Raw genomic sequence first — 114185 nt, 5'->3', positions numbered from 1 at the left:
TTGTCTGTTTGATGGTTGTTACTGATAATAGAGTCGGCCAACTTTTCCACGGCGGGCCGGCTATTATACTAGGGAGCTTTCAACAGCAGAATTATTACATAGAATATGATTTGGCAAATGAGAGGTTTGGATTTGCTAAACAAAGCTGTGTATGAGCTGCATTTAGTGTTTTTTTTTTTTTCGGCTATGAAGGTGAAGATGGTCATTTCATTTTTCTTATTGTAATGGAATGGTAACAAAAGAGTTAAACGCTTTTTTGCTGTCATTATTTAATGAAAAAGTTTGATAGATGTAATAAATTTGGCGATTTAAGAAAATGTTTATCATTTGATACTATCATTGATGATAGTTTTTCTATTTGAAAAGTGAAAAATGTGCCCCGGGGTGGGGAGGAATTGGATACTCTTTTTCTTTGGTAATTCATCGCTTTTTAGCTGTTGTATTGCTTTTGCAATTGCGTTAAAGTAAATGCGATTCCAGGGAGCTTCCTGGCTGGTAATTTTCTTCCCAAGTAAGTATTCCTTTCTTTTTTTTCCCCTTTTGCCTTTGTTCTCCTTTTTAAAACCAAATCATCTTCCTTTTAGGCATCCTTTTCTTTCTTTCTTTCTCTTTTTTTTTTTTTTTTTGCCCTTTTATGATGGATGTGAGGTGATTTCTTTTTTAAATGATTGAGTTGAGTACGTAACAACACACCTGATCTCTCTCTCGAAAAAAAGGTTGTATTTGGTTGTAAATGAAAAAAAAAAAAAAAAAGAAACTTGGACACAAAATCCTGAACTTGGATACATAATCGCCGGCTGATATAGTGTCATCCACTGAACCAATTCGGAGTTTTTATCCGATTAGTCTTTCTATCAATAATTAAAAGCAGAGTATTTTTGTCTGCTGCAACAGTAAATCCCAATGTTTTTCATTCTGACAAGTAACCTACCATTTACAAAACTTCTTTTCTTTTCTGTAGGACTGTTCAGCACCTTTATGGTGCAGTAGATAGATGAGAGCCGTGAAGCTTAGATTTGGAAGCAATTCAGTTAGAATCTTTATGGGAATCGTTGGAAGGCAATTTCAATTTCACATGAAGAATTTTCACAACACAAGTAGCTTGGCAAGAAGCATGGAACAAAAGCAAGTCAATTTGCTTAACACTTGAAAACTTACTTGCCCGGTGGACAAGAAAATCTTCTGAAATTCTTTTAAAAAGTTACCTACGACACTATTTTGCTTCCGTGTGAGGAATGGTGGATTGACTGTTCGCCTATTAATGCTAATGGCTTTTTTGCTCACCTATCTACAAAACAAGTTCAGTTGTGGGGTAGGCAGGCAGTTGGAATAGGTTGCCTATGAAAAGAAAATTATGAAAACCAGTACAAAACCAGCATCAAAACAGGGGTGTAGGACCAGTTCTTTGATAGTATTTCAAATAGGGTCACAGCCATCAAATTCTCATCTCATCAATTTATCCAGTTTTTCTTTAGCATAATCCAAATTCTACCCATTTCTGCAACTTTTTTTTTTCAAATACTATTAAATGCATACCCAAAATTTCACTTATAGTCCACATTTTCTTACTAAATTCTCAAACAAACATGCATCTACTAGTTTCCTCCAATGCATTGTAAATGAGCTTTCATCATGTCATCGACTGTCAATGGAAGAAATGTTGTGGAAAAGGGTAGCAGATGCACTAAAAAACAATGTTATAAATTCTTCAAATTAACATGGAGGAAGAGAAAAAAAAAATGAAGGGTAAAGTAATCATGAGGAGAAAAAGAAAAAGGGGTGAGATGATGATAGGAGTAGATCTACCACAACATAGAGAAAGACATGAAAAAGCATTTGTGAAGATTGGAAATGATGATTGAATGAGAAGAAAACAAATGACTTTTCTGCCTTTCACATGTCAGAAACTTTGAGCTGGTCGGCTTTTTTTTTTGGGTTCTTGTGCCGCCGAAATCTATACTCAAAAAGTATCATTATTGTAGAGCAAAAAATTCAGTGCCGGGCCTGTAGTGGTTCCTTTATTTTTCTACTACACTGTTCATCTCTCTTTTTCGGATAGCAATGCTAGCTGCCTGGGCCAATTGCTTAACCACAAACAAAAATGGATGATTGTATGTTGGAAATTTGTGAGCTTTCTCTTGATTGTAAGGCGTTCGTGTGAGGTGGTTGGTTCAATGGTTGAATGGTTTACCATTAAAACTTTGAATTGTTGGTTTAGGGTTAAATAAATCACTTTGAATTGTTTTTTTTTTTTTAATCATAAATGATATATCGTTTGAATTTTACTTACATTTAGTTTTGATAAGTAAGAGTTTGAATTTTGTTGTATTTTCAATGTGATATAATTGAACTTATTTTATTATCAATTAAATTCAAATACAAATTTTAAGTGAGTTTTATTTAATATAATTTTTTTTATTTTTTTAATTTTAATTATAATATTTTTTTAACAATTAAAATAACTTTTATTTTTTTTTTATTTTTATTAAAAGTAATTTTACCATCAATTCAAATAAAACTTAAGTATTGATATTTTCATTTAAGTCCATATTTATATGACTATTGCATTTTCTTCATCTACACGTAAAATAAAAATGCAATGGGAATTGAACCTACTAGAGCCGTTAAATTGATACATTGCACTAACAGCATGTTGCCTTTTAACTTTATTTTAGCACTAGTCTATAATTAAGATTATCTAACGGGGTTAAATGTCGGAGTGATGCTTTAGAATATGTCGACGCCGACAAAATTTGACTGCTATGGTCCAACTTTTAACTAAAAGTGTAATAATCAAGTTTGGTCCAACTAACAACTTAAAAAAAAAGTTAGAGATTCTAGAGTGATAAAATATAACTGGATAGCGTTAATTATGATTTTTACAATCTGTAGGAATATAATTTTAACAAATTCACTCTCCTTTTCTTTTTTTCCCTTTTCCTTCATCGCCGCCACCATCGTTGGTGATTTTACCACAAAAAAAAGACCTTGAAACCTGATAGCAACCTTCTATCATCCGATATTTGAGTAAAAAATTTAGATTTTTTTTTTCAGATGTAGGTTTTGGTAGGATTTTTTTTTTTTTTTTGTTAGTAGTGTCATATCGTTTGTCGAATGTGCTGGCTACGGCGAAAGCTGAATTTATTTTTTTTGGATTTTTTAGTAGTGTAGATCTGATTTATTTCTTTTTTTGGTTGTTTGCCAGACACGTTTTTTTTTAATTTTAAGATTTGATTTGTTTTTATAATTTGAAAAAAATTCCAAATCTGCTTTGAAATATTGTAAACCTGTAATACATTTTCCTAAATACATGATTTTTCGTGATAAAAATTTGGAATTAAAAAAATCGATTTGGACTTTTTAGAATTAAAAAAAAATCCAGGTCTGTTTTAGAAATAGAACACAGACGAAGGTTCTTGGTTTTTTCTGTTTTCGGCCAGATGAAGGCTTTTGGTTTATGCTTTGTGTTTTCAAACAAAATTTTGGTGTTGTTTGTTTAAGGGATTTTTCATTTTGATGGGAATTTTTGTAATTCTGAAGTTTTTGATTCCCTTATTTTGTTCTTTCGCGCCGCAGCTGGGGACGTGGCCGGCATTGGGTTCGTCGATGCCGGCGACAGCATTTTCGGCAGTCCAAAATTTCACAAAAAGCCAGTTAAATAGTTAAAAGCCCAAAAAGAATGCCCACCGACCACATCCATCAAGCACTAAAGGTCATCTCTTAAAAAATCCAATTCAGCCCACAACCCATTCAAAGCAGGACAGGTGTCATTCCTAGAGTCCTTTGTGTGTTAAAATCAATTTATATGCCTTGGATTATTACTTTAAGTCGGTTTTAAGTAAGGCGTAATTTCAAACTCGCAGCAAAAAAGAGGGAAGAAGCGTTGGTTGCCGCAACGGAGCATTAGCCGTATCCAAAACACCAAACCAAAGCCGTCTTCTACTCGAGTTCCCTTGCGCCGGCGACCCAACTCAACTGTAAAATCTCTATTTTCCCTCAAAAAAGTTTCGTTCTCTTCGTCTAGGGTTTCTTCTCCAAAAGCCAGATCTCCACATTCTTCAACTTGTGGCGCTCGCTTTGGCGATCCGTCGATCGCTTCTCTCTTCAACACTTCAATAATTTCGTTTTTTCTTCTTCTCTGTTCTTTTATATGAAAAACAAATATTTTAATTATAATTCGGTGCTTGTTTTTCTTCTATTGAGTTTTGTTATTGTTTTTCATTGTTTTGGTGATTTTAAATAGGGTCTATGTTCCTTACTTTTTGTGTTCGCCCATCCATTTTTCTTTGCCATGATTATTATTTTTACAATTTTTTTTAATCTTGTTCTGGTATAGAATCGTAATTACTGAATTGCAGCAGATCAAACTTGTCAATAAGCAGAACAAGGTAACTTAGTTGGCTTTTAAATAATTTTATTGTTATACTAATTAGGATTATTATTCTATACAATAAAGGTGAAGGTTGAAAACTCCATGACTAGGTTCATGTGCATGCCATGTATCTGTTTAACTATAAAATAAGGAAGTCAAAGTTCAATTAATTAACAGATATACAGTTAAATGGGTATGTCGCCATTAAACCCGCTTGTTGGAGTTTTGAACTCGTCTCTTCATCAGTTGGATAATAATCCTAATGGTTAATAGATGAACATTTTCTTTTCAAACTAACTGGGCGGTCAAAATACAGACTATCGTAGAGATAGCGGCATATGATGACAGACAAGATCCAGTGATATTTGAGTATGCATTTCTCATGAAAATCTTTGCATGTATGGTTATGTTTTTCAGTATCTTTGTGATGTAATCTGAATTTCGTCAATTTGGTGCAGATGTTTTATGTAATACCAAGTTTTAGCAGAGTTTGTACGGGTACTAAGGAGCAGTACAAGCTCAAGAATTGAGTCGCCATTACTTCAGTATCTAAGCATAATGATTCAAAACATGGATAGTGAACATTCAATGTGTAAGATGTTTAGTATCATAGATATGTATGTTAAAACTTCTTGCATGTTTAGGCTTTTTCTTTCTTCTTTTCTGTTGGCATGTCTCCATAAATGCCCTTGCTTCTTGGGCTTTGGAAACTGCAATCTCGAACATAAATGTTGACATGCCATGCGCAAATAATTGCATTTTAACTTTTTCTGACTATTTCTTTTGTCTCTCAAATTCTTTTTTCTGTTAACTCTTGACTATTGTTCTTGCAATTTTGGTGATATATGCAATTGTATGATGCAGATTATTGTTTAAGCAATGACTATATCGACAACATAATAACACATCAATATGACTCTGACACAGGAGATTTTGCTCTTTATTACATGTCTTTCATAAGATTGTGTTATTATTCTTTCTCCTTAAAATTTCTAAAGCATAGCAATGTACCTTTCATAAATAGATTACCAGTTTCCACTGATTTTTTTCTTGCAGAAACTATTGTTTGACTCGACTATTAAAGATGGGAAACACATTTGACTATATTCATGATCCTGTTTTTCTGTTAAATCAGAGCAGGGAGCAGCAAAATAGATAGAGACATGCTTTGCCTTCTTAAGGTTCATTGGGTAAGTTAAAGCTCAATAGCTTTTTTTTTTTTGAGCCAGAGCTCAATAGCTCATTTATATAAGACATAATTCTAAGTTGTAATATATTTCTGTTCTGTTGTTGATGTAGTTTGGAGCATTGTTGTAAAATCATCATGCATCTATTTTGTCTTTAGTGCCAACTTGTAGTTAAATTCTCAAACATTTGAATTATTTTGCTTAAGCAAGCACTTGATGAAATCAATATTACATAAGTGCTTTCTTTAAATGATGCCTTTAATAAACCTTCATTCCTTTCTTTACCATATATGTGTCTGCCACCTTTGATTCCTTATTCTGCTGGTCAGCAGCCACCGAATGCAGGCCATCTTGTCGGTTTTTGACAGCTTCCTTGACCCGACCAATCACTTTCTCCGTTGTCTCCTCTTCCTTCCTATACAATCTGCAATTCCTTTCTTTCCATATCTGATATATGCAGGCACTCCATGCAATACGCAAGATGATCAAGATCAATGCTTTCCCTCTCATTCTACTGACTGCCCACAGTAAGTCAGCAGCCCAGTCCCCCACTCTTCTTCTAATCCATCATTTCTCTGATATTCCTCGCCAGACAATTTTTGTAAACCCACATTCAAAAAACAAGTGATCCCTGGATTCTCTTCCTTACTGGTAAAAGCAGCACTGTTCATCCACCTCCATTCCCCATGCTCTCAATCTGTCCCTTGTTGGCAGCAGATTTAGAATAGTCATCCATGCAGTCAGGGATAGTTTTGATACATGGTACTGGAACCAAATAATCTTATGCCACTTAAACTTCCCCTAACTTGGCCTCAAGCCATTCCACACTATTGCTACTGAGTAATAATTCCTAGGAAACAGCCATATCTCAATACCATTATCCTGTTTTATGAACTGTTAAGCAACGTGCCTTAGCTGAAGAAACTCCTCCAGCTGCTGCTTTGTTGTGGCGAGACCTGCCATATGCTCCTCCCTTTCAACACATATGCTTCAATCCATGCTATCCATAGTGATCCAGCTCTGGATAGTATAGACCATATATTCCTCAATAAGCAAGCTTTATACCACACCAAAGAGTTCTATAGCCCCAAACCTCTTTCTGACTTCGGGCAGCGGATGGCCTCCTAGCTAACCCTTGCTCCCTTAGCTGATCCTTCCTTTCCTTTTCATTAGAAGCTTGAGCATTGCTGATCAATCTTCTTGATCACATGCTTTGGTAACAAAAGTGTCTACACCAGTAGTTTTGGAAGCTAAATATACTAACTTAATTAGTTGTAGCCTTCCTGCAAAGGATAAATGCTTAACAGCACATCCTTTAATTTTTTGCTGTAATCTTTTCCGGCAGTGGAGCACAATCTTTCTCTACAAGTCTTCTTGTTACCAGAGGCACTTCCAATTACCTTGTTGGCAATGGTTGGTAGCTAAGCACCATGCAGATGATGTTCAACTCTGGAGTCACCTAAGTGATACGTTTATCGTTCTGGGACGATCTTCTTTTTTTTGGCTGTGCACGTTTGTCTTCACTTCAATATCATCTTATTGCTTATTTAATGCATAAATTTTTTCGAGAATGGTAAAAATTTCAATATATGGAAAAGGGTTATCTAGTTTCCATTAGCATCTCAAAATATGATGTCACTTGAAAGTTTATCTTGGCCAATGATATTTCACAGTTCTTTAACTGTTATCTAACACCATCAGTTTTCTTTCTCCCAGAACAACTGTGTTTTGGCTTTTCCAACAGTGGATGGAAGTATTCTTGTTAGAATTATGCCTCAGGTAGCGGGTTAACTGGGCACTGTTACTTTTTTCCCCTCGCCGCTCTACATTCATTTTTTATGGTCTTGATCATTTAATTGTTGTTGCTAGAATATGCTTGCTGGACAGCCTGGAATTTTGATGCTCTCTTTCATGGTTTTGTCAATTTTTCAGTTTTTTATGATTTCTCTCTCTATTCTTTTCCTTCTTTTTAAATAGATTTTCAGGGCATTATTGAAGGTTTTAGCAAACTAACCACCTGTTTCCCCACCAATATAGTGGCACACAGGGTGGTTTTTGCAAAAGCTGCTGCAAGGAAATATGCTCACCGATCACAATATCCACCTATGCAACGTAAGCGTCCTACTGATTGGTTGTGCTTTCTTTAAATTAATTATGCCAATGGGCAGTATTACTGCTTCTGACAATGTCATCTTAGAACAATGATATTTCCTGTTCATGCATGGTGGGTAAGCTGAAACCGCTTGCCTCCTTTACTTAGGTTTAGATGGTTTTTCCCTCAAAAGCAGGAAGTGGGTGTTCCTTTCAAAGCAAAAGCTCCTCTTTTTCTTTTATTTTTTATTTTTTATTTTTTATTTTTTATTTTCACCCACTCCTTCCTATTGGTATATATTTAAAACTTCCTTGCAGGGTCTAGCTTTGATCTCTATATTCATCTTTTTGTACTTTCACCGTTATTTTTTCTTTTTTCCTTATTACATTAAATGGGAAAAAGGTGAGTCCATCATGCGTAGCTCAGTGAACAACGTGTTTGGGGTGGAAAAAAAAGTGACAGGGAATTGACAAATTTAATTGTCTAATCTCTCGTTGAAATAGAATCCATAGGCTTTTTCCCCCTATGTATAGTCTCAAAAGGAAGGGATAAGTACATATAAAATATATTGTGATAGTGGAAGTCTAAAACTTCAGACATAAGCCTACTCATCTTCTTTGCTTTTTTGGAAGCCAATTAAATCTTTACCCTTCTTTTATCTCTTTAATTTTCCTTTTTTTTTTTTTTTTTCATGTGCCATTGGTTTTTCTCTCTTTCCTTTTATTTGGAAACCTTTTCTAACCACCATAAAAATAAATAATATCCAATTAACTTTTTGGAGACTCTAATTCTGTATCTTTCTTCAGATATGGGTTTTTTCTGCTTTAATTTTCTTCAAATAACGCTGCTCCTTTATCAGGTCTCTTACCCTTTTCTAATTTTATCATAAAGTTTTGATTTATATTCTTACAAGACCCTTGAGGCATATATTATGCTTTTACAACTAGCATAAAGGAACTTTTATTTATTTATTATTGTGAAATAATAATAATAATAATTGCTATAGTTGCTGGTCTTGTCACCGATAGTGAAGATTTTATAACTTTAATTATTTCATCTTGATCATTAATTTTAACCTGGATACCTGAATTTCACAAATATATATTCTAACAGAATTATATATATATATATATATATATACATATTTATATTCTAACAACAATATTATATATTCTTTTGGCACCCCTAAACAAACTTTAATGAACCTTTTTAATTTCTTAACCTTAGATGTTAATTATGAAACAAATCATATATATATATATATAAATATAATATTATAACATACATAGTTATCAAATAGTAATTGTTGACTTAAACATTTATGTGGATAGCTTTTTTTTTTGACAAGTAAGATAATTTTTAAAACTTCTCATTATGATAATATATAAAATATTTATTAATTTTAAATTATTTATAAAATATATTTTAAAAATTATTAAATTAGTTAAAATTCTAAAATTTAATCAAATACCAATTTAAATTTTAATAAAATTTCTTTCTTTTATATATCATCTTATCTCAATTTAAAATTAATTTTAAAATAATTTTTTTTTAATTTATCTACAGTTAATATGAGTATATTTATCATACTTTTTAAAAATATTATTTAATATCTTTAATATTTTTTATAAATAATCCTTATATTATTTTTAGTTTTTAAATATATTTCACAAAAGAAATGCGAAAAAAAATATAAATATCTTAACAATTTCATGAAAGTTTCTCTTATATATCACTTTATCTCAATTTTAAAATAATTTATCTTTTTTAATTTATTTGTTCTTAACATGAGTATCTAAATTTATCACAACTTTTAAAAATATTATTTAATATCTTTAATATCTTTTATAAATAATCTTTATATTGTCTTTAGTTTTTAAATATATTTCACAAAAGAAATGTGAAAAAAATTATAAATAGCAAAACAACTTCAGAAAATATTTTCTTATACATTAAGTTTTCCCTATACATCACTTCATCTCAATTTAAAATTAATTTTAAAGTAATTTATTTTTTTTCAATTTATCTTTAGTCAACATAAGTATTTAAATTTATCACAACTTTTAAAAATATTATTTAATATTTTTTTATAAATAATATTTCATTATCTTCAGTTTTTAAATATATTTCATAAATGAAATGTGAAAATATATATATATATATATATATATATATAAATACTAAAACAATTTTAGGAAAGCTCTCATTATTGGTAGTTTTTAGTTATATAGTTTTCTCAATGTCCCACTATAAATGTATTTTTTCCTACTATTAATTTAGTCTATTTTTTTATTAGTCTATTCTTATTATAAGAACTAACATGCTTTTTCTGATTATAAATACTATTTCACTAAACATACTATTCATTCTATTAGGTAAGATTTTTCTTTTTCAAATCAGTTGTAATATTTTTTTAGCTGTAATAATTTTTTTAAAACTACAAAACTACAAAAACACATATTTTTATATTTTTATCGTTGTGGTTTGCAAACTTTTTATTTTTTCACAGATTTTTTACTCAATTAGATAATATATTTTGCTTTTTAACTAATTATTTATTAAATATTTTCCATTTGTATAAAATAAAAATGATACTTTGATTAATTGATATAATAGAATTATGTGCTTTAAACAAAAGCTTATTTGCCTATTGTATATTTAAATAGTGAATAATTTCTTAACTCATATCCCCATTGTGAAACATGTAACATAATTTCAAATCAAGAGATTATTTTTCATAAAAAAAATTAAAAAGAAATAATTTAGAGATAGTTTTATCGGTAATATTAATTTTAAGTTCATTTATATCTTGACTTAAAAAAACTTAAGAATTATAAAAGATTTCACCAAGATTTTTGAAAAAAAAGATATAAGTCATATGATAACTTTGTAATTATGATACGGAGAATTCTTTATAATTTTCAGTATAATCTAAAAATAAAATTTTATTTTTATTATGATTTGATATTAAAATAATATTATTTATATGTTACATATATTTTGAATATATAAATAATTCAATAATATTAATTTTTATTTTTATTTAAATTTAAATAAAATAAAAATAATTTGTGCCTGGTACAGGTAGTAAGCTAGTAAATGGAATAGAAAGAGTCCACGATTAAAGCCTAATCACAAATATACATAGCTTGGGAATAGAAACCAACTTTTAATTCAAAAACAAAGTAAATGGAAAGAAATGTTTTTGGTTCTTTCTTTTGGAATTTGATTGCCTCAAACGAATGTGAGAAAATTAAAACTTTTTTTCATTTTTTGTTTCAGATCCCTTTTTAATGAATTTTTCAGTACTTTGAAAAGCATTTTCCAGCAGACAAGATTGAAACAATGGGGATTGCAGTAATTTGCACTGAATTCCAGGTTTTTTGAACAAACTAGACAACAGGAGATCTGAACCCTCCCAGTCTGAAGAACCCCCCACACCCCCCCCCCCCCCCCAAAAAAAAAAAAAAGACTGTTGATTGTTGGCATCTACAAAAGACAACATAAGCATCGAGACAAAGTTTCCACGCATCTTAACCCCCTTTTGCAGACTCTAAGAAAAGGGGAGCTAACAAATGGATCTTTCCATAAGGGTCACTGTCCCCATTTCCCTTCCCTCCCCATCTATAGATATGGTTCCTAAAGTAAGGGAAATCTAGATCCTAACCATCTCTCTCTCTCTCTCTCTCTCTCTCTCTCTATATATATATATATATATATATATGTATATTCCCTCTCCATGCCATCCCCATTCCCCGGTTATTTGTGTTCATTACTTTTTTCTCTCATTTTGGGGAGAGCTGTTACTTTTAGATGGTGTTTTTTTTTTTTTTTTTTATCATTTGAAAGTGATGAGAGTGAGGGATCTAAGGAGTACTTCATGTGGTGCTGTTTTCTGTTATGGTTTTGCTTTGTTTATAGTTCAGGGTGTAAGGTGTTCATCACCCGAATGTGTGTGATGATCAGATTTCACAGAATGGCAAAAAAAAAAAAAAAAATGGAGGATGCTGCTTTTGTTGGATTGTTTTCCTAAAGCATTTTTTAAAGTGTGAGAGAGAGGATCTTGAGCTGTACCACTTTCACTTTGTGTTTTATACTATACTTACTGAATGAACCATCCATGTAAAATTACAACAATAATTTTCAAGAACCGGTGCATGTTTCATGTAGCAATGTGGCATGAAAGTGTCAAGTGAAGGAATCTAATTACCAATTTTCATCTATATAATGGTTTCACCATTCACAGTCCATTTGCAGATTGCAGTCCAGCTGCCTAGCTCTAAAAATTAAAGCCCAATCCATGATAGGCAGCATCATTGGGCCTCAAAAGTTTACACATCAAATCTAATGATAAAAAATACCTTCCAATTCCAACCCAAATTCTTTCTTTTTCTTTCTTTTATATATATATATATATATATATATATATATATATATATATATATATATATATATATACACTCAATTGAATAAGACACTCGGAGCAGGAGAATATTAACCTCAAACAAGTTCAAAACTCAAACACAATATCTGTAATTTCTTTTTTTATTTTCAAGCTTTCGCTTTCTTTGCACTAAAAAAAGTATTGGATTAAATCTGAGTTGTTCTGAATATAAAAATTTATAGAAAGCTCAATTATAGAAGGAGAGAATTGATTTACATTAAAATTATTTTGTGGTTCATATGGCCTTAAAGGTTAGGACGATTGTTGTGTTTGACTGTAGAAAATATTTTTTGTTTTCATTTTTTATTTTTATTTTCTGAAAACAATTTTTATTTTGTAATTTTTTAATTTTAAAAAACATATTTGGTACAGGAAAATGAAAAATTATGAAAATATGCTTGGTATTTATATTTTTTAAAAAATAAAAATAATAACTAAATAATTAAAATAAGAAATTAAATAAAGCATAAAAAATTAAACCAATTAGCACCATGAAAAACATTCAAATTTTATCAGACATCTGATGTAGTGTTTCCTGCTGAAGGTGGTTCGCCTGGTTCACAAAGCTGACTGGAGCTTCTTACTTTTCCATTGCAGTAGCCACATGAGGAATGAAACTACCTTCGCCGAATTGACCTACTACTATAGTCGTAGACACAGTTTCCTGGAGTTTCTTCATACTTGCGAAAGCACATCTTCAGCTCGCTGACATGATTGCTTTTGTTTACAAACTTCTAGTAATTGAAGTTCTGTCAAGGAGTCAAAGCTGAGGCACGAGCACCTTAAGAAGTTCTATTGTGGCGAAACCCTCCAACAGAGAGTTCATGCTTCTTGAACTTTTGTTTAAAGGGATATTAGAAACTTAGAACAAGTTTCCCACTAAAATGTTTGTAGTGAATTTTTGCATCTATTATGATTCGATCTTGGGTGTTTAGTGAGTGTGCATTGAACACTTAAAAAATGTTTATAAAACCCGTGTTTTTCTCATTTCTCAATTGTTCTTCATGTTTTCCTTGAAATTGCTCAAAACATATATATTTTTTTTTGTTCTCTAATTTTGGCAAATTTTTGTTTTCATTTTTTAAAAATTATTTTTTATATTTTGAATCAAACATGTTTTCCAGTATATTTTCTATTTTCTATGAAAATAAAAATAAAGAACATCGATATTTTTTTGAACCAAACAGTACCACGAGAGTGAAAATAATCCAAACAGTACTAGGCACCATAAAAATACAAAGGCCCAGGTTGATGTTCATCCCAACCGCAAGCCCTTTTTGCAAAAGTATGCATACAAGAAAATTCACGGGAACGAGCCCGGTTCATGTGATCAGCTCACCTGCTTGACTCGGACCCTTTACTTTCTTTTTGGGTCAATCATTCCTCATCTCCCATTTAGCTTAATTGTTGATGAGTTTTTGGCTATTTTCATTTACAATGGTTGAATATATGAGTATTTTATATGATGAATCCTTGACTATTTTCATCAGATGCTTCATTGAATTAAACATTTGGTAAAAGTTTAGATTATGTTGGTTAATAAGTGCAATTATAAATAAGAATTTTAATTTTATTGAACGACTTAATTTCATTTAAGTTATTAAATTATTTGATAAATAAAAAATAGTTAAAGTTTACATTAAATTATTTTATCTTTAGAATTTTAATTTCAAATTAATGTTAAAAGTAATATGTTTCACGTTAATTTCGTATGCCTTGCAAATAGGATTAGCTTGACATGACACTGCAATTTTCAGATAATATTCACATTATTAGGTTTAGTCATTTGTATAATATGTAACTCTATATTCAATATAAAATTATTATTTTAAAATATTTACGTACAAAAATAACTAGGATATATATATTTCTAAATTGGCATTTTAAACTATTATTTAAAATAAAAAACATTTTAATTTATTATTGATTATGATTTTTAATTATCTATGTCTATTTGAAGAAATTTTTAAATGGAATAAAATAGTAATTATGGTTCACTATATTTCCAAATTACCATTGCAAATAGTTTTTATTTTTAATAAGATTTATTCAATTTATAAGTAAGAATTTTAATTTAAGTGAAAGGATTACGTTAAATGGATTTATTTGATAATACATAAAAATAAAATAAAATTTATACTAAATTATTTTATCTTCAAAGTTTTAATTTTTCACTAGCCTTAAAAAGTATTTGATAAATAAAAAAATTAAAGCTTACATTGATTTTTTTTATTAATTTTATTTAGACAAATAATAATAATAATAATAATAATAATAAGACTTATTTAAAGAATGAACAAAAATTATAATTTTATTAAATCATTTTCATAAAAAATGATTTACTTGTTTTCAGAATTTTTATTCATTATATTTTTAAATATTCAATAATATTAATTATCATAAAAATACAATCTAGTCCAACCTACATTATACAAATTCCATAAGAAACTATGGTACTTTTTTTTATATAATAAACAATGATAATTTAATAGACTATAGTTTTGCCTTTGGTAAACAAGAAAGTAAATTCTAATCCGCCCAATTAATTCAAAATCTTAAAATAATAATAATAATAAATTCCACGTCACTCCTTCCTCTACTTCCTCGTCCTCATCAACTCTTTAACACTTTTTTCCTCACTTCTCCCCATACATTTTCCGAGAAAAAGCTCCATCATTTTCCTCTCTAAGAAAAAACATCCTCTCCTTTTCTTTCTCTACAAATCCTCAGTTGACTCTTCATTTTTTTTAACATCAGATAAAACAGTGAATAATATCTAAGAAGAAAAACTCGCTATGAGTGCTCCTGCCAAGCTTGCCATATCCCTCATCGTTATCTTCGCAACATGCCTTTTAGCTCTTATTGTACAGATGGTTTATGTCCGTTGGAGAAAACGAAGGTTCTGTCAACGCAGAGTCGTCAGAGGAGGCACTTGCTCCGTTGATTCTGAGTTTTTGGATTCATCTTTTTTCGCTGCTCCCTCGAAGGAACTTCTCTATTTCTTCTGCTGGAAAAACCGACCTGCCCGTGTGGAACCCTCCTCTGGGGTCGTGTCTCCGATGCCAACGGAGGCTGCCACGGCAGCTGATTCGGAGGCAGCCGCGGTGGAGGATGATGACGAGTGGGCGAAGTGGCAGGCGTTGTACGGACAGTCTAGGATTTTGTATACGATAAAAGAAGAGGAAAGAGAAGGAGCTGACAGCGTCGAGAATCCTGCTGATCAGAGAAGGGTTTGTTTGAGGGACTGTTTCTCGGGTAGGGTGGTCAACATGGCTGATGACGTGGAGAAAGAGACGCCGTGTGCATCGCCTCCTTACTTTACTCCTTCGCCTTCTCCTGCTTATGATGTTGGGATTTTGATACAGTCACCGGAAAATGATGATGTGAGCTCGCCGGAGAGTGATGTATTGGCAGATAGGAAAGTGGGGTTTGTGAGTTTAAGAATTGAAGGGTAGTAAAAATACTGCTTAAAATTGTAAACATGAAATAGTAGTTTAATTATGTAATTAATTTATTTTAAATTACTCTTTGTCTACATTATTACAAATCGGCTACTAGTGAGTAGTGAGTAAGTATAATAATTATTTTATTTTGGTTAATGGTTTCTTTTTTTGGGGGGGGGGTGGGGGGGGGGGGGGTGGGGTGGGGGAAGCGGGAGTGGGGGTGGGGAAGAGGAAATGTAGGTGAAGGAAGTAAAGAAAGCCGAGCTGAACATTTTCAACCATGGTATATTAGTACGGGGCTGCAAAGGAAAAGGGAACGACAAATTGCAAAAGAAAGGGTTGCAATTGAGAACACAAATGATATATTAGTAATCGTAAATTATTTGAATTCAATTTGAAAAAATTTTGAATTTGATTCAATTATTATTGAATTGAGTTTGAATTTTAATAACTTGACTTAATGATCGAGTTAAGTTTAAATATTTTTATACATAATTTAAGTAATTCATAAATTTAATCAAATTTTTATATTTTAGTATTTTTTAATTATTTTAATTAATAAAATATTTTGAAATCAAATTCGATGTTAAATACAAATAATCGAATTTATTTTTATATGATAATTGAGCTTAATCGAGTGAACTTAAATTACTTGATTTTTATCTCTAATCAAGCTCAAACTAAAAAAAAAAATCAATCGAGTTTAAATTAAATTTCAAGTCTTGAATTTAATATTATATCGGTTTAAACTCAATTGATTATACATTTAGTTGTAACGATACTTCCATAGGGAGGAATAAGCTTAAAGATAAAGTTTTTTAGGGTAAAGGTTCTTAATATAAAGGATTTAATTAAAATTTTAATAAAAAAAATTTAAAATAGATGAATCAATAGAATTTAGTATAAAAATCAATAATATATAAAAAGTATTAAAAAATTAATTACAATTTAAATTTAATCAATTTATTTAATAGGAAATATTTTGTTAAAATTTTTTATTAAAATGATTATTTAAAAATTTATTAAAATTATTTAGATTTTATAAAATTGATTTATATAAATAAAATTTTTTAATTTATCAATTTTAATTTTTATTTAATAATTTTTAATCAAAACTTCTTGAATTTTATTTAAAAAATTTTATCTAAATCTTTCCCTCGTTATGATAGCCTTAGACTAAGATCATTAAGAAACAGGAAATGTAATTCTTAAAATTTTTCAAAAAATTTAAATTCAAGTAAAATTTAAAAATATTTTTAATTATTTTACAAAATATAATTTTTTGTAATCTTCATGGAAATTGGGTAATGACCCAAGGCGGGAAAAAGCTCATTTAGACTTAACCTTAGCACTAAAACCTCAAAGACATAATAAATGAGTAGTTTGTTTTTTATATACTAATAAAAAAAATTTTAATTTCATAAATAAAATTAAAATATTATCATATATTTTATTTTTTATTATTTTAAAAAAATTAATATATTTTAAGAAATACGTATCATTCTATAATTTTTGTGAATGAAATCTAAAAACTCTACTCCACTTACGGTGGGCGAATTTCTCATATATATATATATAAAATAAAAATCTTAAATATTCAAAAACTGTATTTGCCAAAAACATAAAAGAAAATGAAAACCCAATGGACCTAACTAAAAAGAACCAAGCATCTCACTAGAAGGGACGAAGATAAATTTCTCAAATTGGATGAGATAAGAGACAAGCTTATTTCCTTTAAAAATAAAATTACAAGAATCAAATATTTCGTTACTTGAATTCAAAATACTGCATATATATTAGGTGACAAATTGACAAGTTATTGATTTGGATATTTTTTTTCTTTGAAAGCAAATTTATTTTATTTAAGCAAGTAATCAACGGTATATATATATATATTTTATTTAGGCTACCAACTCCTAATTTAGAATTAAAAAAAAAAAAAAACCCATCAAATTTTCCAACCTACAAATTCTTGTGAGCTTCATCGGTTATATATATAATATATGAAAACAAACAATATTAAAACATCAACCTTGCCTTTAATTAAGTCTTATTAAATAAAATTTCGATCTGATTTTTTTCCTTGAATAAAATTTTAATAATAAAAGAATGTGAGTTTATAATATATATGAAACCAAGGGAAAAAAAAACCAACATTTTTTATGAAATTATATATATAATTAGAGTCTATGGAAATCATAGGGTTGATCACATGCCAATATTCATTCATTGAGCTTTAAAAATCAGCTTAAAGAGAAATTTTGACAACACGTTCCCGAGAGAATTGTGGGGCAATATGTAACGGTTATTTATTTAAATATTTTTGTATGCTTTTCTTGGTGGGGCAAGATTGTCACATGTGACATGATGTTGATTCTACCGTATCAACTGTTTTCAATTGAAAGCCGCCGTATATTTTCTAATACCATTTGCTTTTGAATTTTGATTACGTACGCCGTGGACTTTTTTAGTTCAGATCGGATTAAGAGAAACGTACAAAGATCAATTCAAAATCATTATCAAGACGAAAGATTAAAAGAACCACTAAAATTTATTATTTATTCACATAAATGTGACAAAAAGTAACCCATGAAACAAAATGATAAACAATCAGACATAATAACCAGTGTACATCTCAGAACCAAGACCGCTGTATATAAAATGGGTAAAAGAAAAAACAAAAGAATAAATAGTGTAAATCCCAATATGAAAATAGAATCAAAGACTCGATCAACAAATGAATCAGAGCCGTTCTGCTGATCAGAGGTCCCAATCACACCTGGTGGTTTCAGCGGCACCAACCAAGCCACCATTGGCAGAGCTCAAAGGTACCTTCAAGTCACAAGAAATCTTAGGCTTGAACCTGCCAGTCTTGACCCTGCCAACCTTGAACCTAATCCTCAAGTACAACTTCACATCAATACTGTAAATCCCACTAGTCGTCTCTTCATTAAACTGGGAAGTCTGGTCAGCACCAAGCATAACGAATTGCTCCCCACTGAAAACGAGATTCAAGAAACTAGTATTCTTGTGTCCTTGATAAAACGGGGTCAAAGTTTGCGTATTTAATCTTTGGTCCTCGTAGTAAGCCCTAGCCTCGATACGATCATAGTATATGCCAATCCTCTTGTTGGGGTTACGCACTGTCATGTTAACAGCCAGGTTGTAATGCAAAGTGTTGTTGGTAGTGAGGTTGAATTCGGTGAGTGAGACGTCTGTCACATGGAACTTGACCTTGTTCGGGCGGAATATGAGCCAGAAGATAAGAACAGCAAGGCCAATGACAACCACAGCAGTGATGATGATGTTGAAGAGGAATTTCAAAAGACAGCAGCCACATCCGCAACCAGAGCCACGACCAGGGCGGTGGTAGCTCCTTGTAGCTGGTGGAACCGAGGGGCCATAGTAGGCTCCATTCAGATGGGCTTGTTTCTCAGCCATGTAAAGAACAAGATCAAGAAACCAATAGAGAAAAACTGTTTCTTATGGGAAGTAGAAAGGAGAATGAATGGAAGATATAATACAAGGAAACGAAGGTATAGAAATGTATATATATAGCTAGAGTGGGAATTGGAAATGAAAGTGTATGTAAGAACACGTTAACAAATATCGTGAAATAGAGAGGCAGTGGCCGCGTCGTCAATTGACGCGGTTGCTTGCTTTGTCAATTGTGGGCGAAAAATTAAGACTTTGATCAGGGCCTCAGCCAATGTTTTTTATTTTATGGGTAGGAACTAATGATTTAGGTGCGGCTGCTTGGTAACTTCCTTTTTCAAATGTTTCTATCTTATTAGGTTTGTGTGTTGGGTGGGAACTAGTGATTTAGGTGCTCATGGTTGAAAACTTCCGAGTTCCTTTTCTTGACTTCAATACTCTATTATTGGTTTAGAAGGAAAGGTAATTGTATGGTAGGATTAATCTATATACAAATTTGGGAATGACGTGTTTGATTAATAATTATTACTATTATAGTTTCTATAATTAGCCCAAATAGTTTGAATGAGTCATGTAGCCGATTGGCACATTAAATTGGAGAAGTTGGTGAATTGGCTACATGAAATATGAAGTGTGAACTCAGTCCAAGGATCGCGTGGCTTCAGCTTCTATAAGACTGGTCACCAAGATGCGTACCAAAACCAATCACAGATTTGGTGAAAAAGTCTCTTTTAAGTGATTAATTTGGGTACTAACTGCTAACTTCCAGGAGTGGAAATTATGATATCAGAGTTGTAATATTCAAACAAACATGGCTTTAAAAAAATCGTTATGTCATTTCGTGTATGATGGAAATGTAAGAAAATTCAGCAAGAAAATTTCAACAAAATCCGTGTAGTTGAATCTGTGCTGAATTGGCAGTGGATACCAAAAATTACTGGGAAAGAAAAATTTTAACGAATCCATAGTCATAAGAATCAGAGGCTAGACCCAGTTTGACATTGGAAAATTGGGCTCAATCCCGTTTGTCTTGTCCCTTTGGATTCTGTCCTTTAGTAATTGAACCTAATTGCATTTCAAATTACAAACTTATTACTTGGTTTTCAGCCCAGAGCAAGGCCATTGAAGACCAATATCGGAACGAGGCTGCCCTAGTCCAACAATACCTTTTTCTTTTTTCCTTATTTCAGAAAAAAAAATTAGTGTAGGCTTTGCTGACACTTCTTTTTCAGTGGTTAGTAACATACCCTTAATTTTCTTCTTGGCTTCTATCGAAGCAATTGAAAATAGAAAAATCTTTTTACCCTTTTTTTTCCCCTCTTTCTACTTTCCCTGCCATTCCCTTTCCCTCGATGATAAATAATTCACTAATTAACATGCCTGATCTTCACTCACGTTTCCTGTGAGATCTTTCCAACATCATGCCCATAGATTTGTGGAATATATATAGGATTAGGAGGGTGGAGGCAATTTTCATCACAGCCCTTAGAAAAAAAAAAAAGCCTCAACTTTTTCTCCAATCTCCTCCCATAAATCGATACTTTCTGCCAGTATTTGTTACGTTTAGTTTATTACTTTTTATCCAAGTGGATTTAATATCTCTTTCCAACAAAGAGGAAGGTCCATGCAATAAGAGATATATTTACTTCTGTAGGAACATTGGAAGACATGTATATGAGATTTTAGATTTGGGTTTTGTTATATATATCTTCTGGGCTGATTGAAGAGCGGTAATAAATCAGAGAGAGAGAGATCCCTATATCAAACCTAACCAACCTAGTTTAAGCCGAAACTTTGGTCAATTTGTAACCTAAGTCTGGCCGCCTAGGAGTCGGTTGTTAGGTCTGGCCCAAATCCAAGGTTCTGCCAACCTTGCAAAGATAAACTGCATGACATAAATTGATCTCTCATTGCATAATATTTAGAATTCAAACCCGCCATTATCTCTGCTCACACATGGGTGATGACTGATAGAAATGGGCATCACATCACATCCCAGCAACATGCAAATAAAACCGCCACCTCTTTCTCCTTTTAGTTTTAACAAGAGTAATGCCGTAATGCTACATTTAAAGGCCGTTGGCTGCAACAGCACATTGTACTCTCAATTTTTTATTCAATTCATATATTTAGTCTGAAAAAGAGTAAGTTGAACCGAAGAGATCGAAATTACAATAAGATTCAATCTCAAATTGATGGGAGCCTAACATCCAAATGATATTTATATATATATATTATATTTTAAAAGTTTTTATTTGAATTCAATCATAATGCCACTTTTTTCGACAATTTAACATTTTCTTCTTAATTAACAATTGAAAAGGTTTTAAAACGCTAATAAAGGATTTAAATATTACATTACTCTCTACTAAGAGATTATTAGTTAATCAAATCCAATTTTTTATATAAACTTGATTGATAATTTCGACTAAATTATAACACAAGCAACAAGGGTGTGAACTTTGTAATGAGTTGTCAAAGAATATATAAGTAGAGACACTAAACATCAACATGCGTTGGGAAATTTGATTAATTTAAAGTTAGGAAGATAAGGACTGACTTCGAGAGTAGACAATTATAAAATTCCTTTTCTAACACGCCATTATTGTTAGGAGAGTGAAAGGGACCACCACTCGAATTCCATGTGGGAAAGACGTAACCCAATCCCAATTCCCAAACATATGCCAACACACACAATTCCCACTAATTCAAGCCTAACTAATTCCTTCCTAATTCCTCCACATCGTCTACTAATTAATAATACCATTTTCCTTTAACAAAAACATACAAATCAAAACGAGAATTGATTCACCATTTGATCTTCATTATCTCTTAATTAATCATTCTATATTTTGTACCCGATGTCAGTTAAAAAATTTTGTCAACTAAACTAAACTGACACTTTGTTTCTTCTATATAATCATAAATTATAGTACCTGTGTAGGCCTCTTCCTAGCAATATTAAGTGAAAGCTTAAACCTTTTCCTATTTGAATACCAAGACCAGACGCAACGACCATTCCATATGGACCATAAAAACAACAGTTTCATCCCATTCACTGACTCATATTTTGTTGCCTTTTCTTCATGCATGCTACTTAGGTGATGGCAGATTTTTAACTTTTTTCATTGGGCTATTGGTGATGTATAAATATTTCAAACAATTTATCTACACTCACAATTTTAGTTTTTATTCCATATATAGCTTTGGGTTAAATTAATTATCCAAAATAAATTTGGTTAAAATTATAATGGAAAAAACAATGAAAAACATTGAATTCAGATACATGACATACAACAAAGGCGACGGCTTCAACCCTTCCTTTTCTTGTTTCTCATCTATTCTATGTCAACTATAACATAGATTTAGTCCACCCATTTTATAATTGCTCACTACCTTAATTGATGACTACATTTAATTCTAGACTTGATTTTGATGGACAAGTTAAATTAAATTAACTTTTATAAACGTTGTATGAAATAATTTTCAAAGAACAAAATGAAAAAAAAAAAAAAGAAGTTTCGAGTTATGGATATGTAAATGGAGCTAATCATAAAAAATCAAAATTATATATTAATAATTAAATAGAACCGACACCCTAATTAAGGTTGAAAATATTCCCTTTTTCTTAAGAAAAATAAAACTTAAGATCCAAGAATTAAAAATAACTGAAATGAAGAGTAAACAAGAAGTAAGCAATGTCTGAACAAAGAAAAAAAAAAGGCATTTGTAAATGAAAAAAGAAAAAAAAAGACAGCTTAACCTCCATTAATTTCTCAATTACAATCTATTGAAAAATAACTTATTAATCACACATTTTTTTTAGAAATTAAAAATCTCTAAAACTTGTTCACTTATTTAATTGTAAATTTTGCCATCTGCCTCTTCTTACAATTTTTTTTATCCATTTATTCTATAGCAAAATGCACAATTTCCTCCCAATAAAAAGGAAATAAAAATGCTAACGGCGTTAAATAAGAAGACGAAGGAGAGAAATTAAGATGGGGATAAACAAACGATATAACTTAACGGCGTTAGTTTCTTCTTCTTATTCTTCACACACTGACGCTGCATCTGGTCACGAACTGAAACTTAACAGCGTTTTGTCCGACAATAACTCCATTGCTTTGGCTGCCGAAAGTAATATAAGCAGGACATCTAACGTAAAGATGATATCTGCCTGAAATGAAAGTTCCAACTTTCCATCTCACCCTTCCATCAATCTTGATTGTCAGGAAAACCGACCCAGCAGCCTGTTCGGAACCCAAAGCGGCGGAAAAATCAGGTGCGATAGGGACCATGTTCCCGTAAACGAAAGGCGACCAAACATTGATATCCTTGTGGCCCTGGTAAGTTGGAGGGAGTGCTGTTCGGAGTGTGATCTGTTGGTTCCTGTACGTGGCGTAGACGTCGAGCCTGTCGTAGTAAATTCCTATTCTGTCATTTGGGTTTCGAGATGATATGGTGACTTGGAAACTAGAAGTGAGGAAATTGGGGGTCGAGGAGTTGAAGGCGTAGACGGTGGTGTCCTGGAGAATGAACCTGGGCTTGCTGGGACGAAGGATTGCCCAAATGAGAAGGATTGTTATGAGAACAATCAGTAGAAACACTAGAATGGAAGCGATAATTCTTCGGAAGACTTTCCGGCAGCCTTTTTTATGGTGGTCACATTCCTTGACCGACATGGTAGATGGAAAGTAAGCGAAAATTAAGTCTGGGTGAGATTTAGGAAGGGATTCTTTAATTTTAATGTGTGAAAATTTGGGTTTTAGAAGAGAGAAAGAGGAAGATGGAGAGAAAAAAGAGAGTTAGGCACCTCTCTGTTCTCTTGTGTAATGAAATGAACGTGTTGGGTGTGTATGTATTTATATAAAAAAAAAATAAAACGGGAAGGGTTATTTTGATTAGTATATTTGTTTTGTTTTTATTTTGTATTTTTCTTGTATAGTGGAAGAGAAATGAATTAATGATTGTAATTATATTATAGCATTAGTGTAGTGTACTTAAGGTAGTGCTAAGAAAAAGTGTTAATTTTTTTAGAATAATTGTTAGAAATTTTATCAAGTAAATTACTTGAGGTGCCATGGTCAATCTGAAGTTGATTTAATTTTGTTAATTCATGTTTATAAGTTATAACATAATTTAATCTTTCTTTTAAAAAATAAAAAAAAGAATTATAATGGTGGAAATATAATAAAGTAATTAAAGTATATTATAATAATTTATTGAAATGAATAATAAAAGTTATTTTGAATATAAGCCTCAAAACATCTAGGCTCAAATTATATTATTATACTTTAATTTAATTTAATTTTTTATTTAATTTGTCCAATTATATTTTAGTTTATTGATTAATTTATCTGTTTGATTATTTAATTATTTTTATATATGAATATAATATTTATTATAATTATAATTTATAATTTTAAAAGAATATATGTGATTTTTGGATGTATGTATTGCTGATTAAAAGAAAAAATATTTTTGGAATAATTTAGTAACAAATTCTACTAAAAGACTTCATAATCTTTAATTGTGCAATGTCAAGTCCAGAAAGGAAGCTAACCTTTTTGTTAATCAAACTTAGAAGCCAAAAAGGTAAGAGAAAAAAATTTAATTAGCAAAACCAAATTAAATAAAAAAAAGTAAAGTCTAAGTCATCCGCGGGATTTCATATGCTAAAATAAAGATTAGTGACTTTATGAATTATTGATGAGCTTGGCTTTATGTCAGCACAAACACAATCCTTACTTAAAAAATAATAATAATAACAATCCTCGATCAAAAGAGTTACTTACTAGTAAAGAAAAAGCTGGGGCGTTGATCACTGTTGGATGTGATTGGATTCATATGGGATGGGAAGGTCCGATTGACACGTTTCTATTGGATTCCTGGACCCACTTATAATGACAGGGAAGCTACCGACTTTTTTTCGGGTTCCAGAATATACACATGCTCTCTTTCCACCACCCAGTGGCCCCAAAGCCTACCGTTGTGGCGGTGGAAAAGAATCAATGAACAACCAAACCTCCATTGCCATTTCATGCAGCGAAAATGATATAACTATGGATTTAGTGTGATTGTTAGACTAATCTTTTTTATTCTAAAATATCTATAATATAAGTAATATTATTTTTTATATTTTATGTTATCAAAAATTAAATTTTAATAACTAAAATTAAGAATATAATAATTTATTAAAGGATGACATGATTAATAGATAAAATTATTATTTATAAGATTTTTTTAAAAAACTTATTTGTAAGAGTCAAACAGTTGAAATATGGGACAATATAATAATTAATAATTACTATTTTGTGTATAAATCATTTGAGGCTACCACAAATGAGAAAAATTCCAACTTGGGTTGCAAGTTTACAATTTGTCTCTCTCTCTCTTTTTTCTACGAATTAAAGGTTTAAAAGTGCATTACCTTTATGAAAACCCAATTTTTCTTTCAATATTCAATCAGTTTTAGGGGGCATTGCCATTTTGATGATCAATTGTTGAGAGAAGGCTAATAATATATAATTATAGTTTTCCTTTTTATGAAAGAATACTATTTTATAGTGTGAGATGGGGTATCAATTAATTTATAAATTGGGTTATATAACAAAACCAATCTACTACATTTTTCCTTTCTCTTAAAACAAACAATTTGTTCATTTTCCACTTTCGCATAGCAAAGCAATGTTTTGAAAAAAAGAAAATTTAGAGTTTTCAGTTCAATTACTAGAAATTGTTCTTGGAAGATATCAATTTCGGATAAATGAGTAGCAATTAGAGAGTGAATAAGAAGGATTAATGACCATTAGCAACTCAATTACTGTTAATTTTATGACAAAGCATCCTATGAATAAATTACTCCTGATATGAATGTATTAAAAGTGATAATGGTTTAAATCAGATTTGATTGAGTTTTTTCAAATGTTGTTTAATATTATGAATATATAAAATTCGATTTGAATCCGAGTCAAATTTTTAAACGATTTGGATAAAACTGAATCAAATTATATCAGTTCGATTATATTTATCGATTTTTAAATTTAAATTTTTTATCTTTATATATTATTTTAATATAAAAATTTTAATATATTTAATTAAATTTTGATATAAAATTATTATTTTTATTTTATAAACATTTAAAATATATATAATTTGATTCGATTTAATTTAATTTTTTTGTTTTTCAACTCTAGATCTAAAATTTGATTCAAAGCCTATATATATTTAATATCCAAATTTGATCTAAATCAAATAAAAAAAATTAATCCAAACTAAATTAAACACTATAATTTCAAATCAATTTTTTCAATGTTTTCAATTTTTTTCTCTCCCCTATAATGCGTAGCAGTGGCTGTGGTTGTGGTTGAACAATTCATCTGGAACTTATAAGTCAAGTAATATATATAGTAATGATTTGAAATTAACTTGAGCATGTGCAGGGATGCTGGGGATTAATAAACTAATTTTTGGTATATCTAAACACACAATTCTGCCATATTCCCTAGCAGCACCTACACTAAATGACAACAACGTCTATTCATACTTTGGAGGCTTAATTTCATTTTACTAGACATTATTACTAGCTCTAACACTTAAGCTATATATAGTTTGAATAAAAGATTTTGCTTCATAGAAAAAGAAAGGAAAAAAAATGAGTTCATGGGTGACTCACACCACTACCAAATCTGAAAAATCAAAAGCAACTAACATTTATTTTAAATTTAGATATCAAACAAAGCAAAAAAAAAAAAGAAAAAGAAAAAAATCCCAGATCTTGATATACTTCATAATGTTTGAGTAAGAAAGAGTTTTGTAATCTCTTTTCTCAAGCTAAATTATTATTTCTTATATGACATTTCACCAACCTAACAAGCCAATTTAAGTGATGCCACAAATGGCACCAACTATACCACTATTAATAATTTACATTTCAAAGTGAACAAGGCTACCCTCAAAATTTAGGGTAAATAGTCTGCCAGCCAATAGTTCTATCTCTTTGAATGAAAGTCAACAAATTTTAATGTTGACTATCTCCCCTTGAAGCTCGAAATAAAAGCAGGAAATCCACTTTCTGCAGATCACTATAGGATTAAAATTGTTGAAAATGCAAAGCAAAGCTCAACAAACAGTAGAAAACTAGAAATAAAAATTGTTTTCCTAATAGGAATTTTCAACGCTTCAAATCATGATATGATGTCTTAACAACCTTCAATAAAATATTATCTTATTACATATATGTTTGTAATTTTGTTTTCCCAGGAATTTATTCCCTTATGAAATGTATGACAATTGAATGTGCACAAAAAGCATCTGAAATCTTTCAATTTTTTTTTAATGAAAGGTTTGAAAGGGCTTGTTAAACAGCAAAAGCTCTACAAAAATTTAAATACATAAAGTTAGAGCATTGAATTAAACAAGCACAATATATATTTATATTTAATTGAATTTTAAATTAAGGAACCAAGTTGGTAGCATTTTGGTTTGTGTAATTAATCATATTATTATTGATGATATTAGTTAGACCTTATTCAACATATAATATTATTGATCTACTTTGTCTGATTCTAATGATTAAAACTATGATTTAATTTCCTCACAAAAAAAAAAAAATCAATTACTCATAAGTATTGTTCTTCACTTGAATATTGCATTCAGAAAATAATACATTTTTTTTTCAGGCTGACATTAATTTCATCATGTGTTTTGTTTAATTAGGATCCCTCTTTTCCTAAATAAAAAAAAAAATCCATCTAAAAGGAACATAAACGAAAGGTTTTAAGAAATGGAAAATTGAAAAACAAGCTAAGCATAAAGGCATAGTGAAATAGAAAATAGAGTGGTAGACGCCAAGGATATCCCCTTAGCGCATATTGTGAGTTCAATGTGCCTTGGTCCATAGGACAGGTAGGATCCCCAAAAGTCAGCTTTTTGGGCACTGAGATTTAAGCTGATTCCCATCCCTTAACGTTGTTGTTTGTGCGAAGTCCCTACCACAAATCCTCTTTGAACCTCTGAAAGTCCTAATTCTCCTTTGATTTTTGTAGTATATTCTTTTTTCTGAACCCTTTTCTTCTTTACGTAATATTTTTATCTTTTCTTTTCTTTTAAACTACTTCTTTCATAGGTTACCAAATCAAATCATTAATTTTCAAGAAAATTGCTTGCCTATACACTCTAAAAGTTAATGGCTCCTGAAAGAGACAAAACTGGAAAAGTGGGAAAATAGAATAAAAGCATGTGGGAAGGGAAGGGAAGAGAAAAGAAAGGAAGGAACTCTTGATTGTCGTCATTCTCCTGGCATTTAGAAAACTCCAAACTAGAAAAGTGGGGGAAAGATGGAAAATGAAAGGAAAGGATATTTCGGGAATCAAGCCAAGCCATATAGGGTATACTAATAAAAAGATTTTTGTGATTAAGTTAAAGCACTAGTTGCATGACTTTGGGTCTAAAAGAAGGTAGGGAGACAAGTGGTGCTAAATTGAGGTCCAGAATCATTTGGATGTTTCCATCGATCATTATGATTAAGAGGAAGACCAATCTAAGGGAAGAGGACTGTTATTTGTTAAGTGAAATTAATTATCAAAATTGGAAAATTTTGCATGCAAAAAAATTAAACCAGACATTATTCATTAATGGACTGAAGGAATAGTATATACTTATAACTTTCATGTTCAATACAAAGTTTTGAAAACATCTATTACACGAAATCATCAATGATTATTCACTAGAAACTTAAGATTTTGCATTTGAACATTTTATTTGATGGTAAATGTATATGTATATTTTATTAAGCATCCAATTTAAAATCAATGAGACGGTCTAACTTAAATATAAAATTATAAAAAATTAAATATTTATCAGATATGAAATAATATTATTTTAACAAGCACTTATCAAGTATAAGTAAAAATAGAAGAAATTTATCATGTAATAAATTAAAAAAAAAAAACTTCTAACTTGATATCATGTTAAATATTCAATTTAAAACTAATTAATAGTAAGTAAAATAGCTCAACTTGAATATAAGATTACAAAAAATTAAATATCTATTAAATGTGGGATAATATTACTTTAACATATATGACTTTTAAAATCAGGTTCTCCTTTTTCTTGACAACAAAAAAAATAATAAAGACACTTGAGATTTCAAAAATATATGTAACTAGGAGCTAAATTTTTTAGCACTACTAACTTTTGTTTTGTTTCGAAAAATATTCCCTGTGATGGTCCATAGTTCTATTGAGGAAAAACATGTCATAGCCACAGCCCACGCATTTTAAAGCTCATAACTAACATAACCTGATTATCCGATTGAAAACTCAATACGTCAGAGTTGATTTTATAAAATTTAATCAATCTCTTTCATCAACTTATTGCTCACCAATAAGGAAATACATATATATAATATAAAAGTAGTTAAACCCGAAATTTCTATGCTGCATTACTGGTAATGTCTAAAAGTTGCAATGTTGTATCATATATTTAATGGTATATATGACTTCCCTATGAGGATTTTCCAAAATTGCAGACGTTTTTCATCAGATGAGATATAATTCTTTCAAAAACCCAGTTCAATGTGGCTACATATACATAAATAATAGTAATAGCAATTGGGACAGTCGCCTTCTTTGCAGGTGTAAGTGCAAGTGCAAGTACAAAAGTAGAGTTACAGACTTACTCTTTTTTTTTTCTTTAATTTATTGCTCCACATGGGAAAATAATGAAGTCAAGGTCAAGCCATCCAAAATGCAAAGTTTCGCCTGGTGCCGGTGCCGGTGCCGCCATTGCAGGAAGTATCTCATTAATTTGTTGACACCAAGCCAACAACTTGGATTTTGTACTGAAAAATCAAAGAAAAAAAAACGGAAGTCCAAAATTTGTGAAGGAAGATCAAAGATGTGTGTGTGTTTTGACTACACAAGAAAGAAGAAGTTAATAAATTATTGGGCAAATTTTGTTGTCAAATGAAATGTTATATGGACTCCATTCAATGCATTCATCACTTGTTTGTTTTTCCTTGGCCACCAGGCAGCATGCATCCAACATTAATCTTATTACTACAACGTTAAGTCCAGGTGAAAGATGAGATGATTGAGAATTCTAACTTCTTATTAATGAATAGTCAATTAATAAAAAAATGGGTAGGTTTTGACATGAAAAAGACAGGGAAAACATGTCTCTTATAAAAGCTTTAGTTTAATGGTGAAAAGGGTTATAAATCCAAGGCTATAAGTATTTAAAACCGCACACAAGCCTTAAATTTGATCTTTTTCATTAGAATGAAGATTCATTTCCAAAGAAGAAATAGCAGGGGATGGCCTGCCTACCTGCCTGCTAGTGCTAATACAAAAGGAATTACAACCGCTGGAACAGAAGCAGACAACTGAATAGAAACAAGGGCAGGAAGAAGAAAATTCAACCCCATAGTCGACTCTGGTTAATCCCCCATTTGACACAGATCAGATTGATCTTAGCCAGATTTGTTGTTACCAATTACTCATAAAAAGAAAAAAGAAAAAAGAAAGGAACAAAGTGAGAGAGCGTGTCTCGTGTTATTGTTGATCTGGAATTTGGGATCAATGATTTAAATCCATATTATTTAACACCTAATTTCTTTTCTGATTCCGATTCCCCTGTCAGTTCTTGACATGGTTCAAACCGGAGTCCATGCAGTGGTCCCTCTTATCACAATCTGGAATCTTATCATTTTCATATCACGTTATTCATAATGTAATTAAAGGATATTGAAATCCATATGCATATAGCATATGCAGCTATAAAAGTAAAAAGACCAGACCAATTCGCCTTTGTCATGTTCCTCCCATTTGCATCACTATGACTCAAATTAGTGGATCAAACGTGTCTATTTATGTAGAAGAATAGACAATCTTCAGTGGAAATTACAAACAAGTAAAAACCAGTTAAGAAAAGATCAAACTGGATTGAAAATTGTCTACCAAGAAACCTGTAAAAAGAATATAGTTAAAAGTTACATTTCACAACAATCTGTATCAAACCTTGAATTCCTTAATTTGCAACAGGGTATGAAAAATGACAGTGGCCGGAATTCAACTAAATTATAATGCTGACGATTAGTGACAATGATGGAAGGTGAAAATGAAATCAAGTCTTAATTGCCCTGTATATGGAATATATGGCTATTCTACATCATCAATCGCAATAAGCAATCAGACTTTTCAAAGGGAAGGGAAGAAAAGAGAAAAATTAAAGGGAATTTGTCATCCAAGAAAAGAAAAACTGGTTAGATCAATTGGCTGCATTGTTATGTCTATTTTCTAATGGGTATGCTCAAGCTTCAGAGCTCTCTTTCATTGGATTCCTCTGTTTCTAGAAAACACGCTCCTTCTTACCTAACTTTTATAGTTCTAATTTCCATAATAAAAGAACGGAAGAGTAAGTTGCCTAATGAAAAGGATATACTATTAATTTCTTCGAACTAGTAGCTTCCAGTCAATGATGCAAGAATCAAGATGCTTTCACCTAAACTCATCCAAATGCAGAAGTTGATGTCCCAACTAATGGTTAATACTCGAAAGCAATGAAATGGGAGGGAGTAGTGACATTGACAGTCTTCTTCTAATAATATCTTAAGGCCATTTCTTCAAAGGTTGAAGCAGGGCAGATACATTAAGATGAACATTTCACATGAAACAATGCCAAATTTGATTTCAAATCAAGTAAAAAATCAATGATTAAAAATTTGGAGTCCTTAAGAAAGATAGCTGCAAAATCTAGAAAATTAATTTGAGTTTCCAAACAACGATGTATCATGTCTTACTGATCTAGCACAATAGTTTGTTACAAATCAAATGTTTAATTAATATTTCAAACATAAACAAGACTTTCAACCCCTGAAAACAGCTATCCAAGCAATCGTGACAAACCTCAAATTGCCCCATGCTGATACATTGACAATGAAATCCATTGGCCCAAGTTTTTTTCTTTATTATAGGAGTCGAGTCAACCCAACTTTTGTTCTTTTGCCCTAAAACTTTTCCTATGGAGTTAACACCAATCAAGGAATAATCTAAAAATTAAGAAACATTGATTACCTCATCACGAAGCTCACGTTCCCCCGATGGGACCATCATTAACCCAGTGCCATTATGACTCAAAAGCCCAAACGTTACTGGGCTACATAGACCTTCAACTTGGGCATTGAACCAGAACAACACCGCTTCCTATCAAACTCAGCCTGGGCTTTAACCTGAACCCCAAAAGTCCACATGCCCCCCCTGAGGCCCTGCATCGCTTATTATGGATATGCTGAGTCTTGATTTTTATACGTGTAATTGTTATATTGATTTTATGATAATTTAGTGTTGGATGAATATTAAGATTTATATTTATTTTGAAATTTTTATATTTGGTATTATTTTATATATTTAGTAATAATTGTTGAATTAAAAAAATTATTGTATTGATAAAAGGTTGGAAAGTTAAAATAGGCTGACGGGGGTTGTGCAAAAGGGTATAGGTCATAACCATGAGGAGGGGGAGGAGGGTAGCCAGGGTATGGGGCATCGGGATACATCATTTGTGGAGGGCAACCCATCGCCGGCGGTTAACGGTGTGCTGTTGATTGTTTGTTAGGTGGTTGTGACAGTGGCAGTGACAGTTTTGATTAGTAAATCTTATTTATATACGATAATACAAATAATCGATAATTTAATTGATTTCATTTTTTTTATATTCATCATGTTAAATAGATATTAAAAAAAAATTCTGTTTCTTAGGATTCATCTAAAAAGAGTCAAAAGAGAGAAGATTGAGGATGGAATTAAGGAAGTGAAATAAGAAAAAAAATTCAATATTGTGATAGGTTGATAAAATAATTCTTAATAATTTTAGGTAATATTTAATACCTAACATTTTTCACTGCAATTTTCTTTGTGTATGTCTCTAAATTAATAAAGGATAATGAATGTTAAATAGGTCAATACATGTAAAAAAAAAAAGAAATCCAAGGTAGATGGATAGATAAAAACATGAAAAAGAACAAAATATCATATCAATTTCTTAATGGGACTAAGCAGATCTTAGGCGGATCAAAGGTCACCACACCATGTCCTGTACCAGGAAAAAGCTTAATATCAACCTCGGGACAATCAGGCTTCAAGTCGTAATCCCAACCCAATATACCTGTTCGATACAAAACCCTCATCTTCATCCCTATAATAAAGCTAATTTTTCCCTTAATTTCATCGTTCCTTATCCCCTCCAACACCATGTCATCAATGAAGGGCTGTTCCTCTCCACATTGGGCGCTGTTGAACTTCATTTGGACAAGTCTTTGCTTCTTTGGCCCAAGGTGCATTGCCTTCACAACAGCACATGAAATAGGATTAGTGTAATTGTAATACAAAAAACTTTCAAAGCTGTCAATGGCAATCTCCAATACGCTGTTCTGATTCGCGAACAACAGCGTTATGTTCCAGCTTGCCGTGGTTAAGAAGCAGGAAACGTTAAGGTCTGATACAGAGAGAGAATGAATTTTGAGTATCAGAGGCTGCTGCTGGGGTTGTGGAGCATATTTTGATGCCATGGTCATTCCTACTATTAGGATGATCATTCCAGTCACTGTGCCAATTATTGTAAGAGCCAACTGTAAGATGCTTGAACATTCCTTTGGCTCACCAGTGGCCATATCAATTTTCCTCCAGTCTTTCCCCTTTCTATCTGCTGCCCTGTTCATCCAAATGAAGTCCAAACCAAAAATCAATGACTAAATTTTACCGTAAAAGCGTCACTGAGCCAAGAAGGAATTGATGATTTATAGACATGATGAAAATGGTCCAAAATCTTTCAAAATGCATCTTTAAAGTTGATATGCACCCGTGGCCATAGTACTGGAAATATTTTTCACAATGACCAAAACCAATCCCATTTGTACAACTTAAACCGGATATCAGAATCCAATTAGGCCAACTCTTCATCAGTTTAATGACTTAAAAAAACCAATTGGAAGAAAGAAGATCTGAGGAGAAAAAGGAGAACCCCAAGTATCTTTCTTACTTACTCGACTGTAAGAGGGTTTCCGTGGTTTCTGTCATTAAATGGAGGAAGAAACGAGAGTCGGTTAATTTGATCACATCTATTGCTTGAAGGAGAGACGCAGAGGAGAGCAAGACAAGGATTTCTGACAAGAATTAATTACGTTAAATATTAATGAGGAACAAGTCATACCTTTACCTTGGCAGTTGACAATGGCAACTTTCACAGAAAACTTGAACCTTGCTTATTTTTTGATGGTTGGTTTTGGTCTTGAATTAAGTTAGAACTGTAAATGGTTTACCAAGAAATAGTTTTCAATCTGATTCGATGATTAATTTAGCAATATATGAGGAAATATGAAAGGGAAAAAGGCATACAGAGGAGTTGCCCATTACCGGTTTCAGCGTCTCTTGATCAAAGTAGTTTTAAGAAACGTCGCAACTTCTGGCAAAAGTGTTTTATTTTAAATCTAGAATTATTTTAAAATATTAATATAAAATTGCTTTTTAATAATAAGTACAAGATAAATAGATAAAGCGAGACAGGTTGAGATGATTCTATGCCTATATATCGAGTTGTATGTTTGATTTTCTTCGATTAATAATATGTTTTTTTTCTATATAAAAAAAAGTTTTTGCTGCATATTATATAACGTAAGGACAAAAATAGAGAAATTAAATCAAATTAATCAGTTTGGTTTGATTTAAAAACTACATCAAAACCTCATATGCATATAGTCATAATATTACTATATTTCTTATAAACATAAGTAAATGATATAACAATAATAAAATTACTAAGGATTCTGAATTTCAAAAAAAAAAAAAAAGAAAAGTGTCGAGGGATGCACACACGGCAACAAGAATTAGGACAAGTACACTTTTACGCCATTAAATATTTGTTTTTTTTTTATTATTATTTAGGATATATTGAAATCAAAGTCCTATGTTTCTCCTCTTATCTCCCCCTCTCCTTTTCCTTTCCGTTCTTCCTGTCTTGTGTTGCTGCATCACTGCCCCAATAACAACTCTACATATTTCACCCACAACACATGAAGAATGAAGCAACCCTTGCAGAAAGAAAAGAAAAGAATGCATAACCTGAACTATTAGTTTACCTCTTCATTCTACAAATGAATGGTTGAAAACTCCATTTCATCGGCACCTAAATTTTTTAACAACAATGAATACAGATTGTCACAAAAACATTTATCGCTTTTGTTCGTTCCATGTCTTGCCCTCAAAGAATTCACTTAGCATTCGCTCGAGGTCCTCTGGCGTGTATCTAATGTACTTCCCTGGGGTTTTCCCATTCTCGATCATAGCCCTGTTAAGAAACACAAAAAAAAAAAAAAACAAAAAAGGAGTTATATTAGATGAGAGGGATGACAAGAATCAGGACAAATAGAAGGCCAAAAGTATGAAGTTAACATGCCCAAAACGTTTAATGAAAGATCTATAGGCGGGTAAGAGAACTTCAGCAACAGCCAGCCTCAAGGACTCCCGTAATTCACTGTCTGGAACAGTCCACTGAGATTGCCTTAAATGAAGATCCTCGAACTGGACATTGAAAGTCTTGAACCTGTCTTTCACCATTGCTCTTGAAACTCCACTGCCACTGTCACCTCCCAATAGACCACCGCCACCACCACCTGGTGGAGCAGCCCCCTGAATCGTGAGACACTGAAGGATCTGCAGAACAAAAACAGAGCCACTTAGCATGATATTTTAGCCATATGACTGCACAGTAAGTCAGGAAACAGAACCTTTGCCCAAGAAATCCTTTTATACTGATTTGCATGCTGCTGAACAATCCGTCGGTGAATTTGAACCCAATCATCTCCCAACAAATCTTTGGCTTCTGACCTGTAAATAAAATATTAAAGAGGCATACAAGTGTCTATTGTGAATCATCACCAACAAAACAAGCTAAACATAAATCACACCTTCGCACAGATCTCACTATGTAGTGAATGTTGTTCATCAGAAATAGTTGTGTTAATGCGGGATCCTTATATTGCTTGGATTTCCCATCAAGGTTAGTCTGTAGGGCTTGCATAATCCTTGTAGTTACATTAGTCAACTGAGCATCAGCATCGACTTCACCATCACCGTCATCAAACTCTTGAAAGAGTTGCTTCAATGTTGATTGGTAGCTACACAATTCAACAACCACAATCAGATGTATAACGTTCAAATAGTGTTTTTTTTTTTTTGTTGATAGAGAGGGGTCATTTCCAACAAAATGCAATGAAAGAAAAGAAAGAAAAGAAGAAACGAAAGAAAAGGCAATGACAGGACATGGAAGGAAATCAAAGATACATAACGAATTCAAGATCACGAACAAGTTGGTATGATTACCAATATATGATATTAGATATGCCACATCAAACATAACAAGTGCATTGCAATCAGTAAATCAAAGTGATTGACCATCCAAAAACTACTTGTAGCGGACAACTTAAGTAGAATAATATACCAAACCAATGATACAACAATACTAACTAAAAACTAGTAGTAGATAAAAGTGGAAAAATACAACTTACTCAAATAGAAACTTCACATAATTTATCACATAGCTAGTCAAAGGATGGACAGTTCCATCAAGAACAGCAGTTTTGGTGGCATCTCTCTCAACTGCTTCCTCAAAATCGACAAAGGTCTCTTGTGCTGTCTGAGCTAGCCGCTTTGTCAAGCTTTGAGCAGATTCCCGCATTTCAATGTAAGATTTACTTCCAAACAGAAATTCAATCTGTCCACATGCCCCCGGGGAGAGAGAGAGAGAGAAATATTTCAACTCAGAAAGCCATGTAAGTCAATTTGCATTTGTCCCTATAATGCATGCTGTAATTTTATGAAAGCGCACAGCTAAATGAGCCATTTGCTGCAATGCTTGTTAATCACTACGAATTTGTTTTGCTCAATAATTTTATGCCATTCTAATGGTTACTGATCCTAGCCTAAAATTACATTAATGCAAATTCACCACATTGTTTAAATCATTTTAATACACATCTGATCCAAAACTCATGAGTTCCATTTATGCATAAATTGATAACAACCCATTAGAATATATAGCATCTAGAAAGGGAAGTCATGATTGAATGGATTAACAACAAAGTAAAATATCTAATAATCAGGGTATGTTTCTCCTGCATCTAAGAAAAAACAAACTCGATGTGTCTCAAATGAACCAAGAACTACAACTTTGCAAATAATATTTTTCATCATAAATGTTATACTACAATTAAATTAGTGATACCTCCGACTGTAGTTCTCTCATTATCTCATACATATCCAAAAGAACGAATAATTTTTCAGGTGATCTCTTGCTTCTGGCAATAGCCTCTCCAAAACTAAGCAGTATGGATACACTGTTTGCAGTGACTTCAGCAAAACATTGATCCCTAAGAGAATCAATGCCATCGAGTATTTGATCACATATTTTCTTTTCCCCAGCAAAGAGTAGTTTGACCTAAGTCAAGCATTATGATAAGGTTGGAAAAAGGAACTAGAACACTATCAATGAAGCATAATTTCACACAAATACTTACAGAAATACGCATATAATGTATCCAATTCCCAATCTTAGCCTCCAAAACCTCCCACTGCATTTTCTGGACATCATCTTTACTAAGTCTCTCTACGCCCAATTTCCTGAGGCTCTGTTCCAAGACCGAAGCACGAGTATCCCTGGAATTTTAAAATATCATATGATTGTCATCAATGATTCAAGATTCTAGAACACCAAAAGTGAAACCCAAACAACGATCAAAGCTTTTTTCAACAAAAAAAAAAAAAAACTCTATCTATGCAGAAATCTAATAAGCAATGTATGACAAAAAGGTAATTGTCATGCCAAGTTCTGCACTGAAATTTGCTTAAATTTGTGCAAAGTTAAACAGGTGGAGATATCTGTTACTCCGATGTTTTGAAAAATCCCACCATCAGTGATTGACAGATCCCTAAGACTACCCAGTCTATCTTTGAGATCTGCACTGAATGACCAGAAAATTATGAGTTATGCAGAGCAACAAAAAGCTATCTTTCAACTGCATTGCTTAGGTGATGTATCATTACTTAGCTCACTTGCCAGAATCAAATGGTCCCAAGACAGTATTAAATACACAAATATGATATTTCACTTTGGCCAAAAAAAATCTGAGATTTCACACTTTGCCTACTTCAAGACTGTGCTTTTCCTTACATGCATCAAGCATAAACAGGAAAAGCAGTGAAATGTTAAAAACATAATTCTTCTGATATTCCTCATTACATATATGAATTACAAAACCAAATACTCATGAAGTTCAAAAGTTATAATCATTAAGAAGAGAAAAATAAACATCTTAGTATCAGATAATGAGAAAAGGTGTCACCTGTAGATCCTGAACAACTGTTGCTGGTGGCCAGCTTGAACCATTTGTTGGGCTAAATCATGCAGCAAAGGTAGAACCCTGGGCGGAATAAGAGTCGGAGGCATGTAAACAGCATTTTCTAAGTTCTTTTGGTTTTCAGAATGATTCTTGCTACCATGATCACCTTGCTTCCCAGGTGATGTTGCTGATGGTCGCAAGGAATTTGGTAGGCCATCAAAAAGGCGATCAGGTTCCACTGGCTTGCTGAAATTCAAATGTGTAGTACTCTTTAACATTTCCCATTCCAAAACAATCATTCATCATATTAGCATAATGGAAAAAATTTAAAACCAACCTGTAATTTGTTAACAGTGCTCTAAACTCATCTTCTAATTTCGAGATAGCCTTTGCAAGCAAGTTGTTGGCATGGTTAAGAATACCATCACTACTCTTAAAGCTTTTGTGGTTGCTGAAAAACTGAATATTGCTTCTCAGCTGATCAATTGCTTGTAGATAGCTCTCAAGGTCCTCATGTGGCCCTCTCAGAATCTTTGCTTCCGCCTAAATTTTATATAAATTAGTGCAAACCTCAGCATTAACAATCAAAACAACATCATATTTCCAAATTATATGGTATTATTGAAAGGATAGCAACAAAAGTTCCAAATCAGGTTATGTTTGGCGGCGGAAACACACAATCTAATGATAATTTGGACTGATTAGGTAATAAATAATCTTCTTTTATCCAATAAAATACTATCTCTGTCCTAAGCACCAAATGGATCGAATAAACAAATAATTAGGCTTATTTTATCGAAAACATTTAAAAGCAGAGCCGGTGCTAATAGGAAATTCTGATTAGGTCAAATAAACATTTAAATTGAAGAATTGTAAATGAATGAAAAAAACATAAAAAAGGAAAACCTTGCGCGTGAGATCAAATTGTGCCAAAATACTTTCAGCTGCTTTCAATGTCTTATCAATATTCTCATGCGCTATCCTGATCGAATGCGTTCGTATCTACGTAAAACCAAAAAAGAAAATCAAAATTCGAAATCAAAACCCTAACAAATATCTCAATTGAAATAAAGAAGATCTATCAATTCCTCCATCAAACAAAAAAAAAAAAAGAATGAGAACTTCACGTCATTGAACCAAATTAAGAGAAGAGACCTGAGTAGGGCGCATGGCGGTCTCGAGAGCGGAGAGTCGGTGATCGAAGGAACCGAGAATGGAGACCATGCTTTCCGTTATGGTTTGGCTCTTCTGCAACGACTCTCTTACTAGCGCTGCTCTCTCCCGCAATGCCTCCATTGCCTGCGGTACCCCCATTTTCCTCTCACGATAGCCTACGAGAGTGCTTTTCTGGTGGGGCGTTATTTGATTTCAGAAATTAAAAAAAAAAAAATTATTGAGAGATTTGATCTGAATGGAAGATGCCTTGTTGCTTTTTTCGGTTTTTCTGTCTCTCATTGAGTTCGACGACAAAAATTGAAGTAGTTATGAAGGAAAGACGTGTAGGGGGTTGGGTCCGGGACCGGCATTTTATTTACTTTATTTTGCAATATTTTTATGCCACGTCAGCAAAATGTTGCCCATGAAAGGGCGTTGTTGGAGACTATGATGAAGCTAATTAATTTTCTGCTATTAAGATTTTCTGAGGGGTGTTTTGGTGTGGTTGTTAAGAAATGTTTTTTACAAGAATGAAAGAACCTTCTTTTTTTATTTTATAATTTCTTTTCAGTGACGTTGAGTGACAGTTTCTTTACATTTCTTTTATTGCATGTGTAAAATAGCATTTTTCAAATACCAATTTTTCTCAATAATTTCTTTAAATTTAAATAATTTAGGAAACAAACAAATAAGAAAAATATTTTTTATATTTTTTTAATTTTTAATTTTTATATTGTCTACTAGTTTAGGTTTTGTTTGGTTCGTAAAGAAAGGTACAATCATTAATTAAATTATTTTTATTTTATTATTATTATTTAATACATTATCAATGTAATTTTTTTATTTCGTAAACAAAAATCAATGTATATCTCTTTTTTTTATTTTTTATATTTTTAAATATACCTTAAAGTTATGTGTCATCTTCTTAATTTTGTTTGTAAAATTTAAAATTTTAATTATTAATGAATTTAATAATAATAATAAGTATTATTTTTTTTTTTTAAATGATTTTGTTTTGTTTTAGTGGTGTACAAATTTTAAGTTAAACTTCTAAGGATCCGTCAAGAAAGTCATGGATACGAACCTATTTGTATATGGCTATTATTTGGCAAAATTATATGTATATAACCACTTTTTATATAGAAAAATTATATACATGACCATTACAAATTGTGATTGGCTTTTTTTTTTTTTTGTTCGCTTCTATAAAAAAGTGTAGTTACTACTAATTGAAATATCTATTTTTTAATATGAGATTTAATTTATTTGCTTCCTACAACTATTCTTAAAATTTATATTCAAATCTTAATAATTTTTTTATTTTTATACTACAATATAATATATATATACTTTTGAAAAAAATTAAAAAATATTTTCAGATATAAATATGCTATAAACATTATTTAAATTAAATATAAAACTTTTAACTCCTTTTAAACGCCTTTAAAAATAATTAAATGCAAAGGATAAGAAAAGGTTTTGATGAAAGAAAAAATTTAGCTAAATGATTATAATGTTATAAAAAGTAAATATTAATGATAATTAGGGATGTCAATACATAAAATATGAGGTGGGTGCAATATTCTTCATCCGTATCTTGATTCTTATATTATATTTATTATTATATCTATATTCAATGGATATTTCAAATATATTTTTATCTTAATTTTTATAGGTATTTAATGAATATAGATAATTCATTTATTCATAATTAAAAAAAAATAAAAATTTTATTTTTTTAGTTTTTTAATTTTTATCTTGTATATTTATATAATTATATATATTAAATTACATTTTAAATAAAATTATATTACTTTTAATTAATCTAAAATAATAATTATATTATTTAATAAAAAATTTATTTATTAAAAATATATAAATATATATGTAAAATATGAATATTGATACAAAACGAGTATTATATTATTTATCTTCATTCTCATTTTTATATTCAATAAAAAATTTAAAATTATTCTCTTATTTATTTTATAATATAATATCTATTATCATAAAAATCAAATTGACATTCACTGACAATCACATATAGAGATTGGATATGATTCTTGGGAAACTTCTTAGAAAGGCAGGCAATGCCAGTGCTACAAATTCCTCCCTCCCCTCAAACTTTTTGATTTATCTCATTTAGTAACAAAAATACAAGATGGCTGTGAAAATTTTTTTTTATTTTATAAATGATCATATATACTAACAATCAAGAATTAACCAAATGCTCCATCATGAAAAAGCTATTAACTTTTCATTATTACTCCATCATATTAGAGAGATTTTCATTAGTCCCAAAATTTAAAAAATCCAACATTGATTTCCAAAAGGGAGTGTCCCCTCCTCCCAAGAGAACCATACACAAATAAAGCAAAAAAAAAAAAAAAAACCTAATTAAAATTCCCAACATTTTTCCATGGGAACAAAAAGTTATTAACTTCCTAATTTTCCATCCCTAAAAAAGAAATATATATATATATATATATATATAAAAATAAAGGATAAGACCACCTCAGCAATTCTCATCCTAATCAAGTGAAAATCAAAGCCTTTCAATTATATTCCTTTCTCATTGAACTCCTAAATATTTCACAACCCTTCAATTAAAAAAATCAACTTTCAAGTCATGCCGAAACAGTCCAACTATGCCTAAAAAATTTTCTTCAATCTTTCAATTGAACCCCTCTCTTGATCAGGGACTCTAAATTAAAAAAAAAAAAAAAACCCTTTTATAGTAAAACCAATATTATTTCTCTTCAATTTTCCACCAAAATCTATTTTTTTAGTAACCGGGGCCTTTACCGGGTCGCGCAATCGGCCCAGCCTGAGACCGGAACCCGAAGGTAACAGTATCGTAAACGCACAAGTGAAACTCAACATCTCTTCCGTCAACCTTAGCGTTGTCGCACTCTTCACAAACCAAACCTTTTGATTCCCTTCCGATTCTCAAATTTTCCCTTCCCATATTCTCCAAATTTCTATCTTTTTCCATCTGCAAATCCCTTACTTCCCTCTCAATTTCCTCCAATCCCGTAAATACCCCTGCGTCTATCAAATTATTACCTGCACCGCCTCGCCTCAACAGCGTAACGTTCGCCGGTGGTTCCTTATTTATCGCCATAACCGGAGGAGACGGTTCATCGTTCTTTCCTTTTCTTGTCCCTGACCGCCACGATCTTTTCAATACGACGAGAAAACAATAGTCCCTTTCGCGAGAAATCGCTGAGAAATTGACTTTCCTGGTGATAGGTACACGGTTGCGCGGGTTGTTGCTGTCGACGATGTAGACGGAGAACTGGTGAGATGAAATTCCGATCTTGTGGCTGAGAATCGATTGGAAAGCCTTGAAATCCATCGCGGGATGAATAACGACGTTTCCTATACCAGTTTCGCACTCTCCGTCGAAGAAAACGACCGGAAACAAAAATCCACCTTCACCACTATCACCGGCGGCCTCCACCATGTTGATGACGTCAACTTTCAGGAGAATGAAATTAAGTGAAAGCAAATCGAAAACAAAGTGTTATAAGAGAAAGAGGAAGGGCTTTATATATAAAAGATGGGGGTTTAAGGGCGTGGTAAGTACAAAACGGTAAATTAAGATAAGACTGTGAGGGTAGTTTTGGAAAAGAAAAAAGCGAAAGATGCGGAAGGGGAAGCTGGGGTGGGGAGGTGTGTTGGGGACTCTTTCATTTGGACGTTTCTGAAGAAAAGAACTTGGGGCTCAAGTAAAAGAGAGTTGGGTCGGGCTGTGGGGTCAAAACGACGCAGTAAAATGGCAGGGTGGTGGGAAATTGGGTGTTTTATGGGATTGAGAGACGAAATTGCCATTGTCAGTTGGGCAAATTTTCCGGGATGCCACTGTATTACCGTCGTCAGCTCAAAGTACCATTGACAAATATCTCGGTTTCCTCATCGATTGAGATCTACCTGACGGGTTATAGGGAAAATGTCGGAATTTGTCTTGTAAATACTTGTGAAAAGGTCTCCCTTTTTCTCCACCGAGTGCAAATGCTTCTTGTGTCTGTGACTGTAAGTTTGAGGGTGGAGTGTCAGAGCATGGTTTTAGTTATTTCAATGAAAGCTCCTAGAGGCACGCTGTTGACCCTAGTTGTCATAAGATAAGTGAAAACTTGTTTTATGGAGTTATTTTTAGGTGGAAATGGAATGTTTGATGAATGTAATAAAATAATATGACATTGTTGATTGTAGTTCATCTTAAGGCTTGTGTAGGGATATGATGCATGTGAACATTAGTACTGTACTCTTCACCCTTGCACTTTGGGGTTTAGTAGTATGAACTTTTTAATGTGTCTCTTGGCTTCTAGTCTCGAGTTTGTATCGTGCAGGGTGGTGCTAATAATGGTGAAGATCTAAGAAAAGTAGCCACAAGGGAACTAAGAGAAGAAACTGGTGTTACATCAGCTGAATTCTTGCAGAGGCATGTTTCTAGATTATTTGCATTGAGATAATCTGTTACATCCATCTCAAAGGATGAATGTTTTTGAACTGATTTTTGACGTTCAATGTACAGGCATCTTATTGGTTGACTAATGATTCCCCAAGCAAAGTGAAAAATAAGCTTTAACCTTAGATGGGGGACAAATTATAAAGGTCAAGCACAGAAGTGATAAAGGATACTATCTGTTCTATAGACATCTAAATGCATCAGATATATTGAAGATCAGTCGTACTTCTATCAACTACAATTGTATGATTCATCTCTCCTGAAACTTCGATTGCTCATGTTGAGGTCTGCCTAATGTTTTGCCTTCCCTTGTTGTTTGTGAATTGTTACTATTATCTATGAGATGATTAGTCACTTTGTGTCTAGCACTGTTTAAGTGTTTATAGTTAGAATCAACTCTCTGGAAAATTAGATCTTGTGTTTTTTTCATATCTGGGTGCTATATACCATAGTTTGGACTTAGGTTATTATGGTCTCTGTCTTTTACCTTTCGTATTTTTCCGGCATATTGATCACCTTTTCTTGTCAATCCGAATTGAAAAAATTTGTACGAAAACAGTTATTCCACGATAGCATATATCTTTTTTATTCAAAACATATCATGTAATCATATAAATGAAAAAAATTAATCATTTATTACATATCACATGAATAAATTTGTTGAAATAAATATTTATCATTTAATTATCACATATAATATGTAATAAATAGTTGATTTTTTCTAATAATATGATTATATGCAGTAATTTGAATAGAGAAGACATGTGCTAATGTAGAATAACTGTTTCATACAATCTTTTTTCATCTGAATTTACATCTCTTATATATATATATATAATATATTAAGATAATGTTTAATACATAAGATTATGATATGATAAGATAAAATAATATTATAAATAGGATTAAATTAAATAATATCATTCTATCTTGTGTTTAATATGTGTAAGAATTAAAATAAAATAATTTATTTATTAATCAAAATTATCTTTCTTCAAAGTTTATACAATTTAAATTATTAATATAATTTTTAAAGATATAATAGGACTTATAAATTTAATCCTATAGATTAACAATAATCCTATCCATTTTGAGAGGGTTGAAACATCTTATACCAAGAGAATGATAATCTTCCTTGTAATTCTATCCCTTTCAATTAGATAAAAACAAAACATATATAAAATAATTATCATACTATCATATCCATCATCTTATGTATCAAACATGATCCAAAGATACAACTTCACTTTTATAAGTGCTTTAATTTGCAGTAAGCACGGGTCTTATTTTTACTGTGAATTTTTTACTACGGAGTTCATATCCATCCTATTCAAAATCCAATATTTTCTTCCAATTTTTTGAAATCTGATTAAAATGCGTGCTTTTTATTTGACTTTCTTTGATGTTCCTGAGACTGGTATTTTTAAGTTCACCGGAAATGAAGAAATCAATCTTTCAGGTGATGGTTCTGACTTCTGAGAAGCCAGAGTTTAAAGAGTGGTCATGGAGGTTACCAGAACAAGTTGTAGAGCTTTAAGTAGCTCTTGTTGCCAGATCCTTTATTTAGAGGTTTTTAAAGATCTGGTATTGTCTTTTGGCTAATTCTTGAAACTATAATCGAGAGCAGACAGTGGATTTCAAGGAGCCAGTCTATGAACAAGTTCTCAAAGTATTTCAGCCCCTACTTTTCATCAGATGCAGATGAGGAGCATTCAACTGAAAATTAACATAATCGGAAGTAAAAGGAATTAAGTTTTCCGCAGGGTCATTCATCATAATTTTGCATTTATTTTGGGGGGAGGGTGGGAGGTGGGTTGAGAATATTAAAAATATATTAGAAACTTTTGTGATCAAACTGATCTGATTGGATCAAAGTTTCTTATAGAATGAAACAGGATTTATTTGTTCACCAGCAATTGTTATTCTGTCTCTTAGAATGAAACAGGATTTATTTGTTCACCAGCAATTGTTATTCTGTCTCTTGACAGAGAAGTGAACTTACAAGTAGGTACCATATTTTCAGCAATTGTTATTCTGTCTCTTGACAGAGAAGTGAACTTACAAGTAGGTACCATATTTTTTATTGTTGAGGATATTCAAGATTCATGATCATGTCTTAAGCCGTTGCATTGACTCTTGGAAATAACGATTTGAGCTAGTACCTCACCCTTTCAGTACAGTTGCACCAAACTTTTGATTCTTGCTACTACTTACGCCCATTATTCTTGAATGGCGTAATTCTCAAACATCATTGACATTCAGTTGTCTCTACATACCAACAGCAAGATTCTATTGATAATTTGACATCGTCAAAATGGAAAAATTATTCAGACGGTTGGTTATAAACCATTTATATGCATGAAGAAGAAATAAAAATTTGGCTATTGATGCGCAGTATTTCGATTATCTAGCAGCACAAATTGCCAGTTTTGTACACCAAGAAAGTTCCGGTGCCTGTATAGTTGGATGCTAATGCTTGTCCATCTGCACTTGGTTGAGAAAATGCAAGCTGAGATTTTTCAATAACAAAACCCATAGAGAAACTTTTCCAGCATTTTTTTGAAAGAGCAGTCATTACAAATTGAACTGGAATTGGAACAAGAAAGCACCAAATCAGTCTTTTAATCTAATCACCAAAATCCAGAGAAATTTCATTTATGGTACCAATAGCATAAAACAAAGTAGCTCTTGTTGAGAATGAACAAGGGTAAACGAATATGAATATGAATGAATTTATTATGTTTGTAGTTTATTTGTTTAATTAACAAGCCATGAAATGTTATTCATGATCATTTGTTAAATTTAATAAACAAACAAAAAGTGAACCTGTTCATGAAATATGTCGAACACTATTAGTTTTTACAAAAAAATTGAACATGAATAAATTTTGTTATATTTATGATCTGATCATTTAATTAAGAAACTTTAAAATATTGTTCATGATCATTTATTAAGTTTAATAAATTAAAAAAACCAAATATGCTCACGAACTGTTCATCAACATTCTGTTTGTTGACACTCCTAAGAATGGCTCTAAATGGGCAGATTGTTGCGTTGCAATTATTACTTTCAACACCTTTCTTTTCTAGTCGAGAGTCAAGTCCTAATTTCAACTTCTACTCTTTTGAAAATCTTTATTTGATCTTAAAGGACAATCACATTAAGCATAAAATTTTTTCTACTACATGAGTGATCCGATATTCTTCTAAAAAAGGGGGGAGGGGTTATTATTGACAGGGGCATCACAGATTTTACAACTACAAGATGGCAAAAATAGCATTCACATATGTCATCAGGCTTAAGTACAAGACAAAGTGAGAAGGCACCCAACCCCGAGTCAGTTTACGAAGTAGAAGACAATCAGACATCACCAAACCCAAGGCATTACAGAAAGAACAGTTGGCATTAACTGCAAAGTTCAAGGATTTATCTCACTGCTTCCAATAATTGAGTAGCAATGCCTTTTCTCCTGTTCAAGGGAGTGACCCAGACCAGATTGCCCTAATCCCACAAACAGCAGGTACCACTTCCTTTCAACAGACAATTGCTCCAGTGTGGTTTCCTTTTCGTCGGAAAGAGCTCTTCTAATGACTTTCCTATGTAAAACAATTTCCCCATACTGAAGTTTGCTAGGTTTGACCTTATTTTCTTTGATGGGGTATCATCATGTCTTTCACCAATTGAGTATGAGATGACTTTGAATGCTTCCTTTATTGGTTCTGCAACTAGACATCCAGCAATTCATTGGGATGACAAAAACAAATATACCTGCAAACAGTAGAGTGAAAAAATCCGGCTAACATCACAATCCAATCATTGATACAAGATTAGAGTTTATGAATTGTTCAGCTCTCCACCTATTTGGACTTTAAATACGTTGACATAGAAATGGGATCAAACATGAGCAAACAAGTGACGAATACTACTATAGTTAATTATATGCTGAAATTTTGGAACAATGAAGAATCATTTTCTAAAACAAATGGGATACTTGAAATGAGTTTTTCTAAATTATGCATAATATGCAAAATTATCAACATGTAAAAAGGAACCAGGTCACCTTACAACGCGTGTGAAAAATCCATCCTTCACCAAGCTCATGCTCCATCATCTTCACAACCTCTTGCACCTGCTAATACAAGAACTTCACTATGATTGACTACATTATTGAGGTAGAATCATAAAAACTGCTAAACCATGTAACTGTAATCTCAAAAACTCAAATATTCAACCTTATTCCTCTGAGTTGCAGAATCAGAATCCAACACCAAAATGACACGACCTCCTTGAACTTTGGGCATATGAATAACCCTCTCATTTCGCCATCCCTGTAAAATTTTAAACTAATAGTTAAAGGTCCCATTGAATGTTGGCTTACTATTTACTCTGTACTTTTAAAAAGTTGCTGTTAAGGCAAAAGTATATCATACTAACTATTAAAATGAAGAAATTATTATAATGCAACACAAACTTAATAAGATTATTCTTATATATAAAAGTAAAATCGTGCCTTTTATCATCCAAGATATCGCAATTTTCAAATTTTTTTAATTCTTCTACCACACCACATGCTTTTGGATCAAAACCAACCTTTCATTTGTTTGCTTCTATAAATAGCAAAAGCAAGAACTAGATAATTCCTAAATTAAAGAAAGAATTTCAAATCGAACAAAGCCTTTTTTTTTTGTAGTTTTAAGGGAACGCATGTACCTTGAATTGAATTCCATTGGTGAAACTCTTGTGAATAACGGAATGGTTCTTTTCATCAACTTCATTTCCAGGAGAGTACTTGATCCCACAAGTCGAGCAGCCATGGAGAAGAAAATCAGATTGAACTAACTCCAAATGAAACTGTGCATAACTTCTTTTCTTATTAAGATTTCTCCAATTCAAATCGCATTCTTCCCTTGAAATTCCATTCTCTGAAATGGGCTTTTCGACATTGTCACTGCTTGATTCTATTTTCGCCTCATTCCTATAAAAAAACCCAAAAAAAAAAAAATCAATAAAATCCAAAACTAGAAAAACCCACTAAGGTTTTTATTATATAAAAAAAAAAAACATACCCATTAATTTTTGGGTTTTACGCGTATAGGTGTTAACAATGGTGGTGTTGACTCTTTTCCCAGGTGGCTAGTTCATCGTTCTCTTCATCTCTGGGAACTGGAGACGAATTTGAGTACTTTAACGAAGATAAAGAAGCAGAGGGCTCGAAGAAGGAATTTATTTTGGATTGCATTCTCAGTTTTTTTTTTTTTTTTTGCGTGTGATTGATTGATTTGAAATTTGTGCGCTTTTTTAGAGTTTTTGTCATTTTGGCACTAAAGTTTTAAAAGAAAATTGATAATTGATAAGAATTCCCGCTTAAACTTATCCATGAATCATGATAAATATATATATATAATATGGAACATTTAGACATTAATATTTGAGCATTCTTGTTGAGATAAAAAAAATTGTAAAAATTCACGTAAATGAGCTACACGTTGTAAAAGAGAGATGGCAGCAGAAAAAAGAAAGCTATGTATATTTGTCCTCGGGGAAGAACTTTGCCAGAGAACACATGAAGCAACCTTAAGCTTCAAACAATGCAAGGAAAAATTCTTGATATGATGTGCACTTTGCCTAAATTAACTTAGACGTGAAAAAACTGAGAATGAAAGTCAATATGACATGATCTTCAAGATTGTTTTTGATTCTAAACTTATGAAAAAGTAAAACGAAAGTATTTTATTGATAAAAGGAAAGCTACTGGTCATATTAGTTAAAAAGGACAGTTTTGCTGTGAATATTACCACGATATCAGTCAAAAACATCTAATCACGTAATATAGCCTCAAATCAAAAGCAATGGAAATTATAAATATAGAAAGAACAGAAGCAAAGGGTGAAAAGAAGAGAGAAGTTTCCATCCCCGGTTTATACTTTAAACCACATTGTTGAAAGTGGAATGAAATCTTTACTAAAAGTCAGTTTTAATCGATTAAATCGATCAAAATTGAACGAATTTGATTGAATTAATTCGATTTATTCGATTTTAGTTATAATCGATTTTTTAAATCGATTAAATTGATTAATTCGATCGATTTTTTATTTTGAAAATTGATAATCACATTAATCGATTTAATCAATTTTTTAATAATTAAAAATAAAAAAAATTAAGATAAATATTTTTATTTACTTTTTTTTTGTAAAATATTATTAAAATTATTAAATTTTTTAGTAATTTAATTTGAATGATACTAGAATTTGAATTTTATTGAATTAAATTTGTGGTTAAATAATTATTAATAATAAAAAAAATGATAAAAAAAATTAATTATTTACGGTTCGATTATGATCGGTTATTTAATAACATTCGATCGGTCCGATTATTTTTTAAATGAAAATTGATTAAGTCGGTTATTGATTTTTTCAAACCGAATCGATCGAACCGACCATTTACTCACCTTTAACTAAGAGAATACAATCTGCCAAACACTATTTTATATATGTTATAAAGATTTTAAACATATTAAAAGCTAAAATAATTATCTTACAATATCTTGGCAACACTAGATGTTCACAGAGGCTGAATAAGTAAATTGGGTAGTGGAACATCATAACAGTCAATTATTAAGAAACTCTGAAACGTGAAGAAGCAAATCATGAAATGAGCATCATTCAAAATAAAAGCACAGAGCTTTTTGACAAACAAAAGCAGGGCACTGGCTCCAGAATGGTGAATGCCACCAAGACCATATCTCAATAACAAAACTAGAAACTTTTGAATGCACTATAGCAAAAAGCATACAACATTAAGCTTGCCAATAAGAAACAAACAAATGCATACATCCACTGATGTCCATGCATTTGATGCTGTACGAAGGGTTGTGGAGGCCTCGTTGAATAAGTCGGTGAATATTTCAAGTCAGATTCCAGAAGGCTAGACAGACCAACTAAACCGTGTAATTAAGGAAGACCAGAAGTTATGTGTGCCACTTTATGCTCTTTAGAAAAATCATAAAGCAATTTTTTTTTTGGGTATCCATTATGAAATCGTATGGTAAGAACCAAAAAGTTGTTCATTTACCAGTTGTAGTTCCCCAATACCAACCAAATTGAGCAACGACAGCTCTTTAACTAGCTCCATATCCAGGAAACAACTAGCACAGTCAACTATTGAAAGTATATCCAGCCAACTGTCAAAGCCAGACCTTCTGTGCAACATTTCAGAACTAAGAACACAGCAGGCATCTTGGTTTGCCTAAAAAATAGCATCATCAGACACATATTTGCTCAACAAATTGTGTTTCTCATATTCAAATATTTTCAAAAGCATCTGGATACAAGAAGTTCATCTCCACAAGTGTTAGGTAATACTAATAAATGTTTACAACAAAGTTTTGGTTTGCCTGAATGTTCAAAATAAGTAACCAAATAAAATTAAAATAAGAAAATTTTGAGCGCTTAATGGAAGGCAAGATCAAACACAAAAATTCCACATATACACCTTATGCAGATTACACAAGGAAAGTGACGTATAACAGGATTAGGAAGCAGTTAGGGATTGGTATGGTACTTTAAGTAACAAGGATATAATCTCTGATCATTAAAATTAAAAAATCCAACATTTTACAAACAGACATGCCGACCATGTCGCTGTCGGCTAAGACTTTTCGACTTTGTACATAATCATAGTATTTTCAATCGGCAATATGCCATTACCAACATGGCAAGAACTTGGAAGCTTTAAAACAAAATTTTGGTTCTTAAACATTGAAATAGATAAGATCCATCTGACAATGAATTGAAATTAAGAAAGAAAAGGGACAATTAGCAGATTTGAGATGTCGTGAGGATGAACATATAATGTTCCTGACCGATGATGCAACTCCAACAAAAGGGGTTAAAACTCTTGATGTTGTGTTGAATGATCATACTCGCAATGTCTTCAGTAAACCTCTTACACAAGCAAAACTGCATTTATACAACCGTCATTCTCTGGGTTATTTGTCACTTGAGCATATTTTCCTGCATTCAACAAAAACAAATAGTAATAAGCATTATAACAATACAGCAAAACCAGAATATGGATTGCTCATGCAGATTTTTACCCCAAACAACTTTTCCAGCTGGTGTGACCAGACCCAATTCACTTACATTCACCTAAATTCGACATAAAGAAAATTAGTACCACTGATGCCAAGCAAACAGAAGTCATACTGAGTAATTTTAAAGGATAAATATACCTCAATGATAGTTCCTTTGGTCATAACACCAAGAGAGGTATACATTGGACCATTGGGATTTTTCTTCACCCCAATAATGTCAAGATTGAAGGTGCACTTAAGCTCAGGGTGTGTAACATGAGCTTTAGTAAATCGCAATCCTGAAGGATGAATGAAACGCTCATACTTGGGAGGTTTTCTTGTAAAACCAGGCCCTACAAATGTGCACTTTGTAACCATTCTCTTCCATTGCTTTGCTGCAAGAAAAGAAACCAAGAAGAAATTAACAGAAAAGGGCTAATATATTTCATAAAAATACAGCATTTATCCTCATAAATGAGACAACCAAACTCCAGATACAAAAGATCGTGTTTCTCAAATGGTTCACATGTGAAAATTAATAAGCTAACTAATATACTTACTTTTTCTTTTACCAGATCTGATCACCTTAAACATCTCGTCTTCTGCAACAGGCCTGACCTGAAAAAGGACAAAAGTTTGAAGTCAAACAACAGTAGTTAAAGAAAATTAAGTACAGAATGCAGAAAGAAATTTGAGAAAGCACATATTCAGATATAACAAACAGAAAAGTCCAAAAATCTTTTTACCTTGGGTATAGGGACCTCCCATTTTCCAGCTTTCTCTTTCCTCTTTTACTTTATGGTGTTGCTGAGAACCTAAACATAGCATAATGTTAAACCTATTGATGACATAAATATAGTATTAATGTACCAACCTCTTCTATCAGCATACCTTTGCACGTGTGGTATTTTCACGATCCATAAGATAGGCAGGAATAGCTCCATCTTGAACTTCATCATTAACCTTGCGCCTAGTTGATGATTCCTCATGCATAGCCAATCTGTTGATATGATGAAAAATAATTCCTAGTTATTATATTATTGACGAAAAAAGAGAACAGAAATGATGAAACTATAACCACTCTTTAAAACAAGGTATAAACTCAAAGTGAAAGCTTTAAGGTGCTCACACATCTTAAAACAAGAAATTTATGTCTCAAAGGGAAGTTTCATTTCAGGACTCCATAATCCTTCCATGTAAGCAAGAATTTGTAAACAATAGATATGTTTTCTACTTAATTTTACATGCTTGACTTAATCCTAGAAGAAATTTCTCAATAAAGATCAAAAGGCAGCATTTAATACCATTTGATCCCTTCTCTAACATCATCATCCATCAATGAAACTCCACTATCCCAATATAAACGCATTGACAACCGAGTGCCAACTCACTAAAGAAAAACTACAATTTTGAGCAACATGAAAATGGGTAACAGCCATGTCTTCCTAGGAATAAGTAGAATGAATAAGGCATTGATTTAATGAGAGACAATATGATCACTATGGGCATTATCACTATGAATCTAACTAATATATTCAATCAACTATGACAACTTTCACGCTTTCATTTGACATTTACAGAATCTAACTTTCGGCAAGTAAAATATTAAAAAAAAAAAAATTATCATCACCCTTTAAGTGCAAAATGGAACAGCATTTCTACGAGATCTTAATTGGAGTAAAACACTCACGTTTTTTTCATAAGGGCTTTCTCAGCATAATTTTTCTTCGCAATCGTCTTACCCTTAATACCAAGTGCCTATTATAACAATAAAACAAAACAAATTAATTAGCTCATTAAAACCCCACAAAAAAAAAAAAGAGAATAAACTACCAAAATAAAGGGAAAAATGAAAAAAAAAATTAAAGACCTTGTGAGCCTTAGCGGAACGCTCGTGAACTTGACGAGCTTCCTTCTTGCGCTTCCTCTCGAAGAAGTCATGGCGATAACCATGCCTCTTTCTGTGAAGCTCTATGTAATCTCCTTGTGGCCAAACAGCGAATTAAACAATAAATTAGCAACAGAGACAAAATTAACCATTGAAATCAGTTTTTCAAAAGGATTAAAAGAGCGAATTTGGGAGGTACCAACCATTGCGACGAAGCTCTGATTTTTGCTTCGGGGACGAGAGGCCAAAAACCCTTGGGTTTTTATATATTGGTGCACAAACACAAATTGGGCTTCTTTTCGCGTCGGGAGAAAATGGGTATAACTATTCGGGTTGGTGCAGCCGTGCAGGTTTGAGCTTGAACCAAAACGCTTGGGCTCAATTCAAGAACAAGTGTTGGGCTAATGGCCTAGTTATTACGAATTGAATTTAAATTAGGATTAATATGATAAATAATATCTAAATTATAGTAAAATATTTAAATTTTAAATTTTAAAATCATTAATATAGGATTTAAATTATAAATTTAGTAATTAATATAGTGTTTGTTATCATTTTTTGAAATTAATCACGTAATGGTTAAGAGGTTAAATACTACATTAGTGAAAAAATTTATATTTAAGATATTATATTAAATATTTTTAAATTTTAAATATCATATTAAATATTTTATTATAATTTATGGATCATTCATGACATTAACTTTTTAAATTATCTTTTCCTCCTATAATTTCGAGGTATGCATTCTTAATTTGAAATAATTAGATTTTAATGATTTTTTTAAGGCTAAATTTTATCTATCAAGTTAAGAGTTTTTAAACTAAAAATAATTCCTATTTAAACGACTTCATGTCTCTTCAACCAACATCTTCATCTTCTCTCTCTTATTATCTTTTGGTTTTCTTTTCTCTATTTTCTCGTCCTCGTTTTTTCTTTTTTTTTTTTTTTGTCAAGACTCTTGATTTGTTTTTAAATATGTCAGACGACATTTATGATAATTTTAATTATTGTCATGCATGGGAAGTATGAGAGTGTAACTCTACGAAGGACTTATGAAGTACAATTTGATTGTATGAATAGAAATCCTCGATCTGCCATTCACGACATTTTCGTTTCCATGCACGTTCCGGTGGAAGATTTTATGATTGATGAGATATCGTCTTGTATTGATCGCTTTACAAACTACGATCATTACAAAAATCGAAAGGTTTTGAGAATGTGCGTAAATGTTGATGTTACAGTTGATCGGTTGCCATTTCCTATTAGTGATGGCAACCCAACAATGACTCCTGCGAGTAAGGCAGCAATTGAAAGATTGGAGAAAGCGGTAACTGAAAGTCCCATTAATTGAGCAATTTGCTTGGATGATCTCTGGATTGGTTCTGAAGCCAAAAAGAAGCCTTGCTTGCATTTGTTCCATGTCCATTGTATTGTTTGTTGGCTTGAAACGAGTAAGTTTTGTCCAATATGTCGATTTGAGATTTAAAAATAAGAATCGTGTTAAACTTGGGACATGGCCCAAATGATTTACTCGTCTTTTTTAAATTTGTATTTTTGTACGAAAAATTCAAAATAAATCCGATAATTTAAAATAAATAATTTTAAATTATACATTCGAGATAATCATAATAAATAATTACTAACAAAATTTAAAATTTAAAATCTTTTTATAAAAAAATAATAAATTTTAATCAATTGAATCAATTATATTTTATTAATCTTTCTTAAATTTTGGAGTTCGATTCATAGTACTTGCATATCTCCCTTTCCAATTGAATAAGAGTTACACACTCAGATAAAAAAATTAAGAGCTACGCTTTGTTTGAATTTACGTGACTGTTATTTCTTAATTGACTGTTATATTAAATGGTAAATATATACATAGAAAAAGTAGACCAAATTAATAGGAAACCATAAGCATCTTTTCGTGCTAAAAGATTAATGATAGTTTTGACTAATCATGCATTTAAATATGTGAGGTAAGTCACCTTATTCAAAATTTTGGGAAAAAAAATCAATACTTAAATGAATGTTTTAATGGCGTGAATGATAAGGTTATTGAAAATTTATGGCAATAAAGTTTATCAAATGTGTATAATTGCAGCTGATACTTTTTCATATATGAATAAATCATCAATTGGTCAATTATAAATGATCATTAGACCAAACACTATGTTTGCCCTATTTTATATCATAAACATCGTTAGCATTTATTATTAAACAATTTCAAATTTGGAAAATTTTATGTTATTGAGAGTTCTGATAGTCAATTCCAAAAGTTTTTTTTTTTTTTTGTTATATATAGATTCGGTTGAATGTCTATTGGGTTTTTAAGCTAAATAATTAAGATTAATAATAACATAAAATTTTAAAATTAATATTAATTGCATTAATAAATATAAAATTCAATTGTTGAATTTTTTAAAGTAAATTAAAAATTAAAATTACATTTAATACACGAGATCATAATAAGATAAAATAAAAAATATTATAAATAATATTAAATTAAATAATATTATTTTATTTTATATATGATATATATAAAAATAAAAATAAGATAATTATTTATTGATCAAAATTATTATTTTTTAAATTTTATATAATTTAAATTATTAATTTAATTTTTAAATATATAATAAAAGATGTAAATTTAATCTCATATATTAAAAAATAATATTTATTTTTAAATAATTGAATTATTTGAGAGAATAATAATTTTTAATAATTTTATTTTTTAATTAAATATAAATTAAATATAATTAAAAAATTATTATCCAATCATATTTATTATTTCACACACCAAACATATCATAAAAGATTAGAATAAAGAATTAAATCCTAATTGATTTTATGTATTAATGAAAATTTTACGTAATTATCTTCTATTTTACTTATTAAATAAGATAATTACGTGATTCTATCCATAACAGTGGATTCTGTCATTGTGATTTTGATATCCTAATCTTATCTCGTAGAACTTGAGTCATCTTCGAATCATATCCTTGCACGCAAACTCCAAGAAAAAAGACGTTTATTTATTTTTTTATTTTCTATTTAATCCAAAATTCCACCGTTTTGATTTTCATGTAAATTTAAACTTAAATTTGATTCAGACGAACGATGAAATTAGTAATAAAAATTATTATAATTAAAATTACAAAAATATTTTAATAAAATTTTATATTGATTTAATTTTATTAAAATTAATATTTAAATTTATTAATAATATAATAAATTAATTATATAATAACAAATACAATAAAATTCAAACACAAACTTAATCAACTGATTCAAAATCTTAGGATTGAAATCGACTTTAAAAACAAAACCGACATACGTGTACACTTTCCATAGATGAAATTTAAAATAAGAATTTGTTTTATTTTGAGTCAACTTTTAGGAGCATGACTGTAATTTACTTTCTAAATACTACTGCTTTTACATGTCATGTATACGATAATGGAGGCTAAAAGAGTCATTTGAAGGCGAAGTGGATACTGCTAGGGGAAGGGGGGCAGTTTGGTTACGTGGTAGGAGCATCCGACACGTGTCTAAACAGACAACGACAAACTTCAAGATACTCTGCACATGGAAGCAAGCATTAAATAAAAAGTCAGTTGCCTAGAGACTCAGCTCTGCTCTCATTGGCTGCTTTCTTGACCTTTGTTAACACGTGGGACCCGACTATTCGTGGAATTTCACGCCCCCTAAAATAAAATTTTAATTATTATTTGTAAGGATAGGTTGTTCTGATTGGGTGGTGCGGGCCATAGGGGGAGAAAATTTCTTTAAAAGCTAAAACAAAATTTAGAAATATTTATAGAGGATCTGTTGAGTTGACGCGCGTACAGTGAGGTTAGGAAAGATTGGTGGGGTCCATTTTCGTTCGCAAAAGTCCAAACTAAAGCCAAAAAATAAATATTATTTAATTATTTATTTATTTAAAATATGTATAATATAAAATGTAAGAGAGAGGGAAATTTTTTTAAAAGAAGAGGCCAATGGAAAGTGCTTTTGCTGTACAGGGAATGGGTCGTCAGATGGACGCGGTGGGACCCGCTTGCTTGCCTCAACTCTATCAAATAATAAGTGCGCTTACCTCGACGTGGCTTTTCTTGGTCCTTTCTCCTCCTCAATTAAAGGAATTTTGTTTTTGTTATTCTATTTTTCACTTTTTACGCAAAAAAAAATTTTGGATTGCTTTATGACTTTTATATTTTTAATATTTGTTTATATTTCAATTTATTTTATTTTTTTTATTTTTCCAAAAAATAAAAAAAATTCTATTTTCTTACACCAAATACATTCTTAATATTTTTAGATATTTTTTATTTTACCATAAATAACTATATATGCATAACTTTTTTATCTGTTAATAGTCATGTCTTATTTTTTATTTTGTCAATAAGGATTTTTTTACTTTATGCTGATTTTCATAAGTATTAAGGTTTCCTATAAAAAAAAAAAAGAAAGAAAAGAAAATTGTTTTATGGTAAGTAAGTTGAAAAATGTTTTTCGGACAGTTTATTAAACGAGTGAATGTTTAGGATTAAAGCACGCTGCATTAAACGACAAGCAATTTGAAGTCACATTTTTTTGTTATTGGAATTTGGAAGTAGGAAAAATAAACCTCTTTTTTCAAGGTTAGGTAGGTAGAATTGTCTTAGAACGAGTCTACAAGAGTAGATCAAAGAGACCCAAAGGCAATTTTGAGATAGACTTTCATGGTAAGAAAGAAACTCTATTGCTATCACTTTATAACTCAATCAACGCCGCATTTGCCTAATTCCCAATTTAGAAAATCCCATGTTCAGTTTACCTACATTTGAATTTCTTTTATTTTTTAAAAAATTATATTCTCATGCATAAATCATACACATATATAATTTTGGCTAGACCCCATGAGTTAAAAATAATAATATAGCTGCTTTTTTAATTATCTAAATAAAAAATGATAGCAGATAACAACAATAATGTAACAAGGAAAAACAAATATATAGAAATTGCTCTGATTTAATCTAAATGATTCATTCATCTCTCTTATAAGGTGAATTTTTGTAACTGAATTTTTGTAACACAAATTAGACAGCTCCCAAAACTTTTTAGTTGGGATGCCACAGTAAAATTCATCATTAAGGATTTGTTTAGATGAATCGTACAATTAGTTGGTTTTTACTTGAAAGATCATTTCACCTATTCTTTCAAATAGATTATAATTATAAATCTAGATAACTATATATTGCCATCTATTTACCCTCAAATTTGAGACATATATAGCTAAATTTTTCCTTTAATTTAATATAATATATAGTTGGATAATAAGTTTGTATGTAAGTGTGTGTATATATATATATATATATATATACATATATATAAAAGTCTTTTTAGTTGGAGTATTGATTGATTAGTACTAAAGGAGAGGGGGATGCTATTCTTTTAGCTATATAGTAATTCCCTCGACTTTTTATCTGAAGTGAAAGTTATGTGTAAGATAGATATATTATTTCCATTAACTTAATTATAATAAAATTATATTAATGGTATGATTTTTTTATATGTATTTATATATATATATGTGTGTGTGTTCGCGCGAGTATGTATATTTTAAGTGCTTGATTTAATTTATTTTCTTAATATGAAGGAACTTAATCTTTAGAGAAAATATTCAATAATGGTTGCGTTTGGGATTGGAATTCCGAAGAGGAAAAGAATAACATGGTAGGGCTTAAAAGCCAGACTTTTTTTTTTCCGTTGTAGCTGATTGAAAATGGGTACATGAATGAAAGCAGCCTCTCTTAGTCTGCGTCGTCAACAAGCTTGAATTAATCAGCTTAATGTTCTTCACAATTTTTTTTTTAAATTGTTATCTTCTCTTGAATATATTAGCTAGGCTTTATGTATGTGCGTGTGTGGAAATAGTAGATCTACAAGTATTTATTTAATCTGAAAGATAGTTATCCGATTTTTTTTTTATTATCATGGCGAAATTAATACTGTAAAATTTTATATATGTAATGTTAAATAATGAATTAAAACAATTGGTAATTAAATTACACTAAAATGGCGAAATTAAATCACCTCTTTCGTCTTCGAGTGCGTACCCGACAAAAAGGATGGATGCTCTAGCTATAAGATAGATTAAGGGAAAGCTGGAAGGGACCAATTAAAATTCCTTCTCTGAATTGAGAAAAAAAAAAAAGAAAAAAAGAAAGAAATCCCTTTACCATGCTAAGGGATTGGATATTTGAAAACTTTTCATTTCAAGTTAATTTCTAAGAAATATTTATTGTAAATTTGATCAAACTTTAGTACTAAAAATAAGTCATTATTGAAAAGGTTTGAAAGAAATTCAAATTAATTAAGATTATTTAATCATGAAACAAAGAAGAAACTTGCTTGTTCTGTCATGCATATAAAACGGATTTAAAATTTTCAATTTTCTATAAAAGGAAACAGTAATTTGAGATAAAAAAAAATAAAGTGGTAGGATTTGAACCATAAACTTATGAGATTTTTTTTTAAATTTATTGTATGAATTAATTAAATTAATTTTAATTTTCAATTTTTACATTTAATTAGCAAGGAAAAAAGATGTGATTATATAAACTATTAGTTAGTTATATCCCTAGAAACATCCAATAATTTGAAGTTGGAATCTTAGGTATGGATTTTGAATAGGATTAGAGTTTTACAAGAGACATGACTATCTTTTATTTATTGAATAATTCAAGTCTTATGAATTAAGGATTTATTCGATATATAAAATTACGATACAATATAATAAAATGATATTATAAATAAAATAAAATAAAATAATATTATCATATTTTGTATTCGATGTAATGTAAGAATTATGATAAAATTATTTATTTATTTATCAAAATGATATATTTTTAAAATTTATATAATTTAAAATATTGATATAATTTTTAAAGATATAATATAATATGTAAGTTTAATTTCATGTATTAAAATAATTTTTTCTACTTTGAAAAAATTATATCATCTTATATCAAAAAAATAATTAATTCTTATTATAATCTTATTATTTTTTAGATATAAACTAAATATAATATAAAATTATTATTATCTTATTATATTTATTATTTTATGTACTAAATATAATTTATATTTATCGGTTAAAAAATTATTTTTAAGTAGTTTAAATATTTTTTCTTCGTAAATGTATGATTTGATTTGTTAATCTTTTTCAGCTCAGCACATTGAATTGTAAAATCAATACAAGGACAATGTTAGGTTTATATTTCTGGGGGAAAATGGTCCGGCTAGGAAACCGTTGACCAACCCACACGGCCCCATGGAAACGTTGGTCCATATTTTCTCAAAATAATAATAATAAAACCTATTAATAAATATTTCACTTCATATACGTCTTTCTTATTATATTTTTCCTTTTCCCCTTTTTTGACACAACCAAAATTTTTAAGCATGAAATCTTCCAGTTTTTTCAATGTTTTTCTACATCTGTAGTCATTATCTTTCACAAAAGAAATTGGAATTTTGGCAAGAAAAGACAAGCAGCAACAACCCAAAGAGTTCCATCATAACAAAATTGGAATAAATCTAGAAAGAAAATAACACTAACAATTTAAACAAAAGGACAACCATTTCAATTCCATACCCACTTCTTACATACAATCATCTCATCATCATAGAAAAAAAAATTATTAATAAAATAATTCACCAAAGAGAAGAAAAAAAAAGAGATTGAACATTCAATTAAGAAATATATTTATATTTTGGTGGTTTTAGTTTGATATGATGTGTACTACTTCCATGCCATTAAGGAAACATATCAGTACGACAATGTACTAGGATAGACCAAACTATACTTAATTAAATGTTTTAATTAATTAAGTATATTGGGTTTTTTTTTTAATGTATAAATGGAGTTAATAGCGACTTAAGAAATCCTTGAACTGAGAAAAAAGGTAAAGAAACCAGTGAAAAAAAAAAAGGGAAAATTGGGGTCAGTGTCAAAGGCGATGGTGGGAAGCTTGGCTTGAGATTCTGATATATGACGAATATAAACTTTATTATTTTTTTTAAACTAAAGTGTCCTTAATCAAATCATTACACCGAAGGCTGAAGGATGGAATTAAGGATGTTAAAATAATTATAAAATAATAAGGCGTGCGGCAAAAAAGATGACAAGAAGATCATGACTCAAGCTATCAAAAAAACCAGGTATTTTGTATGGCAAGAAAAGGACGTTTTCGCCTTTTTATGATGGTACCATGCAAAAATTCACTCTATAAAGTGTTTAATTTTCAAGTACTAACAGCCTAACTTAATCAAAAGTATAGGTTTGAATATTTGATTTGTAAACTTTAAATCAATAATAGAAGAACCTTGGCTTTTATTACTCAACAAGAGACAGACCATGCACATGGGGTCGTCTTTCAGATGAGTTTTGAGCGTACCTTTTATGGTGCAGGGCAGGAGAGCTTTCACAAGCAGTGAATGATATCTACCTGACAAATAAAAGTGAAAAGTTTCATCTGATCCCCCACCAAGTTTTCATATGACGATCTAGGAACTAGCATTATGTATGTGTTAGCAGATGGCTTTGGTAATAAATTTAAGAGTTTGATTTGATCAGAGAATGACAGTTGATTCAAATCCCCAGTCCACAACCAATAAAAATTTGGTTTACCTGATAGATGAAGATGATGTGTCAACGTTATTGTTTGAAAAACCAGTCCTGTTAACATCATGACCTCAAAAGCCTTAACTCAGTACTGCTCGCTCTTATACTATAATTGTTACTGATGGTGATGGCAAAGTTTCTTGAAAATGAGGGTGATTAGATATAGAAAAAATAGGTAGATTTTGTTGTTCAGAGAGTTAATTGAATTGCTCACCCCCTCCCCCCTGTAATGTATCTTCCGCGATTTCATTCTTTAATTTTCCTACTCCTCCCATCAAGGTCAACTTTCTCTTATCCTGTTAACAAATCTATTACTACCAAACACTTTCATGTTTTTAGTTTCTTTGGTTTTTAGGAATCCCATTGGAGCATTGAAAAGGTTGCTCGGGAAGGTGGAGACGGAATTCAAAATTGGAGGAGAAATAAAGAACATTAAAGTCAGAAAGTAGCTAAGAGACACTTGTAGCAGAGGATTTCTTTTTGTGTAATTTTCAACTACAATTTTGCTAAAGTGTCTGATGGATGAGACAAACTCAAGTAGGGAGCACTTGATTCAAATTCACACATTCATGCATTTGATTGGGACCCCACTGTTTTTGTTTTGTTTTTTTTTTTTTCATACATTGAACTATTTACTTTTGGGTAGATTTCAAGTTTATATTTATATATTTCAAATCCAAAATTCTCACGCAGATAAACAATGGGTTTTCTTTAAGTTTGTAAACATATATATTTACTAATATTTATTTCATTTTGTATTTATAAAAAATTTTCAGGCATTAAAGTTGGTGTCACGGTGGTTTCATGGTTCTGTTTTCCTTAGCAATTTAATTGCTTTATCTCCAAACTCTGGCATACAACCACGAAAAAATTAGCCCAAAAAATTCTGAAAAGAAAAACGAGAAAAGACGAAAAGATATTTAATGTTGAATCGAGGACTAGGACCCACCACCTTCTCTGTTTATGATGATATGATCATCATCATCATCACCACCACCATCATCATAATTATCATCATTATTATTATTATTAATTAATTAAGTTTTGGTGTGGAAGGAGATGTTTCCACGTTTCTCAGACCAGATGCTTGTAATCTTCTGACACAGAAATATTTCATTTTTTATATAAAAGCTTTATTACTAATTTTTATACATATATATCATATCAAAAAACATGTTTCTCTTACCCTTTCCTTCACAGAAAAAAAAAAGAAAAGAAAAGTGAGTGTCATCAAAGTTGCTTGGTTGCATCAAATGATTTGAAAAGGGAGGGTCAAATCAGAGAAGTTCCCTTGTTTTGATCTATTTGCAGGTACTTCGCCTAAAAATAAAAAGCTACAAAAGAGAATGATAGAGAAGGGAGGGGGGGTTCATATCATCCGTGAAAGGATAACAATCTGTCACAGTTGCAGGTCTCCCACCAAGTTGTCAAAAGCAAAGAAAAAAAAAAGAAAACTAACTACTCCTGTGTATCTTCTTAGTTTCTTTGAATAAGAAACATTTTTTTTCTCTAAAAGCTAGAACCAAATATAGGAAATGGGAATTAAAAGATGGGTTTAGTTTAACTCTTCCTCAAGTACTCTCTCTTTACACCCAAAAAAGACGGTATCTTTTTCTCAGCCTTTTTTTAACCTCATCTCTCTCTTTCTTTCTTTTTTGCCCTAGTCAGTGGGGGGAGTTGCAGAGATTTTGAGTCAGACAAAAGAACTAGCTTTCCTCTCTATGTTGTGAAGGGGAATTGGTAAAAATTAAAATCATAAACTCCATAGATAGATCATATTCAGACAGGCGGGCATAGAGGAGTGAATGGTGGCCCCCTACCTTCTCTTTTTCTTTAACTCAAATTATGGTATTTTGGCTTTTCTTTCTCAATTTTTTTTTTTGCAAGCTAAAAAATCCTTCTTTTCATTTGTAGCGCGGATGATCATGAAGCACGTGCACACTCAGATAACCATCACACCAGGTACCAATATTATTAACTACTATAATCAATTCTTTTTCAGTTCTCTCTCTTTCAATCTATGTACCTGATCCTTCTCTCTCCTATTCTCCTTCCTCTCTATCTTTATATAAACACCATAGCTTTCTTCCCTGTACTCCCTGTCCTTTTCCTGTCCTTCTCATGTCTTCAAGCTCTAGAATGTGAAGACCGAGAGACGACAACTAACATATTCTGTTTCCAAACCCTGAACCAAAATCACAATTACTTGTATTTGAAATTTGCTATTGATTTTTCCAGGATCTACTTGATCATCCGAAGACAATCGATATTTCATTTATACCTGCTGCTACTCTTTTAAAGTATCCCTCTCCAATTTCCTCCTACGATTCATCAACCAATAGCAAAACGTTGATTCAAGGACTTAGGATTCATTGTGAAGAATAAGCTAAAAATGTGAAAGCTTTGGTGTTGTATATTTTGATTGATGTTATGGATGGGTTTTTATTTATTTATTTTTTTGATGTATGTGACTATGCAAGTACTAATACTTAAGTCTTTCTTTTCTTTTTCTTTCAGTGAAGTGAAAGCAAAGAAAACAACATTACATTTTTGCAAACTCGTAGAAAGAAACAACATCTGATGGCGACGTACTTTCATGGGAACCCTGAAATCCAAGCAGCTGATGGTCTCCAAACCCTCGTACTTATGAACCCTGCCTATGTTCAGTACTTAGATACCCCTCCTCCGCCAGAAAGCAACCTAGTTTTCCTCAACTCCAACTCCCTCTCTCCTTACGCTCCATTGCCCCACACTCAGCAATTCGTCGGCATCCCCCTCCCTGCCACCTCCGGGGCCGACCAAGACCCAATTTCCCACGACATCTCCCCCTTGCATGGCCTCGTTCAGCGCGTCCATTACAACTTGTACAACCCTATTAACCCTTCTGGGGAGACGCGTGAAAGTCCACGCGCTCAACAGGGACTCTCTTTGAGCCTTTCTTCCCAACAGCAGCCAGTTTATGGATCACGGGGTGAAGCAGTTTCAGGAGAAGACATGCGGGTTTCAGGACGGTCGGCTTCATCGGGTTCAGGGGTGATCAATGGAGTGTCAGGTATACAAAGTGTGTTGTTGAGTTCTAAATACTTGAAGGCTGCTCAAGAGCTTCTTGATGAGGTTGTTAATGTTAACAATACTGGGATTACGAAGAGTGAATTGGATAAAAAGGGTAGTGGAAATAATAGCAATAGCAGTAAGGCTATTAGAGAGTCGTCAGCGGTGGCGGGAGATGGTTCTGGTGGTGAGGAAGCAGGTGGCAAGCGCGATGCCGAGTTGACCACAGCAGAGAGACAGGAAATTCAGATGAAGAAAGCAAAGCTAATGACCATGCTTGATAAGGTATGGAAATTATGTAGATATTTATCATATATATTATATAGTTGTCTTTTGTATGCTTTTTTGGTGGGTTTGGTTTGATTTTTTGAAAGTGTAAGTGTTAAGAAAATAAGTTTGTTTTCTTAGGAAAGTTGTTTTTTCAAGGAAAATATTGTTCTAAATATGGGGGAAATTGAGTTGACTCCTTATCAATTGATACAGTAATAGTAACGAAGAGAATCATGGAAAACAGTGGGATAAAAGTTACTTTCATTGAGTCATCAAATGGAATTTTAATAATTTGAGGTCTTATCGCTTTAGATTTCAATCTTTGTTGAAGAAGAAGAAGAAGAAGATAAAGTGCGTCGAATTTTCTTGAAATTGAAAGCCGTATTTTGATTTAGACCTTAAAACAATGAAATTTATCGATTGTATGCCAGGTTATTCAAATCTAGTTAGCAAGACTGAATTTCAATGTTCTTTTAGATGTCCAAAGTCCATGCTTAAGCACAAGTGCACAACATTGATACTGAGTCTTTTTTCATAATCTTTTTCCAGGTGGATCAAATGTACAGGCAATACCATCACGAGATGCAGATTGTAATTTCTACATTTGAGAAAGCTGCTGGAACTGGCTCTGCTAAAATATATGCAGCTCTTGCATTAAAGACCATCTCAAAGCAGTTTCGGTGTTTGAAAGATGCAATAACTGGTCAAATTCGAGCTGCAAACAAAAATTTGGGTGAAGAAGATTGCCTAGGAGGGAAGATTGAAGGGTCGAGACTTAAGTTTGTCGATCATCACCTTCGACAACAAAGAGCACTTCAGCAGTTGGGAATGATCCAGCACAATGCTTGGAGACCCCAAAGAGGATTACCAGAAAGATCAGTTTCTGTTCTTCGAGCTTGGCTCTTTGAACATTTTCTCCACCCGTAAGTACTCTAAATGATTCTTATTGCCACATTGGGAATATTCCTTATAGTTTCTAAATTTGGAAGGTCCTTTTCATTTTCCAGTAGTATCTGATTTCTTTATTTGCATTTCAGCTATCCTAAAGATTCAGACAAGCACATTCTTGCCAAACAAGCAGGGCTTACTAGGAGCCAGGTACTGGCTAAATTCTATGTTCTTCACTATTGTCTTACGACTTTTGCCCCAATCGTGGCTTGTCTAATTCAATAATGTTTTTTGTGATAATTCAGGTGTCTAATTGGTTCATAAATGCTCGAGTCCGGCTTTGGAAGCCAATGGTGGAAGAAATGTACTTGGAGGAAATCAAGGAGCAAGAACAGCATGGTTCTGAGGACAAAACAAGCAAGAACCAGAATAATGAAGATTCAGCATCCAAATCCACTGCTCCAGAGAAAAGTCCTGCAGAAAACCAGGCGAAAAGTTTCAGTTCCAAACAGGACAATTCCACAAACCAGAATGCTTCCTCAATGCCAACGTCTCCCCTTGCAGGAAATATCCGTAACCAGTCAGGATTCTCCCTCATTGGGTCATCCGAATTGGAAGGGATCACCCAAGGAAGTCCAAAGAAACCAAGGAGCATTGAACTGTTGCAGTCCCCAACTAGTGTTCCATCAATAAACATGGATATCAAGCGAAGTGAGGCAAGCAATGAGGTTTCTATGAAGTTCGGGAAAGATGGCTATTCATTCATGGGAGGTTTTGGGCAATGTCCTATCGGAGAAATTGGAAGGTTTGATGCAGAACAGTTCGCTCCAAGGTTTTCAGGTAATAGTGTTTCCCTCACTCTTGGTCTTCCCCACTGTGAAAACCTTTCCTTGTGTGGAACTCATCGAACTTTTCTCCCAAACCAAAGCATGCAAATGGGGAGAAGGCTGGACGTTGGTGAACCAAATGAGTTTGGTGATATAAGCCCTTCCACACCTCACTCTTCAGCTGCCTATGAGAACATCAACATTCAGAACAGAAAAAGGTTTGGGGCGCAATTGTTACCAGACTTTGTTGCCTGATGAATATATGATTTGAGGATTCAAGAAACCTATAGGGAATGGTTTCTCATTCATTGTTTCTTGATTTCCTCTTCATTTTCTCTCCCATAAGTAACAAGTATAATGCACGGTATATTGGAAAGAAAGAAGAAAATTCACCTACTATAGGTTGTATACTTACTTTAGGATTTCAGCATATATTTGAGCATTGTGTATTAGTTGTGTAAGTTTTGGGAATTGGATGGATTGATATCATAAAATTAGTTGCTTGAGTTACCAAATTTTAGTCAATTTGGGTTTGCATGTAGTATTTTATCAAATGGATGAGGAACAATTTACTAATTTAGTCCTATGCTGATGTTAAACCGATCACAAAGAACACAGATAAGATTGGGCTAAAAGTAGCCTTTTTCTTTTTTTGGAGTAATTAGTGCTTTCTTTGTTTAAACTATCTGCTGAGCACAGCATCTTAGAATCAGACTTTGCAGCAACTGAATTCTTTGGAGCAAAACTGCTACCATGAACATTCTTGATGAAGTGCTCAATCTTTACTGTGATCTTATGAGAAAGAGGATCTGCAATTTCTACTCTTTTATCAATGCTTGATGATTGAAACATCTGGAATCATGGTTACCGAATGCATTGTTAAATTAACATCAAGATTTCAAATGCAGAAAGTATGCAAAAGTTTACAAAATATAATTTTTCAGGCTTGAGATGAGGTACCCTACTGTTTCTCCTTATGAGAATCTTAAAAAAAAAAAAAAATACAGGACGGAAAGAAAATGTTATGGCTTAATAAAGTTGTCAAGAGTAGGACAAAAGTGCAGAAGTGGTCCATCGGGTTGCGGAAGGATTTAGAAGATTATGCTTAATTAAAGAAAGGGAAAGAATAGTAAAAGTACTATTTTTTTATTGAGATTAAATAAATCAATTTAACTTCAATCTTCTCTATTCTAATTGACTATATAGTTCACATTCAATCTTCCCTTCACTGTTTGAATTTTTTTTTTTTTGAAAACTGCTTGGAATGATCAACTCCAAAGGTATACATCAATGATCAAACCAAGCAAAATTGTATATTTCTTTTACCTGTAGAGTTCGTTCTGTTTTTGCAGCAGCAAAATACAAATAAAAACCATTTGAATGTTTTCATCTTAAATTTGAGTTTTGAAGCTTGTCCACCCATATAACTACCACCTCGTAACATTTTGAATCAGCCTAGTGCTGATGCCTGGCAAATTATGCTCATGCCCATGTCCTTTTGAGAGCATTAAAAAAAAAAAGACTCAAGCTCACCAATACTTCTCAAAAGTTCTGCTCAACTAGGATTTTCATATTTAAAATCAAAGTTAACCTACACAAAGCTGATAATATGGCTGCACAAGTCCAGCAGGTGGCAATTGTACACCTTGATTTCATTTTCTATGAGATTAATCTCACCTCGGCGTTTATACAGTTATTGAGGATCTAGCATTACATGATTTACAAACACAAAAATTTCAATTTCAAACCAAACAAAGAGCAGAAGGGGCCACTAACTTAGACGTCTCTTTATTTTAATGACACTTCCCTTTCTAAACGCCCCTGTAAACTGACTAATAAAAAGAAACAAATATGAAAAACCTTGAATGCTCAATGCTTGACTAAGCAAATGGTAATTGAATTAGAACCTAAACAAAATGGGAGATAAGGTTTAAAGTGTGTAGTCATACAATGGCCGCCCCCTAACAGAACCAGTCTCCCCTTATCAACTTTGGACCTGTAACACCATACCTCAAATGCCTCGGTTGGATCTGGATACTTTACATGTTCATTTCCCAACCATTCAGTCAAAATCTCAGCTTGGTGTACAGATGGCAATCCAAGAATTATCAAAACAAATATCGATTCCAATGACTGCCAAATTTCACCATCTATCTTAAATGCCAAAGAATCCTAATCATTAGTCATGACAGAATCACCATGTCAAGCCGTTTAGCAGTTGGCAAAATAACAGTGCCATACCCTATTGACTCCAAAACTTTTGCCACAACCTCAACAACCTTCAGCATTGTCTCAATTATTTCAGCGGTTGGACTTGATTGCATGACCTTAACTATTTTATCAGCTGCATCCACCCAACTGTGAACGAATTCCCTCATAATTTCCAACTTTGTCAACAGCTGACAAACCCAGGACTGAAATGATTTCATCATTCCTGCCTCACCAACCAATTATGTGAGCTCACATAAAAAACCTTCCAACAGATTGTTAAATCTAGAACATAGTCTCCTTACACAATCTTTTACCTCAGATTTGATATCATCATTGGCAATTAATAGCGGGGAATCGTCATCTTCCGTTACCATGTACTCAAGCTACCCTTGAGCCGAAGATTCGAGATCATTTATCAAAGTGGCAGGAATAACATAGCAAATCAAAGAGTTGAGATAAAAATCTTACGTATTGCCAGTAGATTGACTGGTTGGAGATGGACAAGAATTGGCTCCACTTCAGAACCCATTGCCGGTATGATTCTTAAAATCTCCTTCTCCTCAGACTCTTCCCAAGTAACAGCTTCTAAGTAGTTCACACAAGCACTAACTATTTGTGGGCACCCAAGTTCAATGGCAACCTGTAGAATGCCCAGGGCATTTTTTACACCATTCCACAAGTCATCTACTATGCCATCTATAACAACATAGAGAAGGCACATAACATTGTAATCAAAGTCTGATTCCTGGCAATAAATCTCTAACACAGTTGCGTGAGTCAAGAATCTGACATGTTGGCCAATTCTCAGAGAGGTGGATCGCAAACAATTTTCTCTTCTTTACAAGGACGTTGGAGTGACAATATATCCACTCATCACGCCCCTCATGTGTTCGTAACCTCACAACAACATCAATGGTTGATCGGTCACGAATTCTACTGGGAGCATCCAATTTATGTCCCTTAAAGCAAGAGGAAATAATATACATAAAAAACTAGAAACAGCTGATATCGAAGAGTTGTTGAAGGATAAATGTAATAAAAGAAGAAAATTTTCAACTACAAATACTACAAGTAAACTAACTAAAGTTGTACGTTTGAATAAATATAGGATTGGAAGGTAAACACCAAGAACTAAATCTAAGTTAATCAAAAACTTTCAAAAGCAACACAGGTCACTCCATTAAACCAAATGGATACAAATAACTCTAAAAAGCAAACTGAAATTTCATTTTACACGGAAATTAAATATCTTCAAAAGGGAACAAGATGCAAGTAAAGTTTCTTGTTGCTTATTCAGCAGCAAAAGGGATGAAAGAAAATACTCCAAAAAATGGCTCTTCTTTAGAAAACTGAAACAAAATACCCACTGAGCCAATATTAAAAGTGGGAAATTTGTGTGCGCATATTTTGACATGAGTTGGGAAAACTTTCGCACTCATTTAAAAAAAAAAAAAACCCGAAAATGCTTCATTTTCTTTTACAGAATTATATAGTTGCTTATCTAAAATGGTTAGCCGTTAGACCCAAATACAGAATTTGAAAGACAATAATACCTTCTCTTCTACTTTGAAGTCGCATTAGCATTTAGCAGTAAAGAAGGAAGACAGCGCTCTCCTTTCTTTCTCTTATCTTTTTGAATTCTGAATCGAGAGAAAGGTTGGATTGGAAATTGGGAGCCAGATGCGAATTGAGATGTGTTGCCAGATCCCTGGAGCCCTTGGCCCAATTGAAGTTCTTGGACTCAGAAAAATCTTGGGTTCGGTTTTGCTGGCTTTTACGGAGGATGGGAATAGATATTATAGGAGTATAAAAATTCAAATGAATATGATTTTAAATTTTTATTAAATATGAAAATAAAAACGGATAATATAATATTTATTTTGTATCTGTATTATATATACGTGTTTAGTAAATAAATTTTTTATTAAATAATATAAATTATTATTTTATATTAATTAAAATTAATAAATTTTTATTGAAAATAATATATTAATATATAATTATCTAAATATATAAGATAAAAATTAAAAAAAAACTTAAAAATAAATTTTGGTTTTTATTATTATTTTTTAAAAATTATGGATATGAGAATTATTTATGTCCATTAAATATTCACGAAAAATGGTGAAAATTGATTTAAAATATTCATTATGTATAAATACAAAAATCGATATAATATAAAAAATCTAAAGATAAATATGAAATATTTTACCTATTTCATATCCTATCCATTTAATTCTCACTTTTTTTCTTTTTTTATTTTTTACTTTAGGTGAATAAACTGAAATTCATTTAAGATTTCATTTGATCCAATTGAAAAAACAAAAATTTTGTCGTAAAAGTTTATTAGGGTATTAGGTATGAGAATAAAATATTATCTGAAAAACAAATAAAAGATCCTAAAATCTATAAGTTTCAAATTCAAACTCAAGTATACGTAGAATTTATACAACTTGATGATGGTTTGATGGTTTATTTAATTTTGTAAGATTCACGGGTAATAATTTTATGTTTATATTAATAATTTGTCTATAAAAGTTTTAAAAATAGTTGTATAAAGTAATATTTTATTTAAATAAATAATATATTAGGTTGATTTGATATGTATAACACCACATCAGTTATAAACAATTGAATCAAACCAAAAACCAAAGTTATAAACTTCAAAACCTACGTCGAAATTTGGAAAATTAAAAGGAAATAATTCATAAGAAATTAATTTGATAATTCATAGTATATAAACTTAAAACGATATTGGTCATTAATGAAGTCGAGAATTTTCAGTAAGTGCGTGGTCGTAACGACCAAAAAATTAGAAAAGTTTGCATTACAAATAATAAAGCAGAAGAAAATTCATATTTCAACCCAGTCAATCTCGCAATTAATGATTAATTTGACCCTTAGGGATGTTTTGTTGGGCACTCAATTGCTAGAATTAAAAAGAAAAAAAAAATGTAATCTGCTTTGATTTGGTGCTTATATATGGAAGCTTACGGAATGCATTGAAGAGGTAAAATACAAAATTTATATATTTTGAAGAGTTTTTATGATTCGTTTACATAAATATTATTATTACAGAATCGTGATATGATTTATTCATATATAATAACAAAATTTTAATTCATAATAAATTTTAAATTTTAGTGTAGCTTAATTTAAATCCAATAATTTATATATAGGTATTATGTAAAATATTAATAATTTATGTTTTTGTGTAATATTTTGTATAAAAATTATTTGTTATAATTTATATTAATATGAAAATAAATATATATTTTTTGATTTTATTATATTTATTTATATCTTTTGTTAAAATTTAAAATTATATTATTTTTATTTCGTATCATTATATCATATTTTAAATTATTAAATATAATTTAATCATAATCACATTGACCGTAAATTTGAAAATGCTAAAGGATTCGGAAACGACTTAATGAATTGGAATCCGATGAAGTTCGCAAAAATTACTGTGGGTCATGATGCTATAGAGTCACCTTCTGGAACCAAATATTTAAAAAAAAAAAAAAGGAGTGGGGTGGGGCTGCAGCAGCTAAATTTGACTGTCTCTGGCTATATGATAATTAAGTTTGCAAAACACGTGATGATGGTCATGGTTAAGCTAATTAACATGAAAAGTTGGGCAATTTCAACCCTTTCAAAATTTCCAAGTATTTCACGAGAAAACAATAATTAAAACCTAATTTCATTTTTGTTCTTGTATTAACGTGCAAATTAACAAGACACTCGAATTTTGTTAATTATTAATCAAAATAATTATTATAATATATAAGATAAATGAGTAAATTTTGCAGTGTTCAAAAGGAGTAGAGTCAGGAGTGTTCAAACAAAAAAGAAGCTGGCATGAAATGAATGAATCTTTGAAATTCAAAGTAATAATAATTCCAAATGACCAGCCCACTTGTTGGGCCATGAATGTATATATTATTCAACATTTGAAAAATTATTTTCTACCCTAAAAAAAAACCAAGTCTCATCTAATTTTTTTTTTATATCCTTTCATTAATTTGCCTGTAAAATAACATTTTTTTTTCTAAAAAATAAATACAAGATACATTTGTCTACCAACCATTAATTATCATAAAGTTTATTTTATTTTATAGCAATTTTTAATTAAGTAAAAAGAAAATATAATATAAAAATATATAAGGAGCAGAAACAATCAGTGAAAAGTAGTAACCAAACATTTTAATTAAACACCAAATTATATAAACCTGAACAAGATTGATAATTTTGATCACATTTAACCTGCATCCATTATTAATTATATAAATGTTGATTAATAATTATACGAGATACACGTGTCTGCCGGTGCTTTTTTCCTTTCAACTTTATATTCTGTTCAACTTCCATATGAAATTACATTGCAAAGTTGATAAAAAAAAAATCATTAAAATCAAGAGGGTCTGGTTTTCCTCCAAACTTTTATTTTTCAATTTTGTAAAAAAAAAAAAAATAATAACAGAGTCAAGCCAGCCGTTGACTCAGCTTTTTTGACTCCCATCACAAATTTGTGTTACGATTTATTTGACTATCACCGCTATCCACAACAAATGCAATAATATATTTTCTAGGTTATAGGAAGCACCAGAACTTTTTTAGTTTCAATTTTACAAAACTAAAAACAAAGAGAATATAATAGTTTTGTTTCCTTAAGAAAGAAAAGACATGAGAATGAGCCTTTGCGTGTTGGTACCTTTGTTTTTTGGCCAGATTACGTGTTACTTTAATATGTGCAAAAGCCTCAACATTTCTCCATTTGACCAATCATCTCTCTCTTTGGAATGAATTTAATGGGAAGCGATGACCAGTAAGAGACGATCCCCCACTTCTTTCCCATTTGGTCTATAAATTAAGCCGCTTTTTCTTACCACTCAAAGCCTCCCCACCATTCCATACTTTTGCCTTTGCCTCGCCGTTACGGAAAAACAAAAACAAAACAAAAAGCTCTTAATTTCAGCTTCTTTCTCCGACATTAACATTGTTTTTTTTTTTTTTCAATCTTTTGCACCATTCTTTTTCCAAATATTTCATGGAGGATATTGAAGTTCCCAAGTATTTCATCTGTCCCATATCTTTACAAATCATGAAAGACCCCGTGACGGCCTTAACTGGTATCACATATGATCGCGAGAGCATTGAGCAATGGCTAATCACAGGCAAAAACACCAGCTGTCCAGTCACCAAGCAACCTTTGCCTAGAGATTCTGATTTAACGCCTAACCATACGCTGCGTCGCTTGATCCAAGCCTGGTGCGCTGAGAATGCTTCGCTTGGCGTTGACCGGATTCCTACGCCTAAACCTTGCCTTGATAGATTCCATTTCCTTAAACTCATCAAAGAGTTTCAACAGCCTGATTCGAAGATGAAAGCTCTCAGAGAACTGCATTTATTGGCGGCGTCCAAGAATGAAAGAAACAGGAAGTATATGGTGGAGGCTGGGGTGCCTAAAGTTATATTATCATTTATTGTAAATTGTTCCATGGAAGACAGTATCAATGGCCTGGAAGAAGCCCTAAGCGTACTTTTTTATATTCGAATTCCAGCCGCTGAAGCAAATTTGTTTCCCAAAGAAAATCATCAGATTATCAAATCATTGATATGGGTATTAGGACGTGAATTCAAAAACCAAGTTATGGTTAAATCCCATGCGGTTTTAACATTGAAAACGATCATTGAAACAGCAAGTTCTATTTTACTGGAAAGATTAGAACCACAGTTCTTTGAGATGATTGTAGGAGTTTTGAAACAAAGCACCAGTGTCACTCAACAGGGAATGAATGCAGCTTTGCATGTTCTATTAGATGCTTGTCCTTGGGGAAGGAATCGGTTAATGATGATTGAATCAGGAGCAGTTTCTTCGCTTATCGAGCTTGAATTGGGATCACCCGAAAAGAGAACCACCGAGCTTATTCTGGGAATACTCTTCCATTTATGTTCTTGTGCAGATGGGAGAGCTGAGTTTCTTAGCCACAAAGGCGGCCTTGCCGTGGTGACAAAGAGGATTATGAGAGTTTCTCCCACGGCGGACCATCGAGCCATCTTGATTCTTTCATTGATAAGCAAGTTCTCTGCTACGAATTTGGTTGTTCATGAAATGTTGGATGTTGGAACTGTAACTAAGCTTTGCATGTTGCTGCAAGTTGACTGTGCAACGTATTTGAAGCAAAAAGCTATGGAAATCCTTAGATCACATTATGATGAGTGGCAAAAGTTCCCTTGCACCGATAAAACTCTCTTTGACAAGTTATACTAATGAAATTCAACATTAGTTCTAAACTTATTATATTTACTTTTCTTATTACTATGTAATTGTGAACTATTATATTCACAACCAATTATCCCAATTTTTTCTATGCGCATGTCATAATTGAATGTATATAGACAATTTGGACCATTGGTTGTGAATTTATAGATATATTTTTTTAATTTTGGTGATTAATTTATTAAAAAAATTAAATACCGTTGAGATAATTTAAGATACATTTGAACTTAGTTCAAATGGTTAATTTCTTATAATTTTTGTTAATTGTAAATATCATTACCATAATTTTAGTATGGATCAATTGAGTAATCAATTTACATATCATAGATATGATTTTTGATGATTACTTGTTATTCATCTTCCAATCATGCTATTTGTTTAATCAAACCTTGAAGTAACTAGAAGAATTCAAGCATATATGCATGGAACCAGCTAGTAATTTATAAATTACTTATCCCCAAAACCCCAAAATCAATGAATATTGAATACAATAATTAAGTCCATCAATCCTTTGATGCATGTTTTATGATAATTTGGGATAAATTAGGGATTTAAATATAAGATTTGTGATTTTAGAAGAAAGATATGAGCAGTTATTATTTAATAATGTTGTTTGACTGATGAATTCCCAAGTTTCTAGGAATTCACAAGAACAGGCATGGCACTTTAATCAAATGGGAAAATCAGTCTCATAATTTACTTTTTTGCTTAAAAAATGCCAGGTCAAGGTTTTCAACAAACATGTTAAAAGGCTTCTAACTGTTTCTAAGTAATCAAATGTACTAAGCATGTTACCTGCTTTCTAAATGATGTTGGTAACTTGTAATTAATCACATATTCAAATTGGTTATACTATTTTTATTATTATTATTCAAATTAGTTTAATTTTTATTTAAAAGCTATTTTCAAAATTAAAAAAATTTTAAATTTAAATAAAAAGCTCTATCTATTTTGTTTCTAAACTTTGTTTTTGTTGACGAAGATTTAATAAAAAATCTTAATATGCTTGCATTTTATAATTACTGCAATAATAATAAGGCAGTAGGAGTAATAAATTTGTGGTCGTACGGATCAACGCAAGAAGCAGCAGCACACAACACGAGCAATGGCGTTTGAGAGCGTGTTAACGACCTACGTTTCTCGAGTCCAATGACTCGCTGAGCTCACTGGTTCAAGCGCAACAATGGCAACTCCCAGACCACCAAACAGTAACAACGCCGTTAGATCCAGTAATGAATAACTTAAGCTTGTATCATGAGATTGATCTACAATTAAACTCACACAAATCAGAGATTGGAGTTGTCGATTTGGTTTTAATCGAGGGGTTGAGCGGAAGAAAAACGTTTAAGGAAGCCAAGCGTCGGATCTATGGCTTCGGCTTTTGGGTTGAAAGAGAGGCGGAAGCTTGGGCATGGACAAGAATGTTGCCGGAAAACTTGGGCATCGGTTTTTCAAAGCCCATCCCCACTCAATATAAATTCATAATATTGTATTCTACTGAGTCTCTTTTTTCTTCAAATTCGAAAAAAAATTGAATTTTTTATGGAAAAGATCTTTGAAATTTTGAATTTCATGACAAAATATTCTTTAAATTAAATAATTTTTTGTATTAATTTCTAGTTACTTATTCATAAAACTACACCATTATTTCATCTTTAAAGGTCAAAAGTAAACGATTAAAAATGACTTGCAGTCGTCTTTGCTTGAGTTCATAGTTTAAGATTTATAATTGACTCTAGTTTATTACCCTTTGGCTTTGACCATTACCACATTTGCACGTTAAAAATTTCTATAATTCTATAATATTTTATTACTTTTATTTTTTGAAATAAAAAATTATTATTTTATACATTAATAATAAATTTTGAAAATTTTAGATATGATATTAAAATGTATTATTACATGCTTTTTTAATTATTATATATTAAATTTTTTTTAACTAACTCAATCTAACATGTGTCAATTTTATAATTAGGTCCGAAACATTGCTTTAATAATCATAATAATAATAATATAATAAAACTATAGTATTACATCCAATTTGTAATATGTTATTTCGGTATTTCCCAAAATTTACAGCACGTGGGAAAATGTATTTGCTAAAGACGTGGGTAAGTGGGTTGTTATTGGGCATCAGTTTTTTTAACCAACCCAATATAGCAAGCCTAATGATTACTCGTTCAGTTTCTAACGACATTAAGAACAATGGTTGGATTTTCAGACTGAAAAACCTTGAGGTGCAATTAATGGCAGACCACATCCATTATAATAATTATATCACAATTAATTATAATTTAAAAATTTATATAAAATTTACATTTAAAAATAATGAATTTTTCTATAATTTTTAAATAATTATAAAATTATAAATAAAATATTCTCATTTTATTTACTGTAGTTCTAAGACACGGAAAAGTATCGTTTACTTTGACAATGGAACAAATGGATCAAAGTGTGACACCTTTTCCATAGTCTAAACATCTGATTTGAAAACTAATGAATTAAAAAGCTTAAAGTATACCCGAATAAGCAATTTACACCACTCCTTTTTTTTTTTTTGGCTACTTGGCAATAAGTTAGTGGGTTGACTCCCAAAAACAAATTAAACCCCAAAACGATAGAAACTAAAGAATAATATTAGCTTAAACCTCTTCCATTCCCATTTCTAGTCAGGGACCGATCTTGAATATACATTTAATGGGGGTAAAAATACATATAATATTGAATATATATAAGTTAATTAAGATACATAAAAAAAATTATTTTAATATACATAAAAATAATATATTACAATTGTTCTTTATCACTTTTCATATTTTTAAATTATTGTAAAATCTTTTCATTATCAATATTACAAAAAATATATATTTTATATATGTAACTAAATAATTATTTATCCAATAATCTCTCGTTTAGTTACACAAACGGTTTTTCATAATCTTCATAGCAAAAAAACTTATTTCAATTGATATAGTAGAAATTGACAATATCAAAACTAATTTTATAAGTATACCAGTTGATACATAAAATGTTTTTTTATCTCAACAAGTTTCACGGAAAGGTCATTAATACTTTTTAAACTTGTAAATTTATCACGAAATCTTAAATGAACAATGTAAGTTTTAAGTTGATTATTAATAATTAGTAGCTCAACATTAAAAAATTTAGTTGGATAAATTTGAGCAAGACAAATCAGCTTTCCCTTATCAAAAGTTGTAAAAGAATCATAAGAATTTAAATAAACAACACAAAGATATAACTCCATATTCACCTTATTAAAACGATTATTAAGTTCTTGAAGTTGCATATTAATTACTGTATAAAACAACTCAACTCGATAATAATGTAAATTTGTCATTGTTAAAGCATTGCGTCGAGGTTTTCCACAAGTTACAAACATATCATCCATATTTAGGATGCCAATATTGTTTTTCTCACAAAATAAAAAAAAAAATTTATGCAAAAATTTTCATTCATCATCTCTCATCGTTTGTAGTCGTTGTTTCACTACTTTTATTAATGCCATCACATTCACAATATCTTGATCTCGCCTTTATAATGCCAAGGACAAGTCATTTGTAATCCCTAATATATTTTTCATCAAATGCAAGTTGAAAGCAAAGTAAAAAAATTGAGTCGAATCTAATAAGACAAAAGCTTCACCTCTTCCACGATAATTTCAAGCACATAAATTGTAGAACTAAACATAAGGATTAAATTTATTAAAGTCTCATAATGTGGGCCCCATCATGTATCTCCAACTCGTTTAAGACTTATTTCTTGATTTAAACTTTTTCCCATAGAAAGTTCATCGATTTATAATGCCTCAACAATTTTATTAAGTTATTTTTATCAAAAAACATCTATTTATTTACATAAAGCCCTGATAATATTCACAACATTTGTCACAATGTTGAAAAGTAATGCAATTTGAACATGATTCTTTGCCACGGCTACAAGTATCAATTGAAGTTGATGAGCGAAACAATGAACATAATAAGCAAATATATTATCTTTCATGATCAAAGTTTTTAGCCTATTGAATATACTTTGTATGTTGCTTGCTCCATTTTAACCTTCCTTACGAATGTTTGAAATATTCAAATAATGCTGAGAGAATAATGCTTCAATAGCTATTTTAAGTGACAGTGGTTGTATCACTAACATGTATTATACCAAAAAAACGTTCAATAACATGCCCTTTAGAATCCATATAGCACAAAGTAATAATAGCTTGTTATTTGATTGAAACATCACGAGATTCATTAAGTAAAATGAAAAATAATCCATCTCCAAGATCTTTCATAATAGTATTGGTAGTTTTAATTGCTGCAGCACGAACAATATTTTTTTGAATATCATGTGCTATTATTTTTTAATTTCTTGGTGTATTCTCCAAGATAACATTATTGATGGTTTCATTATGATTGGCAGGAAATCTAAGAAGTTTAAGAAAATTTTTTTGATTATGAGAATTCTCAGTTTCATCTCTATCACAAAATATCAAACCTTAACATAAAAGAAAATGAATACAATCAAGTGTCACAGTTAAACAAACTCAATTATCTTTTCATGCTTTATCAGATTGTTTTGCAAAAGTAAATTGAATATATTGCTTTTTATTGAGCAAATCTTGACAATACTTCAAAGCTTTGTTATGAGCATTATTAAGACCTCAAACATGAATATCAATTCTTTATTTCCTTTTCCAATTTGTGAATCCATTTAAAGCAAAACACTCACCACCTATTTAATCTCCAATATTTGTTTTATAAAGATAATAACACAAATAATAAGTGGCATCATTCTCTATACTATATTCCAACGAATTAACATAATCTTTGAACCAAGTAGGAATAAAACGACATGATACCTTTTTAATTTTTCTTTAGAGAAAATTATGTTCATAAGGTTGTCATGGATCATTTTACAAATAAGCTCTTCGAACCTTATCTCTATCATCAGTATTATAGTCCAAAATTTTTTTTCGTAACCCAGGATCCGTAGAAAGATAATCTAAATTTAATTCAACACGAACTTACCTTATGCAATGATGTATGCCACTAGTAGTGATTCTAGATAATTCTTAAAAAATTGACTTCCTTTTAATAAAATATTTCTCCATAACTAATTAAATTAATTAGTTTATGTAATTTATAAAAAAATAAGAACACATATTCAAAATATAATTATGCATGTTAATGAATATCAATTGATCATATATTTAAAATATACGGGTAAAAATGCAATTCATATATTGTAATTATACTACTATACACGAAATTGAATAGAATTTCTAACTAATTTTTATAATCTTCATATAAAAATTAATTTTTGCCAAGCTTAAAGTTATTAGTTGAATAAGTAATAACTAAAAAAATAAAGAAAAATATAAAATATAAAAAATTCAAACATGATAAATGCCGTCAATAACATGAATACATGATAAAATTATTTCATCAATATAATAAATTTTAAATAGTAAATAAATACTATATATAAAAATATTTTAAAAAATTGATTAACTAATTATAAAAATATATAAAGATATTTTACTTGAATATCTTGTTGAAAAAAAAAGATAACCAACTTATAATTTATTTCTTTAGTTTAAAGACTTTTTTTTTCTTCAATTTTCTTCTTTAGTTCTCCTTATTTTTGTTTGAAAAATTTAAAAATGTAAAAATGGAGAAGATGAAAGAAAATGGGAAACGATTACTTTTATTTACAATCAATTTTTGTATAATAATTTTAAAATATTTTTTATTCACAAATCTATCACTTTTAATTAATATAAATTTAACTTTTACATATTATATTTCGGTGAGGGAATTATTAAAAAAATTAAATTTTTTAAATATTTTTGTAATATATTTTTTAAAAAATAAAGGGCAACTACCTGGGGTAACCCCAGTACCTTTAGTGTGCATCTGTCGTCCCTGTTTCTACCAACCTTCTCTCTGTATGCATGTGACCTTTTGGTGCTCATTTATGAACCTTTTATTTTTTTTGAACTTCTAAAAACCTAGAAACAAAAAAACGATAAGAGCTGCTAATTGAATGGTGGGCCAGAATTTGTCTGTTTCGAAACCAGTCTTGATTGAAAGCAAAGACGCATGAAAACCACTGCTTTAACACGGCTGCAAACACGCAATATTGCTGCCACGCCATGTTGAAAAAATGATATGCTCTGGATTTAGCGGCTGAGCTGGCTGACGTGTAAGCACTTACGTATATAAATGCGATTAATTTGTTGTTGGACTTTTGAATAAACTGAGGCTATACGAAGATGATTTCTGTGGCCGACATTTGATAAGGTTTTCTTAAAAGCTGTGTGCTTGTGATAAGGTTTTTTTAAAAAGCTGTGTGTTGCGTGTGTTGCGCTTACTCTTTTAATAAAACACAAAAGAAAAACAAAAAAAAAAAAAAGCGAATTTCAAGATCTACATATTTGTGGCATTGGACATGAGTTACTGCTGCATTGGCCCAAAAAAAAAAAACGAGTTATTGCTGAGTCATCTTTGATGAAAAAAATTATTTAATTTTACAATATATTATTAATTATTTTCTTATTTAATATTGGTTTTTCTTTTTAGAAGTCAATAGACCTTTAATATTAGTGTGCTTAAAAAAAATTTTAATATTAGTGATGTGATTATTTAAATAATTATTTATATACATAAAATAAAATTTTTATAGAAATTTCATATGTTTGAGTTGAAATATGCTTTCCTTTTATTCCAAAAAAAGGTAAAATCTAAGTAAAGGTTTTGTTTGCCTGATTAAAAATTTAAATTTCACGTGTTAAAATTAGTGTGGTAAGTCAAAATTTTGTTTATTACCATGTATACTTTGAAAAAAATACACAAAGAGAATATTTAAATTATAAAGATAAACAATCATTTAGTTATTGTAAGTTGACTTAGTGGATTGTAGTTACCTATTCCAAAAGTTTTAAATTGTCAATGTTATTATATTAAGAGTTGTCCAAAGAATTGCACATATTATATATTGATTTAGTAGTTGTAATTACCTATTCCAAAAGTTTAATTTGTCAATGTCATTATTTTCATTAATTTTCCAAATAATTGCACAAATTGACCAAACTTAATCACATAAATTTGCCCAATCTACCATAGCAAACCCAAGATACATTCCAATTTGGGTACTAAAATAATTTTAAGATGAACTATTCCTTTTCCTTATATGAGGTTTCTTACTTTTTTTTTTCTTTCATAATCATATGCTTCTCACTTCCAATCTTCCATAATATTAGTTTAACAAAGACAAGATAAAATATCGGATTATCAACTTAATTCATTCAATTTATTTATATAATTATTTTTAAAATAATATTTAATAAATTTAAAATTAAAATGCTAACACTCATGATATCTTTTTATATAATTTAATTTCTTTAATATAAAAAAATAAGACAAGATCATCTTGGTCATCCTTGTCTAGCAATCACGCAGAAAAAAAAAAAAACCCAAATAAATAAATCTAACCCCAAAAAATAAAATAATAGAAAATTTTCTTTTAAGGAAATGGTGAGTCAAAAGAGGTGGACAACCGAGGCCAAAGTAAACGCAACGAGTGTAATAGCTGGGAGCTGACAAAGCCAAATTGGCGTTCCACATTTGAATTTGTCGGTAATAAACAATTGGCGACGTTTTTGAGTACAAATTAAAAAGCACGTGGTAGAGCGAGAAACTTCAAAGATATGATGAAGATCAAACCAAGTTTTCTAGACATAGAAAGTCAAAAGAGCATATGCTAAAATAAAAATATATGAAAATCTTAGCCATTCATTCAAGACCTGGCAAATAGAGTTGTTGTAACTGTAGTAGTAGTAGTTATAGTTCTCATCCTTGAGATTTTCAATAGCTTGGAAAAGTCACCCTTTCCCGTGTTTTGACTTTCTCAGGTTTTGAATATCCTCTATCTCACCCCACGCATATATAATCGAACCCCTCTGGATTTCTCATCCTCCAAATCCTCTTCAAAGTTCAAACCAATTCACAGCGAATCTTCAAGAGCTCCAATTCAGCTATTTTCAATTCAATTTCCGACTCTTTTTGAAACAAACTTAAGCTTTTTCTTGCCTGTGTTGTTCTTGAATCTTGGTTGGTTTTTAAAATGGATGAAATTGATGTTCCTCCATTTTTTATCTGCCCCATCTCTCTTGAGATTATGAAGGATCCTGTTACGGTTTTAACAGGGATTACGTACGACAGGGAGAGCATTGAGAAATGGTTGTTTTCAGGGAAAAACACCACATGTCCGGTTACAAAGCAAGTTATAGCAGATTGTGAACTTACCCCAAATCATACCCTAAGAAGATTGATTCAATCTTGGTGCATGTTAAATGCTTCCCATGGAATCGAAAGAATCCCAACGCCAAAGCCACCCATCAGCAAAGCTCAGATTACCAAGCTCCTCAATGATGCCAAGTCACCCCAGCAACAGATAAAGTGTCTCGGGAGGCTACAGTCCATGGCTTCTGAGAATGCTACAAACAAAAGGTGCATGGAATCTTCAGGCGCAGTTGAGTTCTTAGCTTCAATTGTTAGTAATTACGACTTTACAGCAGCTGAAGAATCATTAGATAACGAGTTTGAGTCAATAAGACCAACTGATGAGGCTTTAAGCATTCTCTACAATCTCCAACTCTCAGAAGCTGCTCTCAAGAATCTTATGGGCAAAAATGGTGATTTTGTACTGTCCTTAACAAGAGTAATGCAAGGTGGAAGCTACGAGTCTCGGGCTTATGCAGTACTTTTGTTGAAATCAATGCTGGAGATAGCTGACCCAATGCAACTCATCAGCTTGAGACCTGCATTATTCGTCGAATTAATTCAAGTTTTACGTGATCAAATTTCTCAGCAGGCCTCAAAAGCTACTCTAAAATTGTTGGTCAGTATTTGTCCATGGGGTAGAAACAAGATTAAGGCAGCTGAAGCCGGCGCGGTACCTGTTCTGATTGACTTGCTTCTTGATTCATCTGAGAGAAGGGCTTGCGAGATGATACTAACAGTGCTGGATGCAGTATGCGGATGTGCAGAAGGCCGATCCGAGCTGCTAAAGCATGGGGCAGGGCTCGCTATTGTTTCAAAGAAGATACTTAGGGTTTCTCAGGTTGCAAGTGAAAAGGCAGCGAGAATTTTGCTGTCTATTTCCAAGTTCTGTGCCACTACTAATCTGCTTCAAGAGATGTTGCAACTAGGGGTTGTGGCTAAATTGTGCTTGGTACTTCAACTAGATTGTGGATTCAAGACTAAAGAGAGGGCCAGAGAGGTGCTCAAATTGAATGCTAGAGTTTGGAAGGATTCTCCTTGCATGCCAAGCAATCTGCTCTCTTTCTATCCAGCTTGACCATAGGGCAAAACTAGATAGATTCCAGAGTTTCAAACTTTTTGTTTCTTTTTGTCAATTACCAATACTTGTGTACATATATGATCGTTCATCGATATACTTAAATAGCAAAAGCTAGCAACATTCATGGAAAAAAAAAAAAAAACTGGTGCCTGAACAAATTAAATTTATAATTCATGGCAAAAGAAGAACATTGTTTTATGTTCGTAACTTAAATGATTGGATTCTGACTTCATCATTAATTTATTGACAAGCTGTTGATTTACCTTGTTTGATTAATTGCTTACCTAAATGAATACATGGAATCAGTTGTTAAAGGATGTTATATTTTGAGATTAAAAGGGTTAATTCCTTCTAACAGAAGTAAATTAAATCCGGAAGAGTTTGGTTTCGTTAAGAATTGCATCTTGGGAAATGCTTGAATATTGGATAAATGACTAATGAGCGGCATCTAAGCCACATGCAAATGAAATTTCTCTCCTTTTGTCATCAATTTTCTTTTATACATTTCCATATATAATCGGTTGTTATTGACCTGATCTAATTGATCTGGTAATATTCCTTGTTTAGATCGATGGTTAGTCAAAGAAAGAAATCGATGAATCGATCAGCTTGTATTAATATTAACCCAATATGATTTTGCATAAAAAAAATCATATCAAAGTAAGAGAAATTAAGCATTTTCCAGAGACAAAAATGCAAGCCTAAAGAAGTTGAGAAATTGAGTTCACGTATCAGAGTTTCCATCGGCGCAAAAGGTTGGCCGCAAGCCAGTGTAGAAATGACCCAGCATGGGAGCCGGTGAAGGTCAGCGCACACTATTTTTTAAGTTACGGAGGTCAACCATGGTTCAGGCATCAGTCCATCGACCAACTCCTGCCTTTGAACAGTCTCAAAAAGCCGGCGATCTTTTACCTTTCCTAGTTTTATTACAAAATTTTCTATAAAAAAAATCAGCGAGACCTAATCATTTCAGCCATTTTATTTAATTACACAAATTACAAAATCTCAATTATTTAAAATCACATAGCAATCTATAAATATATCTACCTAATATTTTAATACTATTAATTTAGCTTCGTACTTGTGTATATATTTCTTTGTAATTAAATTGGGGCATGAAATTGGCCAACCACATACTGTTTGTATCATTTATGATTATTATGTTATTATAATAGTTTTGTCAACCATAATAATAATAATAATAATAATAATAATAATAATCTGAGAAAACAACAACATTTTTTTCTTGTGGTCAAACTCAACATCCCCAGATTACTGCAACAATACAACTTGCACATGGTTAAGACTAACATACCAGACCCTCACCGTCCGACGACTTTTGTGATTCATGTAATCGAACATTCGACCACGTCTCATGTCTACTCTTTCATCATTAGATTAATTGAACCGTACGCCGTCCACCACCGATGCTAAACTAAGCAGCGTTTGGTACCCTCACCCATTGGTTTAACGAGCGAATAACATTTATCAGGATGTTCCCATAAATATATATATATATATATATATATATACAAGCTTAGCATCAGCTGATCTTAATGATCCAATTATATATCAGCTCTAAAATATTGAAGATAGAAAAGGATGGATGGTAAGGTTATGCATGTTGCATATACTGCTGTACCCAAAAGTAAAAATGTTAAATGCATATACTGACATTATATATATATATATATATATGTATGTATGTATGTATGTATGTATGTAGCCTAATTCTTGAAACTCTGAATTGAAGTATCTGTTTGTAATTGAAGTAAAAGACATGCTGCTCATTTTTTTAATTTCTTTCAACTTATACTTTTGTTCATATACTGATATTATTCGATTTTTTCATTCTATACACAAATATAAGGAGAATAACAAGCAAAAATAGAGGGGGGAGAAACAGTGATTTATAGCGGAGGCTAGTGCACATGCATTCCCTCAAGTCCTGGAGAAAGTATCATCACTAGGACAAATCAATTGGACTCCAATTACCAAACAATAGATTTGGATCGTGAGTAACAGGTCCTACAACTGGCTTTCCTGTTGCTTGCAAGCCTTGAGTAATGGAGGAGTGAGTATTCGACCACAGTATTTGTTGCGAGGATAAATCATCGCCTGGCAATGGTGGCAATGCATAGTTACTTGTTTCATGACTTGTACATTGTTGAACTCTATCTTGATGCTTGTGAACTGATTCTAATCCAGAGTAGTATATCTGATCATTGTTGCCCAAATGATTTTCTGTGGATAAATCGGAGCAAGTGAGGCATCCAATTAGACCATTTTCTTTTGGTAGCTGCATACTTGATTCCATGTTTGTGTTCCATAAGCTTGAAAACTCTAGAGATGGATCCAACTCATTAGGCAACTCTGGCACTTCAAAACCAGTTTCATTGTTTTCTGGTTGTTGATTATTCAAGAAGTTTGCATAAACGAGTGCCAGATCGATATGAGAACCATCAGACACTGCTGAAGAGCTATTAGACTCAGCAGAGGCATTCACTTTATTACCATGGGAATTCCCCATTGAGTTAGTTGGAACTACACCGCATGACAAACTCTTTGAGGGGACACCGTCGGTTGGTAGCCTTAATGACTTACCTCTTCTGTTTTTCCGGCGGCCACCTCCAACCGGCACATTCCTAAGTGACCCTCCTTTAGTCCAATATCTTCTACAGCCTTTGCAGAAGTACCTTGGTTGTGTTAAGCTATAGTTGTTGTAATAGCAGAATTTTGTATTCGGAGAACCACACCTTGGACAATTTAGTGATATCTCCACACTACGCTTCCATCCTCTCTCCATAACCAGTTGGCTTGAACTGCATAGCCTTCATCAAGAAAGCTAGCGCGCAGACGTCTCTCTATCTGGGGGAGTAGGAGAGAAAGGGGTTCAATTGAACATCGAAACCAAACAATGTGAAAAGAGTTATAAGCGACAATGGAAATGTGTGAGCAATCCAATCAAGCACATGAGTGGATGGGTTAAGTGTGTTTGAGGGCACATGGATGCTTATGGGGCCTTGGAAACGTGGGTGCAGCCATGCACATGAGAGTGTGTTAGGCAAGTTGGGGATGAAGGGTGGGTGGTGTGTGATAGTCCCGTAGGCCAATACAGTGTGTCGGTGTTTGTCACACGTGGCACGATGCCATAGACAGTAATGAATGAGGAATAGGAAGCAAAGGCCTCGAGCGGCACAATCAGGTTTTATTTCAGCAGCAGACAACCTAGAATTCCAGATTCAGAGATGTTAAATGTCCTCCTCTCCTTTCAGGTAATAGCTTCCCCTCGTAAACAACCGATTCAGTTTGGACAAATTGTACGAAACAGATCATGCACACGGGCAATGCACGTGGCTGATGTATGCTTCTTAAACAAAGAATGTCTCTTTGGTCGTAGAATAATAACTTAAGAGAGGATATCTGGGATCATGCGCTTCTTGGATCATGTAGCTTTTAATTTGCAGATTTCATGAATGTGCATGTCGACAAAATGTTGAAGAAAATGAAGACACATTTCTGAAAACTAAGCAGTTCCTTGACCTATTCATATTATATATAGAGAGAGAAAGAGACTACAGCAGTTATCGAATGAAATGAAAAAGAATTCTTTTTAATCCACTTTTAATAAATTTATTCTCTGTACTCTAATTTGTTTAACATTTCAGATAAGATTTCCCTAAAAAAATGATTAAATTATTTGTATTTCAATTGCTCGGATTTCCCAATTTTCATCCATTTTCACGTTTCTTCGAAATTCACTCAAACCAAGAGCGGTTTATACAACATAAACGCAATGATTTTGCTTGTCAAGAGTTATTATTTTAAAAATTCAGACACCACAGTTTCGGACAATAAATGTTAATACCCATTTTAATATTTTATTTAGAGTACCAAGATCGATTGATTCATTCAAAACTCTTCCCTCTTTGGATTGAGGATTGAGAGAGTCAAGAAACGGAATGAAGGTGGTGAAGCACCAGTACTGATTCCCTCGTCTGAAAACTATCGATTTCAACTTTTAAGACATTTTAAGTTCACGTTTTCTGCATATATAGTATAGCATAAAGCTGAATGGTATAAATTCGAAAGATTTTATATTACATTTGATTTGAATCTTAAAATTTTCCAAAAGTAACTCTACAATCTCAGCGCCACAGGGCGTAGTCTGGCAACTGTTGCTATTAATAGACCGTCGTAAAGCATATAACTAGGGATGGAAAAATTTCCCCTACTAATGCAAAACATGGAAAATAATGTACATATGGGCCAATCTTATACAAAATTTAGTGGAAAAGGCTCAATCAGGGGACTGCATTTGAATCTTGAAACATGGTGACGAAGGTTGTGCCCCGAGACGATGTATCGGGAGTCTTGGACCAATGATTACGGGTCAGAGGTAATGCTAAGAAAAATGGAAGAAATCATCCTCACAATCCCATATCATGTTGCTACAGCAGACCTAGCTTTCCTGTTAGAACACGAGAAGCAAACATGTTTAGAGTATTATAGCAGCAATATTTAGCACGCAGTCATGTATATATGCATCAATGTTGGAGTGGATGCATGTATGCAAGCCATATAATATAGAAATAACTTGCAAACAATAAGTCATCGAATGGAACCTGCAGTAAAATATGGAGAAGTGGAATTGTTCCTAAGCAGAGCAAGTTAAAATTCAGAAACTTGGCTTTCTGCATGTTGATCAAAGATATTACTCCAATATAGAATCCCATTGAGTTGCCACAAACAAAAAAGTGAAACTAGACCTGAAGCATCTGAATTAACTTCGGATACTGCTCCATTAGCTGGCAGAGTTTTTCTTGATCTCTCAACAAAATACATATCTGAATAGTTTCCGGAGACTGGAAGTACTCATGTAAGGACATTCCAGGATCTTGTTGCTGCTGTGATGCACCACCTGCTTGCTGTAGAGCATATGGTTGAGCAAGCTCAACCTGAAGCTGTTGTTGTGCTGGTGAAAGCTCTGACTGTTGGGACTGATGATAAGGGTTAACAGGAAAGCTTGTTGTAGCATTTGCAATGACTGCATTTGCATCTGAACAGGGGTTTGAAAAGACACCCCTTGGTCCAACTGCAGTGAAGATTGCAAGGAAGGCCTAAGATGTTGAGTTGGCTGCAATGGACATTGAAGCTGCTGCAACTGAGCAAGAGAATGCATTGACTGAAGAGATGACTGAGGTATCAAGGGATTCTGCAAGATGCTAGGAGGATTCTCCCCCAGCTGCTGTGCAAGAGTGCTTCCATAAGGAATTGAAGCAGGCCTACTAAAAACTAATGATTGCATCAGCAGTGGAGGTGGATAAGAAGTCAAACCAGCAGTTGAAGCAGAAAGTCGAGCATCAATAGCGGGTCCCATAGAGCTCCAAGGAAGTTCAGTTTTCCCGATACCAGACTGATTGTACACTGATGGTTGGGAAGTAGAAGCATTTAAGGAAGCTAAATTATATGAGCTAGATGCCAATGGAGGTAGTGTTGAAGGAAGCGGTAGGGGAGGCCTGGTAGTTCCACTAGGCAAAGACATTAAGGTTCGCAAAAACTTGGAATCTGACATAGTTACGAAAGTTTGCAACAATGAAGGACTGCCACTAACTGCAGACAAATAATCGGATTGGACCTGCAAGAAAGAAAAGTTAAACATTTAGAAAGTATAAGTAGACTTCTGCCTGAAGTGGTTAATTATCTTAACTAGAAAGGCTGTCAGTTCTGAAATGAGTACTACTAGTAAGACAACTTACTGGTGAAATTGAGGATGGAGGAGGCATTGGAGATAAAGGTGGTTGATTTGGCAGAACTTTCTGCTCATTTATTCCTCGATGTCCAGCTGCGACAGGAAGGTTACTAGTATACTGTGGGCTGCTCTTCAGATAGAAGTTTTGCAGAGCTATCCTTGAATCTGCTGGCAACTGCACTGATGTTGGAGGTGAATTACCATAAACTGGGGTAGAGAACCCCAAACTATTTGCCCCAGTTGCAGAATCAAACCCACTAGAGTTGTTAATTGAAATAGCATTCTTGGAGTCATCAGATTGCTCAAAAAATTTCTTATCTAAAGAAACATTATGTTCTCGTGTAAAGGCATTTCAGGACGAGAAACTGACATCCTTGAAGAAAACTCACTTTGGGCATTCTCATCAATATTAGATGTTAATGGTGTAGCCATGTGAGAAAATTGACTGCATCCATTAACATCATTTTCGGTCTCTTCAACAACAGAATGCGTAGAACTTTGTTCAACTATTACAGTAGCAGGCTGCCGCAAGTTATCATCTGGCCGGCGGAAGGGCAATCTATCATCAGTTTCAGATTCCTCACCATCAAACACTATATCAATTCCCTGAAGATCATCATCAAGATCAGTTTTCAGCTGCTTAGACTTGTTCACTTTTTCATTATCTATCCCATTTATAAGAGCTGAATTCTTAGATTGAGCTGCCGTCTCAACCCCTGATGCAGCAGGATTTTGACACTCCGTCTGGCCGTAAACTCATCCACATGAATAGAAGGAGGTCTCCCCCCAGAAGATACTATTCGCTGAACAGCGATTACATTAGAATTAGTAACACCATCGACACTCCTTTCTCTTGCAACATAGTCATCCACATGCATAGATGGAGGCCTGCTCGTATTAGGTTTCTGTTGTCGAAAGGTATCCCTTTTGAGTAGTACCAGAAGGGGTGCTTGATGGACCCAATCCCCGTGAAAATGAAGTTGGATTTGTTATCTCAGCCACTAAATTATCTCCTCTGGCACGCCTATTTGAGCTGTCGGCTGGTTGCGGTTTCCTTCTTGCAAGAAGAGCTGTCTGCGACAATCTATCAGGTAATGTTTCCAGCAATTCGCATGAAAACTTACCTTCAAATCCTCCTAAGTAAAGGTTTTCATCTGGCTTTTCACCAATATGTTGGTCGAAGTGATGGATTCTTGAAGGAAATTGAACATTGTTTTGAGGAAAAGAAAGACTTCCATAGAGAATGGTATCATCCACTTTAACAGCAGCAGTAGAATTTTGGAAAAACAACAACAACGACTTCACAGACTCAGAAACCTGCGCATCAGTGATTAGTTCAGGTTTCAGAAACAATTCAGGGGAAAAGAAAGCATACAAGCACACCTAGTTATACCTGACACATTATGACATGCATATCTGATGGAGATTGATAATCATCATTACTAATCCTTGAACTTAACAGAGAAGATAATTCCTGAATATAATTTATGTTCTCTTCTGGAAAGCCACCTATCCCAGCAATATCATCAGGAAGCCCAAAAGGAATTTCAATGCAACAACAGCATTAATGTTCAAACTGATGAGAGAGCACACCATAAGTTAGCCACAAACACTCTACAAGATAGATGAGCAAAGAAGCTAATATGCAAACACAATATTAGAATCGTAACATGAATCAAGCTTAGCTTGTTACAAAGCCTTTGTGCATATAGCTAAAAAAAACCTAAGTTGCATTTGACTGAAAAGATTTCAGATTTCTTTTTCCCGATCCCAGTACATGCATTTGGTGAGAAAGAATACATAGTCTTTTGCTTTCGGCTTTCTTCTTTAATTTGATGGAAAATAGTGAAACATGTTTGAATTAGTCTCAGTTTTCCACCATTATTGGAGCTGCAGAGTTATCTATTTTTTATGAAAAAAAAAATAGAAACCACTATTCTCAAAAGAACAAGGACATCACCCTCTTCCTGAAAAACGTACTGCAGCCTTAAGATTGTTATGCTTAAGATGGTCTAAAACAATAAAATAACAAGTGACAAGTCTTATTAACAAAATAATATTAAACACTATAGTCTAAAGCTAGTAACTGTAATTTGTTACAACCAATAGAATCTTTGAATTACATGAAATGAGTTGCCAACCTACAAACACATGACTGAATTTTTATGTTTACCAAAACCTGCTTAAAGAGTTCTAGAATACCTGAAACTCATTTATTCCAACCCACCACTCAGGCTTTTTTTTCTTTTTGTACATTGAAACATGGCAGAAGTGGGACATGATTATCTGTTTCTTTTAAATTGAACATATGTTGAAAACTGAATATACCTACAATATTCTAGCTTAGGCATGAGAACAAGCAAGAATTGGTCTACTGTAAGTATACAAATGCAGCAACATTATGAAAGAGGCAAGTGATAGATGGGCATATCTCACCTATTCCATCCATGTCAATTACAAAGAGCCTAAAGACAATGCATTAACAGCTTCAATTGTATAAGTTGATAAACAATCTTTTGAATCAACAGATCTCAACAACTTTGTCCAACAAGATAGCAAGGAGGGAGACTTTCTCCATTCAGATTCATTTAGAAAATGAAAATTCCCATTCTTTTCATATCCTCTATCTGATTCAAGTTCCCCACATGGAGAACTGCCAGTATATAGCAAAGCAGACATCAATGCACTACGCCCTTCAGTGCAAGGACCCAAGTCTTTACAAGCTGTAAGGCAAGACACTAATTCTTTTCCAACTGGTAGGACCTGAGAAAAAAAAGTCGTTACCAATACAAGATTTGCATCAGTGGAACCTACACTAGTTCTTGTCCCGCACAGGAGAATAGTGCAGTCTATCTAAAGTTTTTTTAAGTCTTCCAATTACCAGGAAAAACTTCAAGAGCTGATTTATCAATAACGAACAATCATTGGGGCTCAAACTGTCAAATTTGAGCATAGTAGACCACAACGAATTTAAGTAAAAACATTATTAAGCATTAAGAAACACCTCCAATTTGCATTTCAAACAAAAAGGAGAGAGAATGTCAATACAAGTAACCAACTCACATATCTTGTCTCCCATTATGTTGGGTAAATGTTCGAGAACTACATGGCAGTGAGATGGACCAAAAAACTGGGATACACCAACTAATCAAAGTAAATCCATATTTAGCAGAATCCCTACAATCTGAAATCTGCTTCCCACCAGATTCAGTAGCGTCAAAACAACTCTCCAACACTCTTGTTAGAATCTGAGGAAAACCCTCTCCTAGCAACAGTGCCAGATATAGGAAGAAAGGCACCATGAATACGATAAATTGAAATCAGGGGGGGGAAAAGAAAAAAAAAATCCAGACAGATAGTAAAAACCTTGGCATATGGATGCTCGAGTAAGCTAGCAAGAAATTCAAGAAATCTATAAACCTGCAGAGAGGAGGAAAAGGAAATTATTTGGTATAACTGTATAAACAACCACGAAAAGGTAATTTGGGCAAAAAACTTAGCAGTTATCACCTTGTAAGCATCTGTGTCAGATAGAGAAGATAAGCCAGAAATGTGATCATGTATCCATAATAATATAGGCTGCAGAAGTTTAGAAGTTTAGAAGCATATTCAGCTTCTTGGAAAGCAATGCAAATAATAAAAACTCGAAGCATGTCTTGTATAACTACCAATGCCTGATTAAAAGTGATATATTAGTAGAGGCACATGATAAAAGCAAGTTTATCAAAACAGAATAGAAGGCCTCCCCCCACCCTTCTATGTTCATGCAATACTAGAGATTTAGATGATAACAAAGCCAAAGTAGCATGTTGATGAAAGAACACATACAGAAATGACATAAAGTTGGATAATCTGGGCAATTTTGTTGAGCTGTGTTGTCGATTGGTTGACGAACTCCTCAAGGTGATCACGCTCCACATATCAACTAACCTGTCTCTCCTGATGAGGTCCCAATAAAGTCCCGATAACCAATGATCTAAGGGCACTCAACAAAGGCATCCCATTTTTCCAAAGCCAGACATGTTCTTCAGGAAGTAGATCATTCTTGCAATGTAAAAAGCAAAAGAAAGAAACTAGTTAAGGCTGCAGTTGAAGAAAATATACATTGGAGCAAAAACATGTTTTTAGTTTTCCAGGTCTTCTGTTCCTAATAACAGAAAAATGCAATTGCAAAAAGTAGCAAACAGAGTAAGGACAGTATCTGAATTTGAGATTCATAGTTTTCCACGTAGATGTACTCAAAACATAATGAAAAGAAAAACACCAAGCAATCCTGGTGAAACAAACGAGTCCCTTAATAATCACCAACAAAAGCAAGATTTATGCAATAACAAAACATTAACTTGTTAAATGGTTTGTGATATGAATAACTGCCACAATAGTAAGGAGATTAAGGTGCTATTAGTTTTAAAGAGAAATGGAAAACTGAAATACCAAAAGACAAAGTAAACTGCAGGTCTCCTTAGGATCCAAGGCCAGTGATGAAGTAGCTTGAACATTGGCAAGAATCGTGTGGAAGAGGCCAGGAGTCCAACCATATACTGGCCAATAAGCAAGAGCTGACACAACAAGAACAGCATCAAAACCAAGTGCAGGATCAGGATAGGGAGAGGATAAATCAGCTGCACAAGCTGCAAGCTTTGGGCTACAATACAGCAATATGCTTGGTGCATTTCACTCCACAAAATTAGCATTGCATGATAAAAGTTTCATATAGGGAAACAGGGAAATGTTAATTACCTTACTTCTCAAGGTAATCGTAACAATGCATTCATCAATTTCCTATTTTTGTGCTGTTACTTAGCTTCCTATACATAGAGGACAAGACAAATCAATTCTCAAATTTGGCAGATGGTGTATGTTAGAAAAGGTTTACTGCATCCAAAAATTCAGTAAACTATCAATTGAGTGCAAAGAGTCTGATCTTAGGGGCATTGATATCTCATTGACCTAAAAGAAGAACCATCATAGTCAATCATGTCCTTCACAACTAATGCCCCATGTCTTTTCTCAGTTAGGAAGAAGAACCAATGCTAACAACAACAAAAAGGTTTCAATCTTCTCGGAAAATTTCTGACAGCGTCAATTCTGTCCTCTTTCACTCACAACTATTCCTAATTAAAAAAATGTGGGTAGCATATCACCTTCAATCTCAACATAAAACCACTAAAATTTTCATGATGCTTTTTGCAGAAAGAAAAATATCTTCCTCATTGAATCAAAAGATGATTCATTAGGATACAATCTGACTAAGAAGCAAGAGTAATGCAAAAGAGTGATCGGCAATACAAGAGAAGGAACCAAAAGATCAGCTAAACTCTGTTCACGATTGCGTTCCAGTAATAAATCAGATGTAGAATTGCATTCAGTACCCCCGTCAACGAGATTATCTGTTCAGGACAATATACAAGGATGTTATAAAGCGAGGATGGTGAAAAAAGGACAGAAAATTCTTTGAAAGTAACCTCATAGGACAGAGACATGCCTCTATCCAGAAATGTAAACATGTATAAAGCAACACAATTTTAACAAGGTCAACAAGCAATTCATATAATAGAGACATGCCACAAAATGATGATAACATAAGGGAAAAAACCTGCAATAATAGAGCCTTGATTGTTTAAAAGCTTCAGGTGCACTTGAGAGAGAGAGAGAGGTTTGCCATAAGGAATAAGCCCAAAAAACTGAGAGAATGGTTAAAGCATTACTAGAAAAAGTTTTACCCAACTCACCCCTTATTATTAGATAATGAACATTTCCATGCTGATTAAATTTATAATAGAATCCTAGTGTTATCATATTAACTTTTTAACTATATGAAGTATAAAAACATCAGTTTCCATTTATAAACTATAATATAATTATATCAGACAAGCAACCCACTCAACAACCAATACTCATCAACTTACCATAACTGTTTGAGGACCTTTCAAGCATGAAGCTACAATTGACAAGAACCACGGAGATAACTGTGATGCACCTTCATCATATAAAGCAGCAGCAACAGTCTACAACAAAAGCCTAAACATAATGAGTCATGTCAGTTTAGTTTTAAATTAGACATTAAAGTAGAAAATTGCATACCGAATTCTCTGAAGTGAATGCCAAAATTCGAAATGCAGTTGTCAGCTGTGCTATAGAAGAGTCACAGAGGTTAGCACCATCAAAGGACTTTACAGAGATAATGCTTCCAAGATTCTCCATGACATTAATGTCAGAAGCATTAGAAGATTCTCCAATAACATTATCAACATCTGTCACATCAGAAACTAGAATGTTGGTTGAGGTAAGGTGAGTGTCTCCTCCAGAAGCCAATACTGCAGCATATATTAGAAGACCAATAGCCCCATTTTTATGATAAACTAAACCAGCATCAATCCACTCTAACAGGCGTGTAGGAGCATCTTTCCTATTGGACCCAGGGGAAGAAGAATGTAAAGCTTTATGAAGTTCCATGGCATGTCCAATCCAAGAGGACAGAGAGGTTGCAGTTGAATCAGTAGCAATGACTTCAACAATCTCAGCAGCTGAGTCTAATATCGCAAGATTAAGTGGTGAAGCGCCTGAATAACAAGAATGTAGCAAACATGAGCCCGTGTGTTGTGCAAGCAACCAAGAAACTTTTCAACTTATTTAACCTAAACATAGAATAACAGTACCACTATTCTTGATGCCAGGCTCTGATTCCTTGACAGAAAGCAAAGCTTCAATCAGAATTGAAACCACCTGCCCAAGGAAGGGGATAATAAGAGCAGTAAAATGAATAAATGATGTTAATAACAAAACAAAAGTATCAAACAGAATCCAAGTTTATGGCACACTATAGATAATATTAACTACAGAGAATATTTGCAAACACCTCAGGAAAGAAACTCAGGGCTAATAAAGCCTGGCGTCCACAATCAGACCTGCTAAATATAAAACAAGTTTAGTCAGAACCATCAATGTTGTAGTTGAAGCCCAGAGCTAAAGAAATAGATAAACCAATTCACCTCGCAATACCACACAACTCCCACGATACCCATAGAAATTCTTCAGACTGTTGAGTTGATGAAAGCAAACGATCCATGGCGTTAACCTACAATAAAATATCCAAAAAAGAGTCATACTTAGTCTCATGTTGGTAGTGAAAATACCACACAACTCCCACGATACCCATAGAAATTCTTCAGACTGTTGAGTTGATGAAAGCAAACGATCCATGGCGTTAACCTACAATAAAATATCCAAAAAAGAGTCATACTTAGTCTCATGTTGGTAGTGAAATTAGAGAGAGAGAGAGAGAGAGGAAGCAAGTATCAATATTTGCATAAACTAAGAAAAGGAACTAACCACCCTCAAATGTGTCTCAACAATGATTCCAATTTCCCGTGGACTGCAAGTAAAACCTTTACATATTAAAACATATGCATACCGAAGAGGAACACACTCTTCCTTACTCATAGCATCAACACCCTTCGTGGCATGAATTACAGTAGCAGTAAGTTCAGGCTGATGTAGGAGGAAAGCCAAACCTGAAACAGAAGTACCACAGCATCAATCACAACCATCATTGAGCTTGATAACACAATGTGATATTGGATGCAGAGTAATTAACAAAACCTGAGCGACAAAAAAGAAGGAACAGAATTATGGATCCAATGGATGACAAAATCTCCATAGAAATGTCCACAACATCTTCAGCTTCAGAATGCAAAATAGTTGTTGACAGCAATGCAGCTGATAAAAGGAAGAAATCCTTTATCCTGCTTCCGATGAGACAGTTTCATTATTAATAATAGAATCACACTTGATCAAAGACTCTCCCACCTCACCCAAAAAGAAAATGGAAAAGAATAGATTACTTGCAGAGTTGAACTATACCATCCATAACAACTAAAGATAAAAGACGCCCGCATGCATCAGCTCAATAACCAGAAATGCAAAAAATGTGATAAGCTTTGGGATATCAAGAGAGAATTTCATTGCAAATCAATTGTTTGGGTTAGACAAAATTTATCCCCTATCCAAGCCAAAGGCTAGGGCCACTGGTTCTTCATCGCCAAAGATGTCTTTATTGGTCCAAGGGAAAATGTCCTAGGTAGTTACTAGGAATCAATATAGTAATTTTATCAGTTTAATTGTGTTTTGGTGCTCTCTCTCTCTCTCTCTCTATACATATATATATATATATATCTATCTTTTTAATTTAATCGTATCTGCACCAAACATGGCATACAATAAAAATTATCATATGCCACTTTTGATCTTGCATAAACCAGCATAAGATACGATAAGATCGTTCATTTTCTAACCTTATCGTATCCACTTCATCCTCTTGTGCAACACATATATCCTGAAAGAAATTAAAGAATGATGCAAAGACATAGATTGCTTGAATGTTGTATCATTCCTCGAATCATAACACTTTAAAAGATATAATTTTTTTATAACCTTATTCTTTTATTTTTTAGTCTATCAGTACTATTTTTTTTTATTGTAAAAATTTCAAAATAGATGATGAATTTTTGGCACCAATTAAAAATGTAAATTATATATCAATGTTAATAAGTTATTTGAATTTGGTTCAAATAAAATTCAAAATCGATTTGATCATTATCAAGTCGAGTTTGATAGCTCAATTTATTAAGTGAGCCGAATTCGAATATTTTAATATTTAACTTGATTAATTCATGAGATTAATTAAAATTTTAAATTTTAATATATTTTTATTATTTTAATTTAAAAATATTATTTTATCTTTATATATATATATATATATCAATTTGAGCTTAAATTCGAATTCAAACACATAATCAAATTTAAAATTGAACATAAAAATCAAGCTTATTTTTTATTATACGAAATTAATTGAATGAATTCAAATAGTTTAATTTTTATTTTAAGTCAAATTTAAATTTAAAAATTAAAATTCAATCAAATTTAAACTTTTCACTCTATTAACTCAATTAAGCTAAATTACACTCTTAATATTGGCATTCTTCAATTAAAAGATGTAATCAAACAAATGGCTAAAATACTTATTAGCTTCATTATGGTAAATCCAAATACTTTCTAATTTCATATTCAAATTTTTTTATCATAATTATTCAATTTCAATTCAATCACTAGATATTTTCACAAAAAAAATAATATGTTTGATTTTCTTTTCCATGCAAGTAGAATAGAACATCATATTTAATTAAGGTTCCATTTATTTTTCAGAAAATGATTTATGAAAAATATTTATATTAATACAACTATTAAAATATTAAAAATTATTAATTTTAAAAAATAATTATATTTTGTAATAATATTTAATATAAAAATATTATGTGAATATAAAAATACTTAAAATAAAATTATTTATTATTCTTTATATTATTTATTAATATATTAATATATTATTAATTAATAATATTTATTAATATATTATTAATATATTTATTAATTAAATTAATAATATTTATTATATTATTTATTAATATAATAATATCATTTATTAATATATTATTAATATATTTATTAATTAAATTAATAATATTTATTATATTATTTATTAATATAATAATATCATTTATTAATATAATGTTATTTATTATAATATTATTTATTAATATATTAATATATTATTTTTAATAATATTTATTAATATTTGATTTATTAATATAATATTATTATTTATTAATATAATAATATTTATTAAAATTAATATATTAGTATAATATTTATTTTGTAATATTATTTATTAATATTTTATTTATTAAAATAATATTAGTTATTAATATATTATAATATTTTTTATTTATTAATATAACATTATTTATAAGTAAAATTATATTCAAAAGTATTAATAAATAATTTTATTCATAAATAATTTTTTTTCAAAAAATTTCTTTTCATTTTTAAATCCGTAAGATAAAATTTTAGAAAATTATTTTATTTTTCATTAATCAATAAATTAATTTTTGTTGACTAGTCAATTTTTAATTAAATAAATGCTTAAAAATACAAAAATTATTTTTTAAAATCTATTTTTCATGAAACAAACTACCAAAAAGACTCCGGCAAACAACTTTGATTTGAGACAAATAATTTGAATAATGCATCAATATGTTCATATAGTCAATTTAATTTATTCAATAAAATCAATTTTGTTTTGAGACAACTAATATGAATTTGAATAAAGATCTTTGACAATCGAAATGAGTAATAATATTTTTTATCTAGTTCAAAGTTTTTTCCTTTGTATTAAAATCAACAATGAAGTCAAATTTCAAAATAAGATATACTCTATCCATCCAAAAATAATTGTACTCTGCTGACTTTTTTGGTTAAAATAATTATACTTTCACCTTATTTTTTGAAATATAATATTAAATTAAAACTTAAAAAAATATGTATATAATTTTAAAAATTACAAACTCAAAGATTACAAATCGTATTTTTAATTTTTTTTAATTATAAGATTTTATAAAAATAATGATTAAAGTTGAGTTAATTTGATAAAAAAATCAATAATGAATAATAATTTTAAGACAGCGGGAGTATTATATATTATTGACATTTATGTGGATTTTTATTTTTTAACCTTATTTTTTAATTGCATCAATAATCTTTAATATTTTCATTAATTTAAGTAATCTTTAGCAATTGGTGTTTTTCATCAAAATTTTTATTTTTATATAAAATTTATTAATTATATTATAATTCAATTATATATATATAAATATATAAATAGCAGGTGTAATTAAACTGCAATGAATAGATTTTTGAAAAATTTTGAAACTCAAAATTTAAACCCCACAATAAACCCTAAAAAGGAAAAAAACAAGTACATAGTTTCAAGTGGGGGCCTAGTTTCAGAGCCCACTGTTTTTCCTGATTATCCCAAAACTCTTACCTCTATTTATAATTAATTATTCGTCTTTTAAAACTCTCGTTGCCTTTTTTTTCCCAAACAACCAGAATCTCTCTGAATATACAAAAAAACAGCTTTCCAGGTTCCCATGACTCGTCCAAGGAAGAGGCAGAGAGCCGAAAGAGCACCTGGAATTTGCGACGAAATGCAATGCGCCACTCAGGAGGAGAATGCCAAAGGAGAAGAGGAAGGAACCGTTGAGCAAACGGAGGATGAGAAAGTGAATAAGATGGAGAAGAAGCAGAGTAAAAAGAAGGATACAGAAGGGGAGGGAAACGAGGAGGAAAATTCGGAGACAGTGGAAGAAATTGCAAGTATTGTTGAGAAGGGAAGTATCGAATTTCGAGAGACATTGAAGGAGAGATTAAGACCTGCTCGAAGGGTAAATTACTGTATTGAGGATCGAGGGTTTGAAGAAGAAGAAAAAGGGTTGATTCAGAAGAAAAGAAAAAAGGGTGATGAGCAAAAGGGGAAAGTTTCGGAAGCTAAAGATGAAGAAGATAATAATGAGAAGGAAAACAGTAAAGGAAAAAGTGGGAAAAAAAGAAAAGAGGCCAAAAGTGAAGGAACTGAAGAGAATGAAACAGAGGAGGAAGGTAGAAGATATCCATGTAGGGCATCAACAGTACCAAAGAGAATGGGTGAATTTGTGTTGAAGAAAACTCCTTCTAAAGTAAGAAACGCTTTCCTCTTTTAAGTTTTTTTTAATAATTTATTCATGGTTTCTTATATATATATTTTCCCATTCTTGAATAGGACTCTCTAATGTGCCATCAATGCCAGAGGAATGATAAAGGAAGGGTCGTGAATTGCACACGATGTAAGAGGAAACGATATTGCATCCCCTGTATAACCAATTGGTATTATTTCCTTTATATTTTTTCTCAAAATCATTAATAATTTGTTTTAAGATTGAATGCACTGTCCATTTACTTGAGTTTCTATTTCATTAATTCTGTTTTGGATTTGGGTGTTTCTCAACTGCTTTAGACTTTGTTGTTCTTGTTGTTGACAGTTAATGTTTTCTAGCGAGATTGATACTTAATAGAGTTAAATGTTTAGGCAGCCATTTCTTTTTCTAGAAAAGCTTCAACTAAACTTTAAATCTAGTTGGTGAATAATTTAACGAAGTTATTGTAGCCTAATCATATTGAGGCTTGAAAAAGTTATGAGTTTTATGTCGGAAATTGTTCAAATGAACCCTAACCATAGATTGTTAGTTGTTTGTATTTGCCAATTTTCTCATGTTTTGTATTTAAGAAACGATTATGATAAAAATGTGAGTATTTATAGATTTCTTCTTACATTGACTTTACTTTCTTTTGTTCTTTGATACCTTGCCATTATTATTATGATTTGAATGTTGAAGAATATGGTTGGCTCACTTTTATCATGCCTGAAATTTATTTGTTTTACTTCTTGAATTTGCTTCTTATTTGATTGTTATCCTTACTTTTATGAGTGATAAAATGTTGCTGCTTTTGCTTTTTTTTTTTTTTTTTTATGTTAAGTTGAATTCTTGAATTTGTTTCTTTTTTTTTAATTGTTATTCTTACTTTTATGAGTGATATATTGTTGCTGCTTTTTTTTTTCCTTTTATGTTAAGTTGGGTACTCTTTCTTATTCTTCCTTTTTTTATTTCCATACTTAGGTATCCCCAAATGTTAGAGGACGAAATTGCTAGTGCCTGCCCAGTTTGTCGGGATAATTGTAATTGCAAGGCCTGCTTGCGCATGGATGGTCCTGTCAATGTTAGTTTTACATTTCATGCTTCACTGATTTTTGATTTATATATTAGTTGATGATTGATAAAGGCTGATAAATGCTATGCTTATCCATGATATGCTTTAGAAATTGAGGAAAGCTTTAGAGCTGAAGTTTAGTAAGGATGCTGGGCTTCATCATTCTAAATACTTGCTTCAGGCACTTCTCCCCTACATCAAACAATTTAGTCAAAAACAAATGATGGAGAAGGTGATCGAGGCCCAGATTCAAGGTATGTTTTATATCCTTGATTTCCAAATCGAAACTTGTTTTAGTTGCCAGCTTGATCTGATATTACACTTGTTTATCAACTAAATCTGATAGTACTCATTATTACCCTTATTATCAACTTGATCTGATAGTAATTTCCCAGATTGGTTCATTAATAATCTTTTCTTCTGCCATAGCGGTTTGTTTCTCTATATGCTGCTTCCTCCTGCCTCATCAAAATCTGGAAACAAGAAACTAAACTATTCATTAGGACAAGTTTTTAAATCTAATATGGTTGTTTTCTCTGATTTTTAATCAACGTGACTAATAATATCCATTTTGTGATGTGATCCTTTGATGGATAGGGCAATTGCCATCAGAAATAAAGCTGAAGCAAGCAGTTTGTCATCCAAAGGAGCGTGTTTATTGGTACGTACTTATTATTACCGTCAATGACTATTACTGTTTTTCTTGCATTAATTAATACCTGTTAACATTTATGGTTTTCATAATTCCACATCATGCTTTTACAGTAACAACTGCAAAACTTCGATCGTTGACTTTCATAGAACCTGTCCTCATTGTAACTATGATCTTTGCCTCACTTGTTGTCAAGAAATTCGTGAGGGCCACATGCAAGGATGGGAAAAGGAAGTTACTGGGTCATATGTTGACAGGGGTTTTGGCTATTTGCATGGTGAATTTGACCAACCTATGTTAGCTGAAAAGGTGAAGCCAATTGATTTGTCTGCCAAAACTTCTAAAGAACTTGAAGGGGTGGCATCTAGGTGGAAAGCAAATGAAACTGGTAGCATTACTTGCCCTCCAAAGCACTTGGGTGGTTGTGGTGAGGCCCTTTTGGAGTTGAGGTGCATGTTTGAAGAAAATTCCATTGTTAAGCTGGTGGAAAATGCAGAAAGAATAGCCAGAAGTCTCAATCTGGAAAACAGGCCTCAGACTACTAACCAACAGTGCCCTTGTTACAAATCAATAGCCGAAGTTGATTTGAGTAAGTGTAAATTACGGAAAGCTGCTTCAAGAGAAGATTCCAGTGACAACTATTTGTATTGTCCATCAGCAAGAGATATTCAGAATGCAGACCTGAATCATTTCCAAAGGCATTGGGCTAAAGGTGAGCCTGTTATTGTCAGTCAAGTGCTTGAGAATGCATCTGGAGTGAGCTGGGAACCAATGGTTATGTGGCGTGCTTTTCGTCAGATAACTAACACTAAACACAGTCAACATCTGGATGTTACAGCCATCGATTGCTTAGACTGGTGTGAGGTAAGTTTCGCTACTGGCTTCTATCATTTAGTGTCTGAAACATTTCATATTCAACTGACCTGCATAACTTCTAATTACAAATATTTTGTTTTATATCTTTTTTCATTTCCTTAAGGTGCCAGTTATGGTTTTTCCATTTGAGCAAGAATGTTGGAAAAGAAAAGAATCCATGGAAGGTATTTTGTTAGGGAGATCATATCAGTGCCATACTGGTATTATTTTGATCCAGCAGCTGTGGCAATCATTCTTGAGTTTAAGAACTAAATTAGTGAATATGAAAGTCCAGATTATGTGATTTGAATGCAAAGGTTTCCAAATATTATGTGGTCCTTAAGTTAGATATAACTTAGCACTTTCCTATTTGACATGTATCTTGTTTTATGTAGGAATTTTAGTAGTTTATGATTTAGTGTCCTTCATACCATGCTTATTTGGATGTCTTAATGGGGAAATTTACATGCTGGGATCTTTGTTCTCTGCAAAGTGCAGTGTTTTGGGATTTGTTTATTCATATTGACCATTTCTTGGAAAGGAGCAACTTGACATTAGAGAATAGTCGTGGAACTTGAAAATGTTTTTCTTTTATCATTGATGACATGAAATGCTCTCATAAATTAATCAATTTGATCAGAGTCTCCACTTACATTAATTGTTTGCTAAAGAAGCATTTAAAATAAGGTAGGGCATGCATCTTTGGACTCTCCCCTGACGCGCATTCAATCTTTTCATAAAATGATCTCGCCAATTTCTGTTTTGGATGGTACCTTGTTTATCTTTTGAAGACTTTCATCCTTCTCGTTCTTGCTTTTTTCAGAGTTATATATTCTTGGTACTTTTTATGTTTTAGTTGATATGGGGAAAGTTGGGAATATCAATAGGTTGAATCTAGTTAAGTGAGGAAAGTTAGGAATAGCATTAGGTTGAATCTAGTTAAGTTTCAGCAAATTAAACTACTTGAAAATAATGGGGAGCATTTTTATGTCTTTGTCTACACACACATGGTAATATCAGTTCTAATATGCTAATTCTTTGAACTGAACTGTGCCTTTTCAATTTTCCAATTGATTTTACTGTTTAGGACACAGTGAGCTTGGTTTCTAATTCAGCTGTTCTGATGGAATGCAGGTACAGATCAATATTCACCAGTTCTTTAAAGGGTATACAGAAGGTTGCTTTGACAGAAAAGAATGGCCCCAGATATTTAAGTTGAAAGATTGGCCCCCTTCTAACAAATTTGAGGAGCGTCTTCCACGTCACCATGCTGAATTTCTTTGTTGTTTGCCATTTAAGGAATATACACATTCTCTAAGTGGGCTTCTAAATCTTGCTACCAAATTGCCATCGGATTCCCTTAAGCCAGACATGGGGCCAAAGACATATATTGCTTATGGAGTTGCTCAGGAGCTTGGACGCGGAGACTCTGTAACAAAGCTTCATTGTGATATGTCTGATGCGGTATATGGTTACTTCTCCCTTCCACTCTCCTCGTTTTTTAAGTTTAATTTTTTACTTTTCAATGTTGCTCAACTTGTTCATTTACATACTTATGGTAATTGTACCTGTGTTCTAGCTCAGACTTTTTGTGCATGAAGTTAAAATGTGTACTTTTGCCTCAGTATACCATAAATTGCTTACAAGGTTTATGTAATGAAACTGTGAATCTTTTATGTACATTCACTTCTCTTGTCCTCAATTTTTATGTATTTAGGAGTGTCATGTTGGCGATATTGCAATTAGTCATGGTTGTTTCAAAGTAACAGCATAAATATGCCTCTAATTTAGATATTTCATCAAATTTGGTAAAGTCTTTAAGCCAGCTCAATCAATGTTTGTGACTATGTGTTGTGGTGATTTCAAATTTAATGCTTGCTCTCTGAAGTGCTTGCGTTTGACGATGACCTTTTTAGTTTAGGTGAATACTTGATCTTTGTTATATATCAGGCAATGATGGTTCTTCTATTGGCAGGAATGATATAGCTTATTTAAAGGCTGTTAAACAGAATTATAAATTTTAAGCCACTGGTTTTTACCCAGTGGTTAATGTATCTCCAACTTATTGTGTGGAGTTGCATTTACATATTATTAAATGTGATTAAATGACTTTTCTTTTGATGCATTTATTTGTTAATTTTTCTTTGGCAACCATGCACCCCAACTCATTTGGAGGTCAGTAAGTATAATTGAAAATTTCATTTTACCTTTGACTGACTATAGTTCTGCAACCTTTTTTTTTTTTTTTTATAATTAAGTAATGTGCAGAGACGCTATAATTGAGTGAAAGGCCTATAATGACATTCCCTTTCTGATCTAAATTGTTTAAAGTAATAATCCTTGTATGTTACCTTGACTCAACGACGAGAAAAGATTGGTATTTGCTAGGAAGGAAAGAAAGGTTAAAGGATGGAAAAAGTTTTAATCTAATGGTTGAGCTACAAAATAGCACATGTTGTTACGTCAACAATTAGATTAAAAAATTTTTCATCCTCCCTACCAAACATAGCTTTAATAAATGATTCTTGATTTTCTTTATTTAGTGTTACTTTCACTGTTTCAGGTGAATGTTTTGACACATACTGCAGAAGTGAAACTAAAACCTGAAAAGCTTGAAATCATAGAGAAGTTGAAACAAAAACACTGTGCACAAGACCAGAAAGAAATATTTGGGATGAATGTAAAGGTTTACAGGAGGAAGCGTGGTGGTAGGTTTTGTGACATTGCCACCAGTGATAAGGAGCCTAGCAATGAAGGTGGTCACTTAGAAGCTAATGAGGCAGGTGCAATTTGGGACATTTTCCGGAGACAAGATGTTCCGAAGCTGAAGGATTATCTTAAGAAGCATTTTAGGGAGTTTAGGCATACTCATTGTTGTCCTGTGCCACAGGTAACTACTGTATTTTGAACAAAAGTTTAATGTCCTTGTACATTTACGTTTGAACTTATCGTATGTGAACAAATGGTTAGTGTTGCAGTCTGTTGTCGTTTTTCTCCATCATTTAAGTTGGGGGAGGGAGAGTTAATCCCAACACTATTTTGGTGTGACTAATTTTATGTATTTCGTTGGCCATGATAAATTTTCTGTTAGTTATTACAGTTATGTATACGATTAGCCATTTGAGTCAGATTTTGCAGTGTTTTATTTTGTAAGTCAATCTGCTTAAAGATATGGGGAGCTATAAATATTGTATTATCTGTTTCAATGCTTTTGGAATTCAAATCAACACTGCCAAGATATCTTGAAGGGATGTATTGGCACATGTACATACTTGTCATTAGTTTGGAATTTTTCTGTCTTTTTTCTTCCAATAAACTTACTCAAAATCTGCAGTCAAGAAATGGGTATATACTGCTATCCATAACTACATAATGTATATGATACCTTTGAACAGCATGAAAAATTGGAATTTAAAATAATTTGACTTCGAGTAAACATTGGGCCCCGCGTATCTTTTTTGCTGCCTGCTTGAGCTTGGTAAATTAAATCATCACCTAAATTATTGGGATTGAACTTCTCAATGAATTCTGGTTGCTGTTATTTCTAATTTTGTCAATTTAGGGAACCATTTCTTATTATTTATTCTTTCTTTGGGCAACACAGATTGTTGACCCTGTACATGATCAGACATTATTTCTCAGTTTGGAGCATAAGAAAAGGCTTAAGGAGGAGTATGGTAAGTTACGATGTCTAAGTAACTTTGGACCAGTCAGAAAAAGTTCAATCTCTTATTGTGGTTATATTGAATACTTTCACGTAGGAATTGAGCCATGGACATTTGTACAGAAGCTGGGGGAAGCTGTTTTTATTCCTGCAGGCTGTCCTCATCAAGTCAGGAACATTAAGGTAAGAAATGTGTGCATTCGGACTTTTCATGTCCCCTATGAGAAGTATTTGCATGATAAAAATTGCATTTTGATTTGAGTCAATTCTCATGAATATGGAATCTACATTTGTTTCCTCGAAAGTGTCAATGGATGGCTTGCATTTTGAAATGTGGTGTTCTGGCATGGCAAAGGGGATAACACCTTCAATTATGTCGTGTATGTTGTGCTGTCCTGGATTTTTAAGCTGTTCAGTTTAATTAGGTTCTGCCTAAATTTTACATCTTGGAGTAATCTCACGTTGTGCCCAGATTTTTAGCTGCAGAGATGGTTTTAACTTGTCTATAATGATATTATAGGATATTTAATCATGAAACCTGCTGCCTAGCACATTTGGAGTTGTGGATACAAGAGGCTTGGGAATATGGTATCATTTTATTGGGACACCGCACACACTTTAGGAATCTCATTTTCTTTTGGGGTTTGTTAATTATATGTGCACATTCTATGCTCATGCAACATGTAACCAAAATGGTTATCAGTACTAATGATGTTTTCCTTATTGGATAAGGTACAAGCATTAGCCCTTTTAGTTGTTAGAGCTGTAGCTATGGGCCTATGGCTACTACAGATGGTATTTATGATGTGTCTGATTTCTGATGCTCTTTTATTTCTGTCTTCTAGTCATGCATAAAGGTTGCTCTTGACTTTGTTTCACCTGAGAATGTTGGTGAATGCATTCGATTGACTGAAGAATTTCGATTACTTCCACAAGGTCACAGAGCTAAAGAGGACAAACTAGAGGTATGTGGTTAATAAGCACTGGACTAGATGCTGTATTTTCTATTTTTTTTTTTTTTTTTTGCCTTGGTAGAGAGGGACAGGTGTGATTTTTCTGATTTGATGTCCAACTGAAAAGAAAGTTTATTTTGGAGCATAATACCTGTTCGTGAGTGCATGCTTGCTTAGCTATGATTTTTATGGAAACCTTTTTTCCCAGATGTACTCAAGCATTAGTTTTCCTCTCCAGTTCGTCAATAATATCTGTTAAACCGATGCCAGAACACTACCTTCTCTGTTATCTCTACATTTGTCTGTTAACTTCCTAGCTATTGGTGATGCTTCTCATCCCCATATGTTGTATATGGAACTTTTGTATACTCCAACTTTTAGTTTCTTCTAGGTTATTTTGCAACTGATTCAGCAATGTGGTAGTTGGGGCTTGAGATTGATATGCCCCTAAACAAGTTGCTAGGATTTTGGCATATCTGCTTAAAGTTCTTGTAACAGTGGTTTATTTTTTAACATAAAAGTTGGGAGTTCTGATTTTGGCATAGCTGCATAAAGTTCTGACCGTGTTTTATTTTTTAACATAAAAGTTGGGAGTTCTGACACAAGAAATGCTGTTTTCTGGTTTCCTTGTCTGAAACAGGTCAGGAAAATGATGCTACATGCTATGTGTCAGACTGTTAAGTGTTTGGATCCTTATGCAAAGTAAGTCACTTTAAATATATGTAGCTGGTTTTTGTTTCTTGATGCTAGTATGCTGTTGCTTTATTCTCGCACTTACAAGTGCACACATCATTTGGCTTCTACACTCTATTTTCTTTTTTTTAATTTTAAATTCTTTGCACAATATAGAGGTTGTGCATGTCTATGCAAAATCAAGTAATTATATCTCATGGACTTGGCTTGAACTTTGTTTATACCTTCTTCAAAATTTCAATGGACTTGCGTGTAAATGTGAAAGCTATCATTGACTTATCTTAGGTAGGTTTGGGATGTGAATGTGAAACACTTAGCATGGCTAACATTTTAGGAGCCAGAACACTTTGAAGCTGGTTGGTGGCTTTAATTTGATTTCCACTTTTGCATTGACTGCATCATTGCGTGCATTTTTTTCTTGAGGGGGTGGGTGGCAGGGTAGCGGTTTAATTGTTCAACATGGATATTATCTATTAAAAGTTCTTTGACTCTGATCTGCTGACAAATATTTACATCAACGAGTACAAACAGTTTACCTTAATTTGGTAGAATATCTGCTTATAGTTTTTGTATGTGCTATGTGCACTTCAAAGTTGCTGCACTGATCCTACGCTGACATAAATAACTAGTTTTGAATTGCTTGATTTAGGGTTGAACTACAACTCCGTCGTGCCACTGACTGATCATCTTTTTGGAGCCATTCTTGAACGCAACTGGGTTGGCCTGTGGGATCCTACCGCTTGTAGAATGTCATATCTGTATAGGACTTGTTGCACAATTTGCCTCCTAAGATTTTGTCAATTTCGATTCACAATTATCATCTTAGGAACACATTGAGAGTGCATTGTGTTTGTTGTATTTTAGCCAGATATAATATTTAATTATTATATATATATGAAAATAAAATCCTATGTTTATATGGGAATAGCTCTTATATGATGTTACATTGTTGTATTATAATGAGTAGCATTGTTTTATTTTAATTTATTTTACATCAAATAGTTTACATTAACTCGGTAGAGTTATATGCATATAGTTTTTGTATGTGCTGTGTGCACTTTCAATTTGCTCCACTGATCTTATGCTGAAACAAATAACTAGAATTGAATTGCTTGATTTAGGATTGAACTACAACTCTGTCACCTCTGACTGATCAACATCTTTTTGGAGCCATTCTTGAATGCAATTGGGATCCTACAGGTTTTTTAGAATGTCATATCTATATAGAACTTATTGCTCAATTTGCCTCCTAAGATTTTGTCAATTTCGATTCACAATTATCATCTCATGAACACATTGAGAGTGCACTGTGTTTATTCTATTTTAGCCAGATATAATATCTAATTATTATTAATATGAAAATCAAACCCTATGTTTATATAGGAATAGCTCTTATATGATGTTGCATAATGCATGGTATTAATTAGTTACTCATTGAAAGCATGTTCTGCTCATTTCATGATGCTTTGTTTCATTTATTTTTATTTTTGGTAACATGATGCAACAATGTTTACAAATACTATATGATACCATGGGGATACATGTTCAAGAAATTCATTACTTTTAGAAGATGGAAGGAAAAGCTTACAGCTTTTCTAGTAATTTTATCATGTTTATGAATTAAGATCTTGGAAAGTTCACTAATTACATATAAGAAAGTGAAACTAATATAGTTATTTATCAGTACATGATTTTTATATTTTGATTTAAAAAAAAAAAACAAAATATAAAGCAAGATCGAAAACTATGATTGAAAGTAATTATATAAATCAACATGAATAATAATCACAGTTAAATGGTAAAATTGTTATGAAATTATAAATTTGTTTTAAAAATTAATTAATATCGTGAATTTTGTGATGTACTAATTGGGTTACAACAAACTTTTTTTTAGATAATATTTTTAAATGTGAATGTATAATAAATTAATAATTTTGGACCATTTTATTAAATATTTCGTACTAAAATTATATTGCCCTTGGCCTTAAACTTGGAAACATAGTTATATATTAATTAAAGAAACTTGTTTGTTTAATTTTCATACTTGTTATTTTTTAAAAAATAACATTATTAAAAAATCATTGTACTACATTCATACAATTATTATTTATGTATTTTTTAAATTGTTAATATAATTAAAAAAATTTAATCATAATCAAACATTAGATATCATTAAAAAATTAATTAATTAAATCAAATAGATAAATCATAAATCAACAAATTAACCGAATAAAATCAATATAATTTTTGGTCAAATTTATATGTTGTGAAATTTAAATTTAAGATCTCAAAGTTTCAAGATATTTATTTAAATTTTGTATTACAAACAAAATTAATCTCTACTTGAATTTAAGGAGAAAAATGTATTATTAGATAAAAAATATCTTCCAAAAAAATTAGCATTTTCATTTTGCTTAATAATCCTTAAACAAACAGTAATTAATAGAAACAGCTTCAGCTCTTTGACTTAGTGATTAATGAGCTCTTAAAAAAATATATAGGTTTTAGTTTTGAACCAAAATTTTTTATCCTTTTCATGAACAACACCATCTTATGTACCAAAAAAAAATTGTCAAAGTCGGGTCAGTTATGATCAATCACTTTTAGTTACTAACAACCGTCTACGCTATAATTAGCACCGAAGTATGTGTTGTTTTTCTTTCTTTTTCTTTCCTATACAATATATGATTGTCTTGTATGTCATGTTTTTCCTGTAGCAAACAGTGATCTTAATGAGCTATTTTCTCCATTGATGTTTCCCTTAAACTCATTGAAAATCCCATGAGTCATGACTTATCTGGGAAAGAATAAACAAGTATAATTATATTCCACCATGTTAAATATTGCAATTCAAAGTTAAAAAAGTTTTACAAAATTTCACAGTTATCTGAACTAGACCATGAAGACAATGAGGGGAAAGATTCCCAGTCCAAACTTCCCTCAGTTAGGCTGCACCTTCCTACCCAGAAGGTGAGCAAATGAAGGCACCTCTCTGCTTCGGCTTGGAAATGGTATCTAATGAGCAACATTCTTATCGCGAACGAGGGATTTGTTTGTACTCGGACTGAATTTCTAAGAAGATATTACCGTCTTGGTACCATTGTTTTCATCGTCCAGGTCCAACTGATTCTTTTTCCTCTTTTCGCTGCAACTTCTTACAATTAATTATACTATACCGTCCAAACAATTAAGATTCCATCCTATTATAAGTGCAACGAGGAAAAAGCTAAGTATTAAACCAATTACAATATTCCTGGTCTCAAGTGCACGCTCTGAAAGTGCTATTATGTAGCTGGCTTTTGTTTCTTCAGGCTAGTATGTTGTTGCTTTATTCTCGCATTCGCAAGTACACACATCATTTAATGTTGAAACTTTTGGCTTCTATGCTCTATTTTCTTTCTTTTTAAATAATTTGCACAATATATAGAGGTTGTTAAT

The 114185-nt window shown here is 31.9% G+C and overlaps 9 protein-coding genes and 8 pseudogenes across 47 annotated transcripts in view; 8 read left to right on the top strand and 9 right to left on the bottom strand.

Moving 5' to 3' along the window:
• LOC111294999 (putative aspartyl protease At4g16563) overlaps positions 1–402 on the top strand; it is a 1748-nt gene extending 1346 nt beyond the window's left edge. The window contains exon 1 of the mRNA XM_022888324.2: positions 1–402. This exon is cut by the window's left edge and continues 1346 nt beyond it. Within this exon, the coding sequence (XP_022744059.2) occupies positions 1–155 (155 nt within the window). The 3' untranslated portion in view covers positions 156–402.
• A 2446-nt stretch (positions 403–2848) lies between these two features.
• Positions 2849–13082, top strand: LOC111295484 (uncharacterized). Of its 28 annotated transcripts, none has more exons than XM_089743945.1 (7): positions 2849–3764; positions 3864–3977; positions 4337–4388; positions 4831–5562; positions 7276–7338; positions 7597–7671; positions 12640–13082. In XM_089743945.1, the coding sequence occupies exons 4-7, from the start codon at positions 5536–5538 to the stop codon at positions 12802–12804; spliced, it is 330 nt and encodes a 109-aa protein (XP_089600071.1). In that variant the 5' UTR covers positions 2849–3764; positions 3864–3977; positions 4337–4388; positions 4831–5535; the 3' UTR covers positions 12805–13082. The 28 variants fall into 28 exon arrangements, 8 of the variants coding, with proteins under 8 accessions (XP_089600071.1, XP_089600072.1, XP_089600076.1 ...); XR_016327765.1 differs by lacking the exons at positions 2849–3764; positions 12640–13082 and adding exons at positions 8458–8510; positions 10934–11801 and having other exon boundaries at positions 3772–3977; XR_016327760.1 differs by lacking the exons at positions 2849–3764; positions 12640–13082 and adding exons at positions 8458–8510; positions 10934–11801 and having other exon boundaries at positions 3772–3977; positions 7537–7671.
• A 1465-nt stretch (positions 13083–14547) lies between these two features.
• On the top strand, positions 14548–15694 carry LOC111294891 (uncharacterized). Its single transcript, XM_022888205.2, has one exon. It carries the CDS (start codon positions 14891–14893, stop codon positions 15548–15550), a length of 660 nt encoding a protein of 219 aa, XP_022743940.2. The 5' UTR covers positions 14548–14890; the 3' UTR covers positions 15551–15694.
• A 2376-nt stretch (positions 15695–18070) lies between these two features.
• LOC111294949 (NDR1/HIN1-like protein 10 pseudogene) lies at positions 18071–19225 on the bottom strand (annotated as a pseudogene). The gene has a single exon (XR_016327757.1). The product of XR_016327757.1 is annotated as an NDR1/HIN1-like protein 10 pseudogene (transcript).
• Positions 19226–22707: 3482 nt separating this feature from the next.
• Positions 22708–23815, bottom strand: LOC111294254 (NDR1/HIN1-like protein 1). The gene has a single exon (XM_022887501.2). It carries the CDS (start codon positions 23656–23658, stop codon positions 23029–23031), a length of 630 nt encoding a protein of 209 aa, XP_022743236.1. The 5' UTR covers positions 23659–23815; the 3' UTR covers positions 22708–23028.
• Positions 23816–34726: 10911 nt separating this feature from the next.
• LOC111295315 (exocyst complex component EXO70A1-like) lies at positions 34727–40050 on the bottom strand. Of its 2 annotated transcripts, none has more exons than XM_022888748.2 (11): positions 39525–40050; positions 39276–39371; positions 38707–38912; positions 38373–38615; positions 37548–37686; positions 37256–37468; positions 36540–36745; positions 35940–36149; positions 35760–35859; positions 35429–35685; positions 34727–35320 (listed from the first exon to the last, which is right to left on the bottom strand). In XM_022888748.2, the coding sequence occupies exons 1-11, from the start codon at positions 39681–39683 to the stop codon at positions 35203–35205; spliced, it is 1947 nt and encodes a 648-aa protein (XP_022744483.2). In that variant the 5' UTR covers positions 39684–40050; the 3' UTR covers positions 34727–35202. The 2 variants fall into 2 exon arrangements, with proteins under 2 accessions (XP_022744483.2, XP_089600070.1); XM_089743944.1 differs by having other exon boundaries at positions 34875–35320; positions 35425–35685; positions 39525–39870.
• Positions 40051–42063: 2013 nt separating this feature from the next.
• LOC149515143 (uncharacterized) lies at positions 42064–43934 on the bottom strand. The gene has a single exon (XM_089743943.1). The coding sequence runs from the start codon at positions 42988–42990 to the stop codon at positions 42310–42312; it is 681 nt and encodes a 226-aa protein (XP_089600069.1). The 5' UTR covers positions 42991–43934; the 3' UTR covers positions 42064–42309.
• Positions 43383–46104, top strand: LOC111294890 (nudix hydrolase 27, chloroplastic-like). The gene is made up of 7 exons (XM_089742994.1): positions 43383–43559; positions 43877–43972; positions 44062–44097; positions 44183–44280; positions 45424–45517; positions 45623–45664; positions 45931–46104. Exons 1-7 carry the CDS (start codon positions 43383–43385, stop codon positions 46102–46104), a joined length of 717 nt encoding a protein of 238 aa, XP_089599120.1.
• A 974-nt stretch (positions 46105–47078) lies between these two features.
• Positions 47079–51914, bottom strand: LOC111294889 (uncharacterized; annotated as a pseudogene).
• Positions 51556–54068, bottom strand: LOC111294086 (uncharacterized; annotated as a pseudogene). Its single transcript, XR_016327756.1, has 8 exons — positions 53937–54068; positions 53757–53824; positions 52958–53066; positions 52813–52881; positions 52627–52684; positions 52226–52461; positions 52091–52142; positions 51556–52007 (listed from the first exon to the last, which is right to left on the bottom strand). The product of XR_016327756.1 is annotated as an uncharacterized LOC111294086 (transcript).
• A 9709-nt stretch (positions 54069–63777) lies between these two features.
• LOC111293660 (BEL1-like homeodomain protein 1) lies at positions 63778–68167 on the top strand. 5 transcript variants are annotated; one of them, XM_089743942.1, is made up of 7 exons: positions 63982–64433; positions 64540–64587; positions 64864–65031; positions 65143–65961; positions 66496–66869; positions 66984–67044; positions 67140–68167. In XM_089743942.1, exons 4-7 carry the CDS (start codon positions 65206–65208, stop codon positions 67914–67916), a joined length of 1968 nt encoding a protein of 655 aa, XP_089600068.1. In that variant the 5' UTR covers positions 63982–64433; positions 64540–64587; positions 64864–65031; positions 65143–65205; the 3' UTR covers positions 67917–68167. The 5 variants fall into 5 exon arrangements, with proteins under 5 accessions (XP_022742246.2, XP_022742241.2, XP_089600068.1 ...); XM_022886510.2 differs by having other exon boundaries at positions 64011–64433; positions 64864–65019; XM_022886506.2 differs by lacking the exons at positions 63982–64433; positions 64864–65031 and adding an exon at positions 63782–63936.
• A 1116-nt stretch (positions 68168–69283) lies between these two features.
• Positions 69284–71450, bottom strand: LOC111293661 (BTB/POZ domain-containing protein At3g05675-like; annotated as a pseudogene).
• Positions 71451–74756: 3306 nt separating this feature from the next.
• On the top strand, positions 74757–76290 carry LOC111293662 (E3 ubiquitin-protein ligase PUB24 pseudogene; annotated as a pseudogene).
• Positions 76291–84140: 7850 nt separating this feature from the next.
• On the top strand, positions 84141–85775 carry LOC111295548 (E3 ubiquitin-protein ligase PUB23 pseudogene; annotated as a pseudogene). The gene has a single exon (XR_016327755.1). The product of XR_016327755.1 is annotated as an E3 ubiquitin-protein ligase PUB23 pseudogene (transcript).
• A 1702-nt stretch (positions 85776–87477) lies between these two features.
• On the bottom strand, positions 87478–88911 carry LOC111295714 (dof zinc finger protein DOF3.5-like; annotated as a pseudogene).
• Positions 88912–90203: 1292 nt separating this feature from the next.
• LOC111294888 (protein virilizer homolog) lies at positions 90204–102278 on the bottom strand (annotated as a pseudogene). Its single transcript, XR_016327302.1, has 24 exons — positions 102214–102278; positions 102070–102082; positions 99560–99623; positions 99133–99193; positions 98891–99033; positions 98621–98802; positions 98281–98366; positions 98148–98196; positions 97948–98014; positions 97373–97851; positions 97198–97296; positions 96539–96678; positions 96029–96096; positions 95723–95933; positions 95117–95332; positions 94799–94962; positions 94642–94708; positions 94358–94553; positions 94170–94245; positions 93747–94051; positions 93462–93470; positions 92682–92900; positions 91296–92605; positions 90204–91174 (listed from the first exon to the last, which is right to left on the bottom strand). The product of XR_016327302.1 is annotated as a protein virilizer homolog (transcript).
• On the top strand, positions 102202–113854 carry LOC111293855 (lysine-specific demethylase JMJ29-like). Of its 3 annotated transcripts, XR_016327754.1 has the most exons (14): positions 102202–102861; positions 102945–103048; positions 103840–103939; positions 104040–104184; positions 104528–104591; positions 104696–105446; positions 106572–106901; positions 108001–108327; positions 109042–109114; positions 109199–109284; positions 109947–110066; positions 110695–110756; positions 111869–111947; positions 113631–113854. XR_016327754.1 is itself a non-coding variant. In XM_022886876.2 (13 exons), exons 1-13 carry the CDS (start codon positions 102277–102279, stop codon positions 111894–111896), a joined length of 2775 nt encoding a protein of 924 aa, XP_022742611.1. In that variant the 5' UTR covers positions 102202–102276; the 3' UTR covers positions 111897–112123. The 3 variants fall into 3 exon arrangements, 2 of the variants coding, with proteins under 2 accessions (XP_022742611.1, XP_022742610.1); XM_022886876.2 differs by lacking the exon at positions 113631–113854 and having other exon boundaries at positions 111869–112123; XM_022886875.2 differs by lacking the exons at positions 111869–111947; positions 113631–113854 and adding an exon at positions 111397–111730 and having other exon boundaries at positions 102203–102861.
• The last annotated feature ends 331 nt before the right edge of the window (positions 113855–114185 follow it).

Source organism: Durio zibethinus, chromosome 14, assembly GCF_047325235.1.
Source record: "Durio zibethinus cultivar Kanyao isolate XHJ-2024 chromosome 14, ASM4732523v1, whole genome shotgun sequence".
NCBI lineage: Eukaryota > Viridiplantae > Streptophyta > Magnoliopsida > Malvales > Malvaceae > Durio > Durio zibethinus.
The sequence above is the reverse complement of the archived record's forward strand: the minus strand, read 5'-3'. Positions and strand labels throughout refer to the sequence as shown.

Coding starts and splice junctions, on each gene's coding strand:
- LOC111295484 (XM_089743945.1), top strand. CDS start 5,536: ATGCTTTGCCTTCTTAAGGTTCATTGG. Junction 5,563..7,275: donor GCCTTCTTAAGGTTCATTGG/GTAAGTTAAAGC, acceptor TCTTTCTCCCAG/AACAACTGTGTTTTGGCTTT. Junction 7,672..12,639: donor ACAATATCCACCTATGCAAC/GTAAGCGTCCTA, acceptor TTCCTGCTGAAG/GTGGTTCGCCTGGTTCACAA.
- LOC111294891 (XM_022888205.2), top strand. CDS start 14,891: ATGAGTGCTCCTGCCAAGCTTGCCATATCCCTCATCGTTATCTTCGCA.
- LOC111294254 (XM_022887501.2), bottom strand. CDS start 23,658: ATGTCGGTCAAGGAATGTGACCACCATAAAAAAGGCTGCCGGAAAGTC.
- LOC111295315 (XM_022888748.2), bottom strand. CDS start 39,683: ATGGGGGTACCGCAGGCAATGGAGGCATTGCGGGAGAGAGCAGCGCTA. Junction 36,746..37,255: donor TGAGAGAACTACAGTCGGAG/GTATCACTAATT, acceptor GCATGTGGACAG/ATTGAATTTCTGTTTGGAAG. Junction 36,150..36,539: donor TATGTGAAGTTTCTATTTGA/GTAAGTTGTATT, acceptor TGAATTGTGTAG/CTACCAATCAACATTGAAGC.
- LOC149515143 (XM_089743943.1), bottom strand. CDS start 42,990: ATGGTGGAGGCCGCCGGTGATAGTGGTGAAGGTGGATTTTTGTTTCCG.
- LOC111294890 (XM_089742994.1), top strand. CDS start 43,383: ATGCCACTGTATTACCGTCGTCAGCTCAAAGTACCATTGACAAATATC. Junction 43,560..43,876: donor TGCTTCTTGTGTCTGTGACT/GTAAGTTTGAGG, acceptor TGTATCGTGCAG/GGTGGTGCTAATAATGGTGA. Junction 45,518..45,622: donor CATGGAGGTTACCAGAACAA/GTTGTAGAGCTT, acceptor AATCGAGAGCAG/ACAGTGGATTTCAAGGAGCC.
- LOC111293660 (XM_022886511.2), top strand. CDS start 65,206: ATGGCGACGTACTTTCATGGGAACCCTGAAATCCAAGCAGCTGATGGT. Junction 65,962..66,495: donor TAATGACCATGCTTGATAAG/GTATGGAAATTA, acceptor ATCTTTTTCCAG/GTGGATCAAATGTACAGGCA. Junction 66,870..66,983: donor TTTGAACATTTTCTCCACCC/GTAAGTACTCTA, acceptor TTTGCATTTCAG/CTATCCTAAAGATTCAGACA.
- LOC111293855 (XM_022886875.2), top strand. CDS start 102,277: ATGACTCGTCCAAGGAAGAGGCAGAGAGCCGAAAGAGCACCTGGAATT. Junction 106,902..108,000: donor ATTGTGATATGTCTGATGCG/GTATATGGTTAC, acceptor TCACTGTTTCAG/GTGAATGTTTTGACACATAC. Junction 108,328..109,041: donor ATTGTTGTCCTGTGCCACAG/GTAACTACTGTA, acceptor TGGGCAACACAG/ATTGTTGACCCTGTACATGA.